Raw genomic sequence first — 144179 nt, 5'->3', positions numbered from 1 at the left:
CCTACTGTATTCAAGGAAAATATAGCTTTTTCTAGATTTTATTAAAAGTCCTTGGGAATCAGCCACCCACCTGGGGTGTAATGAGTGATTAATGCTGCTCATGTGCTATTTGTCCCTTAAAATGTAATCACAAGCTGATTATTTTGTTTAACACATTTTTGGTGATTTGATTAAGAAGCTGTATGGACTTAGATTCAAGGGAAAACATGCATAAAAAGAGTTGAAAGACAAAGGTTGCCGCTAGGTAAGGATGTTCTTGGGACCTTGGTGTAACCAAATATCTCTGATTAAGAGTCAGCTTTTGCAATGCTTTAGGCTTCTCTGTGTTTGCATCTATCTTCAAAGAAGTGGGCTAAGTTGATGAAGGTAGAGGAGTGAATATGGCCTTATTCTGTGGGCCCCCAGTGCAGCTACAAGCAATAACACTGCATTTCAGGTGTCCAGAACAGGTAAGAGAGAGAGGGGGAGAAAAAGTGAAGATCTGATGTGATGTTTAAGTTTTGAAAAACAAAGATGTTCATTCTGAACTGAGCTCCTCTCTTTGGACAAGCACTCTTTGGGAGTGCCTTAAGATACAGGAAACAGGAACCTTTGGATAATAATAATAATAAATTCATAATGCCCTGTGGCTCTATGTGTTAGTATATAATGAAGGGCATTGAAAGACATGTAGGAGTGACTATCCCTGCTACTGAGAAGGGGTAACAACTGCAGCACCACCAAGTCCTGGGATGGGTGTTTTCTAGGCCACTGCTTGTTTCTGATTTCCTAAGATAATCTATGCTGGCCTACAAGAGGTTTGAAGCTATCTGTTTGGTGATAAAAAAAGAAATGTTTTCTTTTTCAACAACTTTCTGTCTTTCTTCTTTCTTGAGTGTGTTTTGCCAGGGTTTTTTTGGTAGGTTTTTCTTTTGAAGGGCTGAGATGTGGCAATGACAGCTGAGATGTCTTCTCCAGGAGGTGTTAGATATTAAAGTCTAGAAAGAGTCTTATGAGAACCAGGAGGTGGTTTTGAATGAGCCACAGAAAAGCCACGAGGTATATGTTTGAAAATCTGCTGGCCTTATGCTGGCAATTGCAGGGAGCAGAAGAGGAGGCCATGGCTGCATATGAATGCAAAACAGTTTATATGAGAATGGAAGCTTATCCTAATCAACTGAGTGAAAGCAAATTCGTCTGGCAACATGTGCATGTTGAAATCAGTTTTCCTAATAATGGTTTGAGTTTAACTCTGTTAAAGGACTGGGATCCAGGACATAATGCCTGGAAGTAGATGGGACACTTCACCAGTGAGTTGTCTGTTCCTGTCTGATGAAAAACTCAGGAAGAAACATAGAATAAAAGATGAGGCAAAGAGTTCTCAACTTTTCTCTGCTGTGTGGCAACTTGTTTTAAAAACAGAAAGACTGACTGTGTCAAGTTTGAAAGATGGTCAATGTTCAGAGGTCCACGGACATTAAATGGTCTTTGGCCCTTTTTGGCACTGTGTGGTCTGAGGTGACATCAAACATGTTGTGTTCAGCCTGCTGGCTGGATGACAGGAAAGAGGATTTGACAGGCCTTGAAACTAGCTGGTGTTTTAGCCTGAGAGCTTAGAAAGAGGTGAATTTATTCACACAAAAATCAAGCTTTTGTTGAATCCTGTCATTCCCAGTCTCTCCAAAAGCTATTTTATTTGGAGGCAGTTATTTTGTTGTTTTCTAAAGTGTTTCTTCTGAAAGTGGTTCCCCTTGGCTTCCTAAGCATTGGCTGAGATTTTCTTTCTGCACAAATGTCTCCATCTGTGCTTTTCATGCTGAATCCCTTCCCCATCACTGCTCCCTGGCCCTCCTACCTTCCACTACTTGTCACCTTTTGGATACTTCTCCTTGCTAAGGCAGACACATGGCATCAGCTAAGGACTACTGCTCTCCAAGTAGCTCTCTTTATGTGTCACATACTCCTTGCCTCCAAGATATTCCCAAAACACCACTCTCCCAGTCTTCTCCTGCCTCACCTCAAGTACTGTGTGCAGTTTTGAGCACCACAATATAAGAAAGATATAAAGTCCTAAAGAAGGGACCTAAAGATATTAGGTCCCTTCCAACTCAGATATTCTATGATTCTGTGATACCTGGCCTTCCCAACAGCGTGCATTTTGTTCTCCATTTTCCATTTTTTTCACTCCAGCCATGCAGAAATTCATCCTCTTCTCATGTTACATCCAATCAGTGACTCCCCTGGATTCTATGGATGGCACAGACATCTAGCTGGACATTTTGTAGGTGCTCCACTCTCAAGCTGCTCCTTGAATAGAATATCTCATGCTGCACTGTTGGCTGAGATGCACAATGCAGGACTTTTGTCTTTGCTCTGTCAGGTCTAAAGCAGCACTGCTTTTCCCACCACTTAAGTCCTCAACACAGGTACCATGTTTGAGTTTGGCCATCCCTCCCCCTCAGATCCTGCCCCTGCCAAATAATCAGCCCCCTACACTGCACTGCCTGCAGTAACAACTTTACTTGACAGGTTTTTTTACTGGCTGAAGCTTTTAAGTAAGAGAGAGTCCAGCTCTTTCAATTTGTGATGGGAAATGCCTAGAAGAGTTTTGGATGTCATTAAAACAGTAGAGGGCTGAGATTATTTCTCCCTGAAGCACAAAGTAAGGGGCATCTTGCAAGAAATATCTACTCTCAGGAGATGGCCAACACAACATCCTGACGAGAAACGAGTTAAAAATCCAAAATCAGAGCTACACTTGTTGTACTGTGGCATTGGTCTGCTTAAGTCAAAGGAAGAGCTCAGATTCAAACCATCTGAGTCTTTGTCTCCCCAGAGACTTCATACAGGCTTTGTATGAGACTGGTTTTGCACTAAAAAAGCCAGATATTTATAGCCAGGGTCTCTTTTTTTTTGTTATTGTTGTTTATGTTGTTTTGTTTTGGGGGGGTTGGAGGTTTTTTTGTTTGTTTATTTTGGAGGTTTGTTTGTTTTGGGGTTTGAGTTTGGTTTTTTTCCCAAAGCGCAGAATCATATGGAAAAAAGGCTGCTAACAGTGCCACAGATAACTCCTATAAGAGGTAAGAAACCCAGCACAGGCTCAGTTACAGCAGGGGTTGGGTTTTTTTAGGTGATTATTGCATCTTGCGTGAGATCAAGAGGCTTCTGGGGCATTGCATGGCCCAGAGTGGGACCTGGGGAAGGTACTTTGGGGAGCAGGATGTGCCAAAGCTGTACTGACTTTAGCTCCGTGAAAACATGACAGAAGCAGGATTTTCAGCTGCTCGTCTCTTTGGGATCACCCTGTGCACAGGCTGCTGCTGAGATGAGCATAAGTTGGCTGCAGTGGGGGATCCAGAAGTGTGCTGAGATCAGTCAAATAAATCCAAAACCATAGCTGAGAACCAGAGAGGGTCTTGCTAGTACCGACTACTAAATAATAAGGCAGGAGGGTGAGAGATAAGAAACCAGAGAGTCTCATTTATTGTTGCTTAAGAGAGAGGAAGGCATGTTCAACACTGACAACTTTGCTTCTTTTTTTTTTTTTCATTATTCTTTTTTTTCTAAAGCTGGAGAAGCTGTTTCAAAACTATTTCCCGCAAAACTGCGAGGTGCTGGAACAGAGGAGACGGCTGTAATTTCCAGCAAACCCAAGTAAAGAATTGTTATCGACAAGGCTTCTGCCAGACCATTAAAAAACCCAGCAGCCATTTTTTCACTCCTGATATTGTGTGAGATAATGGAGTCAGCGGCAGCACAGACAACTCCTGCCTCATTAGTCTGACACCATGCTCAATAGATCCAAAGAAGTAACTGATGGAGATGGGACCAGAGGGCCTACAGGGACTGACTGATGCACTGGGGCCACCCAGGCAAAGCCAGAGGTCTCAGGTTGGAGACTTGTGCTGACAGATCTGTTTGGGCAGCCAGAGACCAAAACCATGGCAGGGATGTGGGGGGGGGGGTGCTGGTATGATTAAGGGGTAAAAATGACCATGGGTTTCTCACTGGTGAGATGACAGAGCTGCTTGTCTCCTCCTTTGAGAAACCAGTTTCTAAACCATGAGTAGTCTTATCCCCTCTAAATGATGGTTTAAACTCTTTGTAGCTCTTCTGGTTACTTTAGTAAACTGATTTCCATGAAATTTCATATGATGGCTTAAATTTTTTTAAAGCACAATTTCTTAGGAAAACTGAGGCCTTTTTTAATTTTCTAGAGGGAAACTCCATTAGGAGACTTTGGTGGAAGAAGTGCCTGTGTAAGGACAAGGTTCCTGAGTGATGATCAGGAGAAGGAAATGCATCACCTGTGATCTGTGACCCCACCCCATCTCTGATTTGATACTGTACCAACTGAAATTGGAAAACTCCCATTGCTTCCAGTCAGGTTAGATTAAATCCCTAAGGAGAATGGTTTGGAGGTAGAAGTGTGGTCCACACAGTCCTTTCTCTTTGATGTCTCATTAGGATTCCTTCGAAAGGAGTTTGACATGGGCATTTCTCTTATAAGCCACGATATTTGAGACAGTTCAGAACAACAGTGACTAGATCAGTTGCCCTCTCCTGTGTGATCAGAGGGATTCAAGACGTGGACAGATAATCTCAGGGCATCTCACTGCTTAGATGTCCACGTCCTCCTGGCCAGAGCCTTTGTTCTAGGCTCAGGGGTGCAATGAAGATGTGGCTGGCCATGCATGCTAAATTATCCTCTCATCCTGTAGGTGATCCAATTAAGCCAAATTTGAAGAGAACCAGAGAAGTTTATGCTCTGCCTTGCTGTGCATGAAGTCAGCAAGTTAATAATGGACATTGATCTCTAGGGCTGCCAGTCTGTCTAGGACTGGGTAGAAGACTTTTCAGATTTTTTTCATCATATCATTAGGTTTCATACTGCAAGCAATAAACTCTGTAGCCTGCAGCTGTGAAAACACTAATTTGAAAGCTATTCTGTTTTATATTTTTGAGAACTCTATGCTCTATTTTTTGTATATATTTCTATTTTTTTCCCAAAAAACTCCACTAGTTCTTTCAGTTTACTTTTCCTTTTTGCTGATTTTCTGAACTTCCATATCAATTAGACTGTCTTCATTCCCTCTTCTCTTTTTTTTTCCCCCTCCCTCCCTTTTGCTGCTAGAGGAACAAAAACCTTCAGGGCAGTGGGGATTTACACAGGGAAGACTGTAAACATACGGTGTTACTAAGTTTTGCCTGTTACTTATGGATACAATATGAACTCTTCTCATGCCTGTTACTTCCATTTTGGATGTGTTAATCTAATATCTTCTTCCCCTTTCTGATTTCCCAGATCTGTTGGCTTCATTCCTACATCTTCAGCCTTGTGAGATCAAAAGAATAGCCCTTGGCTAGGACTGAGTGGCAATATCTAGGAAAAGAACTGTCACCCTTCAGTGGCATGTTCAAGAGTTTCTCTCTCCTCTTTCTTGTGTGTTTCTTCCTTCACCCTGTGTTTACTCTCCAGAGATCTCTCTGCTTTATTGCTCCTTACAACTCCAGAGTCCTGTGGTAATTTGTAAAGCCAATCTTTTCAGGATAGTTCTTCTTGTAACATATCAGAGGGACGTCAGTATGAAAGTTGGCCCTGGGCGTAGATTTTTTGAAGGTAAGAATAATGTTAAGCCTTGAGACAATTTTGTCAGCCTATGTGTTTTGCATTGGTGAAAGAAGATGCAACACCTGCCCTTCTGCTGTTGTGGGGTGGTTATGGTTAAACATTCTGTCAATGTGACAAAAAGCCAAATTTCTGTCTGACTTAAACACAGGCTTGGAAAATAATAACGGGAGTTAAAGTGTGACTAAGCACTTCCAAGGGCTGTCAGGTTTGACACTGAATGCAGCTGGTCATGCCCTTAAAGTCCTTTTTAATACAATTACTGTGTTGCTCATTATTTGGAGCTCTAGAAAAAGCAATAAATTGTTATACTCTCACAAAAGTAACTACCTGCTCAGGTATGTCCTTATTCTTCCTGCACCAGGAACCCTGAAGAGCCCTCTCTGTCATGGCCAGGTTGGGCCCTGATGTTCAATCTGGGATTCCAACTTCCTTCTAAGAGATGCATATTTGGTAATGAGTCTTAGTTCATCAAACCCTCAGGTTTTTGCCTAATTATTTCTGAAATCAGTAGCACATGCTTTATATGTGTGACAAAAGACCCACTGGTGCCACAGGCACTGCAGAGCAGCAACTGCAGAACTTCCAACTCCAATCCCGAGTGGCATCGTGTGGTCACTGCTGTCCCAGCCAAGGCACAGTCAACAGGCAGTGGTGTTTGATCTACCCCTGTTATTAATGAACAAAAAGAAATCACTATCCTATCTGAGTCTGTGCTGGGCTGCAGAATGAGCCATACAGGAAACTTGACTTTAATTTCCTTTTCATTCCCCATGTTCAAATCTCCATGACTGTGATTCATTACCACGAAATGACTCTGTTCTACCTTCGTATGTTGTAACTGGATTAATAAAGCCGTTTCACGTATATTGGTGATGATGGCCAGTGCTTAGCACACCTGGGATTGAATTAAAAGCTGCTAGAACTGAGAGCATGAGTCATGCATACAGGCTGAGCTCAGGAGCCAACTTTTGGAGCTGTGGCTGAGAAACACATCTCCTGTGGATGAAGAAGGTGTGAGGCCTCAGTGCAGAGCCGTATGGTGATGTCAGCTCACCCCATTTATGTCTTAAACAGGGGGAGTTACTGGATGAATACTGGCCCATTCCTGGGACTGAGAGCCCAAGCATGTGGGGATGCTGGGGTTGGAGGTGCTGATTCCTCCCACCCTCCTTCAGGATTTCTGGAAAGGATAAATACATTTGAGATTAGATGCGTGAAAAGGTTTGAAGGTGTATCTTTAGTTAAACATAGTCATTCTCAAGGGTTAGCCTCCACATGAATTACTCTTCCACTGCAAATGCTGTTGCAGGTACCACTGGGAGATGGGGAGAATCAGATCTATGTGAAAATACTGTCCATTGTAGCAGGTCAAAAGAATCATAGAGTCATAGGATATCCTGAGTTGGAAGGGACCCACAAGGATCATCAACTCCATCTCCTGGCCCTGCAGAGGACAAGTACCCCACAATGTGCACAAAACTGAATTTCATTTGGAAGACTAAAGGAGCTGGGAAACACAGCTTGTCTTGAGTGTCTGAGGAATAACTTCAGCAATTAAGAGAGCGTTAGTGCATCTATCCTGGTCAAAGTCACCCAGAAGCACTCTCCTTAACTGGGGCTCATGTGAGTAAAAGTGTTGTTTGTATTCATGTTTTTGTTGTTCTGTGGCACATGTCCAACATTGTTCTCAAACCTCAAGCAGCAGAAGTCACTGGGAATTCTTAAATTAATTATCTTCCCCCTTTTTTTTTTTTTTTTTAATGGATTAGGCTGCTTTTGGATACAATAAATTCAGGTCCATTTTCAGCTTGTAGAACGTGAGCTTCAGCTATCCCTGACTTCTTTGAATCTGCGGAAATAAGAATAAAACCTGACCCTTCATGTCCTCAATGACTCAAACTGAATTGAAGTAGATGATTATTTAAGGTTCAGAGCAGGTTAGCTGTCTCCTGTGTTCTACTGACAAGGCTCTCTCTCTCTCTATCCGTCTCTTCCTTACTTTTCCTTCCTCTGCACTCTGGCCAAGCCTTGAAAAAAGACAGACATGCCAAAAATAAAACCAAGAAGTTGGATTATAGATGTTCTTACCCAAAACAGGGTGGGAGTACTAGAAATCCAGCAAGAAAATATGTTCTCAGAAGCCAAGTGATCTGGATAGTCAATAAAGCTTAGGAATTACTTAGTGACTGTTTGATGTTTACTGTCACTATGGGCTTTGTTTGTTTATTTAAGGCTGAAGTGGTTGAGCCTGGACTGGGCTTATGTTTGTTAATAAGCAGATAAAATTTTCAACAGAGAGACACACTGAAAAAAACCACTGCTGTGCTGTGGCCCTATCCATCTATGATGGATACAACCTACAGATCTGAACCTGTTGTGGAATGTTAGCATTCCAGCACAATTATTACCTTTCTAACCGTTTTTTTACTGTCACTGTGAGCCTCTAGTATTTGGGATCAATCTGTAACAACTTCTAAAATCTGATCTTTGCAAGCCGGATGTTTCTGCTGGCTCTTTCTAATTCCTGTGTGCAGAACTGGTGTTGAAAATACTTTAGTTCAGACTCAGCCATCACAGACCAAGACATAGCCTTTCTTGCAGCAAAAGGCTGGAGCACTTTCTACTGTTGCATTTAACTAGAAGTCACTCTCTCTGTTTTTTTTGTGGCAGAAAATCAATGCCATAATAGCTATTCCTTTTTGGCAAGAGACTGATAGCATTGGCCAGCGCCCAGAATAATGCAAGCTGGAGATATAGAGCTCTACCAATGTACCTTAAATCTCCTGACCTTCAGCATCTCAAGATTTCCAGCCCTGAGAAGAGAGCTTTCAGGAGAAGAGATTGATAATTCTGCCTGGCTGCGAGACGATGTCCAAGACAGAACTCCAGTGGGAAACTGAAAACCTCCTCTGTGTTGCTGCTTCTTTCACAGTAAGGTAAATAATGGCTGATGCCACTGAAGCCAAGGGAACTGATTACTGAAACTAGGGCTAAAGACAGCAAAATCAGTCCTCCCAGGCACGTCCTGACTCTGGGACTGTGCTGCTCTGAGTTTGCTCACAAATGTCTGTTGGATGAAAGTGAGCGTGTGCTTGGGGTGTTTTTTCTGCCCCACAGATCAGCCTGTGTTTGGGAGAGGCACTCCTGGTGGATGCTGATGTGCTGTTCCCTTGTGGGGAACTGTCCCCACTTTGGGACAGGCTGGGTCCCTGACACTCAGAGCCAGCTGGGCTGTCTGACCCTTGGAGATTGTCACAAGACTGCAGTTGCAGTTCAGCATCCCTTGGCTTCTGGGAGTGCACCTTGTGCTGATTTTACCCTGATTAACCTCCTTGCTGCTGATGTGCCAAGGTAAACTCGCCCCGTTCTTGAGACATTAACATTTTACTTCTTGCTGAATGGGAGGGTTTGGTTCACTAGTCAAAGCACGGCTCTGGGAGCCAAAAGCGCTGACATCTCAGTCTGCCTTGAGCAATGACTTACCGCATGACCTTGTCCCAGATGCTCTGCCTTTATTTTTCCTTCTGTAAAAATGGGTTTATGAATTCTCAGGAATCCACCTTTCCAAGACTGTTTACTAATGTGCAGAGCAGTAATTTTTCCTGTTTGCTGCTGACTTGACTTGCTTCATGAACTAGAGTGGGCTGCTGGATGTAATGATGCAAAGGAAACATTGCCCCAATCTGATACCTGTAATATAATTCCTCCATGAAATACTGCTTCTGAAGAGATATCAGAACCAAGGATTCTTATGCATAGCTCTATCTTTTCACTCATTTCAGATTTAAGCTTGCAGTCCTGTTGTCTACAACACGGTTGCTGCTCTAATCCTTCACATTTTACTTAATCTGAGAAAATTCCTTCCAGGGGATATTTTGATGTGCATCTGTTACAATTTTTTTCCTTATAGTGAATAAAACTATCCTGCCCACATACAAACAGGCTGGTGAGGAGTGAAAGAGCACTATTATTTCACAGGTCTTAGATCAAGTGCAGCCATTATAACTGTTGAACTGATCTTCTGCCCAGTCAAACTACTGAATTTTGCCAAGAGATTTTTGCATGCCTGTATATTTTTATATCAATATTTGTTTAACTTCTTTTTCTTTTCTGAAAAAAAAAAAATAAAAGAAGCAGCAACAGACAGCATCTCTTCAGACACAAGTGTTAGGAAAAAAGGAGAAGCAATAGTTAAGCTAAACTGGAAAGTGACAGTGTACCAGATGCATTGACACTAATGTGCCTCTTTAGAGTTCACGCCTAAAGGCTTTGTGTGCAATGATAAATATATTTGTTTTGGTTGCTGGAGGTGCCCTTAAATTATTGAAAGACAAAACAGAAAAAGGACTTTTCATTTTCTAGCCCCATTAACTTGTTTCGCTGGCCATCAGAGACTCTAAAAAGGGTTCAGAATTGAAAAATCAAGGCTCAGACAGCCCAAAATTCAGTTATAATTTTCAGCCTTTTGTTGTATTTCGTGTTCCTATCTGTCTAGGTCCAGTTACCAGTGTTGCTTAATCATAAATCCCACAACCTCTGGCTGCTGCAAAAGTCTTATTATAAAAAGAGGGAAAATAGGACATTTTCAATATTTCTTTCTATTGATTTTGTGCATGAAAGAGAGAGGGGGAGGGAAAGAGAAAATACGCAATTGTGATAATATAATGGTACAGCACCAGTATAATTTTAGCTAAAAGAAAAATCCAGGTTAGTGAGATGGTGAATGGGAGCTAAAATGAAGACACTGAGGTGATGAGATTCATGGTTAATGAAGCTTTGATTCAAAGAGATAGAGGTGACCTCTTCTTTCTTTCTGGCAGGGAGAGTTTGCTGTGGTCCTCACCCACATCTTTAGATACCTTTTCTGTATGTACCCCCCAAGGCCCCCTTACACAAACATCCAAGGCCTAAGTATAAGATTGGTTCTACTGACACCAGTAGATGTGTACATAACATACATAGGCATGTCCTCTGATTAGACTAGGAGCAAGAACTCGTGAAGTCTTGACTGAGAAAAATATCAGGGAGCAATTAAGGCTTGGAGGACATTTAGGCAGGCACTCATAAAGCAAATGCCACAATAGGCAGCAGTGGTCACATGCCTGGGGCTGAAGAACAGCCCCTGCCTATCCATCCTGAAATGAGAAGCTGTTTCAAGGCTAAATAAAACAAAGGACAGAGATTCCCTAGGTGGGTTCAACTGCAAGTAGTGTCCCACAAACTTTCAGGAAGTTGGGTTTTCCGCAGTAAAATCTCTTTATTTATTTTTTAAAACTATACTCTTTTGGGCTAAAAAAGGTCCTTAACTGTGATTACCTATGGTGATCTTTATCTCATTAAATACATAATAAAACAGAACCCTTGTTAGTGGTTTGCTCAGTATTTTTAAATATCAAGTTCCATTCATTTCATAGGCATCTTCACCACAGGTAGTAGAACAACATTTTAAAGGTAACTGTGGAGGAAAACCTGGGCAATCAAATAGAGATACACTTGAATGCAATTATAGCAGCAAATGATTGTGTATCAGTGAATCTTGGTTTAACCTAAGCTGTGCAATCACCCTCTGCACCCTTTCCAGCATCTTATTATTAAACTCTTGTCTATGGAAAAGCCACTCTCAAAATGAAGGAGCAAATGAGAGCAGTTTTAATGTTGGGTTTTGAATCTTAGCTGGGTCTCTTTTCGGGAACAAGCACAGTCAGAGCTGACAGCGCAGCCTATAAGGCTTCCCAACACTGTCCCTTTTACATGATCCCTCTTTTCAAAAGCTTTGCCAGAATTTTGTACAATCATGGAACAAATTTAGCGGCTTTGGCTAAAATACTCTGTCTGCCTATTTATGAGCTTGTTTGTTTGGTTGATTTGGTTTTGGTTTTATTTGGGGGGTTTTCTTTGTTTGTTAGGGGTTTTATTTGTTTGTTGGTTTTGGTTTGGTTGATTGGTTTGAGGGTTTTTTAATATTATTTTTTCCCCAAAAACCTCTGCCTTAATTTCAACAAAAACGATTTGGCTGTAAGTTGTAACAGGAAAATGGAAAAACTGCTTGTTTTGACCAGTTTCATGAGATTTGTTGGGAAGTCAAGCGTCCAGATGTTCCACAGCAGACATGATGTCCCCCTTGTGCCAAGAATGTGCCTTCTGCTACTCCTATTAAAATTCATCCCCATTAATTTTAATTATTAGCTGCAGAAATATCTGTTGGCATGTATTTAGAAGGGGTATATTGGAGTCTGCATGCTAAGATACCACCCACCCTGAGTGGGCTCTACTCCCTCACTGTGCCTCCTGGTTGGCAGAACTGGGTGTACAACTTACCTAAAATACATGTGGCTGAATGTGTTGATCTATGTTTCAGCCACTCCCTCCCCACCTGAGAAAACCACACTGATTACTCCAAAGATAGTGAGTGCAGAGCTGATCCATATGGTCAGTAAAGCTCAGGATGTTAAACACTCTACACGGTGGACAGGAAAAGTTAGTGGAGATGAATTTTGTCTGAAGTAACTGATCAGTCCAGTACTGAAGGGATTCAGCAGTAAAGTGTCCTGGGAATCTGTCATGATGAAATATTTAGAGGGAGAAATTGCTTGTCTGAACATTTGTTTAGCATCTTTTCTGGGTGGAATTTTTGACACTTTCTTCCCAAATTAACTCAAGCTACTAGGGATTTCAGGCCAATTCCAACTTCTCAAATGGAATACGAAAAAGAAGAAAGAAATTACAAACTTATGGAAGTATCAATCTGGCCAGATGCAGTGAGGTGCCAGTGGAAATTTTTATTGTGCAAGGATTAAGAAAAAAGTGTAAAATGCCATATAAACCAGGATTTTTAAACAAAGACTCATATTTCTGTGGTAGGAAAAACACTCACTCAAACAAATTAATGTATTTAAAAAAAACAGGCAAGAGTTTAAATATTTGGAGAATAATTATGGAAATTGGTTCTATGGGGAAATATAGGGCTTGGACTTATATAAACACAAGTGGGATTTCCTACTGTTAAAATATATTTCTAGTGGGTGGTGGAATATGACAACCAAATTCAAATATCAGCTTATATTATGACTGGACTTCCTAGATTCAAATTCTGCTGATGCTCTGAACTAATAGGCTCGTTAAATTAACTTGGCTATGCCTTATTAACAGCAGGACAGCCTGCAGGTAGTCACTCTCTGCATATGCACTGAGCTTCCCTCCCCCATCTGCTTTCATGATGGACATCACCTAGTGTTCAAAAAGCTAAAATGGCACTCCAGAAGAAATTGATAAAGCCCCAATATTGTCTTAAGATTCTACATTCTTCTTTCTCCTAAGCCTGCTAAATTAAATTTTGTTTCTTGCCCAGTTTCTGATCCCTATATGAGTTCCAGAAAGAACCAAGCATGAGGATGATCCTCTCCTCTCCAACAGGCAGGGAAAGCAAGAACTGCAGAGATGCCAGAAGAAATGGCTTTCACTGCAAAATAATCTGGACTGAGAAATGCTTGCAGAGAAATACTTTCCCTTTAGAGTTGGACATACATCTGCCACCTCAAGAAATAGCTGTTCCTGGACATTCCACTCCAAAAGCCAATGAAAGAGCAAAGAACAGTCAATCCACAGAGATCCTTCCTAAAGACCTGCTAAGGACGACAATAAAGGATGGGCAGTTCTGTAATTTTGTGAGATTGACGGTGCAGATACACAACCAGCAGATTCCCTGGTCTCCTGATCCGTGGCTTGTGCTCCCTGATCTCTCAGTTGTCATGTACATTTCGGGGCTGGGGGAGCTGGGCTCTCAGTGAGCGGCACCTGCAGAGTAGTGAGGGCCTGGGAGAAGCGATCCCTGGTGACAGACGGTGGGAAGTCTGACCAAACTGGTAACTTCTGTTGCAGCCTCTGTGAACTGCTCATCCAGAAACTCCTCAGCTGTTTGTTAGCTACTGCACTTGAGAACATGACAATCCCTGGTGTTGCTGAAGGGTCTGTTTACTGCTACAACCCTTAATGGGATGCAGCATGTCTCTGCTGCGTGTTCTACCAGCCTGGGCTGCAAAAGGGAGGAGGGTTGGGAGGGAAACAGTCTTCCGTTGTGAATGAATCTGATATATGCAGATGCTGGGGTTTGCCAGTCCCTTCAATATCTCCACACTTTGCCCTACAAAAGCATGTGGAAAGGCTTGATTTATGATTCAGTAGCACTGGCCAGTTCTAGGCATTTCCAGGAGCCTCAAAAGATTCATCAGTAACTTTGTAATGTTTGTTATTCTAATATTGCTGCTCATAATGATGTAAACAATCAAATGGCTTTGAGAGTTTGTGCAGGGTGTCAAGGAAGGAGAAGAAAATATCTGCTCATGCTTTTTATTTGGAGGTGCCCTTCAGGCATGGCATTGTAAAACTGGAAGCTTGAGGAATAATCAAGACTGCAATGGATTGCTGCAGATGGCAAAAGATCTCACTGGTCACCATGAGTGAAGGATGTGTCTCAAGCTTCTACTCGTCTCTACCGTACTTGTTGTCTGTTCTCAGCCTTCACAGGTAGAGGTGAAGATTACTTATTTGTTATTTGTAAAGCTGCAAAAAATGTGCTGAGGTGTTCCGGGGAAAGAAAATTAATAGTTTTGACATGGTTTCTCCGCTGGAAGACTTTGCAACCTGATTTAAATATGATGTTCTTTGTGAGCAGAGTGAAGAATAGGAGAAGGGTCAAAGTGCTCAGAACTCGTGGTGAGTTAGTCTGGTGTTTGTGTGTGTGTGTCTGTATGTGTCGGTGCTGGTCCTTCTTTTCCATGAAACAAGCATCCTGACTTTTGAAACAGGAAGTCTGTACTGTCCATGGCCAGAACAAGATAGTGCATTTGAAAGTAAAATAACCTTTTCTCATCTGTTCACAAGGAATAGAAATTACCATAAAATGTGTCCACTTCTCTGGCAGCCAAGAGAAGACTTGCTCCCCTACCTGCCACAGGATCTTTCCCATAGTACTTTCTACTGTTTAATGCAGTTTCATGCTCCCTCGTGCATCCAAACTTTTATTCATTACTTCACTGTCCTTCTGATTTCCCTATAACTCCTTTATCCTTTCCCCACCCCACCCCCCACTAGCAACACCCTTCCCTAATTTCTCTCACATGTTTTTCACAAAGTTCACAAGACTACACAGTCCTCACAACACCATGTCCTCGCTAGTCTTTTCTGACAGGGACTTTTTTCATGTCAGTATGAAAACCATCAGGAGGTGGCAACTACCTTATACGTGTAAGCAGGTGTGTTTTCTTGGGAAATGTAATAGGAATTCAGATGTAAGTTGCCAACATAGCAATAAAAAAATAAGAAACCCAACCTGAATATCTGACATCCACACAGTAAAAGTGTGGAGTGTTTTACATCAATGTGTCAGTAGACTGATCTCATAGATTACCATCTGGGGCTCAAGTGCCTGAACTGCATTCTCAGGGAACATCTTTTGGTTCAGCTTAATCCAAAATGAAATATATTTCAGGTGCAATTCCATTTTTGTAGGGAAGTGCAGCAAGTATGACCGAGAAATTCACTTCCAAGGCAAATCCTGATCTACACTATGTCTCTAATGTAGGCAAATCCAGTATGTCCATCTTCAGTAGAAAGTTGATAGTCTTCACTTACCTCTGAGAAATACTAAAAGTTCTACTATAGAAGGTACTGTAAAATATATTATAGGTTAGTTCTAAAGGTTTCAAGGAGCTGTAACTTGCTGGAGTATGTCTTTCGAAACCATAAAACAGCTTCTCTTGGAAAGACATTAGAAAGGTTTCTTTTCTGTTTTCAAAATCAAGTGCCTTGTGGCCTGATGGATTTTATTTTCCATCCAGAAAACATTGTTTCCCTCTTAGTTAAGCTTCTTGTGAATGATCATGTTTTTATGAGACTTAATACCTTCAAGCCAAGGAGAAGCTCCAAACATTTCATGAACTACAACCTGGAGGCAGATAAGCTTCAAGCGATGGGTTGCTCATCCTACTTACTTGCTTTTTAGGGCAGAAGCAGCCAAACAGGTCTGCGAAGGAAATGTGCTGAGCTCTCAACTCCCCTGTAGGTAGATTACCTACCATTGTTCTGGTGGAATAACGTCACCTAATATTCCTCTTCTATCTCTCATCTTGGTGAGCTCTGCCTTGTGAACACCCTAGGGACCAGGATCCAGAAGTGAACTGGGAGCTAACTTATCTTCTGATGTGGTTTTACCAACTGGATCATCTACCCACCAGTAACCCATGTGTGAAAGGGAATTTTTGGAGAAGAAAATTAGGAATGAATATGTTCGAGAATTTTCTGTATTGAATATCTATAGGGCAGGGGAGGAAGAAAAAAATCTTAGAAACCAGGATGCTGTAAAGGCAGATGTTTTGGGTTTTATTTTATTAGATTTCCTAGTGGCTTGTTGCTGTCTGTCCAAAGTTTGTGCTAGTCTGTTTATACTCTTAAAAAGCAGTGCAGTGATTCTGCACTGATCTGATTTTGGTGGGTGAGCTAAATGTAATTCAAATATGTTAGTCCAAATTAGTGGTGTTGATACATTTTTTAAAAACTTCTGAACATTCTGTTCCGGCACTTTGTGCAGTCACAAGCTCTCTCAGAAGTTTTGCAGAAATACTGCCTTGAGAATGAGGAAGAGCTTGACCTGACCAGCACGGCTTTATCCTAGAAGATGCCATACCAGTGACGAGAAGGGGTTCTTTCCAGCTAGGTGGGAAATTGCAGCTCTGAAGAAAGTCACCACAACGCTTCTTTCCCCTGCCATTCGAGTTGGTAGAAAAGATCTGCATAATTACTAAGTCTCACAGTCATCAATGTACTCATAGGGTTATTTTCCAACCTAGGAAGTCCAGTTAGGTGGAAAATATTCCTTTGATTTATGGCCCTGAGATAGTCAGCTTATAAATTAATGTTTCCATTGGCAGCTTCAGTATATGCCTTTTACACCTGAAGGCTGCAGGTAGCAGAGAGTGACAGGAAGGCATCAGACTAAGATGTGTAAAACATACAGAAACTGTGTTTATTTTCCATGTCTCAAGTGAGAAGGCATTTCGCTATGAGTGTTATACCGTGGCTCTTTAAATGCTTTATTATTTGCAGACATGACTTGAAAATTATTGAAAGCAAGATTTCTGGGTGACAGCAATTGGTGAGAAGAGGTAAACAATGAAGAGCAATGCAGTTAAGACACAGAAGGTCTTAGATCATTTTAAATAATTGGGCAAAAAGATGACAAATTCAGTTCGGTGCAGATAAATGTAGAATAATGAGCCTCAGAACAAAGAATATAAAGAAAAAATTGTTAAGCAGGAGAGTGCCACAGCTTACTGACTAGCAAAGAGATCTGGGGAGCTAATGGAGGGAAATCTCCTTAATGATCAGGATATAACTGCTCCTGAATGGGTGGAGTCACAGAGGAATAAGAAAAGAGTCAAGAATTGAATTTTTCATAGACATAAAACTCTCAGGTTATCTTGTCCATCCTCTTGCATCAGCTGAGACAATTCTTTCTGCAAAGAACCCTATTATGTTGAATTATGAGGACTGTCAAGGTGATTTATAAGAGAGATTTAGTTAGAGTGTGAACATTTTTGCTAGCCAACACAAAACCAGGAGTGTTTTGGATGAAATTCTGACCTCACTGACGCAGATGTAAATAAAATCACCTGTGAAATTTCCAGCAGAATCTCTCATGCTGTGTGGAAGTAGATACGTGCTTATTTATTGTTACAACTGGAATTTTATTCCAGGCTTTGCAATACTGGGATTGTAGCTACAGATGCAGCTGAGACAGTGCAGAATTTGGTGCAGATGGGTTTTCTGCCAGGGAAATTCAGAAGCCCAAACTGACTTAAGGCTGTTGACTGGAATCCTACCTCACCTCTTTCATGACTGCTGCATGGTGATTCAGTTCAGATGTTGATCTGGATAAAAGGTTATCTGCTCTCTCAGCAGACCCACTGACTTCAGAAGGTACTATTGGAGAGTTGGAGTTGACTCTTGCAGTAAGAATATAAACATGAAAGGCAAGAATAGAAGACCAAAATTGTTCTCTGCTGCTGGAATCTGCACTGAAGTCCATCTGGGATCCAGATCTGGTTGAGATTTTCCTCCAAGATCTGGTCATGCACTTTGCATTTAACAGGCACAGAAGCAGTCAGAGCAGCCCAGACCTCCCTTTTCCCCATGAAGTCAGAGCAGGCCATAGCCCTCTTGTGCCTTTACCTAATGGAGCAATGAAGGTTGTGCTCCTCTCTTCTTTTGACACAAGTGCTAAAGACCTTTTCTTCTGGAGCTCGGAGTTACAGACATGGGTAAGATACCTCTTGCTTTGAGGAAAGCACTGATCCCAGCACTTCTGTTAAATAACATAGAAATGACAACTATGAGTGCTACAGGATTGCTCTGCAATGGAAAGAAACCCCTGCTCATGTCTTTTGGAGGATGTGGGCCCATGTTGCTTCTTCAGGGAGGATTGGGGGGCTTCAAGACCTTCAGTTCTGAGAAGATAGGGGAATCCTCCCACTACTCTGTACCAGGTAAAGAACTGATGAAACAGCATGCAGAAGAATCCAGTCTCCCTGTGCAGTGCTACAGGGAATCAGCACTGACTGCTGGATCTTGGATCTCAGATGTCTGGGATCCTGCATTCCAGGTGGGTATTATGGTGCCTACATCTTTCTGTCAAAAAAACCCAAGATCCACAAGTGAACTTAGTGCAAAACTAACAGGGCAATCTATTTAGAACGCTGTCATTTTGTTCATTCAGCCTTGGAGAAACTTACCTCTCAGTAGGAAATAGCTGTAATATCCTTTTTTCATGCCAATGAGGTGCATGTTCACCTGCATCCTTAGCCTCTACCACTTCTTATTTCCAAACCTTTCTGGGGAACCAGAAAATGCTTACACTGTTAAACATCGGCAATTTAGGAAGCTAACACTCAACTGGAATTTGAGATGTTAGTTAATAAGTTTGAGTCCCTAATCTCTAGTTCCGTTTTTGTCTTCTGCTTGCATCAGGCTGGGCTGTACTTCTGAGGGGGCAAAGCTGAGGTGCAGGGTGGGATGGGAGCAGGACTGCTGTGCTGATGGCAGCAAGTCATGAACATCACACTGTGGTGGGCCCAGATCAGCTCCCTTTGTATTAACCGGTCCATTTTAACAGGGATTTTGGGAGAGATGGACATGGAAAGTGGAGAGGAGAGGAAAGAGGAAAACCCCTGATCCACCAAAGGTTTTCCACTGCAAAGGTACTTCTGTGTTCATATCACTGTCTGTAAAACATACCCACACACAAACATACAGCATGTGTAAAAAGCCCTTCCCCATTTCCCAGGGGCAGGATACCAATAAATGCATTAAAACTCTCTGATAGATTGGCCCTGGGAGCCTCTAAAATGCTTGGGAGAGATTTTTGAGACTTAACTCCTTTTTTTTAAGTGATGTGGTCTTTCTATAAGGTGTTATTTGGGGGGAGACATTAGACTGAGCTGAAACCCCCTTGCAACTTTGATGTTTTGTGGGAAAATAATGTTCTTTCTGATGAATTCTGACTTTCTGGAGCAGTGCCAACAAAATTCTATTTTATTTATTATTCTTATTTTCTTTCCAAGCTGGGGTTACTGTCAGTGTGTAATAAAGCTGCTAATAAGCCTCTGTGACAATTTTCTTCCTTTTGAGGTCTTGTTCTCAAAAGTATGACATACCATTGGCTTTTCAACATATAAATGAAATGTTTTTGCTGCTCTTTGATCCACTGTAGTTTCCAAATACCTTTACATTTTCATCAAATGGATGCCAGTGTTCAGCTACATGATTATCAGGTATTCATTTAACCTTTTTGACACATGAAAATGTCAAATCCTTCAAGATGCCTTTTTGAATACAAGGCTACAGAACTTCCTCCTAAATTCTGATGTGTCTTAACAACTCTGTGTTTCTGTTGTTTTAAACACTATATATGAGTTTAAAATAAAACCATACCCTGCCTAGTACTGATCATGGCTTGAGTTGAGAGGGACCTTAAAGATCCTTTCCTGCCCTCCCTGCCATGGGCACGGACACCTTCCACTAGACCAAACCACAACCAACCTGGCCATGAACACTCCTAGGGGTGGGGCATCCACAGCTTCTCTGGGCAATACGAGGCCTCACCATCCTCTGGGGAAAGAATTTCTTCCTGATATCTAGTCTAAACCCACTCTCTGTCAGTTTGAAGCCGTTCCCCCTTGTCTTGTCACTACATGCCCTTGTAAAAAGTCTCTCTCCATCTTTGTTGTTGGCTCCCTTCAGATACTGGAAGGCCAAAATTAGGTCACCCCAAAGGTTTTTTTCTTTTCCAGGCTGGACAATCCCAATTCTCTGTTTCCTCATAGGAGAGGTGCTCCATCCATCTAATCACCTTGATAGCCTCCTCTGGACTCACTCCAGCAGCTTCATATCTTTCCTGTGCTGGGGACCCCAGAGCTGGAAGCAGCTCTGTAGATGGGGTCTCACCAGAGCGGAGCAGAGGGGCAGAATAATGAACATCTCCTAAAGCCTCCCAGCTGCGTGGACTAAGATAGAGTTCCCTCCAATGGGAAATCCCTGGCTGTAGCCAACAGCAGAAGGAACAGGATGTTGAAGAAGCTTTCTGGTAGGCAACTAGTATCCCCCAGCTTAAAAATTTATCTTCTTGTGAGGCATAAAGAACAACTCCTGAGATGGGGTATGAACAGACTGTGAACCTTGGGTTTCTGTGGGCAAGGGAAAAACCCTGATCCGATGAACAAAACAGAGCAATAGCTGCATAGTTTGGTGTCTGTCCATCATCTCCATCAATGAACCCTTTCTGCAGTGCTGCAAATGGCATTCCCCTTTTTAGAGAATCCCAACACATACATATTCTCCAATACATAATGATATTCATATATTCACATCAAGACCATGTCCCCCAAGCTCAGACTCTGGATTAATGTCACTTTAGAAATTCTGCATTTGAAATACACAATAAGATTCTTCCTAAAAATAAAAAAAAAGAAAAAAAATATGCCTGATATGTGTCAGTGGGATGATATAGTGCTGCTATATCCCTGCTGAGGGAGCAGGATCAAAAGGGAATTGAACCCACAGGGATGCACAAGATAGCAATTTCTATAGGAGCAATGTGTCGTGACAGATTTTACTGCAAAGAAAAAATATACCTCTATCAAGTAACTAGGACAGTTCTGCAGAGGAAAAATGGTGTTCTTTCACTTTAATTTTTTTCAGTCAAGAGTAGATACCTTTCCAAAAATTATTGCTTATTTAAAAGAAGAAGGAGAAACTCAATGCAGCAGTTCCTGGCTGGAAATCATGGTGGTTGGTTACAGTAGTCCCCTCTCAACTTGAATCTCCTGGGTGAGTTCCTGGTTTCACTAGAACAGAAGGGGATGGGATTGTACAACATCAAGTGATGCCTCATACATACAGAAGATATATACATATATCTGTATTTTATACTAAATCAAAATTTGAAACATAGTTAATTTGTTTTGTATCACTCAGTACAGGAAGAACTCCAGAATCAGCTACAAGAGGCAAGTTCAACTATTATTTTGATGGAAAGTTGTCCAGTAGCATTGCAGATGGATAAAGATAGAAGCTGATGAAATGTTGGAGATGAATCACAAAGGCCAGAGGATACTATCCACAAGCCTTGTTTCTGAACCTTGATAACAGGCTCAGAGCAGGACTCCAAGTAGGGCTGTTAGAGAGGAGGAGCAACGTGGGCTGATTTTTTGAAAAAATGGGCTGAGATTAGCTACACCTCTGCATTTAGTGTCAAAGCAAACCTTCTCAGTCTGGGACTGTAGTAGGACATATTTTCATGCACTGGCATATTTACAGTCATGGAAATTACTGTCTAGGTTTGAAGAAAAGTGTATAAAATGTGTTGCAAATGCAGTCTGTATTTGCGTGTGTGTGTGTGTATATATATGCATATATATACACATAAAATTTGGTTTGCATTGGCTATATGGTGTTTAAAACACCTGAACATGAAAGGCATGTACATGGGGCATTTGGACCACTGGCAGCTGTTTTGTATGAGAGTGCATCCAGTAAAAAGGGAACTACAGAGGAGCTAAATTCAGCAAAGGAGACCTGAATTTTCCTACAAGTTTTGATGAGATAATTTGACCTATCTTGGCCAAAATGAGTGTAAGTCTGTGTGCATCATCTTTACAATCAGTAAAATGGGGATGTAGCAGCATGCTCTGTGAATATAATGAACTCTACAGTGACCAAAACCTTGATATCAGAGTTAGGAGGCTCAGTATGGATTTGTGCTGCATGGTCTTAAGGATGAGTAAAGGACACACTACTGACTCAAAAAGAGGATTAGAACCTTCTCGTGCCTTTCATTGCTCCAGCAGGACATTGCTATTGGTGAAGCCTCTGATTAAGAAGCAGTACTTGAGAGATAACAAATTTTCAGTGATTACCATGGGAACCACAAATGCTTTCATAAGGGTGGAGAAATTATAAAAAGTTCTAATTGAGAGAGATGAGGCTTAAAACAGTTTCTATGGAAACCAGAGGTGGCATCCAAAAAAAGTGTGTGTACTAATCTGATAGCCTGATTGGCAGGTAATTGGTGCAGTGTTGGAATGAGGAAGCCTTGAGATGTGAGATGGTGTCCATCACATAAATAAAAAAACATATAGCCTTCTGAAGAAGAGCTGGAGCTTCAAGCTCTTTCCCTCCCAGTAGAATACACTCATCACTCAATTGGTGATTCATTTTCATTCTTGTCTCTGTACTAAGTGACTTTCTTTTTTTTTTTATTGCAGTGTGATAAACTTCAACAGAGGTGATGGATGGAGCTGCTCCCTCACCTTTTCCAAAGGGTAGAAGTCATGAAAAGGCTTTTATGGACAGCAGACATGAGCTCCAGTGTTTCTTTTCTCAGGCAGAAAAGAGAAATGAACACAGACTTCCAGCCTTCAGTAAGAGCTCTGAACAGTTGGATGAGATACTTGCCTGCGTTTTCCAGGACTTCAGGTTCTTCTGACTGACTGGCCAATATCCAGCTAAGCTCATTTCACAGAGTTCAGAAGTTCTGAAATACTTTTACTGGTCAGATCACAATGGAAATCCCACAAACACAATGTCTGATATGACACGTGAAGTAACCTTCAGGCATACAGTAAACCAGATAACCTGGTGTTTCTATCTACCAGAACTATTTGCTTTTAGGGCAAGAGGAAAACTGTTGTCAAAAGAGTTTCGCGGTAGATATAGGATGAGCAAATCCAATCTTTTCTCTCTTTCATGGGGCTACAGCCCAAGTACATTATGATATCTTTCAGCTTGATGCCTGAAGAAGGAAAATATTACTGCTGTCAATAAATTAGATAAATAGCAGGCCTTTGGCCAGCTGAGTTGCTGAAGTCCTCAGCAAATTCTTTGCCAGCTCAGTGGTTTGGCAGACACGTATTTTCCTCCCGTATTTTCTGAGCTCACCAAATTTATTTCTCTATTCAGCAGATGTAGACAGAAAAGCCCACATTTAGAAACATTTTAGAACTATTTTATGGATCTGAGGTGTTTGGGAAGAAGATAATACTTTCTGTTGAAAGAACTAGAAGGTTCATCTGCAATCTCTGTGATATCGGGGTTCATGGTCCACCAGTGCTATCCACAGGAATGATCTAAAGGAAGCATTGAAAAATATTAGGAGAAAAATCATCCCCTAACCTAGTTTAGATTAATCCAGGGTCAGACATCACTCTGTTTTATATATAGAACTAAGATTAGGTGAGTCTTATACATAACGCACTTCTGCAAAACATTGCAGTGTCTGCCTGGATAGTAAGCTTAAGCTGTAACCTTTGAAAGATTCTGTCTTTATAGTGTGATAAAAGGTTTGTTTTCCACAGACTGAAGGGCTCAGAGAAGCTATGAGGAACGTGGTGACATACATTTAAAGAAGATTCTTAGAATAATGCAAAATTAATAGTTGTCATGCTGCTGAAGGGGCTCTCAGGTGGTCACCCTGCTTCATGGTTCAGTAAATCCGTCACTGCTGATACCACACCTTCTTTTTAACAGTATTTCACAAAAAATGGGGAAGTGAACTAAACGGAGCAGCTGAAGAAAACGACAGATGTAACCCAGTGCAAGAGCACCCAGGGCTCCATCCTGCTCACTCAGCCTAGGTAACTTTATTGTGTTTTTCCTCTCAAAAACTCTGCATTTTTGAATTGTCATGTATGTTTTCATTCCCATTGCTGCCAGTGGGCAAGGAGACAACCAGAGAAACAAACTGGACCCAGCCATGCTTCTGGTTGAGTGCTTGCACATCTGCTGTTTTTCTGATTCAATGATGGGTGGTGTTGGTCTATGCCCTCTCTATTATGTACCATGAAAAATTTTCTGGCAACTGAATCATTAATACATATTTAATTTAATTTTATTTCATTTCAGGTCTTGCAACTGCACTTCTCAGAAAAGCTGTCCATGTGGGGGAAGGTGTGCAATAACCTGATTTATACATGTGTTCAATAGATAGCAATAGTAAGTTTCTGGTTCACCCAGGTGAACATTTCTGTGCAGGTTCTGCAGGTGGTGCTTCATCCTTTCCAGTACAACATTTCAGTAATGTTAAGCCCCTCTGGAGACTCTCACATTTTTTTCTATGCAAAGAAAATGTTCCACTAACTGAAGAAATATCAGAGCTCTGTAGGTGCAAGAAAGACATCAATCCTCTGTCATCAGGGACAGAAGACATAATTTACCATTTTCAGGGGCCTACAGGAAAGCTGGAGAGGCACTTCTGACAAGGTCAGGGAGTGATAGGACAAGGGGAAATGGCTTTAAACTGAAAGAGGGCGGGTTAAGATTGGGAAGAAATTCTTCCCTGTGAGGGTGGTGAAGCACTGGAACAGGTTGCCCAGAGAAGCTGTGGATGCCACATCGCTGGAATTGTTCAAGGCTAGGTTGGATGGGCCTTGGAGCAACCAGGAATAGTGAAACATGTCCCTGCTCATGGCAGGGGGTTGGAACAAGATGATCTTTCAACTTCCTTCTAACCCAAACCATTAAATGATTCTGTGATTATGTGGAATCAACAAACAAGAATAACCACTGGGTCAAGATTAGGCCTAACTAAATGAAGGAAATTTTGCAGGCCCAGACAGAAGATGCTTGGCCTATGAAGATTCAGAAATGTTTGAGCATGTGCAGAGCAGGCTTTTATTTTACTTAGGAGCAATGTTTTGAGAGTGGAATAATACTTTGCTTGAAAACATAACTGTGCTGCTCCGTAGGGGTCAAAAATACAAATCAGATTTTGGAAAAAGGAGTTGACGTCATAAAAGAGAACTTTGTCCTGTCTATGTGACTCCACATTGCTAACATCCTTATGGCTGTATGGAATTGTGTCCTGTCTGTCTCAAAAATGTACAGTAGAACTGAATGCCATGGAAAGGGTGACACAGCAAGGGATAACTGTTTGAGGCATGATTAGAAGACTAAGAGTCTTCTCCCTCAAAAGGGAACAGCAGAGGAGGAATTTTAAAGAAGCCTTTTAAAACCCGAGTGGTATGGAAAAAATGATAGTTTACTTCATGTCCTCTTTCAGTACAAGGGCTAGGGCATAATAATGAAACTATTGGGCTGCAGATTGCAGGTCCAGAGCAAACAAGAGGATGCAGTCCCTTGTGTAATGTATAATTAGGTTTTGAAATTTCTTCCCAGGGGATGCTGTAGATGCTAAAAGTTTACGTGGGTTCAAGAAGCGATTAGGCAGATTCATAGAAGAAAATATATGCTAAGAACTATTAAATGCATGCACACAATGCCTGTCTCAGGAATTCCTAGATGACAATTCACAGAAGCTGGGCAACGTTAGCACATTCTGACTTAATTCTTTCTCTTTCTTAGGAATCCTCTTCTGGCCAATGTCAGGGATGGCATAATGAGCAGAAGGCAATTTGGGACCCACCTGAAAAAGCTGTTGCCTCATGAAAAGAAGTGGACTTGTGAAGTGGTGTAGATGTGAGAAAGATAAGATGAATGTGGACCAGAAGAAGGTGACACAGGACAATGATGATCCACTAATGAGAAATGCAGAAGTACCAGGACAGGTCTCAGAGCACTGCTTACTTCTGCTTGAGTTGGAAATCACAAAAAAATACACTGCAAGCCCTTCAGAATTCTTGGTAGCATTGTGAATACACAGTCTAATAGATTAATGCTTTACTGCAATTTTTGGAACTCAGCTAAAGGCATAATTCAAAGACCCTGATGTTTAGGTGGTAAGTAGTCCCATCCCTGTTCAATAATGTCATGAAGTCCAGGAGTAAACAGGATCCTGTGAGGAAATTCAGTTGAAAAGAGTTCACATCCAGATGTTTGTGGGATCCATATATCCAATGAAGAAGTTTTACTGAGTTTCTTTTTCTGTTGTTCTGTTTTTATCTCTCTTTTAGATCACAGTGCAACCTGTGAGTCCCAGAATACAACTTGATTTTTGGCATCATTAGAATCATAGAATCAAGTGTTGGAGGAGGACAGTGTAAGAGCATTTGTAAGACTTAAAGTCCTCATGTATCCATGGTTTAGATAGAACTAATGCTTTTAAAATACAAAACAAGACTTGTTTATAGTTTTGGTCTGAACTTAGTTGTTATTTAGGCCTTAATGACCTAGTGATGCCATTATAGATATTTCTGAAGATTTAAGTTAAATGCAAAGAATTTAGATTTTATTAAAAAAAAAAAAAGGAAAAGAAAGGGAACGTGTGTCCACCATAAAAGCAATGATAAATCAAACTTTAAATTAAACGGTGCCAGTTCTATTTGCAGACATGCCAACAGTTACATGAGAATTAAGTCAATATGCATGTTCCTGAAGATTGCTTACAGTGATTTGCTTGCAGAGTTTGCAAATATAGTGATTTCCTCATTTGTTGAGTGACAGCTGATACAGTAGCCTGGCTAATATATCAATCTCCCTTCCTCCAAGCTCTGAGGTATGGTACCATTAATGGAGTATATAGAACAGGCAATGCTGGGAGAATAATTTGCCATCAATGATGGCATATCAGCATTCTCTGATAAATGCTACCTTTCTCTTTTTTTTTATTTCTGTTCACAAATTGTCCATGAATAGGCTATGACTGAAATCATGTGCTGAAGCTGAACAATTTCTACCACTGTGTCTCCATCTACCATTAACTGTTTTCTATGAATGTATGATTGACTGAGGTCAAGCAGCTTTGGTTACACATGCTATGTGGATTTTTTCTTTTCCATTGTTGGGAGGCAGGAAATCTAAGAGTAAAGTCTTCTGGAAAAACAGCTGCAAAACCAAATAGTGAATCTGCCTGCTGGTTGATTCAATTATATTTTGCTGTGTAAGCTTTTTGAAGTGCATTACATGTTCCTTTCCAAAAACGTTATTCACAAAGAACCTGGTAGCTCTTCACCTCAAAAGTTGAAGAAACTCATGAGCTCAAGTATCAAAACCTTCAGATCCATCTTCTGTGCTATTTAAAGTGAAAAGAATTGCTCTTGCCTTAGCAGTATGGGCAGTAGCTTTTTTCTTATAAATATATTTTAGAATCAAGGGTTACTATAGGATGGAAAGTACCTCTGAAGGTCTCTAGTTGAACCTCCTGTTCTAAGCAAGACTTATTTCGAAGCTGGGCCCCCTACAACAGAATTTAATATATCTAAGAATGGAGATATCACAGCCTGTCTACCAATCCTCATTGTGAAAAATGCTTTGTTGCAAATAGCAGAAATTTCCCTTTTGGCAACTTGTGTCAGCTGCTTCTTGTCTTTTCACTCCGCACCCATGAAAAGAATCTGTCTCCATCATTTCTATAAGCACACAGCAGGAGTTAATAAAGTTTTTTTCTTTAATAAGGGTAAATATGAAACACTGAAAGCAATAATTGTCTGGGTAAGATTATGTGTGAGGGTGAGGTACTTACAAAATTAATAATTGGGATATTAGCTTCTAATGGCAAAATTCTTCAGCACAGGTGTCATTGTGATAGGACACATGAAAACATAAAAGTAAAGAAAGCAAACAGACATATTTAATGCATAGGTTAATTTCTATGTCTGCAATGTTTCTTGTTACAGTAAGTTCTCCTTCTCTCCTCCAAAGCACCCAGTCCTAACCCCAACTGCCAATTCTGTGCAGGCATGCAGTGCTCACAGAACCTGTCTCAAATATGTGTGACTTTCTGCAATTTACCAACACTTTCATGGTGTTAAAAGATTCCCATATAGGATATCATAGGAATGGAAGGAAAAATACCACCATGGCCCATTGAAACTGCATTTCTTCTGTGAGAAGCAAATCTTTTCCATTGGCCACAGCATAGGTAAAGTAATATCAGGATAAATTCAGAGTGGTTTGCAGTAGTCCCTGAAATACTTGTAATTGCCAAGGAGGATTTTTTCAGATAAGATTAGCATAGACATTGGGGATATAAAGCCACAGTGTTATGGCCTTTAGTGATACTGACTGTTACACTGCCTCCTTGCTGATGCTGCAGCCCTGAGGGACAAGGTTTGCTAATGCTGCTTTAGGGCATGAGGGTGGTGGTTTTCCATCCTCCTGAAGGCAGCATGAACACTAAGTTCAGATGTCCAAGGGGCTTCTCAGCTCTCAGGCCCAGCTCCCCTTTTGCACACTGGGAACAGGAAGACTTCAGTATGGTCATTAATATTCAAATTTTTCTGTGTAAAATTAGTTTTACCCTTTATGGGGCACACTTGGGCAAGGATAACAAATCCCTCAGAAGGCACACAGTTCAATTATTGCAATCAGCACTGAGATCTTAATTTTTGAAAAGGCAAGAATATACCAGTATCAAGTGGTTCATTTCTGCAACAGCAAAGAATAAAGCAACTGTTAAATACCAAAGCCTTTATTCTCCTGTGTGTGCTAACCTAGCCCTTCAAGGAAATTTTCTGCACATGTGTGTCACTAATCAGACCCATTCTCATTACAGTACAGCTGTTTTAGTGCCTTTCCATAACCCTCATGGATCTCTCCCAGGCACTGAGTCAATACAGTGATTTTAAATGAATACAGCTCATGTATTAGGACTCTTGTGGTAGGTCTTGTGGGAGAAAAAGGAGGTCACAGGAAGAGCAGTGCTGCTTGCTGGCTACTCATGGATGGTGGGATCTCTATTAAAGATCTTGAATCTGTTTTAACCAACATCGTGAGCAGACAAAGGGCCACCCATAGGACCAGGAGGGCAGGAAGGTAGGTTAAAGCAGCCCTGGTTCATACCAGACAGTTGTTGTGCTGAATTCAGACATCTGGAACAGGAACTAAGACAAATTGTGTTATCTTGTTGAGTGCAAGCACTGGAATACCTGGCCCCAGATACTTAAATTACAGCAACTGGTGTAAAACATTCTTTGCTGGCTCAATGGTGATAGATGGTTTCAGTTAGGTCCAGAGCTAACTGGTATCTATTCCAGCTGATGCTGGCATATGTTAAGTGCTGGGCACCTTCAGTGCTGATGTTAAATTATACTAAAAGAGGGGTTCTGTTAGCAGTCCGGCCATTGACTTTAATGAAATAGCTAATTTGATCATTTTAATTATGCGTTGAGGCAAAGCAAGAGCATAAATGTTAAAATATCATTTCATGCCAGTAGAGAGAAAAGTTGACATTTACCTAAACCAAGGACTAGATTGCTGAGAATGAAGGAGAGAGATAATGAGCAAATGCAAAGGAAAATAGGAATGAAAAGGTGAGACAATATGAAAGCTGACAAGACACTGGAAGGACACGATCTGGAGCAAGAGAGGGCTGGAGAAACCTTCGGGTGGGAAGAAGAAAAGAAGTTTTGTGAAAAGGTTTCATGTGCTTCTTTAGTTAGGGAGGAAGAATCTCAGTGCTGAAAAATGGAGACTATTTCCTGCAGTTCTGAAACAAAGCATTGGTACCACACAGACAACAATATCTCTGGATTCTCTTCTGAATGGAATTATTTCTGCATTTGTAAAGCTAAATTTGATCAAATTCCCACAGGAAGAGAAGCAGGCACACAGACTGTCTTTTTTAAAATTTATTTTTGTAACAAATAAAGCCATACTTTCATTGTGACAGGCTAACAGTTACAACAGGCTACCAACAATGTTAGCAGAAAACAGGTTTCCAAGAGAGAAAGAAAAACAGGATTGCACAATCCCTTCGATACCAGAAGCAGAGCGGAATTACCAAAGCACTGCAATTGCAAACCCTTCTGGCACCAAAGTATGTCCTCCCCTCAGACTCTTTTGCTTTAGCCCTTCATTAAGTGTGTGGACTTCATGCGAATCACCTAAATTCCCCAAGTGAAATTGTGACATAGAAATTTTAACACTGGTTTTACTGAAGGCCAAAATGTTGGCGTACAGACTTCACAGGGATGTTAATCACTCACCATTTGGTGTCCATTTAGCATGTGGATGGACATGGGGCTATGGGAAGGCTGGATATGTTTGAAGGCTGGTGAACTCTTGCTTTATGTACATTATGGTAGAGCCAGATTTTTCTTTCTTTCTTTCTTTTTTTTTTCCTTTTAAATCATTTTTTATCTTTATTAAGAACTAAACCTATGACTTGTAGTGAGCTCTATCAACACCTTTGCCCAAAAGCTGAGAGGTGCAAATCACTGCAAGAGCTGGAGCCCAGTGCTGTCATTTCCAGACCTTACATGGGTCTGGAAAAGCTGCTGTTGATCCACATCCTCACCAGGAGATGTTGAATGGAATCTGATGGGAATACAGAGCTGGAGGAAAGTTTTTTGTGAGTAATTTCTCATGAGAACATGATTCCTCACAAAGGAAATTCCCTGTTTCTGGTAAATTTAGTAGCAATACTGCAAAAAGAGAACACTTGCCTCATATTAAAAATTTTTGTTCTTCCCAATCCAGTAGAGAGAGAAATTCCCTAAGATCTTACAGTCTAGTAGACTGTTTCGATCTTCTATTAAAAGTATCTAATATCTGATAATTTCAGTGGTTTATTGTCTATGTAATTGGATGCAGTGAATGGATTGGGTCAAATTCTCAACAGGTGTAAACCAACCTTGACAACTGCATTTTCTTCACTTTCTGTCAGCTAAAAATTCTGATATGGCTTTGAGATTATCATGTAGTGGTTTGAAATCTTGTTTGTCTGGGGCTGGCCAAGGGGCAGTTTCAGGGAAATCTGGTCCCCACAGATGTTAGACAGGTACTTGGGGAAGCAGATTTGGCCTCTGTGTCTGCATTGCTTTTGATTGAGGTTTCTGATCTGCACAGGTCTCCTGTGAGCACCCGGTCAATGCTGTAATTTCTCTAAGATGCAGTTTTCTGTCTGTAAGATGCAGGTAGTAATTTAACACTGAATTTCTCCTCACTCAAGTGATGCAAGGAAAAATCCATTAATGCAAGGCATTTAGGTAATCAGGTAATGGTGACTATGAGCATCACAAGTACCTGGATATAGTCCTGCAGAGAGATGCACTCATATTTATATGGAGATAAGAGTTGTGCTTTTCTATCTGCTACAGAACCATTTGACATTCTGTGTTGAAAAAACCCAAGACAGGGAAATAAATATCCTAATTGCAGTTCCAGAGAAGAATTATGTGGAAATAAAGAATGAAAAATTGAAAAGTGCTGTTTTAACTTCTGTTGTCATTTGTTCTGCCAAGCTATGTGAAGGTTTTGAAAAATAAAAGTGCTATTTTGTGGCTCCTGCTCTCCCTCTGTAATCATCCCCTCTCTTTTCTCTAAAGCATCATGACAGCGTGTCAGTTAATAGTGATCTTACATAGAATTAAATTCTCCCTCTCTCCTCAGATCCCTCAGACTGAGCTCCAGGCCTGACCAGGTCAGGCCTGGAGCTCCTGTCCTATTCCTTAACCACACAAGTTGTGCTAGGATGGATTTAATGACATATTCATAATAGATGCTTTGGGCTAAATCCTAAAGGTCTTTTCTTTCATTCTCAGCCTCTGCTCGTGCTCCCAGTGAAACCAGTCATTTCCACCAAACCCAGACTTTAATTTAGTAGACCTCAAGACACATAGAGAATCAATCATATGCCCTGAGTAAGGTTACAAGGTTCTTCTTCCCATATGGGAAGAAACTGAGGCCCAGAGGAGTTCAGAGAGTTTCTCCCTGCTATACCATCACCTCATACAGAGCCAGGAACACAGACCTCTGATGGCATCCCATGAAGGTCATCCAGAGCTTTTGCCTCATGTCATGGGTAAAGTGATTTTTCCTGAGAACTTGCATGAGCTGATGGCATCAGGAGTCAGCAGGCAAACTGAATCCAGGAAAGTGAGAATCATAGAAAGAGGCATGGAGTCAGGAGAGGAAGAGCAAGATAAACAGAGTACGAGGGCCAGAGTAACTGCGAGGTGGGAGTAGAAGTTGAGCGATGGCGGAGGATGTGATAACAGATGAGGCTGCTATAAGAAGCCTCAACTATTAGTAGTGTATCAGTCTTCTGGTTTACTTAGCAGTGTGCTGGAAAGTGTGATGAATTCAATCTTGTGTAGCTTGTGGAGAGGCAGTGCTACGCACATTTTAAATGCAGAAGATGCCGCGATCTGGAGTGTGTCTCAGCCCCTGTTTTATCTTGCACACCTGACATTTACTGCAGCAGGAAGTGCAGTGCAGTTTATTTCACAACGTTTATATGAAAAACATGTGCCCTGCTGTTCATACAGCTACTAAGAGGATGAGATTGATAGTAAGTGGTCTTGTGAAGCTATCAAGCAGCTTCATATTCAGAGCTCAGATTTCTGCCTTTTCAGTCTGCTCAAAAAAGGCCTTTTCAAGACTTTCCAATCTGCCCAGTGGGTCCTTTCAATCTGCCAGAAATTGTTAATCCTTGCCAAGACATCATCAAAAATTCCCAACCCCCTCCTTCCCCAACTCGTTTGTCTGACTCAGCAGGCCAGAAATATCATTTGCCATTTTCTCATCGACTTTTGACCCACAACTCTTGCCTGTTATTAAATGTGACTTTAGAGCAGGTTCAGTGAGGAAGAGCCCAGCAGTGCCCCGAGCACACACACTGTAGAACCAGGGCCAGCACCAGTCACGCTACTTGGCCAACATCAACCACAAGTTTTCGCTGGCCAAGTGACATTGCCCAGGGGTGTGAGGAGGTGTGAACCATGACTGCCTAGCTAAGCTGGCACCAAGTCCTAAAAGCAGTGTGGTTACACAGCAAAAGCTGCGTGCTGCAGTCAGACAGCTTCCTTTGCTGGTGGGGAAAAGCTACTAAGCTTATGCAAAGCTCTGCTTTGCAGGCAGGCGTCTGCAGATACTCTCAAAGACGCTTTTCCACTACAGTTCAGCAGTAGAAAAATGCATCTACTGCAGACATAAAATGAATCTCAGGGGAAGTCTATTTAAACAGCAAGTTTCCCTCCTAAACTGTCTTTTCCAGAGGATGGTGGGACCGGTGGTTTGGGAGGTGTGTTAGGGTTAATGCCCACCTGCTATCAGCACACAGAAGGATTCTCTAGCTGCACTCAGGGAGACTGGGATTCGAAAACTGAGGAGTTGGTGGAGTTCTGGCCCTTTTTTTTCCTCTCACATATGAGCTTGACACGCAAACACAGTCAAAAGTCTCTGCAGTATTATGTCCGTTCAAGAAAAAAACCTTAGCAAGAGATGTGCTCAGAAACCATCAAGGTACACAGTTCAGAAACACAGTTCAGGTCTGAGAGCCCACTTTATTATACCAGTACAGTGATAACTTCACTGGATATAATGTGCCTTTCCCAAGAATCCCCTAGGTTTTGAACATTACATGACAGACTATCTGTCCCCTTGGGGAAACTAAAATGTGGGTGCTATATGTTCCTCCCTCTACTTTGTTGCCTTCAAGAAAAAATGCCAAGAGGATTCATCCAGAGTCTCCAGACAGCTGGAAAAGCTGCAGACACAGCCAAAGTGGACATTGATAAACATTTTCTGCAGTTCTGACTGCAATTTTTTCTGCCCAGTGCCAAATGACTGATTGCATCATCTCCCTCCTAATCCTACATCCTCAGCCTCTAATTTCTCTGTCCACTTCCTTCCTCAGTCTCCTACACCTTCTTTCCAGTCTGCTTTTCCCCCCATCTAAGTTAGATTCCCTGCATGAAGACCTTCACTGTCATACTCTTCACTCTCTTTGTGCATTCTGCTCCTACCACTGATCTTTTCTGTCTTGCATGTGTATATTGTGAGCCGTCGGTGGCAACCATCCCTATTCTTGGTTGGTCCTTCAAGATGGCTTTACTGAGCCTGGTTGGAAGTCGAGCATCTCTAAACCTACTAGTAAGCATACTTCTTCAAATCCTACCTCAGTGACTTAAATATATTACACAGAATCACAGAATGAGCAAGGTTGGAAGGGGCAAGAGTGGGTCACAGGATTGTGTCCAGATGATTCTCAGATATCTCCAGTGAGGGAGACTCCACAACCTCTAGGAAACCTGTTCCAATGCTGGGTCACCCACACAATAAAGAAGTTCTTCCTCATATTCAGGTGGAATGTCCTGTGCATCAGTTTCCACCCACTGCCTCTTGTCCTATTGCTGGGCACCACCAAGAGAAGCCTGGCTCCATCCTCAGACACCTTTCCTTCAGATTCTAATAGCCATTGATAATGGTCCCCTCAGTCATCTCTTCTTGAGGCTGAACAGGCTCAGCTCACTCAGCCTTTCCTCCTAAGAGAGATGCTCCAGTCCCTTAATCATTCTCATAGCCCACGTCTCTCTTGCACTGAGGAGCCCAGAACTGGACACAGCACGCCAGATGTGGCCTCACCAGGGCTGAGTGGAGGAGCAGGATCATCTCCCTTGACCTTCTGGCAATGATCTTCCTAATGCGCCCCAGGATCCCTTTAGCCTTTTTGGCACAAGGGCACACCACTGGTCATGGACAGCTTGTTGTAACCAGGACCTCCAGGTCCTTCTCCACAGAGCTGTTTTCCAGCAGGTCAGCCCCCAGACTGTCCTGGGGCATGGGATTGTTATTCCCCGGGTGCAGGACCCTGCTGAACTTAGAGAGTTCTTCTCTGCCCATCCCTCCCACCTGTCAAGGACTTGGAGGACTGCACAGCCCTCTGGGGCATCAACCACTCCTCCCAGTTTTGTGTCATCAGCAAACTGGCTGATGAGGCATCTACCCCTTCATCCGAGTAGTTTATGAATAAGTTAAACAATACTGGGGTATTGAACCTTGGGGTACTGTAGGTTGTTGAACAAAGCCACAGGTCTCAGAACAATGAGATGTGACACCATGCACATATAAAGGCAGCAGAACCATGACAATGTTAAGTTGTCATTTTTGTGGCCAAGAGAGACAAAACCATAGAAATTCTCTATGTTATGAGTGACCACAAGAAAGAAATACTATCCCAAAGCACTGCTGTATGACGGTCAGGATATAGCAACCTGCATTTGGTTCATGCTCTGCCACTAATTCATTTGCTGGGCTTGTAACCATATAACAATGCTGTGCTTCAGAGCAACCATCTGCAAACTGAGTGCAGTACTTACTGAATCACAGGCATGTTGTGAGCCTTCATCAATCAATTATGGTTTTAAAAGGAATCTCAACTCCTGGTCCAAAAGTGTAAATCATCATAATTTATATCCTTGTTTGAATTTTTTTTTATACAAAACTGTTTTTCTATTCTTTTCTCATAACAAATGTAGACTAGGTCAATTCTCAGTGTGTTACTCCTGATTTAAATGTGTGTGAGAGTTGAGAATCAAATTTCTCATCTTCAGACAGAGGAAGGCTCTTGATACTGTAGCCATTTACTCACCCTTGAAATGGAAGCTGTTTAAGAGCTTTGTTTGACTTCAACAGCAGGAAAATGTGCACCTCACTTTGCTCAGCATCAATCCTTTTTAAAGCATATTGTGTGTTTACAAGCTGTCTTGAGCACTGAAATTGATTTTAGAGCTGGGCAGTTATTAAAGGTTCATTTTCCTTCCCTCCTCCAGTTTCAAACTAAGTAATAATATGAGGTGGTGGGAAATTCTCTCCATGAGCTGCTACTGCCTTTGCCCTGACTCTGAGTTTCTCAAGAAAGGTTTTCACTGCAGTACATATCCTGCCTGATCTCTACAAGTAAAACTATGATCTTCCTTTCCAAGAAACAGTTTAGCTTTGTGTGTGTGTAGAGGTCGGAATTTATTTTGGAAAATATCTGTAAGAGACTCTGGCACAGCTAAATGTAATCGAATTAACAGAGCTTTAGGCTTCTTCTGTGGTCTTACTTCAATTTCAACACAGTTAGATACAGTAATAACAATATCTAGCATCACTTTCTTAATTACCAGTCAGTCCAACCACTGCCTGAATTTGGTGAGATAAAGCTGACACCTCCAGCATGGCTGTGGAGAAGAGGGAAGAAGCTTTTCTTCCACTTGCTCTACAACAGATTGGCTTGCTTGGCCCTAAGGTGTCTTAGAGTTCAAAGTTGCACCCACAATAAGAGTATTCAGGGATTACGTTGGAGTATTCAGGCCATAGAGCACTGAGGCAGGTTTGCAAGAGATGCAAGTAGAGGCAATGGGGACAGCTCACGATTGCCCATCTTTGTTTGTGAAAGATCTAAGCTAATGCTGCAGCTGGATCCCCACCTGCCACAGGCTTTCTCTGCAGCTTTGGTGAATCTCTCTGCTCCCTACATGAAAAATGGCATCTGCAGGAGGAAAATGTTGGTTGGAAGAAGTGTTACCATTACTGAGAGGTGGTCAGGTCAAAAATTACGGGAATAGAGGACAGAAAAAATACGTTAGAAGAAAATTCACTCTGAAAATTACAGAGGTATCTGAAGGGTGACTGTATTCATGTGTCCTCAAACAGGAAAAAAAATACAGGGAGGTGTGAAAGACCCACTCAATCTCTTCCAAATAAAAAGGATGAGTATACATCAAGCATTTATTCAAAAAAGATAAAAGCCTTTGGAGAGAACGTGCTGCTAAAGCAACACAGAGAAGTAAGGAAAAACTATACATTTCATTCACATTTTATTCAGCCTTATTCTAAATATTCTGAAAAAATTTTTTTTCTGGAAAGGACAGGACAATTCCAAGGCAAATATTCATTTTTCCTTTACAGTGGCATTCTATTAGTAACAGTGGTAGCTTATTGCACTAGCCAGGAAGCCCCCCAGCAATTAGTTTCTGTCTTCAGTGGTGATTTTAATGAAATGCACATTTCCGCCAATTCATTCAGAAATTGTTGCATCAAAATACAGTACCCACTGCTGCTGGAAGATGTTTCTCCCAGAGCTCTGCATCTTTGCAGCTTTGGTGATGATGGTGATGGTGGTGAAAGCTGTACTTGTAACAGGGATCTTCCTTTCTGCTTTTCCAGGTTTCTCCTCAAAGACTTATTCAGGGTCAGTGTGCATTAAATATTATATTGAGGCATCAGCTGCAGTAAATGCAAAAGTGACAATCACATTGTGAGCATTTGGTAATCTACAAATAGACCTGGAAGTCACATTGGCTCAGGAAACTTAGATGGAGTCAATTCAGCAAAATATGCATCAATAACCAACACCTTTGCTGTATTAATCCTTCCAAGGCAGCTCGTTCCTCTATAGTGTGCCTACAAGACGTGCATACATTACTGCCAGTGACTGATGCCGTCCCTGTAGCTGCTCATGTTTAATGAAAGCTTTGTGCCTATATATAAATTCTGTGTTTGAGTGAAATATCTTCCAAATCCTTCACAGCAGTTCTGGAAGAGACCTTTGGCTTGTATACCGAGAAGTGAACTCACCCCTTCTACCACGCGCAGGCTCTGCAGAATAAAAATGATACATGAGTATAAAAATAGAACAGAAGAGACTATTTAGGTTGGACCAGATGCTCACAGTCCTGCCACCTAGGTGGATTTAATATTAGTGAATTCCCTGTAAAAAGAAATGAGTGTGGGAAAAATACGAAGCGTAGGTCTGATCCTGTTCTTTTTTCTCCCACGTGTGAAGTTGCTTCACACAAGCACTCTCCCTAAGTCAATGAGACTCTTCGTGCATGTTTTCTGTCACTGCTGATTACTTTCAAGAGGACTGTCATGTTGCAGGCACAGGGGAAATGGAGGCAAGAATTAAAGCACCAGTGCCCTGTTCTACCTGCTTCTGCACAAACACTGCTCAACGAAGGGAACGCTGTTGAATCATTTGAGTCCTGCCTGAGTGTATCCAATAGAGGTTGCACTCCTTTGAACATCAATGGGAAAAAGGTACAAAGAATAAAATGAGAGCTGCACAGGGAAGGTTCCCTCCTCCATCATTTTTCCGAGCTACTGCTCTAAGGACACAGGTTTATTCACCCAGTAACCTGAGCTCGGCTGCCTCTTGCACTCAGTCGAATAAGTCCATGGTCCACAAACACTTCAGTGACTGTCCAAATGCACACAGCTGGCAGAAGGAAAGGACATAAAGAGAGCTTGTGTAGCTAAAAGGGAAGTTTGACTCCTTATAATCCAGTTGCTAGTACTTATCATTTTAATCTTTGCATTCTTGATAATAACCTGATCCAAAGGCCACCAGAGCTGATAGATATGGCTGTGACAGGTTGAGTCAGGCATTGCATTTTTAACTGAGCCACTTCCTAGTTCTTAAAATTACAATGTTTACTTTGCTGCTGCTGCACTGTGAAGGACAGACTTCATTCATGGCCAGATCATTTAATGAATGAATTTTGTAGATTTGCACAGAAGAATTTTTATTCTTCTATTTTTATGGGGGACCTCTGGTGATTCCTAATCACTGAAATTGCAGTGTTTTTCTTACATATTGCCAGTCTCACAGGGCACTGGAATTGCTAGAGATTTGAAGCCCTCCTCTCATGTAAACAGCATGGCAACAACTACTCCTTCCATGAATTATCTTTTAAAAGAACATCCACAGCAAAATTCAACACCCATCAGGTGTTGATATATATCTCCTGTTTCCTAAGGGCACGCAGCCCTGGAGAGCACAATGACTCTTTCATAGTAGCAATTCAAAGAAATACCCCAAAGGGCCAGAGACACTTTATAGGGCAAAGTGAGCCAAGGTTACACCTTTGTCTTGCTCACCTGTGCACATGGAGCCTCTCACTCTTATGTAGTAGAGATGAGGGAGCCATAAGGAGATGTCACATTATGGTCCTGCATGGGGAACAGTAGCTAAAAATGGGGCTACCTTCTTGAACTTTAAAGTCTTTACCAAACCATGATGGCATGGAGTAATTGCACAGAGTGTTCTCTCTTCCAGCACAGGGCCTGGGGACCACTGAAGGAAGCCTGATCTAAACAGAAAAAAGGGAATGCTCTTCCTTCTCTGTGTCCACTGAACCCCTTCTTTGGAGAGGATGAGAATTTTTCATTGAATCATAGAATGGTTTGGGTTGGAAGGGGACCTCAAAGATCATCTTGTTCCAATGCCCCTGGGATAGGCAGGGAAATCTTCAACTAGACCAGGTTACTCACAGCCCCATCCAACCCAGCCTTGGCTTGAATTTTTGCTGAGGATGCAAAAAAATTTAGCTGGGTTCAGGAAGAGAGAGGAAAAGTGCTTGGGAGAAAGATCCATCATGGGTCACCAAAGAAAGCAACTTACTGAGGACTTAGAAAAACATGATTTAAAATAGTTTGAGACTGGAAGAATAGTTAAGGAATGAAAAAGAACCACACATACTTGTTCTGTTTGCATTTCTCCCTTGTGTCTGGTACAGCCTCTGCTGTACCATAAAGGACTTCAGGGGTCAATAAACCTTGTCCTGAAGCAGAACTGCTGTTCTGGTCTTCTTTGTGCCACCATTTCCAGAGAAATAAAATGGTTCATTGATAACCTATGTAGAAGAATAAACAGGTTATCTCTTCTTCTTTCTAGTTTTGATCATATTTTTCAGTTATTTTTCTTGCTTGGTTTTTTTTTCCTTGTTTTTTTTTTCCTTTTCTGGTTTGTTGTGACTCTTGTGGTTCATATGGAAGGTGGCTCATGGATTGGCAGCTCTCAGCCCCTTCTTGCACAGAGAGAGACATTAGATTGCTCAAGGAGAATCACTGACAGGTCCACAGGAGGGACTGCAGAGGTCCACAGAAGCAACTCAGAGTGCAGCTGCCTTGCTCTTAGCTCTTGCCTTCATTGCAGAGTGAACTCAAGGTGAGACAGGAGAGCTGCTGTGACATAACAGCACCCACACAATCTTACCTTGAATGTGGAAGATTTCAAATTCCCACTGTTCTTTTGTGGAGAGAGTAGGTGCAAAACTGGATTAGCACAGCTGTCAGCAGCCAGGGCACCCACTGCACACCTATCTTCCAGCCTGTGCTCTCTCCCTCAAGCCAGACCAAACCTAGAGGAGCTAAGTTATATGTTGGTACTTTGAGTTTACTTTTGTTTAGGTGGCTAACCATGGTTTGTTGGTAGCTTCATCTATAACTGGATAAAAGACTTTTATTTAATCTTATGGAGAAACCTTTTGTCCAGGAATTTTTAGTCACTTCTATGTATATTAAAGAGAGAAAAGCTCTTCACTCACTACTTACACCTTCAATGCTTTCCTGCCAGCTTTACAAAGAGAAATTTTCTAGATTCTTCATCTTTACAGTTTCCTTTTCTTTCAGTCATGCCATACACCCCAGGTCCAAATCCTATACTCAGGCTGAAAATGAACTTTCTGTTCCTGGATGTGTGTGTCTCTGCCTCTCACTCGGGTGATGCCAGCTCAGCCTGGCACTTCAGTAGAGCCTGTGAGCTGAGCCATAGATCATCCTGCCCAACGTCAGTCCTTCTCCCTGGTGTTTGCCTGACATCTCTGTTGTAGATTGAAGGATGGAAGGGCACTTTTCTTTGGAAGTTAGTTGCTCTGTGGTTCAAATATATATTGGCTGGTGAGTCTGGATGAGCAAAGGCTCAGAATCCTCCGAGTAAATCCTCAGAATAGTGGATACTTTCTTGGCAATGGGGTCAGCAAAAAAAGAAGAAAATCCCAGACTCTTATGGATGTAAATAGATGTTTAAAAAAAATAACTGTTACTTTTGTCTAAGCAATGTCAAACCCTTTATGAGTACACAGAATGGCAAATATTTCCTATTCCTCAACCCCAACAAAATGTTAATATTCAGATATTTCTCCAGAAAGCACTACACCAAATAGCAGGTTGTCACTGCCACCTGATCAGAGGAAGGCTGCAAGCTCATGGCTGTGTCTGTACCCCCCCAACTGTCACACTACTCTGTGCCCTATGTCCCATGGAGACTTCATCCCTTCCCAGCTGTGCACAGGCCTCAATTTGACCCCACAGTAACCACCACTTTCCAGCGAAAGGTTAATTACTCCAGGGGACATTTCCATCCAAGCTGTTGCCCGCAGGTTGCAGTCCCTTCCTGAGTGCTATTTTTAGACCATCTCCTTCCTTGCTATTGATCCCATTCACCCTCTGTTAATTAGATACACACAACACACACAGCATTTGCAACTCATTTATCAATTCTGTTCAGCACCTCCCTCCCCTGAGATGTAATTTGGAGCCCTCCTTGAATCATGCTATTGATCTTTCCCAGCAACTTTGCTATAGGATTCTCTGTGTTGCAAACTATTTATAGATTCCTCTTCTCCTGCTCTCCCTTGGGGAATCAGAAATGGGCAATGGTAATCAGACTTCTATTTTTAAGGAGTTGATCGAAACCAGATATTTCCTCTTTTCTCCTCCTTTCCCCTCCCTCCCCCTGTTGCTTCTTTCGGCAGGTGAGACCTTGTTGCTGCATGTGGTGCTGTAACAATTGTAGTAACGCTCAGGTGACGTGATGCAGAATTTGACCTGAGTTAACTTGTTTGCTGAATTGATGAAATGAATTCTTCCTCCTCCCTGCATCAGGAGTTTCAGAAAGGGCTTTATGACCAGTTTTGTCTGCTTATCTTGGCGTGCATCTTTCAAAGGGCTTCATTCTTGGCGACTGACTTCTGATCTGATCCATCTGCCCCCTCATATTTAAGGAGGTGTATCCAAAGGTGCTAGACAAGGTCTAATCCAGAGTGAGACAGAGTTGCTTTTAGGGATGGAAGGTTACAGTAATTAGCCCCAGGGGCCTAGAATTTGATAGAGACCTAAAACAAGGGAATATCATCTGAGGCTCAGAGAAGTCAGGACCAGCTCAGCCCTCACTAAGTAAGGCTGAAAATCCCAGCCCTAACTGAGGAGGACGCCTACAGTTCCCAAGGGTAAGGCAACATCAGGAGGGGCAGCCTTGTCTCAGAGAGGACATGAAAGCAGCCCCAAGCTCCTGTGGTAACACCTGCTGCTGGAAACCTGATGGTGAAGGGAGAGATAGGACGTGGACTAGAGTCCCTGAGGGATTGCATCATCCCAGGGTGGTGGCTCAGGAGCTTTGGGGCTGGGGATGGACTCTGTGAGACTGGGCTGTCTCCTCTGAGCCATTGGGAACATTTTGCTGTGTGTATGTGTGTTGTATGTCATGATCATAGAACCAGATAATGGTTTGGGTTGGAAAGACCCTAAAGATCACCCAGTTCCATCCCTGCGCCATGTGTCTATGCACATCGCTGTTTTTGGGGGACTATACTGAGGCTAGGGAAGCGGCTGTGTGGTGTGAAGGTGGTGCGTGGAGGGCTGTAGTGTGGGCATGTTTTGGTGTGTGGTGCTGTGGTGCATTTGGCTGACGATCTGAGCAAGTTGGGGTGTGTATGGCTGTGGTGTGTGGTTGTGGGGTGTGTGGCTGTGGTGTGTGGAGGTCCGTGTGTGTGTGTGGAGGGGCTGCCTGAGTGGAACTGAGGTGTGTGGAGCTCTGTGTGCGTGCAGTGTCAGGATAAGGTGCGGTGAGTGGCTGCAGTGCGTGTGATTGTGGGGTGTGATGCTCGGGGTGTGTAGGGCTGTGTGTGTGTGTGTGTGTGGTCGGTGACGTGCAGTGCTCAGATGTAGGGCTATACGGGTGTGTGTAGGGCTGTACGAGTGTCTGTAGGGCTGTACAGGCGTGTGCATGGGGGCCACGGTATGTGATGCTCAAGGTGGGTAGAGCTGTTCATATGTGTATGTGGTCGGTGGCGTGCAATGCTGGAGAAGAAGGCAATGGTGTGTGAAGCTCAGGGTGTGAAGCTCTGCGTGTGTGCCTGTCGGTGGTGTGTGGGGCTGTACGTGTCAGTCTGTGGAGGGGCGGTGGTGCGTGGAGCTGCGGTGCGTGAGGCCACGGGGGAGGCGGGCACAAGGCTGCCCCGGTCGCTACCCGCTGCTCGGCTGGGGAGCGGGAAGGGCTCCGGGCTGTCCCTGCGGGAACGGCACGAGCCCGCCCCGCTCCGGGCTGTCCCTGCGGGAACAGGGGCGTGGCCGGGCCCGGGGGAGGCGGGAGGGAGCGAGGGGTGCTCCGCGGCTGCTCCCGACCGGGGCGGCACCGAGGGGGTTAACGCACTCCCCGCCGCGGGCCGGGGCGGGCTCCACATCCCGCATCCCGCCTCTCGCGGCGGAGCGGGCACGGGCACGGGCACACACTCACACACACACACGCACACGCCCGCACACACACACACGCTCTCTCACACACACGCGCGCAGGCGATGGCTGCTGGGCGCGGGCTCGCTTCTCCCCGAGATGATGTCAAGAGCCCGGGAGAAGGAGGAGGAGGAGGACGGTTGCTCTTTTTCTTAACGGCTTTGTTCTAAAAACCATCCTAAATAAAGCAGCCCCCGCCCAGAGCGCCGGGGGAGCAGCCGTGAAAGTACCCTTTTATTTTCCCGTTCCCTTTTTTACCCTCTTTTCCTTTTTCTCCTTTTTTTTTTCCTCTCTTTTTTTTTTTTTTTTTTAATCTTTATTCTCGTCTCCGTCTTTGTGTCCGCCTGGGGCCGAGCTGCCCTCCCGCGCTCCCCGGGGGTAGCCGCCGGCGTTTCTCCGCTCCCTCCCGGCAGCCCTGCGGCCGGAGCCAGCGCCCTCCGCCGCCGTCCCGCCCCGCCGCTGCCCCGGGGCAGGTGCTCGTTTCGCGGCCGCCGCCGGCGCCTCCCCCGCCCTCCCGCCGGCCGGGGCGGCTCCGCGCCGCTCCTCCCGCCCGCGGGGCGCCGGCTCCCGCCGCCAGGGCCACGCCGCCGGCCCGGCGCCCCCGCCTCCCGCCGGAGCGGCGGCGCGGCCCGGCGCGCCCGGGGATGCTGCCCCCGGCCCCGCGCCCGCCGCCTGACACCGCCGCCGCCGCCGCCCTCGCCGCGCCGGACGCCGCTCCGCTGCCCACGCCGCGGCCACCTGCAGCAGCAGCAGCAGCAGAAGCAGCAGCAAAAGCAGCAGCAGCAGCCGCCCGGCTCCCCGCCGCCCGCCGCGCACCGCGGCGGAAAGAATAGAGAGCGCCCAGCCCGTCCCGACCCGCCCGGCCGGCGCTCCCGCAGGCAGCCGGGGGCCGGGTCGGGTCGGGTCCCCGACGGTCGGAGCCCGCCGCCCCTCTCCCCGCTCCTCCTCCGCGGATGGGCGCGCTGCCGCCGCCCGGCCCCCCCCGGCCCCGCCGCTCCGCCTGAAGAAACTTGGGACGGCGGCGACCTCCGCCTCCCCGCCGCGCCCCGCCCGGGCTGCGGGCGACCCTTCCCCGCTCCGCCGCGACAACTCCGCGGGGGGACCCGCCCGCCGCAGGACTCCGTGCCGGGGCCGCCGGCCCCTCGGCGGGGACCCCCTGCCCCTGGCCTCGGTGCTGGGGAGGAGCGGGGGTGCCCTGGATGGCCCTGCGCACTGGGACGGCTTGGTTTGGGCAGGTCCTGCGCAGAGTTTCCCGGCTTCAGGGCACCTGGTCCCGGCGCTCCAGCAGCCTCCTGTGCCTCTCTTCCTCGCAGGAGTCCGAGCAGGCGGGCGGAGAGCGGCCGCCGCCGCAGCACAAGCTGCCCCGGAGCAGCGGCAGCGGCGGCGGCGGCGGGCGCCGCCAGCCCCCCCGGCGGCTGCTCCCCTGCTGTGGCTGCTGCGGCCTGTCGGATCCCCGGGCGGCCAGGGGGGGACATGGTCCCCTCACTCGCCCCTTGCTGGCGGCCATGAAGAGGCAGAACGTGCGGACCCTGTCCCTTATCATCTGCACGTTCACCTACCTGCTGGTCGGGGCTGCCGTCTTTGATGCCCTGGAGTCCGACAACGAGATGCGGGAGGAGGAGAAACTCAAAGCCGAGGAGATCCGGCTCAAAGGAAAGTACAACATCACCAGCGAGGACTACCGGCAGCTGGAGTTGGTGATCATGCAGTCCGAGCCGCACCGAGCCGGAGTCCAGTGGAAATTCGCCGGCTCCTTCTACTTTGCCATCACGGTCATCACGACCATCGGTGAGTGTCTCCACTCGGGGAGGCCCCATGGGGCCACGGCCGGGGCTGGGGTAAATGCTCCCCGGGTTGGGAGAAAGGGAGAGGGGTAAGGAGGCTGTTACGTGCAAAGGTGCCGGTGCTGGATGAATTTCTTGCTTCCCTCCTCTATTATGTAATTCATTGCTCTTCTTGGGCACTTGTTGGACTTGGCAGTGTCCCGCACCTCTTCCCCTGGAGATGGATCCTTCATCTCCTGGGTGGCACTGGGGAGGAGTGGGGCTACTCTGGCAAGGGGAATTGGTAGTGGCCAGGTGGCTACCATGGAGCTCTGGCTTGGGCGGCGAGGAAGAGTGGGGGAAGAGGCAGGGTGACACTCTGCTGGGGTTCCCCTCAGGAAGAAGGCCCTGTTGCCGCACTCCTTCTTGCACCTTTGCTTAAGAGACAGGGGGAAAACTTGGGCAAAAGGCAGCTGGATGAGAATGAAAATGAAGAGGACATGGGAACTAGATCAGCTGGGAGAGACCTTGATGTAGCCAAGCTTAGCCCTACTTGGGCAAACTTTGTTTTGGTGTTGGCAAGGGCTGCGGTGGCAGTTCCCACAGCTGTGGTCCCATTGCTGGGCCTTTCCTGGGCATTCCCAATGTGTTCCTGAAGTTTTTATTGCAGCTGGAGTGTCTAATGTGTCAACAGGTCATAGTCTACATCTACCCTTTGTGGGCACATGGTGTGAAAGGCAAAATGTTGCCTGCTGTCACATCTGTGATGCCCAGGTTCCCAGATGTGCCATTTCCCTGGACAGTCAAGGGGCAGTCAGTGGACACAGCCATGGGCTGTCATTTTGTACTTCCCTGCTTCCTGCAGCTAAAGCTGAGCATTTCACACAAAGTTTGCTTCCCTGCCATGAAAATAAACACCACGAAGACTAGAGGCTGCAGTGTGCACACAGAACTGTGTTACAACTCCAGCTTTGGCTGGATGAGCAGGTTTTCTTCCCTGGTTTTGTATTCTTTAAGGTGGGTTTATTGAGACTGTTTGTAATGTTCTTCTCCCAGAACTTCTAGCCCCCTAACAACTCGGGAGATCTGAAAAGACCCTTCTAGCTCAGTGGCTGTTCAATAGTGCATTTTACAGAGCAGGACAGGAAAGTAGCTCTTATTAGTACAGAACGACTTGGTCTTTTTACTATTTAGGGTTTGTTACAAGAAATTTTTACACTGCCACCTGAAGATACTGAGTTTTCTGCAGAACATGATGTCCACTGCCCTTTGACAAGTACCTACTTACTTTTGTATTTGACTGTATTATACCTGGAGCAGTAAAAAAATTTCCTTTGAAAGATCATCTGACACTATAAAGCCTATTTGCCCTTACAAAGATAAGAATTTTTAAGGAATAATTTCCTCTTCCTTTCTGCTATTAAATATATTAATGTAAAATGCAAATATTAATAGGTTATAGAATATAAAGTAGAATGGAACTTTGGCTGATGATTTGTATTTCCCGCTGTTCATTACAATGTCAGAACTCTCTTTCCTCCTTTGACCGCTGGGTCTCTCATCCTTGACCTGTCTTTTGTCACTTATTTCTGCTAAGTGAATAGTGGACTGTCATACCCCTCTAGATTACAACAAGGCTTCCATGCACACGCCTGTGTATTCATGGTGCCCTGTACTCCTGCCTAAGACTGACTGCAACACTTGGTGCTTTTGTAAGCTCAGTTGGTGACAGGTGGAAAGGGCTGTTTGTACAGTAGTTTGATGTTTTGATCGTGTTTTACCTGGAAACAAGTACAACTTGCTTGGGAAGCTTTCGCATTTTCTCCTGCAAAGAGCTGGGATTTGTTTAGGAAGCTCGGAGCACCTCAGCACGCAGAGAATAGCGTGCATTTCTGTAGGCAGAGGCACTTTGGGATGTCAGAATTGTTTAAATTTAAAAGTGTATATAACAACAGGGAACCACTGGGAGGAAGAGTAACAATAAAGAACAGTGCAGAAAGACAGACATTCTGTAACAATTGTTCATTTGGGAAGCTCTTCTCCTGGAGGATATCTGATCCGTCTTTTAAAAGTTTATTAATAGTTACTATCTACATCTTGCCAAATGCACTGCTATTTTTTGTACCATCTCTTCTGTACTAAAGTGGCTTCCTGATGATATCTGATCTACTGGTAGTCTATAAAAGTGAGCATGGAGAATTTTTCTTTAATTTCTTATTATCCTAAAATAATTTGGCTCACAGAGGGGAAAAAATTACTTTATTTGTTTAAGTTCTCAGGAAAATAAGAGTTCTTATCTGTGTTTCTTGCACTGGGGAGTGATTTTAAATGTCCATATTAATCGCTAGTGAAGATTCTTTTTTTTTAAATCTGTGTGTATACTCTTACATACATGTCCTTCTCTCTCTAAAACCTTCCAGACAGACTTTCAGGAGCGCATGCAGTGGGGTATGCATTGGGGAACATGCTGTAGTCAGTAGGTACTCCAGCAAAAGTGTGTCTAACTAACGGGCTGATTTTTAAAATTGAATGCCTTCCCTAATCTGGATGGGTACCTCTATCTCCACAAAACTTCTCTTCTGAGAAAACAGTGACAGGAATCAGAGGACCACAAAGTCGAGCAGTATGAATGTGGTCGCAGACTAATTTATGTCTAACTTAATTGTACTCCGTGATACTGCCGTGCTAGCAACATGTCTGAAGCAATTACCTCTTTGCTGTGCTGATTTCAACTACTGTAGCTTTAATTTAATCAAAGGCGTTTATGGCTGGCCGTGGCCCATCAGCCCACTGCCCTCGGTAGCCGGGAAGAGGCCGGTGCTCCTCGGCAGCTGCCGGGGCAGCGGCGCTGCGGGGCGGCCGCGGGCGGGGCGGGGCGGGCGCTGCTGCCCGAGGGACGGGTCCGGCAGTGTCCCCGGACCGTGGTGCTGAAGGGAAGGTCCCTCTTCGCCCTCGGGGCGTGAGGAGTGAAGGGACAGCTCTGTCAGTGTCCTCGGGCGCTGGTGCTGAAGGAACAGGTCCAACAGTGTCCCCGGAGGTGGTGCCGAAGGGACAACTCCGGCAGTGTCCCCAGAGCGTGGTGCTAAAGGGAGAGCTCCACCAGTGGCTCCCAGTCCGTGGTACTGAAGGGACAACTTCGGCAATGTCCCCAGTCCGTGGTGCTGAAGGGGTAGATCCTACAGTGTCTTCAAACCGTGGTGCTGAAGGGACAACTCCAGCAATATCCGCAGTCCGTGGTGCTGAAGGGACAACTTCGTCAGCGCCCTGGGACTGTGGTGCTGAAGATTCAGCTCCCGTCCATCTCCGCTGCTCCGGGCTCCCCTCATCGGGCAAACTCTGCAGCTTGTTGCTTCCCGTGAAAACACACCATTAAAGACCTGTTTGGAAGGGAGCATGAGAACCTGAAACCCTCCTGTGTGAGGTGAAGTGCTAAGATTTGGTCAGCTCTCACATTTCATCAAATCTATGGCATTTGGCTTTTATTGGAGGGTGGTGGTGGGTTCTTGCTTGTCAAGCTGAGTACTAAACAAAGAAGCAAGGGCTAATCAAGTAAATGGAAACAATTTGTTTTTCACCTGGGGCACACCATATTTTTCTACTCCGCAGTGCAATGTTCTTTTCTTTTTTCTTTTTTTTCCTTTTTTTTTTTTTTCCTTCAACTGACACAAGAACAAAAAGATTGACAACAGCAGGTGCTACATCATTCAATGAGTCTGCTCTTTAGATCCATTAGGGGACAAAAAAGAATCATCTTTCACAAAGTTTTGGTTATTTTTGAATTCTGTGAAAGTTTTCAGGTGCTCAAAAAGAACTATTAAGCTTTTCTTGGCTCTCACCAGTTGCTGAGTTTATTTCAAGATTGTTCTAGTTTCAGTTAGCTAGTATAATTTCCTATCCATTTTCAGTTACACAGTGAAAATGATGAAAGAGAGTAGTTTAATGAAATTCTCCATCCAGCTACTTGTCTTTTATGAGATACACTGTAGAATATGCCACAGAGTTCTTCAAGAGGCATGAAGGGAAACACCAACTTTTGAAAATAAAAGCTTATTACTAGGATTGCTAATAAGTTTTAGTGCCTTTTTCTACAGGTCTATAAGAGTCAGTAAACTGCTTCTATGTAGGCAGGTGTCAACACTGTCAAAATGTGTTATTGGTATGGATATCGCTCTATCATTTAGGCCTTAAAGGGTGATAGTCATACTTGATTTAACACCACCGAACTCTAGTAAACACTGAATATTTCTGGAGGCTTGTGCAGAATGTAAGAACTGAAAGCTGTTTATGTCACCCTAACATGAACTGAAACAACAAACAGATTGAAGATTGTTATTTAATTATTTTTTTCCTGAGAAGTGACTGTAAGGGGAGCAGAATTAAAATGGTTTGTGCTGTGAATTGCTAGTCTCTTTTTATAACTTTTGGACCTTTGTTTTCAGTTTTGAACCTACTACAAGCACTGAGTGAAATATCCTGGTGAACACAGAAAAAATACTTTTTTAACAACGTGGTGCAATACCTGTAATGGTGAATGGAACAGGCACCTATTGATGGCTGTTTGGCTACTGAGGAACTGTCTGCATCCAGATGAGAACATTGCATTTTTCTGGCAGATGGTGGCCTGACAGGGAGTTTGAACCTGCATTAATGAACTGAGCAAACACATGTTTAAATCCATTTTGAAATAGCAGTTTAGTCTTCATATTCTTTCTCTACATCACTTTACCCTTCCGTAAAATGGGTATAAACCCACCAAATTAATAATACAATGATGTCTCTAATTTGGGTTAGAAGAAGACCAAAGTGTTTTCACATGTGAATTATTTTGTCCGTGGTGCTCCCTCTTTAAGACCAACCTCTGGGTTTTTGAGCCTGGTCTTGGGTTTTGATGTATGGTAATATATAAAGCCAGTCCACTGGAAAGGTTTCAGTACAGAGTTGTGGCAGATGGACAACTTACAATGAAAATAAAGAAAAGAAAGGAAGAAAACAAGACATGGAAAGGGAAAGACTGAGAATAAGGACAAGGTTTTGGGCAATTAACTGCTGCATTCATGACTCTCCAGGACCATGAAGGTCATATCTCATATAAAAAAACCAAACAAGCACAGAGTAGATTAAGCCAGTCAGTTATTAATAAACTCATGTGAAAGCAGAGGGCAAGATTTTCTGGTGAGGTAAATGCTTGTAGATACCATGAAGTAACAAATGTATTAATTCATGACATCTGAAGCTTTAGTGAAGAATACTGGATGATCAGGACTTGAATGTTGGTGGCATCTCCCAGGCAAGAAGGAGGTCAGCTTCAGTGAGCCACATACTCCCCTGCATAATTAAAAAATTCTGCAAGATCATTTCATAGTATTTTCTTTGTCTGTTGGAGATTAAAAAAAAATATATCCAAAATACTGTTCTGCTAACATAGAGGAGTCTTTGAGGCTACTTTGCTCATGTGTTTGTGGAAACAGTTCTTGAGTTCTTGATGACTGGTTTTGCAACGATACCTCACATTCCTGCCAGAGGCACTTGAGCAAAAGCTTTTTAAAAATCACTGATAAGCAAGTAAAAAGTACAGCTCGGAGTGATGCTGACCTGCAACTTCCCACTGTATGGCTCACTGGCAGTGCAAGTGTAACAGCCAGCAAGAGTCAGAAAACAGTTTTAGAGAAACGTCGAGAAACATCTGTCCACTGAACTAGGTGATGGTGTCGGCAGATTTCCTTACTGAGAATTACTGAGAATTAGTGTCTTGTAGTTTTTTAGTATTTGGTGCTCTTTCACTTGCTCCTAACTATTCATAACTTCTTTCTTTAGCTGAAGCAAGTGGGATTTAGATTAAGCATGAAGAAAACTCTTTCCTCCTGTCAGGGTGGTTGTGTGCTAGCAGAGATTGCCTAAGGAGACTGTTTTAAAAAGAGATTAGAAAAAAATCTCTCAGGAATCATTGAGTTATAGCTGCTTTTGCCTTTGGGGAGGAAGATGGACTGGATGACCTCTTGAAGTCTTTATCCTTTTTTCTACATCTTGAGCCCGAATAGTTCTTGGGCTAATTTGTTTTTTCTTGAGAAAGAAAATCAAAGATCTTTGAAGTTCCATTTTCTCCACTTTATGGTCTTTGCTTATTGATTAATTTCTATGCAGTAAACCCATTTATGTACCTTTGCAAGTGTCAGAACAGAAATATCTGTGTTTGCCCACTGTCAAGGTTACAAGCTACAGGTGTTGGTGAGTCTTTTGGGAAAGAAGTTAGCTGAAGAAGAAAATGATCCTGCTGATAAAAGGATGCCAAGCAGAAATTCACAGGGCAAAACTGGGACGGAAATAAGGTGTTTTCAACTGAAAATAAGGGAAGAAATTTAGCTGTTAGCTATGGGCTAATGCCTGCTTCAACTAAAAAGAATAAAAATCTCTGATTTCTCTGGGAACAGCTTCACAGATATAAGGCTTGACTAAAGAAAAACTGGTGAACAGAGAACTTTCCTGTTGGACATCATGAGTTTTGGGACAGACACTGCTGGTCTGGCACAAAGGACAGCCCAGGATGCTGTTGTGTTTCCTTGAATACAATCTGAGCTGAGGCGCTCAATTCCTTCAGTACCAGAGCATATTCCCCCGTAAATGCTGAAAGCCATTCTGATGGCTTTGAGCTGGAGTTGCACAGTACTTTATATTCAGAATTCTGTACTGACATTAGGTGATTCATCTTCACAACACCTCTGTGTAAAAATTATCCTCAGTTTAGAGACAAGAAGAGAAAATGACTTTCTGAAGGCTCAGGTTGGGAACTATTTCTAATTGCCAAACAGCTTACTTCGTTCTCTGTCAGGCAACATGGCATCAGTTCACAGCCAGATTAAACAGTGGAGATGAACCAAAGGCAGAGATCTATAATGAGTTCAGGGTGATACTAGTAAACTCCTGCAGCTTAGGTCTTCTGACATTCAATAATAGCAGAACCTGGAGCTTTATTTCATGAAGGATCATTTACTGTTCTAGCTAATTATCTCTGTTATTACTATGAGTTTTCTGTCAAAGGCCCTTTAGGCTATTAGATGTCCACTTTCTATGGATTTTATTGAAGATCCTTGGCTGGGTATGGATAAAGGCTACATGAAATATCCCCTTCCTCTCTAACAGATGTTAGCAAGGACACTTGCTGGTGATGCAGAACTAATAAGTGAGAGTCCTTGCTGCTTGTAAGTTGAACTAATGAGTTCAACTGTGGACTTGTAACAGATGTTTGCTGTGTGTAGCAGGCTTATTCACCTCTTTTTGGATATTTTTGAGTGAAGCCATGGACTACTTCAGAAATATCACACATGGACATTGCTGTGATGCAAATTAATTTTAATTTGTTACTAGGTCAGGATTATAGTCTGTGGAATCTACTGACTTTGAGTTGAATAGATTACCATGTTACCTGTACCCTCCCAAGTGTCTGTGACTTAATAAGCTACAACTAACACTGATATTTTTGGTGTTGTGGCTATAACACTTCCTTTGATTAAAGTGAGAGGGTCTATGGATAAGGGAATGTTTGGCAAAACCAAAAGAAAAACAAACAAAAACGAAATCCAAAAATAAAGGCCTGATCTAAAGTCTGTCATAAGTAACAGAGAGAATATTTTGAGTCACATTAGTTTTGGATGAGATCATTATTTGTTAACAATTCTACAATTCAAGGAGCTATATTTTATAACAAACCAACTCCTGGAAGTTATCTGTAATAGCAGTTTTCAGATTTATTTGTCCTTAATAATGAAGCAAACAGAGTTTGTGGTGTTAAAGTGTACGTTCACTTAAGCATTTATACTGATTTGTATTTTTTTAATTGAAAGTGAAAGGCTAAACTACATCTCTACTGTGCACCTTAACCTTTGAACAAAGGGAAATCTTGAGGAAGAATGTTGTTTTCATTCCATTTATTTGTTGTGGTGTGTGGTTCTTTTTTTTTTTTTTATGTTTTCCTTTCTTTCATCACTGCCAGACTGTTAACAACCTCTTCTGATCCAGCATCTTCTGATCCCCCGAGATTCTTTTTTCTTTTCTTTTTCCTTTTTTTTTTTTTTTTAAGTGTAATGTGCACTTACTTTTTTTGTTTGTTTGTTTTTTGGGGGGGAAGAACCTCCAAAGTTTTTTGGCGTTTTTTAATTTTCAAGGAGTTAAATGACCTTATATATATGGCCAATTGCCACAAGTGGCTTATGCAGTCATCAGTTGGTTAAAGGGTTCAGTGTCCTTTTTAACTGCTTTCATTACGGAGGTGATTAGCGAATGCCTGTGAAAGGGATCTCTCTATTAAGGACTCATGTATTTGTTACTGATTAGGATGCTTAGAAGGTAATAGGCTGTATTGTCCTTTCAATTCCCTGCACCAGCAGGAAAAAAGAGCTTCAGAGACAAGCGGGCAAGTAGTGGGGTTAAAAGGCATCTGATGAGAAGTTGGTTATCTCCTTGTTCTCCCACCACAGAAGAGGATCGCTCCCTTCCCTGGCTGCGTGAGCCTTCTCAGGCAGGAAAATTTCACAGGGAGCTTTAGGGCACAGATTGATCAATGAAACCTGCTGCAGCTCTCTCTAATTGTGTAATGCAGGAGATTAGCTGTGAGGAAATGCTCGTAGACTCCAAATTTAGGGATATTCTTGACATATTGAAGGGAAGGTAGAAATAAAAGATCTACTTCCAAGGCAATTGGCACTCTCAGCAATTTCCGATGTGTACCACCTCTAACTCTTTACAAAAGTGTTTTGGGTGCAGATGGAACATTTTATTTCTTCCACCCTTTTTTCTTTTGGTGTCTTCTGGAGAGGATGTCCTCTTCTTATGTTTAAACCATCAAAGGCTATGCAAACTGTATAAGAAATTAACTGTTGTAACAAAACTGTAACCACTGGAGTTCTGAGTTGTCACTTTGCTGCATTTCATACCCATATGGAACTTTTCAGGACCAGACACAGTAGGAAAAGGTGTTAAATATTCTTGTTTCAAGGATCTATACCTCCGTTGCTTGAACTACAGAACAGTTGCTATTAGTTGTTTATAATTTGAACTGTTATGGTGAAACAAATCTGACTTCACTCACTGAAAATAGTGTTTATGGCAGTAATAATTTTTAAAAATCTGCAGTTTAGTTCTTAAGTTAACTTTGTTCTGGGTAAATATGAAATATTGTTCTGCAGTAAAATCAACTCAAGCAGCAGGAAGGAGCTCTGTCCATAAGGCTCTGCATGCAGGCTGCGTCGTGTAAGATGCTGCATCAGAAATATTTTAAAACTGTTCATGAAATAAAGATGATTGAACTCTCCATTACAATCTTGCATCAGAAAAACAACTCACACTTGCAGAGGTGACTTGAAGGCTCAGTGCTCACCCACATTTTTCTGGTCTTTGAGAACTTCTTGGGCTTCCAGAGGTAGACCATGAATTTTAGAAGACTTCCTTATAGGATAAAGCATACATTATTTTCTCCTGAGGACTAGAAACAGTAGAAGGATGCCCTTTAAGCATTATTCAGGGTTGTCACATATACTAGGCTGTGAAAAACCTGGATTGCCCCAGACTGCCAAAGAGGAAAAAAACCCTTATTTTGGAATGTGAAAGCGTGGAGCCCAACATTTGAGGAGAGAAAGTCTCTCCCAACATTTGAACTGATTTACCCACCATCCCTTTGCCACATGCTCTATACAAGCCCCTGATCTACAGTTTGTTTGCTTTAGAAATGAGATAAGGCTGGTTCTAGGCAACTGATAGTTAAAGCAGTGACACTGGATTTGTACCAAAGCACCTGGAAATCCCAGTAATTTGACCTGAATTCTTTAGCTGATCTTTCAACTGATATATGAAGAATTCAGTGATCTTCTCAACCTCCCTCCTTTAAAGTTTCTCCCTTCTCTTGCTGTTCCATGTGGGAATGAAGATCCCAAGAAGAGAAAGGAGCTGGTTGCTGTTCAGGCTATGCTATTGCCTTATCAGCTTTTTCATTCTTTTCTGGTATTTTTGTCTGACAGACAAATGATCATCCAGTCTTTTGGCAACAAAGGTTTAAGCCCTTAAAACACATCCTGCCTAGTAGTAAAAGGCCTGTTATTTAAAGGGCACTTTTCAAAACAATTAGTACTTTAGCAGCAATGTGTTTGCCTTAATGAGTGCACTCTGTCAGTCAGAGGAAATAGCACAAGCTGATACCTAGTGACGTAGGCTAACATAGGCAAATTAACGGTGTTGCAAGTCAGTTAATGAATGTACTGCACGTCTAAGAGGTTTATTTTAATGAGTGAAAAGCACTAGGTGTGATTCAGAGTGGCTTAACTTGTGTTTTTTTCCCAAATATTCCCCCCAATGATATTTTCATTCAGAAGCCCTCATACCACTTCTCTGCTTGTGATAGTTTATGCTGTATGGGTTGCATTCAGGTCTGGTTTGACTTGTTGGACTGGCACCAAAGATAATTTTTCAGAAAGTCTTCATTGCTGTTGCTGTATGATGTTTGAAGTCAGTGTCCTTATGATGTAGGTACATTAGCTACTGGCATTTTGGTATGACATAGATTTCTTTTTAAATGTTTCAGGAGGCTTTTGTTTTCTCAAGATGGATCATAGTAAAGGCTGGTGGTATTGAAAAGGTAAAGGCATGGGATGCAAGCTTGGCTCTGAGTATATCCAGCAACAGGTGTCACAATGGAACTTACTGGCTCTTGAGTGTGTGTGGTTTTAATTTGGGTGACTTGCTGGAACCTGACTGCTGGTTGAGTGATAAGAAGTAAAAAAATATGCTCTCTTTGAAGAGAATCCAGTCTGGGGACCCTTTAAAATATGATCAAAACCTGACTGTTCCTGTTCAGATCTGCTCCTGAAGAGCTCGAGTGCGGTACACTGAGTAAGGAAAGGTGTTAAACAACAGCAAGGAAGTGTTAGAGTGGCTACAGAGGAAAAAAAATAAATCTTTCTAACAATGATACTAGGGAAACACTGAAATGCATTGCCTGGGGAGGGCATGGACTCTTCTTTGCCAGGTCTTGCAGAACAGGATGGACAAGCATCTGTCAAGAGTGCCCTATGCATACAGTTCTGCCTTGAGGCAAGGTAAGGACTATCCTCCTCCTCCCTTAGTTTTAATGGTTCCATACACCCAGAGGCTGTTTGAAGTTTGTCTTGGATCTTGCTTGGGATCTATGTAAGTTTATCTTGTCCTTTTTTTTTCTGAAGGTTCCTGCTTCTCTGAGGGATTATTAGTGCATCCTACAGTTTTGTCTCCAGCTGAATATCTGGATAAGAATCAAACCTCTTCTCTAAGCAGCAACTGCTCACTGTTAGCAGTGTCACCAGTTTTTTTATGGCTGCTGTTTGAACAGCTCTACCAGTGGCTGTCCCAGGGAAAAACAAACATGCTGCCTATCTTTAAAAGAGGGACAGGAGAGAACATGGGGAGTTAATGCTCAGTCAGCCTAAATTTGATCTTCAGAAAGATATTTGACCAAGCTGTTAATCAGCATGAAAGTACCTAGGGGATAACGAGGGACAAGCTGGAACAAACCCAAATTTTTCTTGAGTGACTCACGTTGGACATTTCTGAGTTCGTTTTTTTTTTTTTCCCAGTAAACAACTGATACTGGGGGAGCAGTAGGTCATGATGTTTACTGCATGCATGGCATGATAATAGCATTGAGTTCCCATAATTACAGTAAAAAAACCTAGACTGGATTGAATTGCCACAGGTGGGTACAAAGTCTGGATAGACACACACTGTGGACTAGGGGCTGGACTGTGGCTGAACTTATCACATGTGTGAAAAGCACATACACTGTGCAGGTAAATGGGTAAATGGGGCAGAAAATACAAACCCAGCGTCCCCCTGCTAAATCTGCCACCAGATAATTTCACAATAGGATAAAAAAATGCAGAAGTAGCTATCACTAGTTTTCTGTCAGATTGGATGGACATAACATGTACAGTCATACAAGGACCTGTCTTGTGGTTGATATTTTCAGTTTTGCCATTAATGGCTTGTCAGATAGAACAGAGAGTACACATATTAATTATGAGAGGGATGGCTAGCACTTCAAGGGCAGGACCAGAATACAAAACGATTTTGATAAATTGGAGAAATGGTCTGAAATCAATATGACGACATTCAATAAAGTCAAGTGCACAGTTTTACACTGAAAAAGAAAATATCAAACATACATATAGGAAGATGATATGAACTGACTACATGCAAGTACTGCAACACCATGCTGATAAAGTGGGAAGGCTTCATCCTGGAAACTGGATCCAGTTTTGGGCACACAATGTTTTGAGAAAGGATGAGAGAAATCAAAATGTTACTAGAAAACTTGACCAATATTCAGTGTGGACAGGAATTGTTTAGTTTAGAAAAGAAATACATGAAGAGGGGAATAATAACAGCTTCAAACACGTGGAAGGTGGTTGTAAAGAGGAAATTTCTACATAAATATGCAAGATTTACACTTCAGCACCACAGATGTATGTTCATCATCAGCTGTGAAAACAGCTGTAACATGTTCTATAGGGAACCTAAGAAGTGCCAGTAATGGGATATTTGTCTGAACAGATTAGACCATTGTCCAACACACATGGGCCTGGTGTACTTCAGCCTGCCTCAGACCTGAATGGACTGGGTTATCTGCTGAGGTTCCTCCAAGCCATGTGTTCCTAAGAATGAGTGTCTGAGAGATGTGATACAGGAACTGACTGGGGAGTTGAGTAACCCTTGAGGAGCTAAGCATCCTGAAGTAGGTCAAATGGTTTATTGAGGTTTCCTCCCAGCCCTCACCCTCTGGGATTATGTACTCTGTGGATGTTTCTGAGTACTGAACTAAATGTACAGCAGCATTTGCTGTCTGACAATGGACTTTGTTGTGGTCAAGGCTGAACTTACCTTTAAGAGAGTTGTTGTGCTAGACCAGGCATCAATATGCACCTTGGAAATTCTGTCATGCAGAAACAAAGAGGTTTCTCCTCTTTCCCTAAATCCCATGCATACAAACCAGCAATTTCCATAACACAGACAATCATCCAATCTGTTATCTTGGCAGACACCAAAGCCTTTCTACTTCGGAGGAAGGAAATCTATCCCATAATACACCTGTGCAATATATGGCAATGGTGATTTTGTTGCTAACCCCCGCAGCAATCAGTTTATGCCCTCAAGCATGAGATTTGATTATCCTTGTCATTATCTAAGCTACAAATGTTATTAGCAGCCATAAAATTGTCCATTAAAGTGAGAGGAATTACTTGCCTGCACCAGGGGGAGAACAGATAATTTACCACACAGATTTAAGCCCAAATGTGTGTTTTTTTTCCAGAAGAGCCCTCTAAGCCTTTGTACAGCCTCCATGTTGGCATTTCAAGACCTGCTTCCCCCTACATGGCCTTCAAGTCTGGGTCTTTTACAATAACAGTGAGATAGATACATGCTGTTGGAATAACTTAAGGTATCATGAGCATGTATTTCTTCATGTTCCATAGCTTGAATGAATGCTTCCCTAGTTCTGGAAGTGCAAATGCCCAGACTTTGGTTGAGTTCCATGTTTTCTATCCTTCAGTGTTGATCTGAACTTCATTTACACAAAAGCAATTCTGGATGCCTTGGGCTGACTTGGTGCCCGTGGAATGACTGTGTGTCACTGGTTGAGTGTAGGATCAGTCGATTTGCTCCTAGCAGGGCCATTTTTATAGGTTTCCTTGATACTGCAATACTAGGTTTTTATGAGAGGAAAAAGTGATGTATCACAGGGGCCAAAAAAAGATGCTCTGTCTGAGTGGGTGAGATCCAGGGTAGTGTCTGAAAAATTTCTTTGTCTTCCCTGGGACTGGCTGATTCATCCCCTTCCCACCATCCTGTTAATTCCTGTTCATATATCAGTTCACCGTAAAGCTGCTTTTTTATTCCCATGTGTTATTGTGTTCCCATCTCCTTCCAACAACAGGGAGTGGGAGAGAACACCTACAGCTTTCCCAACAGACAAAAATGGTGGATCCTGACAGACTGGAACAGATTCTGATCACAGTTGTTTTCTGTAAATCTTGTGGAACTTGATTGTTTTAGTGTATTTGTTGACTTTAAACTGAGATGAATGTGTGCAGAATCTGGTCTGAAGAGCCCATATTTTGAAGGAAGCATCCCCTCCTACTCACCCAACGAATTTACACACACGCGGTGTAGCATTGATATTAGCTCCTGTAGCAAATGGAAAATGTGTCAGTAGCCTGAAAGGAACAGAAAATGTTCTCAAACAGGGCTTAAAAAAGTAAACAAACATCATATAACGAACAAAATCAATACAGTTCCATATTAGCCATTACGGATATCTCTGTCTTTGTCTGCATCATACTGTGCACATTTCGGTGCTGTGGGAAATGTAGAACCTGGGGATCTAATTTCAGAACCTGGAGATGGTGTATTAAATGCAAGGCCTGGGGTAGAAGGCCTGGCAGAGATTTGTGTAAAATAACAGAAGAGGTCTTCCATTTGAACCCCTCCTCAAGAGCATTACCTGAATGAAAGGAATGTGAATACATGTCCGAAATGGATATATATTCAGAGGTGTTATGACATTATTAGAAACAACTCCTCAAAAGCTCTTTTTTCCTGAGTCATTCCCATTTAACAAATGACTTTGTGAGAACTAGCATTGGGTTCAGGATGTCCAAGAGTGGACAACCTTTCAGCTTTCTGCATTCCAAAATCTTTGTATTCCTTAGCCGCTCTTCTGCTTGGAGGGAATCCGAGACGCAGGAATGTCCTTATGCTTTCCAGCCTTCCTGTCATGGCCTTCCATTACTCTTCATATCTTCCAACACAATCAGTAATATTCAAGCTATTCTTGTGGGCTTCTCTATTGAATTTCTTCAAGCTAAGCTGCTCTTGACTGCTGAAGGAATTCCTTCTTCTCCTGTTCCTTTCAGAACTTGATGTCCCTATTTATCGAGGAAGCAAGAGTCAGGGCTGCAGACTAAGCAGGTGGTTGATGCTCTTCTTAACAAGAAGACCACGTCATCACCTATCTCAGTGGAAGTTGTGTTAGATTTAATAAATGCTCCTGTGATCCAGGGCCATTCTTTGATTGCTTGCCTAGTACACTTAATATTGGGGGAACATTCTGTGTCTTTTGGATGATGACTTTTGCTTCCATTCACAGTGCAGAGCTCTTTGCCAAGGAGAGACTGGCAAGTTTTCCTGCACAGCACATTGGTAGAGACTTGGAAGAAGAGGAAGAAGCTGAAAACACCTGTTAGGACAAAATGGACCATTGCTTGGAATCCTGCATTCAGGTGATTTCCTGAAAGAGAAATGTTTGGTTTTGATGGTCTTTGGTCTTCTAGTGTTTCAGTTCCATATATCAGAAAAGCTGTGCATGCTCACTGAGTCTCCTGGAGAGCCACAGGAGCTGTACCTCTCTGTGTTTGCTTTTCTAATAGAAAGATAGTAGAATGTGTCAGTGAAGTGTAGATTGATTGATAGATAGATAGATGGACAGTTTATTTTCTTTTGTATGTAACCTATTAATGTGATGTGCTCGGACCCTTTTACACGTGTCCCTCTGGGAAGCCCTCAGGGAGGTCCACAGCCTTTCATCCTGAAGGGGAGACAGAAGGCTCTTGTCTCTCCTCTGCCTTTTACTTCACCTCCCAACTGCAGTGCTTGATGTCGATTTTGCTGCTCAGAGTGCCTGCAGCAGGCACGAGACCCAGGGGCCTGGGTTTCTTGTCTCTTTAATGGCATTCTGTGAGCTTGTGCTCAGAGGGAGGCAGAGAGATCAAAGGCTGTGCGAGTACACTGCGCTTGATTTTGCTTACACCAATACAAATCGATTGACTTCACTGAGTTATGAGGGATTTACAGCTAGGGGAGAACAGATTCTGACCTAATGGCTCCAAAAGAGGCTTTTCTTGGATGAGCAATGTAATTAGAGCACTGGAACAGACAGATTTTGTGACTCATCTGTGGGTCTGCAGTCTTTTCTTTGCTTCTAGTAGGGTGTTCACTAATGTAACCACACTTTCATTTCACTTGTGGGCTGATCTAATGCAGGACCAACCTTTGCTAGATCAGAGACCTTTGTTCAGCTGCAAAGCATCCTCCAATATTCATGTCACTGTGAAAACTTCAAGCTCAGGACCAGACACTGGAGAGAGTGGAAAAGTTCCACTCTCTTCCATGTTTTACTAAAGCAGAAGACTAAAATAAGCCAAAGAAATGAGGCAGAGGCTGGGGAGAATGGACTGATGACTGAGTTCACTTACCGATCTCAAATATGTGTTCTAGCAAGGGGAAAAATGATGGAGCACATGTGCCAACATCAACCTGTGCCATATATCCAGCCAGAAAATGGTATAGGTATTTTGAAATCAGTAAAGTTCCTTTTCAGAGCTGGCTGGAGGTCTGGGGGTGAAAAAATTTTTTTAGAAGATACCAGTTCACTGAGACTGTAAGGCATTCATTTGGGAAACTTTGTTGAGAACTTTCCTTAAGTTTGGGGAGGATGAGGTAATAATGGTTGATGTAAGAGGGACTAAGCATGTGTTTGGGAGGACTGGAGGTGAGCACAGTCACAAGGCTTGCGCTTGCATCCTCCAGGTGTCTGGGGGCTACGCTGGACACAGCACTCAGGACATGGAGGTGATGCAGCTTTGGCTGCTGGTTTTCCTTTGGTCCCAGTGCAACATGAACTGGATTCAGGGGCCAGCTGTTGCAGTTTGGTTGGTGGCCATGACAACAACAGTAGCAGGGTTGTGGCAGGGCAGAAGCCCTTATTCTGCTGCACATTTAGTCCCACCTCTTTTTCACCCATCTCTCATTTCAGCTGAGCTTGAGCTGTGAGAATTCTTCAATACCAGGGCTGTGGCAGCGGCAGGCAGCTGTGACCTTCCTTAATCCATCAAAGCAACAAGGAGACAGTGGTTTCAGTGAAAGGTAGGGAGGCAGTGATGGAAGGGACTAGAGTTTAGCACGGGATGAGAGAAGTGAGACAATGACACCATATCAGGCATCACTGATGATATCTTCAAAAAGATTGGGGGCCATTGGTATGAGGAACTCAATGGAGGTGTCTTCCTTATGTGCAATCTTGTCCTTTATGTCTGTGTGCTCTCTTCTGAAGACTTCAAGATGCCGGAATGCATCTGCTCCAAAATCACAAACTACTGCAGCCATACCTCTGCTAGATTTAGCCCTCCTGAGTGGGTTGCTGCTGGTGCGGTGCTCAGAACAGATTGTAAGACCCACCTGGCAAGAAGGTGAACCACTATGTTCTGAATTGTGTGCTTCACCATTTGGCAGTGACAATAGAACAGATATATGTGCAATTGGATTTGAGATTGGTTTTCTTCTGATTTGCCACTCTTTGAAACTTAGAGCCAGTCATGATGATTGGTCCTGTCCTTGGATTCAAGCCCTGGGCTCTGTACCAGCATGAAATTCAGAGTAATTTCAAAAAAGTGTCTAGAAGATCACAGAACTAAAGCTCCATTTCAAAAAGTAGCTTTTGCACTTAGGAGACTGGTTTCCAAACCAAATAAGCTCATACCTGCCAAATGTGGGTTTAGAAAACAGGTTGGTTGGAGTGTGAAGTCATTGAAGAACATGAGAAAAATATGCCTTTCAGGACACTTTATAAAACAGGGTTACAGGTGCCTGGTGACTCCGAATCCTTTGGTAATCTACCTCTTCAGCTATTGGTCACACAAACATCCCTTGGAAGATTTTCCTCTCCTGTTACTCCTGAGGGAGTAAGTCGCCATGTGAAGTATTAATGAAAGCTACAGTCTGCTTGTACATAGACATTAAAACTGCTTTTTCTGACTGCTGACTCATGAGGTACCAACTCATGTTGGTTTTCACAGGAGCTTGATGAATACCTGTAAAACATAGGAGTAAGAAAAATTTCTGTGGCTTTGAAAAAAGAACAAATGAGTGCAACAAGTAGTAGGATGGAAGGAGAGGAAATGAGAATACTAACAGTTGTATTCTGCTGATTGCTCTCAGTTGCCACCATCACTGGTCAGCTGAAGAATTTATCCCAAGAAAGGTACTGTCCTTGTGGGTTAGTTCAGGGAGATATTTTGTATCCAAGGTGCTGTGAGGAACAATGCCCAGAAATATTTTTTGAAGAAGCCAAAAAATGATAGTCACAGCTGGCACAAATGACATTGCAGATGGGGAAGTGGGTGATGAGAAGAGGAATCTGGGAAAGATGGAGCAGGACTGTGTGGTCATGAAAAGCCTGAAGATGTGGGAAAAGTAGAAGTCAATAGTGAGAGAAGGGCGAAGTTCTTGAGGTATGGTACTGCTCAGAATAGAAATGTTGACCTTGGTTACCTTTAAGATTTTTTCCAAGATAGGTTAGGATATCCCACCTGAATGGGGTAACCTGTAAGTATAGACCATCACAGCTTATGCCAGTGCTGTTTAGAACAGTTACAATTTGATTTACCTTTCCTTGGGGTGCTGGTGGTAATTACGCTTGGCTGAGGGCTTTCTTTATGCCTTGTATAATTGTGGGGGTCTGGATGCAGGATGCACTGTCCTTTCTGAAAGAGTCTGAAGCAACATATTTTATTTTTTAAGCCTCCAGAGATAAGCACTACCATATGTCCCCAAGCTATTTGCACTGCACAGCTATCTGTAATATGGTCTAATACAACATAAGAGGTTCACACAGCTCACAAAGCTGCAATACAGTCAGAGTTGAAGCATCTCAGCCCAGTATTGCCCCAATCTGCAGGTTTTGAGTGCTCTCTGCACTGAGTTTATCACCCTAGCATCAGCTTCATTAGTAGCACAGCTCTTTTTAATGGTCATCAACACTTAGCAAACTTTGGGGTTAAGCCTCTGATGAGAGGGGCTTAAAAGTGTTCTGTTCTGACCTGTAGAGGTATTTTTCCGTGGGAACAGTTATACCTCATCAGGGTTAGGCAATGTCCGAGTAGAAATGCTAGACCTGTGTCACTAAAGCCAGGGCATTGATCAATAATCTGCAATCCTAATTTTCCAAGATCAGATATTTCTTAATGACTTCAGCTGGATTTATGGACACCTTCCAGCTTTGTGTCTTGAAACAACCCTCTAAGGAGGGAAGGTACTACTGCAATGTGTGGCAGACACGCTGATGCTTCTGTTTTCAGTCTGGGGCAGGGCCATGGAAACCTTCCTGGAGCTGTTCTCCAGGTTAAACCACGCTCAGGCAGTAAATGTTGTCACTATTTCTTGTGTGAGTGGAGAGAGCTAAATCACCCTGGGGAAAAAGGAACCGGCCAAATCCACTCTCCTGGATGCACCACCCTGGAGAAGAATTTTGATTGTGAGCAGCACAACTCCAAGCTGCCGTGATGTTCAGCTGCTGTCTTCTTTACAATCCTGAGGCAGACGTGCTGATTCCTTTCCAGATTGTGTATTTTGAGCACGTTTCAGTAGTGCTCTGAGTTAAAATTTTTTTCCCTCTTCCTCTACAGTGCCAGTCATTGCCTTTTCTTCATTTTAGTGATTAATTGCTCTAAATACTCCTGCTCCTGGACTGCGGGAGTACAATTTCTGAGCTGTATTTCATCTGAACTTGCTATGCAAGTACAAGCGAACTTGGGGGAGTGCACACACCCACGTATTGCTAGGTAGAGATGGTTGCCAAAAGGGCACCAACTAAAAGAACAGTTAGTTCTTAAACAAGGGTATAATCTAATAAGCCAAAAAAAAAAAAAAAAGAAAGAAAATTACATACTGGAATCTTCAGTGCCTTCCCCCTCCCCCAGTTTCAAAATCTACAGCTGGTACAACCCCTGACTAGAGCAGTTATTTAAATATATATAGGCATCTGTGCTACTAAGAAAAGGAAGTGTGTCTGTTTGGGGAGCTGTGTGGAATGAGTTGGTGGATCTTAGTCCAACTTCTGGCAGACAGGTTTTCATATCACTCAAAGTCACCCCCTCACCCAGCCCCCCTCCGGGTCTCGTGCCAAGCTCTTCATCTCTTCTTCATATGATCCCACCTGCCTTAGCACCTTCTGCAGAGATGGAGTGTTCCTCCTTTTCGATTGTGCCCTGCACGTGGAGGGTAGGGTTGGCTCTGTTCTTGATCTCTGTCCCAACGCGGCTGATCCTTTGCTCCTCACTCTCTGTGATCCCCATGTGTCAGACCCTTTTAGCCATCCACATGACTGGTTTTGACTGGCATGTGGCATCACCTTTTAATCAGACTGAAAAGGGGCCAACTAGAAGGCACAGTGGTGTCTCGTGTTAGGACTGTGGCATGTTCCCTGTCACAGGGTGGACATGCTGATGTGCACCTCTCCTGCATCTGGTCCACCAAATATATCAGGAACACGGAAGTTGTCTGAGATGTTGTAGCACAGAGCTTCTTTGCCTTTTCTATACCTGGCTCTGTTCTGTTACAGGCAAAAAGCTTCAGGGCTTGCAAGAAATTTGGCAGCCCAAAATTAGATGGTTAATTTGTTACAAGACTTTAGAATTTCCTTTTCAACTCCTAGGTGGAAAATCCATGGCTTGCTGCTGGCCTCCTTCACCTGTTCTTAGGGTTTGCATTGCCAGGACCCTCAATCTGGTCTTGTTTATGGCTGACTTCCAAACTTCCCTGTGAAACTTATTTCTTACAAAGCTGTCACTATGTCTGGGTGTATTTAGCTGTTTATCAATCCTCTTGTGCCCCTTGAAAAGCACAACAGCCCTTTTTGATGGAAGCAGCAGTCTTCAGGCTGAGTGCTTTTACCTTGACTCAAAAACTTAAAAGGAAATGTTAATTGCTTTAGTGGTGTTATTGTTGAAAAAGGCACACTGGGCAGATGAGCTCCTAAAGACGAGTCCTGGTGCTGATAAGGGTGAGAACAATCTATTTGCGTCTGTGAAAAGTCTGTAGTGCCCAGGGCAAATTCAAAAGTGGAGTGGAAATATCTCAGTGATTGGCTTCCTTGTTGCTTTTGTCCGGAGATGGCAGAGCCAACTAGCATCTCAGGGCTGTGTTGCCTTCTGCAGTGATTTGTCACAGGCTCTAGGCTGCTTTGGTGTGCTGCTGCCTGAGCCGCTTTTCCCTGTTATGGCAAGTGACCAGCTGCAATGGAAAGGAAAAGGGAAGAGGGAAAAGAAAAAAGGAGTCATGAAGGACATGGGCAAGGTGTGTCCTGGCTCTTTTCCTAGACTTGGAGATGCTGTGGGTGGAACTGCACAATCAAATTCAATATTCAGTCCTGGAGGTTTAACAGGTGGCACAACTCTTCGGGAGCTTGGGTCCAGAATGGGGACGTACAAACCCAGGAACAGGAGGATGTCCCAACAAGTTCCCTTTCCTAGCTCCCATTTGCCATAAAGTCAAATCAACAGGTCCTTTTGTTTGGTAGTGTGAGATGTGGGTGATGTGTCTCCATGTCTCGGGCTCTCTTTGGTGCTCAAACAACCTAACCTGTACTTTTCTGCTGCTTCTGTTTTTGTTTTGTTTTGTTTTGTTTTTCCCTTGAATTTTTGAGCCCTTCCAGTCACAACAGCTGCAGTTTGGCATGTATGCAGAACCACCACTCTTTTATCAACTCAACACCTAACACACATTTAGGCATCCCCAGGATCATAAACAGAGATTACTTGGAGCAAGAGCAGATAGGGAATGAGCATTTTCTACTCATTCTGTTAAAAATTAGGCATTCCATAGAAAAGAATCCAGCAAGAAGACTATGAGGGGGGAGCATGTGATGCTGTACCATGGTGATCAGATGAGGAGGAAGCCTTTTACTCTTGTTTTTTGTTCCCTGAACTGATTCTGAAATTTTTAATTTGAATAAAATACTTTAAAAATCATGACAACCGCATCTCCCAGGCCCCTGAGACAAGGATTTTTATTTTACTATGTGAACTTGATGCATAAAGAATACTCATTGCTATAGCTCTGTTCTGGGTGCCCAAGGACCATACTACTTCTACTCTTAATTTGACTGTGTCTCAGTTTCCTAGAAGTGAAATAGGCAGTGCCTCCCTCTTCCCCTGCACGTGCAGTCTGCCCTGAGAAAATCCTTCCCTTGCCTTTTGCTACATTTGCAGACTACATAATATATAGATGCTTGGCTGGGGATTTAAAAGCCCAACTCAAATCCAGTGAACTAATATGTTTTTCAATTTCTGTATGCACCTGTTATTGTTCTCCAAATTCCTGTGTTTTTTTTTTTTAATTTTACAAATTCATGCTCATTCTCCCCAAAGAGGTTTTAATGGGCAGAGGGAATTAAGGTAGGCAGTCTGTAAAAATCCAGACACTTAAGAAAGAGCAGCAGCCTAAATTATCATCTCAAGTTATTGCTGTCCTGTGTTACTGCTTACACTACAAAGTACTCTGAGCTGTGAGGAAGCAGCTGGTCTGTAATAGTGGAGCTGATTGGTATCAGGTAGAATCAGAAATGCCCCATTACATGCTATGTGGTAATGGTGGTCTTCAGCATGAGAGTATGGTGAAAGCTCTCTTGTATCAGAGAAATCTCTATTGTCTCATGTGGCCACAAACTGGCTGTAAATGGAATTTGTTTAACAGTGTCTCCAACTCATACTACAGAAATCAAAAAGATAACTTACAGTTATTCTTAATGCTGGCTTGTGGGTCAGGGATAAAACAGCATGAAAATCATCCTATGTAACAAGGGGGAAAGGAAAGAATCTCTAGTTTGAAGAGTAGGAAATAGATTGGTCTGAGCCAATCTCAGGAAGAGCCTTATGCTCTTCAGACCTCTAGGCTGCTTTTTCTTGCTATAGCACTCACTGATAGACTCACTCCCTGTACATTACTCCTTTTTTTTTCTCTAATTATATCTCAAGGTAACTGCCCACCCCTTCCTCCCTCCACTTCCCACCACTACCTTTTTAATCCTTAGCTCAAGTTATGTCTAGTTCATGGAATTTCTACCTGGGATATGATGCTGAAGGGTTAAACTGCAGCTAGCTTTTATGTATCAGAACTGTTGCTGGTAGGTGGACAGTGGTGTCTATCAAGAAGTGCCAGTTAATACTTACTTGGACTGTTCAATTGTCTCCAAAACTGGGCACTATTCTGAACTGTTCATAAAATTGCCAGAAAAACCTAGGCTTCAGGTTTCACAGACAACTGAGAGTATTTAATCCTAGCACAGGAGAATAACTTTTATTTCTGAGTAATGAAGACTGTGGCAGTGCAATAATAGTGCAACTATGGCAGAGTTGCTGCTTAGGTTTAGCGTCACAGTTGTGACGGTGTTTGGGTGAGTTTCCCCTGGTTTTCAAAATGGTCTCTTTTTCTGGGATAGTCCTTCTTTGTACTTGTCATTGCTCCAAAGAGAGCAAGACTTCAAGAGGTGGAGTGCATGAACTGATCTGGGAGTAAAGAACTTGGGTGAGATTCATGTTATCATTCTGCTAATGTCTCAGTAAGATGGAAAGAGAAGAATATGTCCAAGGGGTAGAGAAGGAAATAGTATTATGGGAAGCTTGATGGTGGGATGCCATGATTCAAGTCCTTCATGAGTGGAACTGTGTCACTCACTCTAATGACGGTGCTTTTCAGCCCAAAATTTCATCCTGCTCCTAAGAAATGCCCTATGCCAAAAGTGGTGTATTCCTAAGCAGAGGGGCAAGGGCCGAATTGACAGTTTAAATAAAATATACTGTGAAATGACTGTATATTCAGTGTCTGTCCTCGATGCTGGAAGGGAATTCAGCTGGGTGTTTCCCTGGAGAAGCAGCAACTCTCTCCAGCGCTGAAGTCAAGCCCAACTCCAGTGCAGTCAATTCTGTTCCTAAAGTGAGTGAGGGCTCCTTAATATGTCCCAGAAGTCCACCCTGAGTTCTACATTCCTTGGTAAAATCTTAGCAGGCAAAGAGGAAGAGAGAAAGTGAACATCTTGTTCAGCTCAAGTGATGGGAACGGGTCTGTCCTCACAAATTTACGATAGATATATGTGTAGGCAGGAGAGTGACTGCTCCCCATACTCCAGAAGATTTGCCATTTCTGGGCAGCCCTAGAAGGTAATCTAGATATCTGTCACATTAGTACATCTGCTCGAGAAAGTTAGCTTTTATGGCCACTTGTAAACCAAGCAATTCTGAAAGGAGCCTAAGAAATCTGTAACTGTGTTTCAAGAACTGTGGATGCAGTCAGAGGGATCCTGGGCACCGAGGGAGGAACTTGGCAGGTGGGACCTGATGGGCAGATCAGGACTCCCCAGAATATACCCTGGGCTATTGAAGTAGGAACTTCATTACAAAAAACTTCAGGGAGCCAAGCATTGTGTTTCAACCAGTGTAAAGTCGTCTAATACATTTTCCAATATTCTGTGAGCAGGAATAATGTAGCTGTAGTGCTTTTTCTTTTATCCCTGACATTCATCACAAAGACGAAAGCAATGATGTTGTGACTCAGCCAACCTGAATGAGCCTGACAGTTCATCCCTCTGATGGGTTGGGACTGGGTTATGATATGGAGTCATTTACTCTTAGTTGGCTTTCAAGCAGTAAGGACTCCAGAAATGTCCCTGATGAGGTAGGGATGAGGGCACTTAGCAAAAGCTAGTTCTTATCTAACTGACAAAAAAACCTTCATCTGTGAGAAGCTCCTTATTCCTGGTAGAAACATAACATCAACACAAAGAAGATGGAGTGGGAAAAATGCCTCATTCCAAAGTGTGTTTATCCATGGCAAAATGCTTCTATAAAAGGCATCTTGGGACTCCATATTTATTCCCCCTCAATGACTTCTAGACTGAATTTACTTGATTTTCAAGTCAACAGAGGTGATTCCTTTTTTCCTATTGCCAACCTTAGCTGGGTTATGGAAATCAACCAGTGCTTTCTCCCTCATGACTGGTGCCTCCAATAATATCCTACAATCAGTATAGGGGAAACATCTTTACTGGTGATAAATGAGCCAGCTTAGATACTGATTCATTCCCTACCACAGTGACCTTATCGTGCTAAGAATAGTAAAAACCAGTCTCTCTGAACAAAATCAGAAAAACTAATTTGGGGACATGCCACCTTGAGAAAGAAGGGACTGATTTTTACTTCAGCATGGTGGACTGTGGACTTACCTGTTCTTTTCTTGGTTCCCACACTCATATTTAAAGTTCACTGTGGTGGAAAGCTGATGCATCTATGCCTGTTTTGTGATGAAGAAGGAAAGCCCCTGTATGTATGTATTATCCCTCTTTTTGAAGAGTGCTATGGAATTCTGACTTGTACAGTACAGAATCAGTGGGTTAGGATGTGCTGTGCTGCCTGAAGGCAGCAACTCGGAGAGTGATTCTCAAAGGTGAGCATGCAAAGGTGGCATTAGATTTTCATTTGTATTTCTGAGATTTTGGGTGTATGTTTGGGTATTCAACAGTGTCATGGGGAGGGGAAGGAGAAGGATTTCTGTGAGTTGTTTCTGATGCAACTCTAAAATAATTTTTGCTTTTGAGGGCACTTGTGCCTGATTTCACTCCCAATTCTAGTTCGAGCGAGCTTCTTACATAGAACCACAGAATGGCTTAGGATGGAAGGGACCCGCTGTTGGTCATGAATCCAAGCCTCCCCTCAAACCAGATTGAGTCCTGAGTTAGGTCGGAGCCTTGTGCAGTTGTGTTTTGATCATTTCCAAGGCAGATTTTTAACCAGCTGGAGATGGCACATCTTCTCTACCCTTGTCTAGTGTTTGTTCTAAAGATTTTCATCCCAATACTGAACTGGAGTTTTTCTCTCTACAGTTTGTGACCATTACCTCTCATTTGAAGTGCATCTCTGGGTACACAGCTTTCCCTTCTCTTGATCTTACTAATGCAACCCAGTGTGGTTGACCCTTGTTGTTGCAAGGGCACACCACTGGCTCCTCTTCAACTTGTTGTCCACCAGGACCCTAAATCTTTTTCTGCAAAGCTGTTTCCTAACCAACCATGATAATTTTCAGGTCCCTAATGACTGTTGCTATCCCTTTCCCTTCCAGAGGGTCATAGGGGCAAGAGAAAGGGACCGTGAATCCATCTAGATGAATATTAGAAAAAATGAATGACAAACCTTCAGCAAGAGATCTGTCACAGATGTTTCCTTTTCTAGATGGAGTGGTGGTTTTTTCCTCCCTTAATGTAGAGCTGCTAAAAAATTGCACAGTATCAGTTGTAACAGCAGCGTTACAATTTGCAAACAATTTGCTATGTTAAGCAGTTAGTGTGAAGCTGCACACCTGAGCCTGAAGGTTCCTCCAGTGATTCCAGGCGAATCCTCGCAGAAGTCAGACAGTTCTTAGAGACTACGTTTCATCAAATTAAATCTTTGCTTTTTTCAGGAAAGATCACTTTCCTCGACAGACTGTTCCACTGATGCATAGACCCAGCATTGGGAGTGAGCTCTTAATTGCTAGTCAGCCTTTTGTGTTTCAGAAGTTGTGTCAGTTCTTGGTAGTCTTACTGCCTGAGTAGAGTGTTTGCATTCTTCCAGTATTTAGAGGCTGTTATAAAGTCCTCACTATAGGTTATATTTAGTCTGAGTATATGTTTATTTGGCTGATTTAATCTCTCCTTGTTAGTCAGTTCTTTCCAACAGTGAAACAATTTCTCATGCCTTTCTTTTAAGTTCCTTTTCTCACACAATCAGTTATCCTGCCTTTCTGGGCCAGGGAGTTATCTGGAGAAACAATAGCAAGCAAATGTTTTGCCTCTTGTTTTTTCACCAGAACATTCATGTTAGTTATATTTCATCACTGATTTAAGTTTTTAATTTTGCCTTACCTCATGAAAGTGTGAGTGCAAGAGTGGTGCAACTACGTCAGAAAGTACCCCGATGAAGTGGGGACTTCTGGAACCGAAAGCCTCATCTGTTTACTGCGGCTGAAATGGAGGAGCAACATGCTGGCCAACTGCCTCATATTTCCCTCTGCTTTTTTGAAGCATGGCTTTTCCCATACTAAGCTTAACTAACATCAAGGACCATCACAGCTAAAAGCTTGCACTCAGTCTGGCAAGGATGTGGGGTCAGTAGGGTCACAGATTCGCCTCCCCATGCAGTGAGGGAATGCTTAATGCATATTCCCTGGAGGTTTTTCTGAGCAAGAGGTGTTCAAGGAACTTTGTTTCATGGAGGAATATGAACACACTCCTCTAGTCCTCAGTGATAATACTGATGGAGATAGCTGGGGTGGTTGCTGAGTGATGAGGGCAGAAGATTTTGAGACTAATTACTTCAGAGGCCTCAAAATGCTTGAGGCTCTGAGAGATCACACAGGAGCTGGTGGATAACGTGCCACCAACTTTAGCATCACTGCTGGTACTCAGGGTGGTGGTTGGGATGCCTTGGCTGGGGATCCAGCCCTCTCCTGCAGGATCTCAATCACGGATGCAACTGGTAGCACCCCAAAGAGACGCTGTTGTTGAAAGCAATATTGCAGAGGCTGAATACGGTTTGCCCAGCCCTCGTTTTTCTATTTATTTTCAAACTAGCTGGCAAAAGGCTGTGGACTAGACACCTGCATTTCCAAACTGAATTTCCGGGGGAAGAGGATGCTTTTTTATCGAACGAGAGACAAAGGGGAGTGAAGGCTACCTTCCCCTCCTCTCCTAATTTCACGGCAGAGACGGCGAGATGGAGACGGCCCCGTGGGGGGGTTACTGCGGTTCCCGAGCTCCCCCCAGAGGCACGCCGGCATCCCGCTCCCCACCAGTATCGGCAGCCTTTTCAAAGGCTCTTTTTCTTAGTTTTCCATCTTTCCCTTTTATTTATTTCCCCAATAAAGTCGTAGGTAAGTAAAGATTTTCTGATCTTCAGCACAAATGTGCCCCTTCCTCCATTTTCCCTCAAACACAAACCAGGAAAGGAAATAAACCCCTTCAAACCGCGTCTTAAACCATTTTAAATGCTTTATTTTTGGTGTCAGCTCTAGGAGGAGAAACTTCAGCTTAAAAGAGACTTCCTGATGGCTGAAAGTGTACAAACAGTTGTCTGGTTTAGTACAAGCCATTACTGGAGAGAAGGTATAGAAGGCAGAAGGGACATGTGGCAGTTGGGCATCCTCATACTGGATGTTCCTATTAACTGTGGATTCCTGGCCAAACCAAACTCCCACTTTTTGGGAGTTTAGTCTTGTGTCTCTAGGTAACGCTTATTTCTGGCTGAGTTGTCAGAATTTCTGCAGGTTTGAGGGGTATGATTGATGAAGCTTTTGGTTTTGCTGGGGATTTTTGGATCAATTCCTCCTACCATCCCACTCCTCTTCCTTTCCTCCCCAAAAGGGTGGATTACATTGATAAAGAAAAATGAGCTACAGAGAACAGCAACATTAGTTAGACTGCAGTGTGGGTACTGTCTGGTCAACCTTGAGGGTTTTTTGGGCAATCTAGTGGGTGCTGTGGAGAAGAGGTATAACAGGCATCACACTGGAGTTTTGTAGGGGGTCTTCAAATTACATGGGTTCTATTTGAGGGATTGTAGTAGGAGATGTTAATCCTTTGTCTGTACTCATCTCCCAAGCCTGTGTTACCATGTTTGGTTAACATTACAGTGACATTTGGATGGTGTCATTGGCCTCTGTGAGGTGAAGGAGGAGAAGACAGAAATCTTTGTGTTGTCAGCAAGGCCTTGGCCAAGTCCTGGTAAGTCAGTGAATTGAAAGCAGAGTGCAGCCGAGGAGCTGTGGGGGTGCCATTTTAATTGTAGAGGGCTCCCATTTCAGAATTGTGGAGTTTTCCTTTCTCAGCTTCTGTTTGTTTTGCCGTAGACAGTCTTTCCTCCTTTTAAATGTATTATGTATTCAACTGGGGTGTGCACAGACTGATGGATTCTCTATTGGATTTCTTTTTGGCACCTGGGCTAGATTTTTACAATGAACTGTGTACTTACCAAGGTTTGTTTTCTGGTATTTCCTTCTTTAATTTATGCAGTCTGACTGTATCTCTCCTGATTAAGCACATCCTTAAAATCTCTCACCCAATGTGATTCAAGTCACTTAACTGCTAGTAATTGGCAGGGAGTAGCATTCAGGGTAGTTTCTTCTTGTCCAGTGAGGAATTTCTTCTCTTGATAACAAACTTATCTATTGCAGATTTGAGGCAGAGTGGGAGCCAGTGTGAGATCAGTCTGAGCTCAAGCCCTCATGGGTAACCCTGTCAGTGAAAATGTTCTCAGGACACTTGCACGTTGCATATGGCAAGAAGATGTTTTCTGGTGGACACTGCTCTATGTTGTGCATGTCACCCGAAGCAAATCTCTGAGATGCTGACAGGAGGTTCTCCAACAACATGAAAGGAAAGAGTGGGTTCATTTTTAGGCATGATGCTTTTCTAATCAATGGGAGTTATGTAGGAATTTTTTGTCCCTTTATGGCTAAAGGCTGGAGCATTTTCTTCAGAAACTACATTTGATGTCAGTTCAGGTCCCCTGAAGAGCTGTGCCCTGGGGACACTGCAGCTACTGGACAGCAGAATAATACTGGTGGACATCAGAGAGGCTTTGACATCTGCTACAGTAAAACATCTACTGGAGCAGATCTGACCTGAACTTGTCTGGTCTGGTATTTCTTACCAAAAAACCCACCTCATTCTCTGTAGCCAGGAAGCTCAGTGGGGATGGAATTGGAAGGCCTTTCTTTCTCTTCTTTAAATCATATTTTCTAGATTTTTGGCAAATGATAAAAAATTAACAGGCTTTCAGGCACTGATGTATAAACAAGAAATAGACAGGTTGTGGCAAAGACCTCCAAATACCATAACCAGTAATGCTGTGTTAAATTAAAAGGACAATGGTACCATGTAAAACCTTTTCAGTATGTGTGGATCTCGTTCATGGTAATATATTACTTTCAAAGTGTGCCATTTGTTAGCCAGTGTCTAGTTATGTTTGGCCTGTTTAATGACTATGAAACACTTAGAAAATAAAAAACCGTGTACCTCACTGAATATGTTAGTAAGTAAACACAAATCATATCTTGTTCTCGTTATTAGATTTTTAATAAAACAGGATAAGAAAATGCTGCTTTTACACATTTCATTTGGAAGACTATAAAAAAGCATAAAACACTGTGAAAAATGCACATTTTAGGTGGATGTACTAATTCTAATTCAAGGATGTTTTAGTAAAAGAATCATGAGAAAATGTACGTTGAAGTATTTCTTTAAAATATATAGTTAAAAATATGTTCAAGATAACCAAAGAATTCCATAGGAATGATGCAGAATTAGGTCTTTATTGATATTTTGTTAAGGTAATGATTTTTTTTTACTTTACAGACAATAAGGTTTCAATAAAAGAAAGCGAAATTAAAGAACAACAGTGGCATTCACATTCTGATGGAATTGACTTAAATAATCAATTCCCTTGTCTGAATCATTCAACTTTTCATCAACAGATTCATTTCTCTTCTCTGATTTGACTATTCAGAAGTGCCACTACTTTATCATAATCATAAGAGACCATTTTTAGTATCTTCAGCAAAACGATGTTTGGTGGGAAGAGGAAATTAAATAGTGAATCCTTGTGAAGACAAACAAAGAGGATTTTTGGTTTTTTTGGGTTTGTTTGGTTTTTTTCCTAGTAAAAGTGCTATTAAAATGTTAGGTGAAAATTATGAGGTGTTTGAAATTGAAACCAATCTTGCAGTTTAGTCTTTCAGTTAGCAACATCAGTCAGTCATCATCCACTCCAAGCTCAGTATGAACCAGTCACAGACATGGGATCAGTAGTCTTAGAAGTACGTTTGCTGACACAGAATCGTAGAATCGACTCATAGAATATCTCATTGATGAAAGGACTCATAAAGGTCATTGATTCCAGCTCCTCGCTCCTCTCAGGGCTACCTAAATGTAAACCATATGACAAAGATAATTGTCCAGATTGCTCTTGAACTGTGACAGGTTAGTGCCATGACCATTTCCCTGGGAAGCCTGTTCCATGAGTGACCACCCTCCCAGTGAAGAACCTTTTGGCTGCCAGGACATGCTGTTGACTCACAACCCCAACCTCTCGTCCCCCAGTTTGTATGTATATTAATAATTGCTTCCAACATACGTGTGATTAATGCATTGTTACCTTGTCATCTTTATTTATTGACACTACCTGCCCAGCTCAGGAAGCCTCTCAGGCCTTACAAATGGACATAGAGTCCTCTCTTGGGACTGTAGGACTAGCGAAGGAACCTGGGTGCAGCTGTAGCTGCTCTGTGCTCCAGTAAATCTGCCTCTTCCTATAACAAGAGCCTCCTGTACTTGCAGAAAAATTAAACTAGTACTCAAAGGTGGAAGGAGAAGATTTCTCCTGGAAGCCACATGAGAAGTCAGAACTGCCAGAGTAGCCACACTGGTGTTGTCCTGCCTTTATCTTTCTCTCTGGAAACACTTAGAGGGACAGACAAACCTCCTTGAAAGGTCAGCCCCTAACCTGACAATCCAGTTCAGTGGGTAGGTTTGGGATGGAAATCCTCTTAGTTTTGCTCCTTCTCTCCTTTGTTTCCTTGGGTCATTCTAGGCAACTGGCTTAAAATTGCTGCCTCCATTTCCTCCTCTAGCTGTGACAGTACCCACTGCCTGCTTCTCTGAATCCTTGATGAGGGTTGTTAATTGTGGTACAGTTCTGTGAGAGTGGAGAAATACCTCCAAAAGTGCTAACTGTTAACTCAAATGATGAAATACTGTTTTGTAAAATAATGCATTTTTTTTTGCTGGATGAATTGGCCAGTGGCAAATTAGCTGATGTTCAGAACAATTCGGTCCAAGGTCCTACTTAGCTGGGTTTATCAACCATTGAATTATTAGCCCGGCGTATTGTTACGTGTTATACAGTGAAGCCATCAAATATGCATCAGCAAAGCCTCTGTAAGCAGGACAGGATGGGTGTAATGCTGTAAGTTGCAGCCAAGCCCAATTACCACAGGAGAACGCCTCTCCTGTTCCAAGGCTCCCAACCATTTCAGTTGCATATTAACAATGTTTATTCTATTTAAGTGGCTTTGCCATCCTGTCCCTGGCTCCTGTTTCTCTGGCATGATCAGAGGTTGCTTCAGCTTGAAGGTGGGATTAATTGTCCTTTGAAGACAGGGTAGGGGTTTGGGATTTTGGGTTTTAACCATACTCAGGGGTCTGGCCACACTCAGCAGCACCTGTTGCTGCGCCAACCACCTCTGTTATTTGCATGGGGTAGGAGTAGCAAGCTTGTTCTGTAGCCTTCTCCCCCAGAATTTTCCTTCTTATTCCCATCTTCCCCCAGCTTCCAGCATAGTGCTCTCTTGAAGAGCTCCGGCTTGGCTTCTGAGCAGAGAAACCTGCACAGTCAGTCTTGTCTGTACCAGCTTTTCCAAGCCAATGTGAAGTGACCTCTGTGGTGGGGCTTCCTCAGTCTCACCCCTCCAGCTGCTGGTGCAAAAGAGGGGTTAGGCCCACATCTGATGCACTCTGGTAATCTGAGGCCAAACATGGTCTTTTCTTTCAAGAACAAGTTGCTGTAAAGATTTTAAGGATGTTGTCACAGTTACACTTGCGGGCAAATGGAGCATTTCATCTGCTTCAGGCTGTGAAGATTTAATTGAGCTCCAAGGGAAGGCTCGAAGCTGAATTAAATCTTTTGCTGATGGAGAGAAAGGTCTGCCATAAAGAAATTCTTCTGATCCTCGTCTTCCCTAAGTGCTGCAATACTGACCCAGAGCCAGCTCTGATCTAGGCCAGGGCAGAGTTTATGCTGAGAAAAGGGCTGTTTACCCTGATGGAGTTACTTCTCCCAACCAAATAAATTATTTTGTTCTCTGTTCAGCACATATAAAAGACATTCAGAGCAACTGAAGTGCCATTTTTTAATTGCTGTTACTCTGTACCTAGAGATCGTGAGATTTGCAGGCTCTCAGTCAAAATGTCATAACAAGATTGTTCCTTGTAATCATGTAAGAAGAAACAGCATGTGTGGGAGAGACAGACCTGGAGAGAATAGTTTTCTGTTTTCCTTAATAATATAAATATGACACATGTATTAATTTTGGAGCAGGCTGTGGAGATTTGTAATAGGACCCTATGGGTTTTACTCCTGAATTTTACACTTCAATGAATAAATACCCAAACTCTAGCATTCTTTGGGTCTCAGACCATTTTTTCAGCCTCCTTATGACCAAAGATACCTGGTTGGTCCATCCCTGCAAGGATTACATTTGGAAATCCTAAGGGACAAATCTTATGGTGGTTGCTTGGAATTAATTCCCCTGAATTTCTCCACAGTAAACACTTCTTAAAATGACATTCAAAAAATGCCTTCAGCCCTTCGTTGCTGTTGGTAGGTTTGACAAACACATCCTCAGCAGACAGGAGTCCACTGTGGAACATGGGTTTTTGGCATCCTCTGGAGATAGACAAAGACTTTGCTTCTGAGCCTCAGAGACAATGTGACATCTTTAGGGATACCTCAAAAAGTCCTTCCGTGGAAGGGAATCTTTATGCAGAGTGTTGTCAGCTGACTTGGGTTTGCCTGTGCTTTGTGGGCAGGAGAACTTGGCTTGTTTGCTTGTTTTTGTTTAGGATCTGTATTTTTCTTTACATGAGGAAAGAAATACTGCAAATCTCTTAAAAACCCAACTCTTGAGCACTTTGGCAAAACCAGGAGGGTCAGATGTCTCCATAAGGGTATGAACTGCAGGATATTGGTGTGTCTCAAACCTCTGCGAGTATGAAAGGTATCACATTTTATGACTTACTATAAAGAGGTTCTTGCTGAGAAGACAATTACGCAATAACACAATCGTTCCATGGATTTCACAGAAATTTAGAGAGGTCTCCTGGTATCAGATCAGTACATTAACATACCTCCAGACTTCAAGTCTCCTAAAGACTCAATTTTTTTTTTCACGGATCCTCCCTTCTTGCAACGTGCCTGAACACATTTATATTCAGACGTAACTAACCTGGGACCAACACTGAGGTGTCAGAAGTGTTTAAACTAGAAAAGTTATGACAGAATTCAACCTTGAACTGCCTGGGGTTACAGGAAAGCACAGAACTAGTGATGAGTTATGGGGAAATAGAAATGAGATGAGTGAAGTGATAGGTAATATTGTTGGAGGCTTTATGATTCCAGGAAACAGGGAAATGTGAAATGGAAGGTGAGCCTAAATTAGAGACCCTTCAGAGACACTGATAAATCTGATGGGTGTTGATTAGTGCAAGGTTTGCGAGCAGCCTCCCATCTTTAGTGCAATCAAGGGAGAATTCTTTTAGAATCAGTGCAATGTAGCCTGGTTCTCAGCTTGTACCATCATTTTCACAGGCACAAAAAATGATATGAATCATAGAGGTGATTTGTTTTGCTAGTGTTTTGCCAACCTTCTGGACAGAAAAAAGTGAAAGCAACCATCATGGCAACTATACTAGTTTTTGCCCTGTGACTGTGGGCTTTCATTGCATAGTTCTGGATCTTAATTCTTTTGCATTTGTCTGACATGACAAAATGAGAGGAGTCTAAACCAGACATAACTTCATCCATACCAGAACTTGAACCAAATCCAGTGCAAAAATGAACAGACTGGTGTCTGTGACTGAAGCCTGCAGATGTCTCACCTCTTCTTCTGCTGAAATGGCACCTGGAAGGGTTTGCCTCTCCCATAGGATTACTGGTGTCCTGTTGTGCTGTAATTCCTCTGGTGCTTCGGGTATCACATCAGATAACTCTGCCATGTAGCTTACTGCTGGAGCTAAGGCTCTCAGTGACCTTGGTGAGGTTAATCCTCATGTGTGCTAGCGTGAAAACAGAATCCAGCCCATATGTTCAGCCTTGCGTGTGGCTCCAGGAAGTGCCATGGATGGGTTCAGTATTAAAGTCATATTGCTGCCTCCTTGGGTAGATGGAAGCTTGCCAGATCTGGAGGGGAAAATGTTAGCTGATGTTCCTGAAAGCAAGGACAGTCATGATTTTTCCTTCTCCCACTTAGGTTAGGCACTTGGAGAACCTTAGAACTTTTCTTCTCTGTTCATTTTTGTTTAATGAGCAAAGAAAAAGATTGATTTTGATTTAAATGTCAGATGACAGAATTATAGACTTGCCAACGTCTTGGGTGCCCTTTTATTTAAAAGGAGCATCTGCGTGAGAATTGGTACCAACAACAAAGCCAAGGTCTCAGCCAGCAAAATTAAAGTGACTACAAGAAACTGGTAAATGCAAAGCACAAGGATGCCTGAATCTGCCTCAGAAATTTCAGCTTTTCCTGAAGCTGCAGGAGAGGGGCAACAGATTTTCCTATTCCTCTGCCTCACATACCAAAGTGTTCTGCAGAGCCTGTGGTTGTGTCATTGTCTCTAAGAGATGAGGGGATGGGAAGATTCAGGAATAGTTTACAGTGGAAGATGATGGTGGCTTCTTAGGGGTCAGTTGCTCATTTTGCTCTGCTGGGTAATCTAATGGGGCTGATTTGAAGTCCTGGGTAGTCTCAGGGGTTCTATGTCCATTTTTGGTCCTCCCAGTACAAGAGAGACATAGACATACTGGAGAGAGTCCAGAGAAGGACCACAAAGGTGGTTAAGGGACTGTAGCTTCTCTCCTATGAGGAAAGGCTGAGAAAGCTGGGACTGGAGAAGGCTCAGGGAGAATCTCATCAGTGTGTGTAAATACCTGAAGGGAGAGTACAAGGACAACAGAGCCAGGCTCTTTTCAGTGCTGCCCAGTGACATGAACACAGGAGGGTCTATTTGAACATCAGGAAATACTTGTTTTACTGTGACGGTGATTGAGTGCTTGCACAGGTTGCCCAGGGAGGTTGTGGAGTCTTCATCCTTGGAGATGTTCAAAAGCCATCTGGACATGATCCTTGGCCACTGGCTCTGGGTTGTCCTGTGAGGGGGTGAGGGAGAATGACCTCCAGAGGTCCCTTCCAGCCTCAGCCATTTTATGACTCTTTGTAAAACTAAGGGTTCAGTTTATTGAAAGGAGTTACATCTATCTAACCACAGGTGTAAGACCACACCAATATTTTTTTTGTTCAAGAAATCTCTAGTAGAGGATATCTCAGTTTCTAGAACTCCACTTGGAAAGATGAGGTTAGTCCAGATTATAAGACAAGGATGTGCAAGCTGGAGTTGAGCTGCAGACTCTGTGAAGTGACATTTCACCATGCTCCCGTAAATGGGCTTTGACAGAGGGACTTCCCTGTGGTGGAGGAACCCGACAGCACCTCAGGTCTCAGTAATGGCAATGTCCTCATCCGAGGGGTGAAGTTGCAGACTTTCAACCTCCATCCCATGTGAACTTGCTTGGAGCTTTGCAGAGTACCCGAAATAGCAGCACAACACGTCTGACTCACCTCATGCTCCACTGAAACACTGTGCAGTTTTGCAGTTGACCCAGCAGTGGCTAAATGATATCTGCAATCCCACTGATGTCTCCTAGAGAGGTCTGAACTACTGGCATCATGTAATACAGTGGAATAATGGGAAATGAGTTTTGATGGGAGGAAGGTTAACAGTAAAGACAAAAATCCCTTCTAGATCAAGAGGTTAATACAGGCCAACCCAGTGAAGCATTGCTGAGAGAGGTGCTGATGGGTCATGAAAAATTTACAAGCTCACATTCTGAGCCACTGTCAGACTGCAAAACATTGACCTTAATCCTCTGAGCCTGTCATGCCATTGCCAGGCAGCAGAACTGAGCCCCTGCAGAAGAGTGAGATTGGGTGCTGATGGTCACTCAGCTTTCCCTACAGTGTTATTCTGGGATCTGCTGATCTCTGCATCTCACTCGGTGTCATCCTGAATATGACTGGGTGTCTGATGTGTTTGCTCTGGAAATGCAGAGCCGAGGCCTCAGTGGAGGGTTGGCAGAAAGGTGAGGACTGATTGACTGACTCTCTGTGCAGGACTTGCTGAGCCGTGGGCTTCACTGGAAACATGAATAATGCATCTGGTCCTAAAAGGTCCTAAATATCTCCAACTCCACATCAGGCAGGGATCTGTTTGGCATCAATGGATGCCAATGGATGCCAAAAGCATCAATGAGGGGATGTCTTCATTGATGCTTTTCCTTCCTTATAAAATTATTGAGTTTGCTTTGCTTTGTCTGAAGGAAGGGAATACCCGTTAGCTCTTCTTGATTAGGTGAATACTAACCTAAAGTGTTGCAGATTTTATACCTTGTGTCCTCTCTAAGCCCTGGATGATGTGGCCAATGGAAAACTGGGAGTCTCCCAACATCTCAGTCCCAAAGAGGAAAAACTGGTTGTAGGACCAGACTAAAAATTATCTCAGCTGTGTCTTCCTCTCAGTTCTGATCCTGACTTGCCATGACGGTTATACAGGCACCTTCCTCCCCCTTGCTGTCTCACTGGTGTCAGAAGGTCTGTCTGCCTGGTGTTTATAAAAAGTTGGAAGTCCTCCAGCAAAAGGCTGAGTACTATTTCACTCCTTTAACAACCCACCATCTTGTGTGAGCTGTAACCCCAGTGACAACTGTATGTCACTCTTATTTTAAACCTAATCTGATTTAAATTTGCTTATACCGAAGCAGAGAGAGATATGAGGAGAGCTGAAACTATATATACCTACTTAGATTTCCAGTTTAAAGACAGTCTAAATAAAGAGTTGAACCTCAGCAGGGTCTTCAGAGCCTGGCCTCCATGAAGCCCCTTTTTTCCCCCTAGAATGAATGTAGTGGTAAATGGGAGTTCCTTGTCTCTGGGCCTGCCTTTTCACATGCTCTTGGAGACACAGGTTTTTTCCACCTCTCTGAGGTACAGCCCTCGCCACCGTGTGCTGTCTCACATGTGCGCCATCGAGCTGGGACACAAAAAGCCAAATCCAACTGATGCTTTGGGGCCCCATCAGCTGGGAACTTAAACTTGTCAGCACTGAGCATGTAGTGGCCTCAAACAGGTGTGCAAGGTACTGACAGTGGAGATTTTGGCCATGCTGCTTGGCAGAGGGATAAACGGGTTCAAAGGATGCAACCCAAGCCAGGTGGGGTTTTATTAGTGGTCTCTAGCCCTGGCAGTGGTCAGGCAGCTGTTTGTCTTGTGGAGGATGGACTTGCAGGGTGAATCAGACAGCGAATTGTGAGATATCCAGCTGAAAAGTCTCCTAACACATGCTGATTGAGTATTGGCTAATAAAAGCATGGATTGTATGGCTTCCATTGAACTATGTGACCAGAAACCTCAAAGATTTTACTACTGGAAGTCAGGAGAAAGCTTGGGTGCATAAAATGGTAATAAATCAGAGCCTGAAAGATTTTTGGATTTAATGGGGCAGTGAACAGCATGGAAACAAGACCGAGTATTTCCCCTGCTTCCATATTTCTTTCTCTCTCCCTTCAGCTTTTGTGCTATGCCATAAGGGAGTACTGAGGGAGGGTGCACAACATCACTTTTCCTAAGATGAAGTCCCTAACTGTTGTGTTTTCTTCCATTCTGCGGACACAAAATTTACGATAACAATAAATTGAAGGTGGTGAATGTGCTCCCCAATTTATTGGTGAATTCATGTATAAAAATGAGTGTGAAATACAGCATTCCTGCCGCTGACTTGTAGTTTTGTCACAAGGCAGCCATGAACTAGAGATCCCTTTTGCATAGTGGTGGAGACCCCTCCTACTGGCTTCATTCATACCGAGGTGATCAGGCTTCTAATAAAGCTTTATGGGCTTCCAAGTTGTTCATCATTTTCAAATTCATTTCCTGCTTGGGTTAATAAACAGTTGATTCATCTCCTTCTTCCTAGTTACAGGTTGGTTGCAGGGACTCTAAATACTAGGCCGTCAAGGTTAAAGGGAGGCAATCATGGGCAATAAACAGACTGCAGAGGAGTTGAATTAGAATTACTTGTTTGCATCAATCTTCACTCCAAATCTGTGCTCATGTTGGAAAGGGTTTGGGCGACAGGGTGAGAAGAGATGTGTGGGAGGGAATCCCTCTCCTCTTCTGAGTTTTAATTTCTGAATGTCATTGAACTATTCCCACAAGCAAAGCTCTCTGAGCCAGAGTATTTCTGACATAGTGTCTCCCCTGTGACTGCAGCACATCAAAGCAACTAAAAGACTTTCCTGACGTTGGGGCTGTAGGTAATCCAGGATCCCATTTTGGAGAATTTTTCCTTTTTGCTCATGCTTTGCCAATAGGATAATTAAAGGGGGAGGGCAACAGAGAGCCTGAGAGAGGGAGCCAAAATCAACATAACATTGGAACAAATGGGGATTCTAAGGCTGCTGAGCAGTAAGGAGCACGTCATGCACATCTCTCTTGTACTGTGATGAAGCTGGCTGGGTGCAGCTTTTGTTCCTAGGGACCAGGTCCCAGAAGAGAGGTGCAGGTCAGGGGAGTGGGGAAAATCCAGGTGTTTTGAAACAGCTAAGCAATTCAGTATTACATGGGAAATGCATAACCATGCAACAAAACCAGCTGGAGAAACAGAATAATACTACAATTAAAATACTGGGTTTGGGTTTTGGTGACTGAGTTCTTGACTTCACTGTGCTTTGCTTAGTTCACTTCATGCTGTTTGCAAGTACATTGAGAACCCCAAAGGATTTGGGAGAACATCTTCCAGGCTCCAAAGTCCAGTAATGATAAATCAATTTATCTTTGTTCAGTGATTTTCCACTGTAGTTTGTGGCTTCTCTAATGAAGCAGTTACAAAAGATCATGGACATGGGGAACCAACTAGGAAACAGCCATTAAAAGTGAAGAGTCAAAGGAAATTATTTGCAAATATCTTAAGGTCTATTTGCCAAGTGCTTATAAAAAATCAATACATTTAAAGAAAATCAGGATGGTACCCAAACATTCTGCTAACCAAAATGGGGCTTTATTCATAATAAATACTATTTATAATGAATAATTTGACCAGGGAGAACTGGAGAGAGGCCAGTGTATCCATCTATTTAATACAAACTATGGGTGATCCAAAGAATGATGGACTTCTCAGTCCTATTTTGGTTGCTGAAAGAATAACTGAGAAATTAATTAAAGAACAGGCAATAAAACACCAGGGCAAATATAAGTTGAAAGTAGCAAAACTCTACGGATTTTAAGGGCAAAATCATACATGCTTTTGTTCATATTTTCTAGAGTCAAGGTAAGAATTGTTCCTTTCACTGGCATTTCTGTATCTACTAAGATCATGAACAGAGATGTGGACTTTCACTTGGTGTAAGCAGAACTTAGCACGTTGTCACCTAATCTTTGCTGGTGTCTTAGAAGGCTGCAGCCCCTGAATGCAAACAATGTTATGTCTCTGATGTTAATAACCCCTCAATTTCTTTGGGAAGATTAAGAGCAGAGCAGACAATGGATGGCTGGTAAATACAGTTAATTTAGATTTTCAAGATGTTCTTGAAAAAATGCACTACAAGAAGCTACTAATGGGATTTGGTGGGTATAGAGGAAGAAGAAAGGCAGAGGCATAGCTTCAGCAGTAGTGAAGAGGAGGGACAGAAAGATGAGGGCTAAGAGTTCAATTCTCAGCATGGGAAGAGGTTAATAACAAGGTCAACCCAGAGTCAGGTTTGTGAAGGCTTGCAAGGAATAGAATCAACTCCATAGAGGCCTAATAAACCGTAAAAATTGCCAACATGAATTTCAATATAACCAAGCACAAGGCAATGCTGCTCAAAAGGACTGATTTGAAAGCTTCATACATGCTGATGATTTCTGCATTCAATTTAACCCCCTAGACATAGGGACATAATTGCCAGGGACTCAAAGAAGGGATTCAGGCAGGACACAGCAGGGCTTGCAGCAGTGGAAAGCCTGTTCAGCTGAGTTAAGGATGGACAGAGGAAGCTGTGTCCAATAATAATGATGTGCTAATAATAACATGATGAACTAATGCTTCATCTTGTACCACCTGCTGTATTGATTTTGATCACCCTTTTTAGAATCATAGAATCAAGGAATTGATAAGGTTGGAAAAGACCTTTGAGAACATTTAATCCAACTGTTAACCCAGAACTGCCAAGTCCACCATTAAACAATGTCCCTCTGGGCTACATCTACACACCTTTTGAGTATGTCCAAGGTTATTGATTCAATCAGTTCCCTGGACAGTCTGTTCCAATGCCTGACCACCCTTTCAGTGCAGAAATGTTTCCTAATATCCAACCTAAACCTCCCCCAGCATCGCTTGAGGCTGTTTTCTCTGGTCCTGTTACTTGTTGCTTGGGAGAATAGACCCACCCTCACCTGGCTACAACCTCCTTTCAGTTAATTGTAGAGAACAATAAGATCTCCCTGAGCCTCCTTTTCTCCAGGCTAAAAACCTGCCCACAGCTCCCTCAGTCACTCCTCGCAGGACTTGCGCTCCAGCCCCTTCACCAACTCACATGCCCTTCTCTGGATACACCAGCCTCTCAAGGTCTTTCTTGTTGTGAGGGCCCCAAAAGAGGATTTGAGATGTGGCCTCACCTGTGCTGAGTACAGGGGAACAATTACTGCCCTGGTCCTGCTGCCACGCTATTGCTGATACAGCCCAGGTGCCATTGGCCTTCTTGCCCACCTGGGCACACACTGGCTCTGTCCCTTTCTGCCTGGCCGCTGTCCAGTCTCTTTGCTCCCAGCCTGTAGTGCTGTGGGGCGTTGTTGTGACCCAAGTGCAGGACCCAGCACTTTGTCTTGTTGAACCTTGTACTGTTGGCTGTGGCCCATCAATCCAGCTTGTCCAGATCCCTCTGCAGAGCCACCCTGCCCTCCATCAATTGGATGCTCCTGTCCAACTAGTTGTCATCCATGAAGTTATTGAGACTGCCCTTGATCCCCTCGTCTAAATGATCAATAAAGATATTAAACAGGACTGGCCCCAACACTGAGCCCTGGGGACCAGGAGCCACTAATGCCTGGCTGCCAATCAGACATAGCCCAACTCACCACCATTCTCTGGGCATGGCCACCCAGCCAGTTTTTTACCCAGTGAAGAGTATGCCCATCCAAACCCTGGGGAGCCCATTTCTGTAGGAGAATTCTGTGAGAAATGGTGTCAAAGGCTTTACTAAAATCCAGGTAGACAACATCCACAGCCCTTCCCTCATCCACTAAGCGGGTCGCCTGGTCACAGAAGGAGATCATGTTGGGCCTGATCACCTGATTGTCCTGTACATGTCACATGGTGGCACTCCAGATGAACTCCTCCATAATTTTCCCTGGCACTGAGGTCAGGTTGGCAGGCCTGTTATTGCCCGGATCCTGCATCTGCCCATTCTAGTAAATGGGCATCATTTGTTAACCCTCAGTCAACTGGGATCTCTCCAGTTAACCAGGATTGCTGGTAAGTAATTAAAAGTGATTGGTTGTACAAAAATGAAAGAAAAAAAAAAGAGAGTGATCAGCAATATGTGGTTTCTTTGTACACTGAAGAGGGAAGATGTTGCAATTTAATCCATAGGGAAAGAAGATGAGTAAATTAGAACTGACTCATTTTACAGGGTTAATAGTAAAATATTATAGGGAAGGGATTGTCTGCTGCTCTCTGGTTTTGCTTTTTGTCTTTTAATCTTTTTTATGAAGTAATGAGTACAGAGAACTACAAAGAGAGCTAAAGGCAGAGGAAAAGTGTTCAGAGGCTGCATGACAGAGGCTGTATTTTCAGTTTGTTGACCTCAATGGGGGAAGTATTTCTTGGAGAAAGTTTTGTAATGCATGCTTATGTATATGTATATATATATAGTTTTAGTTAAGAATTTAGTACTTTTAGGATCCAGTACTTTAGTACTTGAAAGGAAAGGAAATGTCTTGGGCTGTGAACATTGAAGTTACATACTGATCTCAAATTGGGAATGGAAAGAGATGTCACACTGTGGAAGTACCACCCTGTTCACAAGCACTGTTCCACACAAAATCCCATTACACAGCAGTGAAGGTAACACAGGTTGGCTCCTTCCAAACTGCACAGGGTTCAGATTTGATGGCACTTTGGGGCTCTAGGTCAGGCCATCTTGAAGTTGCCTGTACCCAGTGTGGTGTCCCAGACCAATGTGAAATGCTGGGGCAGTGGCAGGAGGCTTTGCCTGCCTGTGACTGCAGCTGACAGACACCCGGCGGTTTTCATTCAATCTCGAGCACAGTTTTTGAGCTCATTCAAACCCAGGAATGAAACATGGGCAGGTCTGATCTATTTTCTTGAAGAGGTGCAAACTGAAATGCCTCCAATGCTGAAGAGTGGCCACGAGAAATTGCCCATGATCTGATGCTCCTGAGTGTGATGATACAGGCTGGGATGTTGCTGCTGCACACACACGTGCTGGCATGGGAGGGACACCAAGCTCCAGGCAGCTGCAAGATGCTTGCTGATGGGTAGGACTGCTGCTGTGAGTGAGATGTCAGCCCCCCATGCCATCAGTGGGGATTAATTGCTGAAGAACTGAATGTGTGTGTCCATTCTTCTCCTTTTTCCTGAAGTCATTTGATGTGCATGTTAAGATGCGACCACCTGAGGCACCTGATATGTCTGTTTTGCCCATAATGGTGCTTGCTGCCCCAGCCTTGTAGTAATTGTAGTCCTCCAGCTGGTGCTGAGGAGTCATCTGGTGTCCTCTTGCCTCACCTTCTTTCTCCGCAGCACTGTTAATGGCAGAGGTAGCAAACAGGACATTTATGTGGATGCTAAATAAGCACTTAAACACTGATCAAATGTGACACAATCTCCCCTTTGCTTGAGAAGGCAGGGAAGTGCTCCAGTCTTCAATTATCATTGGAGAGCTGAGGCACAGAAAATGTCCTGGCCACATCATGAAGAAATTCAATGGCAGCAACTGACTCTGGCTTTCCTGGACTCCAGCCCTGGTTGGAAAGCAGAAACCTAACCCTTCATCAAGGCTTTCTCCCCTCCTCCTGCCTGTTTGTCATTGTGTCTCATTGCACCATGCATAGTATTAACATTCACATGTGCTGTGGACAGGTCAGGTCTTTCTGGGGTGCTCTGTGGGGAATAAGCCTTGCTTCAGGGTTGTTATGCAAATTCATATCAGCAATGATCCAGAAATAGCAATCCTTAATCACGGGTAATTTCTAAAATGAATCAAACACATTCTTTCTTTTCCAATGAATAATTCGCTCGGTGCTGAGTATTAGTAATGATAAGGACTTTCTAATGTCCCTACAGTATGTTTTTAAAAGGCATCAGTCTCTCCTCTTGATAAACCCCCTTTGGAAATATTGTGTTTAATTTGAAAACCTTAGGGAAAAAGGAGGGCCTGGTCAGAAGCAGTCACTGCTGTTCAGCCTTTATCACATCAAGATGGTTTTTGTCTGCAGATTTAACACATGTGTGTGGCTCAAACCTTTCCTTAGGCATGCACTGACCTGATAAGCTGTAATGACCATGTCAGTGATCCATGAAGGATGGGTCACTGGGAGGTGGGGCATTTTGAAACTGTGCCTCTCAATCCACTCTGCTGCACCTTTGGGACGTTTCTGAGGCAGCCACAGGAGCCAGCCAAGAAGAACTGACTTTGTGCCCATCATAGAGCATCCCAGAAACACCTTGGGCAGTGATGGTCAGCATACCCCTGGCCTTTGAATAACTCTGAAAGAGAACTCTAAACTGCAGGAATTTGAGCAAAATCAAAAAGCCAGAGGAGGTAGTGTTGAACCACATTGCCTTGAGGTGGTATTTCTTTGCTAACTGGGGATAAAGCTGCCGTGGGCCTACTGAATGAGCTTAGAAGTAAATGCAAGAGTATAACCATCCTGTGGAGTCAGTGGAGGGATTCCAGGAGACGTCTGGCTGGTGATGTCTGCCTTGAAGTGTTTGGACTCTAAGAGAGGACATAACTGAGCCAGACTGGACAGACAGTGGCAGTAAGACATGCAACATGTACTGCATGTGCCCTCACTGTCAGGAATGTAACACTTTCAACTAATATTGATCTTGCCTTACTAATCCCCTATTCTTTTGTTCTGCCAATCTAGATGAAAAAATGCATGGATTGTTTCCTTAGAGCTGTGACAAGGGAAGACCAAGGGAGGAAAGTTTAATAGAAACCTTTAGGTCTGGAGATGCAGAAGGGCCATGGAGAAAAACACAGATGCCTGTGGTTCTATAGGTGATCTGGTAACTCTGTGTTCCAAATTCCTCCATGTACCGATGTGCTGGCTGCCCCATAGCATGGGGAGGCACGATTTCATGTGGTTCCCCCCAGATGTACCCACAGGACAGGTTTGTGAGCACTGAGGCTGTGAACACTCAGTCATATCTTCAGGGAGACACAGTTACACTCAGGACTTCCTCGCACTTATGTTCGTACTTCTCCCATAGCATCCTCTGACCACCTGGTAAGTCAGAAGTAAGGAGGTGTGGAATTAACAACAGAAAACCTTTATTCTTTTCAGGAATGTGTTTCACCAGGGATTTAGGGCTTGTCCCAGTGTGCAGTGCCTGAGTCCCAGGGCCAAGGATGCAAAACTTCCTGCTCCTGCAGCGTGGTTGCACTAAGTATCCAGCATTAGCAGCTGATTTTGGCTTCTCTTTCAAATTTCAAGGTTGTCTCATGGACAGAAGCAATATCCCCACATGGGAATGCAGCATTAGGTTTGAACTCTTGCTCTATAATAATATGCAGTTCTCTCTTGCATTGTGAGTATGTTGATAGGGGGGATATGGCCTCGTGTTACAGAAATGTGAGTTGAGACCTTCCCTTTATGCCCCTACTGAAGGTCAAACAAGTTTTGTGGTGATATGAAGAAAATACCTCTTGTCTGAGGAGCTGATGATCCAGATAGCATTCAAAAGCAAAGGGGAATGAAGCAAGTGAATATCCAAACCACGAGGTGAATAGGGAAATTTACTGCTGCCCTACCTGTTCACTGTTGGTTGAATGTGATCTCAGTGCTTGAATCACTGGAACTGATAGCTTTTGATAAATAAGCTATAGAAAAATGGTAGCTAGCTAAAAAAAACCCTTATGCCTGTGTTTAAAGGTGAGGAAAAGGTAAGTAGGTTATGGTGAAGTCTCGTGGTGTGATTGACTTGTTTTTTTAAACATATTTGTTTACTTACCCTTCTGAAAGCGTGGGTGCTAGAACAGAGGAACTCTGGTGTATCTTGTAGCGGGAAAAGGGATGGATGAAAGCAGGCAGGCAGGAGTGCGTGTGGGGGGAGATATGGGAAACTTTTAAACTGAATTTGTCTCTGGTCATGTAACAAAAAACTACTCCCTTTAACATCGGTGTACCAGAGTGGTCAACCCTAACCCTTCGGACAACCCAGCTGATTTTGCAGTGATTTGCTGCAGCTGAACAGCAGCTGCTCCTTGGCTTTCCATATGCTGCACAGAGTGTGTAGATCATGCGACAGGCTATTCCTGGGCAGTTCTTCTCTCAGTCCTCCTGCAGCTCTGTTCCCCTTGCCTGGGATTGCAGCCCCTGGTGTTCATGTGGATTCCCTGACTGGGTCTGCTCTCTACCTGTTCTGTCCCTGCATTTGATGAGAACCTTTAACTATGTAGAGTTAGTGAGGTAATTTGACTGGAAATTATCCTTTGCCTGATTTTGATGTAGTGCAAGATCCAAAGTAGCCCTACGGAATGCAAGAGATTGTTGCACTATTTGTGGGAGTTGTGGGTTAAGTATTGCATGGGGCTTAGAGTTGCAGAAAACAAATGTCTACTGACAAATTCTTCCTATGCCATTGTCTAAATTTTATTCTGTGTGTGCTCTCTTACAGAGAAACTGTTCTGCAAACATTATAGAGAGCTGTAAGTTATTTAAAATTAGGTTTAGATTAGTATCCTCCCACCTGGAAATCCAGGTGCTTTACTTATCATGACTTGAGCTCTCCAGAGCTTGGAGACAGCCATAAAGCTTCTGTGAACATCCTTAAATAGATGTTCTGCATGTACAAATGCTGCTCCTAATTTCCAGAGCAAGTGATATGTATTGCTGTGCATAGCCATCTCTTTCCCTGGGTATTAATTACCCTATTCTTCTGCTGAAGAACATGGACCAGGGCCCAGAGTGGCAGTTTTTGCATTAAATACTTCTGTCTGGTCAAATTTTCCTTCTCCATTTAGTAGAAGGTGCAAATAAGCAAGAGAGAAGAAATGCTGTGCAGGAGAGAAAAAAAAAAAAGAAGGAAACAGTGCGTGGAAGATTTAAAAATAACAATCAGTTGTATTCGTTGAAGGTGTCCAGATAAAGTCGTGAATAAATAACATCATTAGGAAGAATTTCTTTATGGAAATTTCTTCATGGAAAGGGCTGTTAAGCATTAGAATGGGCTGCCCAGGGTGATGGTGGAGTCATGATCCTTGGAAGTGTTCGAGAAAACAACTGGATGTGGCACTTAGTGCCATGGTCTACTTGAAAAGGTGGTGATTGGTCTAAAATTGGACTTTAGGATCTTCGGGGTCTTTTCCAACCTAAATGGTTGTCTGATTGAGTGATCACAATGTATCTGTGTTCTTGTAATCATCAGTGTTATCCTAATGAGTCTCCAGCTTGTCATATGGGAATCATTTCCCCTGGTGTGGAGTACAGCAATTATTTTTAAGGGCACCCTGAAATCTAAGGTTTTTCTTCAGCTGGTGTGGGGTGGTGTAGCTACCTGACCTCAGCAGAGCTCAGAGGATTTATTGCAGCTGAAGTCCTGGTTTCTTGCCCGATTGTCACAGAACACACAGTTTTAGGTTGGTTCTAGGTGGCCAATACTGAGCACTTATCCAAGGGACATTTTAAGGGAAAAAGAAATAACATGAAACTCTCTTTCCACAGCTGGCATCTCATCAGGACACTGGGATTAAGCCAGCAGAGACTTATAAACAGTGTGGTTGGCCCTGATTGTAGCTTTTCCCTTAATCCACACAGCGCATTTCCTCCCGAGCAGCCTCCCGAGCCACGGGGTCAGTGCCACTTCTGAGGAAGAAAAGTTGCCAGCGAAGGGGCTGGTTGTCTGGTGTCACTTTCTGGCTTATCTGTTGGGAGGCTAATTGCAAAGTTCTCATCTTGGGGGAAAACAAATGTGGAAAAGACAAAGGGGGAAAAGCTGATGGGATTTTGCTGTCAGCCTGAGGAAGTTCATGGTTTGAGTGTGGAGTTTATTGTGAAATGGAGGACTAACCCAATGACCTTGGAAATCAATAGAAAGCCTCCAACTGGCTTCAGTGTCTCTTTGTTCAAGGGGAATGGAAGATTGTGGAAATAGGAAAGCAAAATGGTAACAAACCTGCAGTATGCAGCTTATCCTGGGCTCTGTGGAGATGCAATTACCTCTCTAGGCCTGTGGAGAGACAAAACAGTGATGTTTGTCTTAAAGGAAATGACTTAAGCAGACAAACAAACAAACAAACCCAAATAATGCATTTAGGGGAATTGGATGAAGGTGCCTGCAAAGGATAAGGATTAAAGGCTTGTCTCTGCCTGTCGCAGTCCTGCCCAAACTTAAGTTTAGAAGCAGTGTAAAATAGTACAAGAAGCAGAGGAGGCAGTCCAAGTTCTACAGGGAGATGGTGGGTATCATTAGCCAAAAGATAAAGCAGAATAAATAAAGAAAAACCAAAAATCTCCTAATGTAGAGTCAAAGAACTGAGATCAATTAGAAGTATGCAGGAGGGAGCAAACTCAAGTTCACAATAAATTGAGGACAAACAGGTTACTTTGAGAGTCTTCAATCTGTCTAGTTCAGCCATCTTATACATGGTGCATTCTAGAACTACAGTAGAAAATCTGAACAGTCCATGACATACAGGGAGGGTGTTGCTTTGCATATGTATTCCTGAACAATGCCTGGTTACTATGGCAATAGGCAGTATAGAAAGTGTTCATATGGATTCCTTGACAATTTTTAATCCAGTGTGGACAGTGGTGGTCTGAGAGGGCATCTCTTCCAGATGGATAACCTCCGGAGAACACCCCTACAGGGACTAATGGGTCTTTGCTGGAAACCTTTGACTCACATGTTGAATTAATATATTTTAAGAGCAATAAAATGAGCTCTGAACACCCAGTCCCTGCAGTTTCGATGGCTAGTCATTGACTCAGGATTTTACATTTAGTGAGGTTCATCAGGTACTTAAACTGTTATCTGCTTTTAAGCAGCTAAATCCATATGTAGGTGATATTAATAACTTTGAACAGTCAGTGAGCTGGGGTGAGACTCATGAAGTCAGTCATGGAGGTTTGAGAGGACCTCTGGAGATCACCTCGTCTCCAGGGTCAGCTAGAGAAGGGTTGCTGAGAGCAACGTCCAGATGAAGATTGAATATCTCCAAGGAAGGAGACTTAACAACCTCTCTGAGCAACCTGTTCCAGTGGTGACCAATGCCACAGTAACTAAGTTCTTTATGCTTAAATGATATTTCCTGTTAACCACTTTGTGCCCATTGTCCTCTGAGTGGGCACCACTGAGAAGAGTCTGTCTCCATCTTCTTTACATTTTTCTGTCAAATATTTATGCACATGGATAAAATCCCTGAGCCTTCTCTTCTTGAGAGCTGAACAGTCCCAGCTCTCCCAGCCTCTTTTTCTGTGACAGATACTGCCATCCTTTAATCTCTTTCATGGCCCTTTGCTGGACTCACTCCAGTATGTCCATGTCTCTCTTGTATTGTGGAGCCCAACACTGGATACCTTGGCTACAAGCATTGTCCTTTGGACACCATCCACACTGTCCATCAGAGAATGATCAAAGGAGGCAGGATCTAGACCCATGTGTTCCAGCTACCTGCTCTGACAGCAAGACTATGCCTTCTAGCCAGGCTCAGATATGGTTCTCTTCTCTGCATTCTCTTCCTTGCTGCAGTGAAAACCTAGTTGGAATGATTATCAGAAGTGGAGAAGTTGATGAGTCACTGTCTTGTAGAGCAGTGCAATTTTGTGTGGAGCTCTGTGCTGATCTGCCTACCCATCTTGGGTGAAGATTTATTTATGGTGCTCTCCAAAGTGATACTGTAATATCCTTTCCTAGCTCACATTCCTGCTGATGCCTGCTCATTATGTGATTTCTTCCCCTTCCAGTGTTTTAAATAAGATTATGGTGTATTGAGGTTGAAGGGAGCAGGATATTGTTAGGATTTTTATCATCAAATTACTACTTTAAGCAAACTGGAAGTCTCTGATCAGTCATGTAGAGTACAGTGTACTGGTCCTGGCCTTGACATCCTCTCTCAGCACCATGGCAAGATTCAGTGATTATCCAGAGGTTACCCAGGGTGAAGGTAGAAAACATACTGCTATGAACAGCTGCTCATGATGCTGGCTCCTTCACTCTCAGGGAAGGTTCAGAGACATTACATTTGTCTCAGTAAAACATTTCTCTTGCTTGGCAAGTTGTGCTTCACTAATGTACTCATCTACCAGGAGGCTATTTTCAGTTTATGCCCATTCCAAAAACAAGAGCACATCTGCCCCCTCCTCCTCAGCCTCCCTGCTCTGCCCTGAGAGGGCTCGAGAGGCTGGTGGAGGCATCTGATACCTGCAGGGAAATGTGATTGCTTTGCCTTTGATGCAGTGTGAGATAAGTGATCTGCTGAAGGGGTCTATGGGAGGTAGAGCTGCCTGGTCCCTACTTTCTCCTCATCTGTTGCAGGCATGAAAGTGGTGAAGTCATATTTAATTTTTATATAAAAGTTAGATTCTGTTTTAAGGCAAATTCAGTGTGTTGCCTGGCAGGGGACCTGGATTATCCTCAGCACTGCTAAGTTTAGATTGCTAAGTGCAAGTGATAAAGTGGTACCTTCCCTGCTTCGGAAGAAGTCAAACACCTTTATTTCTGATCATTTAGCAATTTAATTGTATACTTCTATTATAGTAAGATCATTATATTTGATAAAATCAAATGTGATAGAAATGCAACAATGTTTTCGATTCCCAAATGCTGATATGCTTGTGGCCTGAAAGTTGCTCCTAAGTGAAAAAAAAGGCTGTTTCTTTTCCCTGGTAAAAATGAATCACAGTTCTCCTTGTGTGCTGCCCAGTGCAGCACAAAGAGCAACTGCTTCTGGTTTTCACTTTGGTGACATTTCTGGAAGTGTTCAAGGCCAGGTTGGATGGGGCTCTGAACAACCTGATTTAGTGGAAGGTGTCCCTTGCCCTCGGCAGGGATGATGGAACTAAATGATCTTTAAGGACCCTTTCAACCTCAAACCATTCTATGGTTCTACAGTGGGCTGGTGAATGCATGGTGGTGCTCCTTTCACCTACTGAAATACTAAATTTTGACTTTTTATTTTGGCTTAGGCCACCCTTCAAACAGTATAGAGAGGCTGTTCAGTCTAACACCAAAAAAATTAACTTAGAGCGGCAGCAGTGAAATGGTTGCAAGAGGGGAAGGGGAGCGCAGTGATCGAGATAAAAGGGAGACGAGATAGGATTATCCAGAACAAGTCTGGGTTTGCTGCAGGGGGATGAGTCACTGGTGGCAGTGGCTAATGTAGATATTGAGATGTGAGGGTTTTTTTCTGAGTGAGATTTTCAATGGAAAATATGGTTTAAATGTGGATGAATGTGAAACGATGCAACAGGGACAGTAAAGTGCATATGTTAAACTGAACAGCTCTGCAGTGGCCACCCGGTGAAAGGATTGATGGGTTATTTATTGCAGATTATATGACAGGGGAAGAAATCTGGCTCATCGGGGGTCAGGGAATTTAAATGTTGTCCTCTTGTCATGGTAGGTGCTGAAATCAATCTGTTACCTCTTGTTAGTTCTTTTGATGAGTATGCAGAACAACTGGTTCTCTGGTGGATGAGGTCAGTTTTTAGAGTTGTAGCTGACTAATTTTGAGGCCAGCAAGAACATTTCTGGTTATGAATTTATCATAGAATCATAGAATGGTTTTGGTTGGAAAGTATCTTAAAGATTATCTAGTTCCAACCCCTGCTGTGGACAGGGACACTTTCCACTAGACCAACTTGCTCAAGGTCCCATCCAACCTGGCACTGAACACATCAAGGCATGGGCAGCCAAATGACTAATAGTGATAGCATACATTCCATGACTCTCTGTGACTGCTAACACCAACATTTGGCAGATTTTGGCAAGAGAGCTGAGATTGAGTGTTGCCTTACAGCCACCCTTGGTGTGATAAGTGGCACAGATAGTGCTAACAAGAACCTAAGCAGGTAGAGCTGGAGAGAGGTAACTACTGTTTTTCCAGTGGAGAGACAGACTAGAAATCTGAGTCTGCCTTATGGTAACATACAGCTAAGTTTTTGGGGGAGAATTTATGTGCAAACTGATTGCTTTTCACTAGAGAGATGTTTCTTCTGTTATAATGAACCTGGTGGCTGGTACCTGATAATGGGGCTCATTGCATCTGGCTTATAAAAATATTGTTTCCATATCAGCAAAGACTGAGGACCTGAATCTGTTCCTACCAAGATGGCTGTGAGGTTACCAAGCAAAGAGCACTCAGCATCACAAAGAGATTGGGTATACCTGAATGACATCAGCAGTCATTGAGAGGAACCTAAAGAACACCACAGATGAGGCTAGCTGAGTGCGAGCTGAATGGAAGCAGTTGCTTTATGTAAGAGACAGTCATCTGGAGTCAGGACATGGGCAAAAAGCAAGGCTAACCAGCTTAGTAGACAATTAGGCTGTGGCTGGGAGGAAGGAGACGGTTGTGTGGTTTAAATCCTGGCAGAGTTGCTGGATTGGGGTTCTGCTACTAATTTTGCCACAGGCTCCCAGGCTCCTTCATTCGCTATTAATGCTCCACCCTGCACAGCCTTGTTCCTCCTTCAGAGCTGCTGAGGTACAGGGGTGTCCATATGGCCGGCAAAATGTTTTACTGAAGACTTTGAGCTCATTGCAAAACCAATCAGGTCTTTGTTGAAAGAGGGATGCTAGTGACAAGGCTTGTGCCTACAGTATCTATAGCTGTTTATGCATATATATGTGTATTTATGTAGCTATGTATGTATGTGTAGCTGTAAGGTTGTCATTCTTGCCTCTGCTTGTCACTGACTTGGAAGTGCTTTTTCGAGGGGGTAGAAGAGGTAGGAACAGGAATGTAGCTGCAGCCCCACCTTCTGCACCCTGAACTCTTCAGATGTCTGGCTGGGCATGGAGAGAGGATGAGGAGACCTGCATCAGGGTCTCAGCACGCTAAAGCAACAGCTAACACTATCTGCTTTACAGAAAAAAAAATAAAACAGAGAGTTGGTGATCACTTGGGTAGAAGAATCAGCTCATTGTGATCATCTAGCAGAATGGTGATCCTTTTGAAATTCCCCTGGGATGTGGCAGATCTGTATTGGGAAAAGAGATCAATCACCTGCTTGAAAGGCAGCATTTGTCAGTAGGTTTGGTGCCAAAGTGTCTAAGTCAGTGTTCTGCACTGTGGAGAGATTCAGGGCTTCCCAATGCAATCCCAGTGGCCAGTAAAGCTCAGCGGCACAGGAGTTGGCACTGGTCTTTGGAAGTGACCAGTCTTCCTGTCACAGCTCACCAGCACCATGGAGGGGCTGAAACCTTTTGGACAACGACCTCAGAAAGCTCAAAGTCACTTGTGCTTGTCTTGTGACAGGGAAAGCTCTCTAGGAGCACAGAGCTTGCTGTGAAAAGGAGAAGGGAAAGGGGGGGACAGATGGGAAAGAAAGAGTCAGGCAGGAGAAAATAAATAGGGCAAATGCAGGCCAGACTTGGAATCAGTGGTGGCCAAACCTGCTAGCCAGCACATGCCAGGAGGAAGCAGAGATCATGAATAGCCATCAAAACCTCCTTGGTATCCCTTGCCAGACATTTCTGGAAAGACAAAGACAATAGGAAGCTAACTGATTTAATGTCATTCCAGGAGCCTTCAGCACAGCATCATCAGCCGTGGCATGCCATAGGCTGACCTTCTCTACTCTGAGTCACACTTTGTCCTCTCTTGGTTTGGAGCCCCTCTCTCGTATGGGCCAGAGAAGATCAGACTGCCAGGAGCCAGAGTGTGAAGGGCTTGACAGGCTGTGACGGCCGTGTCCTGCATGGCCAGGAGCAACAACAAATGTGACACAGCTCTCCAACCAAAACACAAAGCAATGTGAGGAGCACTGTCCCTAATTTGTCAGTTAGGAAGAGCTCTGGTGACGTGAGCAATGGGAGGTGACACCCTGTGGCACAACCACTGTTAGGGGCTCAACCCTGGTCTGCATCAGCAGAGTGGTTGTTTCCTACTGTACCCCTTGCCACAGATGTACCTGAAAAGATCTGCTAAATATGCTGAATTACCTGTTTGCCTATAAAAGCCAGTGAAATAGTAATTTTGGCAAAGAACAAGTCTTCAGGAAATCAATTACCTAAAATTCAACCTCCAGCTGAGTAAAGTCCTGCAGATTCCAGTGAAGCGTTTGTGTCGCCTGGTGCATTTCTTGTGTTGGGGATTTCTCTCTCCTCACTTTAATTAAGGCCACTTTCAACAAATGCAGCAAGGAACACCCTTTAAAACCCAGTCAGGCAACTCTTCCCCATGCACCTTTCGAATACGGGCAATGAGGCCATTGATCTCTCCACCTTGTTACATCCAGAGATCATAAAATGAGACTTGTGCTTAAATGGATTATGTAGTTTTGCTCAGTGGTTTCATGTGGAGAGCAGAGACTGTGAGCCAAGATTTCTGGTTCCCTGCCTTGCCTGTTGGCAATGGTTGGGCTCTTCCACAGCCTGTGATGAGGCCACCTGTTTCATTATTTGGTATAAAACTGGGGCTTCCTTTGAATGCACCTTCCTAGGGGACTGTCCTGGATCCCTCCCACAGAGCTGTATTATTCCCTGTTTATTCCTTTCACGTTTTCTTTATATAGTTCAGTCTTTAACTCTGCAGAATGCAACTGGAACGCTGATACACAGATGAACTTAGAGATTCCAGCTCATGTATGAATCCCCGTGGACTCTTGGCATGACCTCCAAGAGGTCATGCTGTACGTGCTGGAAAAGGAGTAGATGGCTTCATGGCACGATATAAAATGTGCAGCATTTCCTACAAGCACATACTGGGGAGAAGAAGTCACTAGTACAGGCATTGGGAAGAAAAAGTATGAGACTGAAGATGCTGTTGGGAGTTCCTAGCTCACAGCTCCAGTAAGGACAGATATTCGGACCTGCCTTCGTTGTTATCATAAAAAACATGGATTACTAGGAAATGCGCACAAAAAACAGTGGGAAGTCATTGCAAAATGCTAGTGGATGGTTAAATCTGGAGAGCTTGTCCAAGGAATGAGTAAAAGGGCTTGTGCTACAAAGCTGCAAAAAGTTAATGGGTGTAAAAATCGAAGAAAGAGTGGAATGATTTGGTTTAGCCAAAGGGCAAAGCACTTAGCAGTAATGAGGGGCGAATTACAGAAGGTTAAAACCCAGGTTGGATACAGTACAAATTTGCAGTCAGCTGTGTTAGTTCGGAGCATATCCTCCCATGGAGATATGTGGCAGTTGATTGGCATTTTGTAACTAGGTAAGTGCACAGAAAGGATAAGGGCAAATGGGCATCTGGAGAAAGAAATCTGCATGTGAGCAAGTCTGTTGAGATATGAATGCATGTGAACCTGTGATGTGAGGACCCCTGGGTATTTTGTCCATAAATAATATGAACAGAAAAGCTGGGAGGATCCATTGGGATGGCTTTCCAAGCAGCTATCGCAAGGGAGACTCTTATGGGAAAAATCACGAATCAGCAGGGTTTATCTGAATATTTTTGTATCCAATGCTTGCTTTCCAGAGATCCCACAACTATTTTCACTTATTGATGGACAGACACCAGTCTTAATTTATGGAGACAATAAAGAGCAGACTTGGAAGGCCAAGACTCTCTGTAATCACTCAGTTGGTTAAGAGCTGACCTAAAATAAATTATAATTCCTTATCATTTAGGCTTTTCTCTGAAGTGTACCATCTCTGAAGCTCATATATTCTTTTTTTTTTTTAATCCTTTTCCAATCAGTACTGGAATCTAAATCACTACTGGAACACAAAATGTTGCTGGGAAGCTGTCTTGTGGTTGAGGGGTAATCTCCATTCGAATCACAAGAGAAATTGTACTGTCAAATTTACATCACAACTTTGGAGATTTTTTAAATGCTTTTTAAAAACTATTTGAGGATATAATGGTTCTCCAGACCCAAAAGGAGAAATGTCTGAGATCTCTTCATCAATCTTGTTGGCAACTTCAACCCAACAGCAGCTTTCTTGGCTTCTTATGGTACCTGTTGTTATACTCAGTATGAAGGAGCTCATATATTCTGAATTTACAGGAAGCCACAAGTTCATGTGTTCGTTCATTTATTTTTCATTCATGCACTGAGCAGGAGTCAGACAACAGCTGTTGCACCAGGATTCAGGGAACAAGAAGAACGACAGCAAATCAGGGATTACAAATAAGTCCCTTGGGACCAAGAGGCAGAATTTCCAGGTGAACAAGTCAGAGGCAGAGACATCTGTAATTGTTAAGGAAACAGTCTCTAACTAAGAAGTTGGTCTAAGTCAGTCTGGAACTCCAGAAAAATGTCCAGAAAAACACAACCATTTAAAATCTGCAAATCTAGGAGTAGCTGTGAATTTGTTCCGAGATGGATAAGTCCAGTGGTGACAAGAGACATTACATTTTCTTTTCTTTCCTTACTCATTTGATGTGCCTGTTTATTCTTAGCCACAGTCATTTTCCCAATCTTTTTAAAGCCCCAGGATCCACTTCTGCTCATTCTTCATTCTGTATTTATTTAATATGTGCAAGAAGAAGTTGGTTGATGAAATATACTACTGAACTGAATGAGGCCATCACAGGAGAAAATGGGTTTATTTTTCTTCTTAATGACAATTCAGATAAGTAGGCAATGACTCTTGGAGGATTTTGCATTGAGATCATGGAGTTACAGGCAGTTCTCCTTCCACAGTTCCCCTCAAAGCCTCAGCCTTGCTCCTAAACACAGAATTGCAGAATGGTTAAGGTTAGAAGGGACAGCCAGTAGTATCATCTGGTCCAACCTCCATGCTCAAATGGGGTCTTCCTAGACCACATTGCACAGGATTATGTCCAGATTGTTCTTGAATATCTCCAGTGAGGGAGACTCCTGCGTAATGTTCTCATGCTGTTTCCTCTTGGTACTGATCATGTTGTGCAGTGAGATGCATTTGGAACTTGGAACAAAGCAGGCAGCATGGACCTGATGTTCAGAGATCCCATGTTGATTACAGACCCACAAATGTTAGCAAAGAAGTACTACCCAAGCACCACACCTAAACCTGAACAAAACCATTGATCCATGCTCTTCCCCTCAGCCTGTGTGTAGCTGATTGATGACATCAAAGGAGGTCTTATCTCTCTTACCTGAGGCCCATTATTTGAGCACATTGGTCTCCAAATTAGCACCTGGAGAGATAGTGCCTCCAAGTCCATGAGGATAGAGAGGTGCTGGTGTGGTGTTGATGTGAAGACAGGTTTTGACATACATACAGTTGGTAGTGCAGACACCTGATGCAGTGGTGTTGTGTCATGTCTAACAGACCAGGGCTTTAACCGACTGCACAAAGGAAGGTTAAAGAAAAGTTACGTAGTGTTAAATCTGACCATTAAGGAGGATCTATAGCAGACAGTGGTACGTCCCCAGATCTGTATATGGCTATATCTGACATCCTTTACTGCTTAACTCAACTTACAGACTGCAGGAGCAAATATCCTAGGCAGGAAAGCAGCAAGATCTCCTTCCTCTCTGAGATGGGATTTTTTTTCTAAATTGGTTAATGCCAATTGCCCGTGCTTCCTGATAAGCTAAATAACGGCAGTTGGGATCATCTTCATGGAAATTTCCATATGCCCCTTGCAGAGAAGCCAATAACCAGCTGTCAAGCAATGAACCTCATCCCAAACACCCGACCAGGACGGCTGCTAAATGGGTATGTAGGGAATGATGACTCCACATCCACATCCGACTCTGCGTGACGACAGGGTTGCAGGGGTGCATGGCTGCTTGCACAGTGGGCTCAGGCTGATGCAGAGTGGCTGTCCCAGCTATGCAAGAGCCTTCCAGGTGGAGACATGGGAACTGCTACTGTTGGACTGACCATAAATTCAATCCAGTTAGGGATGGAGAGGATGTCTGCTTCCTTTGGTTCCCATCCCTTTTCAGTGCAGAGGTGGAGTGAAATGGTGTAATCAGTTTTGGGATATTGTAACTCTTTTTCTTTTCGTGGCCAGCAGTCTCTAAACATGGCCTTGCCTCCTCCAGCCCCTACAGAGTTTCCACGAATGACAGCAGGGTGAGCTTTCCTTTTGTCAATTATCAGCTCCTCAGCAATACAATGGTTTTTTACTGCTTTGTTCTTTCATGCCTTGAAACATGGACTGATGTCTCTTTATTTCCTTTATGCTACTCAAGAAGTAGTAGAGGTGGTGTGTTTGTAGTATTTAGTGTAGAAGTTTACTGTTATATAATCTGAAGCTTGAGAGAAGTAATATATGTCTTTCAGGAGTACAGAAAGTTGTTTTGTTATTATTTTATTAAAAGTGCATTTTTTGGTAAGGGGGATCCTTAGCCAATAATCAAATAAGGAGCTGCACATCATTAAGAAAACAATAAAGGATCAGACTAATGACTCTTAGGGCCTCATTTGCTCTCCAGTTAATTAAACAGACAACACAGATGCTGCTGCTGTTAATAATATCATTCAATTACTGTGCTCCTAAGTATTATGGTCCCCAGGAAACCATTACCCAGTGCTGATTGAGAAGGGGAACTGTGAAGGGCTACTTAGGGGACAATAAACCATGTCTCTGTTGAAAAGGGGGCTGAAAGCAGTGTTTAGTGGAGACACTGGGTGCTCGAGTACGAGGAGGTGCAAGGTTGTTCGAGGTGATGGAGGAGCTGAAGGTTATTCTGAAAAGATACATTCTTACCCCACGTTTGCTAATGAAGCTCAGGGCAGCCAGTTTGGGGTCAATGGGAGACACAAGGCACTGGGGAGGAAGGCTTTTTGCTTGCAGAAAGCAGAGAGTGTGTGCTTACAGCAACCAGGAGATGGATGGGGAATAAAAGAGAATTGGAAATGGAAATGAATGTATCTCAACACTCTAGAGTGTACTAAGCATCTCTTCAAGGGGAAAAGGGAATATCATAAAAGCCTCATTGAGCAGTGCAGGTAATAGATTCACTGATATTTCCACTCTCCTAGTTTGAGGGTGAGTGTAAAATCCAAGGCTGGCAGTAGAAGACCTCATCTCGGCCCTTGGGACTTTATCAAACCCAGCTTTCTCAGTGACTATTGAGCTGAAGGAACACAGCCCAGTGTTGTCCTGGGTGGCTCCTGCTCATGGCACAAACCTGCTTCCCTCAGCATCCCAGGAGGGGGATGCACAAGGGTGTGAGAGGGCAGAGGACAGGTACTGAAAAAGTCCCTGGGCCTTCCTCAGAGTCCTGCACCCTTTTTTCTATCCCAATCCATCGGGTATCCCTCATTTTCCCCACGAGGGCTCACTTTTCTTTTTTTCTTCTTTTTTTTCCCTCTTTTTTTTTTTTTTTTTTTTTTTTTTACTCTTCTGTGTTTGTTCATGCAAAAAGAGCTTTTGTAGTGTTTATATATACTGTGGTAGCAGCTGGAGACCCTGAGCAGGGATGTAGGGGGTCTTGTATGCTGTGATGCTCAAACTGACCATTATCAGTCTGGGATTAATGATGTGTGTGCTTGGTACTCTCAGCTGTTCTCTGATCCCTGGGAAAGGCTTTCATGGCCATAATAGCTTAAGTAATATGAAGATATGTGTTGGAAAATGCTTGACAGTAGCTCTGTGTAAGAAAACCTCTCCTGCATGTCTGCACTGATATTTTGAGCCCAATGCCAAGGAGTTTATATCTGTGTGAGGCTACTTTGTGTGCTCTCAGGGTAAGAGAGCAAATATGGGTGTTTGGGGTGCTAATATTCCGTCTGTAAGGAGTTGTCACAGTGCTGGGGGCTGCACTGCCATGTGGTGACACTAAGCTGCATTCTTTGTAATTGGGTTTGCTGGTTGCTGAGGGATCCTTTACCGAGCTCTCCTGGAGCGCTGTGCCAAGATAGGAGTTTCAGTTTGCATATTAAATGCTAAAAAAATGCGTATTTGTGTGTGGATTTCCCCATGATACAAAATGATTCAACCTCAAACCAGTAGGAAGGGAATTATACTCGGTTCAGAAAGATGCTTTGAGGAAAGTTGTTCATTTTCTTTAAAGCTCAATTAAAGGAAAAAAACCCCACAACTATATACATTTTTTTAACCAAACTTGCATTTATTCATTCAGGTTCTCCTTTATCACTGCATTAATAGAATCATAGAATCACTTGAGTTGGAAAAGACCTCTATGATCATCAAGTCCAACCATTAACCTAACACTAAACCATGTCCCTCAGTATCTGCACGTGTTTTAAATACCTCCAGGGATGGTGACTCAAACACTTCCCTGGGCAGCCTCTTCCAATGCCTGACCACCCTTTCAGTGAAGAATATCCAAACTAAGCCTCTCCTGATGCAACTTGAGGCCATTTCCTCTTAATCTGTCACTTGACATTTGGGAAAAGAGACTGACCCACGCCTGGCTACACCATCCTTTCAGGTAGTTGTAGAAAGTGATGAGGTCTCCCCAGAGCCTCCTTTTCTCCAGGCTAAACATCCCCAGCTCCCTTAGCTGCTCCTGATAGGACTTGTGCTCCAGATCCCTCCCCAGCTTTGTTGCCTTTCTCTGGACATGCTCCAGCACCTCAATGTTTTTCTCGTTGTGAGGGGCCCAAAACTGGACAGAGGATTCGAGGTGTGTCGAGTACAGGGGGACTGCCCTGGTCCTGCTGCTACACTATTGCTGATACAGTCCAGGATGCCCTTGGCCTTCTTTCCCACCTGGGCACACACTGGCTCATGTTCAGCTGCTGCCAACTAGCACCCTTAGGTCTTTTTCCACAGGGCAGTTTTCCATTCACTCTGCCCCCTGTAGTGCTGCAGGGGGTTGTTGTGACCCAAAGGCAGGACCTTACACATGGCCTTGTTGAGAATCTGTCATGGTTTAACCCAATTTGGCAACTAAGTACCATGCAGCTTCTCAGTACCCCCTGCTCCTGCCACCCCAGTGGGGAGGGAAATTAAGGAAAAAAGCCAAACCTCATGAGTTAAGAACACTTTAATAATTGAAACAAAATGAAATATAATAACTACACCAATCATAATAACAGCTACAATAATAATAAAAATTGTAATGAAGTTACAATTATTACAATTGTAATTGTAATGAAATGGAGAGGAGAAGAGAAATAGCACTCAATATAAGCAAGGGATACACAACACCATTGCTCACCACCCACTGACTGATGCTCAGCCGGTCTCTGACCAGTGCCAACAATTTATATACTGGGCAGGATGTTCTGTGGTATGGAATATCCCTTTGGCCAGTTTGAGTCACCTGTCCTGGTCATGCTTCCTCCCAGCTTCTTGTGCACCTGCACACTGGAAGAGCATGAAGACACTGAAAGGTCCTTGACTTAGGGTAAGCGCTATTTAACAACAATTAAACATCAGCATGTTATCAACATTATTCTCATACTAAATCTAAAACACGGCACTGTACCAGCTACTAGGAAGAAAATTAACTCTATCCCAGGTGAAACAAGGACAGAACTTCCTACTCTTGGCCTTGGCCCACCTATCCAGATCCTCTGCAGATCCCTCTGCAGAGCCTTCCTGCCCTCCAGCAGATCAACATTCCCACCCAGCTGGGTTTCGTCTGCAAACTTACTGATGGTACACTCAGTCAGATTGTCCAGATCATTGACAGAGATATTAAACAGGACTGGCACCAATACTGAGCCTTGGGGAACCCCACAAGTGACCAGTTGACAACTAGAGGTGGCTCCATTCAGTGCCACTCTCTGGGCCCAGCCAACCAGCCAGTTTTGCACCCAGCAAAGAGCACACCTGTCCAAGTCTATAGACTGTGCCCAAATATGTATGATATACTATCTACTATAAATAATTTATGTGGTATGCTATATATTATATGTATAATATATATCTATTAGAATATAGTATACCCAAATAATTTCAAATGGCTTTAGTCCCACAGATGCCTGTGCTCCCACCTCAAATTCAGAACCAGAGACTGTTCTGCTCCCAGGCAGTTTTAGCATGACTAGGCAATTAGCATCTCTGCTCTTCTGCCAGAAGCAAGGTATGAACTTAGGAACACACCAGGATCTGTGACCTGGACATGTACCTGCCCTTGGGGTGGAAGGGTGCCTGAAAAGACTGAGGCTAACCCAGATCTGGTGGTGTTGCCAGGGGGTGGACCTGCTACTTTATCCTCAGAATGGGACCATCGAGATATTTTCAGCAGCTCCATCTCACCAGTACTGCATAGCACCTCTTTCTGGAGAGTAGGAAGGTGTCTTGGTGGCCAGCTCTGCACATTCCTTGGCCCAAGGCAGTGGCCAAAGTCAGTGCAGTATAAAACTGAATCTCTCAGGATGTGTCCTAGCACCATGGCAAACTCAGGCAGAGACAAGTTTAAGCAGGAGGATACAGTGGAGCAGTTTCAAAGGAAATTTGGATTCAGTTCTGTGCTTAAAATGTGGTAAATTGGGACTAATGACAATCAGGGGAATTAAATGCAAGAACAGCCCAGGCCCTTGTGATCGCCACTGCTGAGAATTGTGAATGAAATCACTCTGGTATGCTTCAGTGTAAGAGAAGCATTTCCTTGTTTCCATACTATTTGTATCTGCTGGCACTGGCCTGTTGGAATGCAGCTCTGGATCTGCTTTGTGTCAGTAGGATGGGGCCCCTTGAAAGGGGCTGGCAGCCTTCCAAAGACACCTTCTATACAGTTGGAGGTGTTTGGTGACCAGGCAAATTTTCCCAGTGCTCCAACTTTTCTTTTTGGTGGTATCAGTCACAGACCCCTCCTTTACTGTGGATATGTTCATAACTTGCTGTTTGGCTTATCTCATTCCTGGCATCCTGCTTCTGTTCCAATAATGGAAAGATTAATTAAACTCAGCCCTACTGTGGGGAGCTCCACATGTGCTTGCAGGAATGGGACGTCTCTCCTGCAAGGCTTTGGCACCTCTGCCAGTTGCCCAATCACTGTCTTTTGTCTGCAGCCTACTGAGATCTGAGATTCCTCATTTTCATGAGGGATTCCCTGTGGAGCACGTTAATTAATCTCACTGAAGTGTAACAATAAACACACCTGCAATTTATTTATTTCTGATATAGGGATATTAAGTTTCTACATTTGAGGATGTGAGGAGTTGTCCAGAACTTGTTACCAGCTCTCTATCCCAGTAACTGGTTCTATCTGGACTCTGCCTGAGCATTAATTTAATTCCTTTCTGCTGAAAACAAATGCAACATATTATTCTAATGTATAGCTCATCCTCATCTTCCCCTTGTTACCCAGCTGCTTTCTTTCCTTACACATCTAAAGAACTATCTTCTATTTAGATTTCCACCCTTGTGCTTCAGAAATTAAGGGCTTTGATACCTGCTTTTGCTTATCCTTCTTTTAATTTCAACAATAGTAGGGAACATTTGATCAAACACTTTTCCGTAGTATCCTCACTGTTGATCTAAACCAAATCTAAAATAGAATTACTTTTTGCTGGTTTTGATGCCATTTCAGGGGGAAAAAAATCAATTGCCTATTACATCCAGGAAGGGCTGATCTCAAATATCACTCATAACAATAATTCTCCACCTGCCATCTAGAAAATTGCAAAATGATTTGCTTCCCAGTAGTTATCTTTCTAATAATTTCCAAGAGATCTCATGCCATCTCTGGATCCAGTGGCAGAGATCTGTAACAGTATCCCAGAAAATGAATTATATTCAGATTGATCCTGTTATGAGCATGGTCTCGTTATTTAAACCCATGCAAGCCACCATGTTATGCACCTGCACTGAAGTTTTGCCATTACTGCTTTTATTTCTCTCTCAGATCATAACCCCCAGTCCTGTGTACTGATCGTATCATGTCCCTGTTATCACAGAAAGACTCTGTTTTGCATCTGGTACCAGGAGTTCTTGTTCTTCCAAACATCCACATTACGTATCTGCCATTTTCAGAGGGCAAGTTTTCCTCATCTTTTTATTTCTTTCTCACTTTCCCCTTTTTTTCTCTCTTTCTTCATATCCTCCTTTCACTTTTTCACCTCTTTGTTCTGCTCATTTAACCTCTTTTTCATACCCTTTCCCATCTCATGTTATTTTGCTCTCCCCTCCTTTTTCTTTCATGTGTCACTGTGATATAACATCCATGTCCTTATGAATCCATTTGTTCTTCTCTCCCTCCTAGTCAAAACCCTGCACACAATGACACTTGCAATCTCTGCTGGCCATTTAACTGTTTTGCCGGTATTCCCAAATCCTGATGATTTTCACAGTGAACTTCCTACTCCAGGCTACAAAAAGCGGAGGAGGAAGATGATGAGTACAGCCTGGGAAATGGAGGACAGCATGTAAGAGCTGAGAGATGATGAGGAGAGGGGCATGAGAAGAGGCTGGAAGGTATTGAGGGGAAGAGGAGTAGGGAAAAGAGAAATTAAGAAAGTTTGGGAGGAACCATGATGGTTGGGATTGGCTAACAAGAGCCATTCAGGCATCCAAATCATGCTGGGGATGGTACCATGGCCAAGACAAGCTCCAGCTCTGTGCTGTATTGCATTTCAGGTGGGGGGCTCTTCTCCCAGGCAACTACCAATAGGACAAGGGGAAACTGCCTCAAGTTGCTCCAGGGAAGGTTCAGGTTGGATATTAGGAAAAGTTTCTTCACTGAAAGAGTGGTTAAACACTTGAACAGGCTCCCCTGGGGAGTGATGGAGTCATCATCTGTGGAAATGTTCAGAAAATGAGTAGACATGGCACTTTGTGATATGGTTTACTGGACATGGTCAGAGGTTGGACTTGATGACCTCAGAGGTCTTTTCCAACCTTAATGATTCTTTGGCTGTGGGTGGATGAGGAAAAAGATCTGTGCTGAACAAGATTCACATGTAAACCTTGTGTTAGTTGTCAAGAGTTGAATCCAGTTCCCAGGGGACGTTTTATCACTGTGTAATGATTTGCATGCCTAGGACACATGGCCTTGACAGACTCCAGAGGACTACAGATCTTACCCTAAAGCTAGTGCCTCATGACTATGATTCTGCCTGCAACGAAAGGGAAAGAAAGTAGGTAAAAACCAAAGAGGAGCCAGTGATGAAAAGAAAGGAATGGTAGAGGACTGAGAGTTATAAAATGTGCAAAATGGGCATGGGGTGAAAGATGGGCCCTTCTGGTTCCCCTGAATGTCTCTCTCACAGTGGGAAGCCATTGTTCTCCCCTCCAGGTTCCACCTGGTCTCTGGGGATGCTGGCACCATGCTGACATTCCCTTGACTGCTGCACCCTTACAGACTCTGCCCAGCTGAGGCTTCAGCACTCGTTCCCTCAGTCAGCATCGGCAGCACTGGCAACAGTAGCAAAGTACCAGGGTCAGCTGCTGGCAAACTGCTATAGTTAAATAACAAAACAACAACAAAAAGAATTTATATACATAAGAAAAGGAAAATGAAGCAATGATGGGTTGGGCAATTAAACTAAAAGCATTTGAGAGTGTAATCCAGCTCTCTCTATCAATAATTCAGGAGTCCAAGATCAGTCTAATTGATTGAACACCTTCCATAGTAGTCAGCCACTAATAAGACAAATGAAATGTCTTTTTTATTGTCAAATCTCCATCTCACATTTGCTCAGGCAAAATCCTGCAGGGCTTTTCATTTCGGGAGCTTGGGTATTTTTTTCTCTTGATGGAGATAAATTGAAGGCCAGCGTCTGTTTTTAAGCAGCAGTAAATTAAGCCTGTCTGCTCCTTTGGCTGTGGGTGGGTGGAGAAACAAGAGCTGTGCTGAACAGGATTCACATGTAAACCTTGTGTGGGTTGTCAAAAGTTGAACCCAGTTCCCAGAGGATGTGTTATCACTGTGTAATGATTTGAGTGCCTAGGATACTTGGCCTTGACAGACTCCAGAGGACTACAGATCTTACCCTAAAGCTGATGTCTCTTACCCCCATTCCTCTAAAGAAGAACCACATTAGGATCCTTGGTTTTCTCATGGTGATATTGATACTTACCTTTTGACATGGCATAGGTGTTTAAAAGGGGCTGAGCAATTATTTAACCTTTCCAATATACGTGAGCAAACCACATTGCAGGTTGTGGGGGGTGGAAAATGTGTGGGTTGAAACTGGTTTATGTTTTATAACTTTCTTCCAAATCATGCCAGTGATTTGGGTGACTTCTGTGGCGACAAACTAGGGCATGCCTAGCAAATTTCCTTGATTTTATTTCCTCTGGACTGTATCCCTGAGGCAGGAGGTGGTGAGGGGGTGATTGCCCCAACTAGATGGATCTTGTGGACACCAGCTTCAGAGCACTGCCTAACCTTAATCAAAAGCTGATTTGAAGAAGAGGTAAAGCTTTAGCTGCCACTGATATACACACAAATCCCTATCTGCATGGTGTAAATCTGTGTGTGAGCAAGGCTTCGTTAAGCTCAGATACTCACCAGTTATGGCAACATATCCTCTTGTATGCACAGAGGCTCTGGGGCTGGCTGGAATTTTAGCCAATATAAATCAAAATAGCTCCTCAGGGAATTCTGCTGACTGATATGAGCCAAAGATCCAACCCTGGGGTGAGGAAAGACCTCTGATTCCAATGTGTGTGTGTGTGTGTGTGTGTGTATGTGTGTGTATTTAATTAGGAAAGACCACAAGCTGTGTATGTGCTCTGGAGTCCTCACTGAGTTAACGTGATGTGGCACAAGTAACCTCCTGAGCAAACCCAAAATCTGGAGATCTGGTAGTGACTTTCTTAATTTGCTATTATTACATGTCCTTCCCCACAGCTTGGATGGGGAGGGAGAGAAGGAGGCAAAGTGCCTGAGAGGTTTAGTTTTGCCTGTATTACCTCTGAAACATTATATAATGTATTTGAATGCTTGATCTAGCCAATAACTTCCTGATATCTGTCTCCTCTTAGCTTTGCTGTAGCCTGACTGCACAAATACCATTTAATTGTGTCCTTGTGGAAAATAAAGGCCAGTAGCTTTGCCAAGAAGGGCTAATTTTATAATGCCCCGTGCCAGAATTATTCTTGATGGCAAAGATAAGGCTGATGGTTCATAGTTGGCAATTATCATAGGAGACCTGTTGCACAGGGTGGTTACAGGCAACAAAATTCTCTTAAATATTGGGCATTGCCTGTGGAGGCAGGTGTTTGCCATAGTTAAGATAGAAGAGAATGAAGAAGACAGCAGATGGGAATGAAAGAAAGTGGGCGAGGTAGAGGAGGAAAATAGAATCAAAAAAAGGGCAATAACAGCAAATGAAAACAACTAGGGTGAAGACACGAGAACGACATGGGTGTGATGTATAGATGGAGTAGGCAAAGAAGAGGAATGGATATGGCCAACAAAAGGAAGAGGGTGTGGAAATGAAATTGAAAGGAACTGATGAGAGAATTAGGCCTGTGAGTACAGAAGTCTATCTGAGGTTCCGTGTAGTCAAAATATTTTTTTGGTTTTTTGAAGGACATTTTCAGCCTCTGTCTTTAGGCCATGTGCCACCTATCTGCCTGGTAAGAAAAGCAACTTGGTTGCACAGTAGATGAGCTGGTGTTTACTGGAGTCTTCTTCCTGGGACAGGTTCTTTGAAGCTGAGATCCAGTCCTCTGCAGAGATAAGTGAAACATTGCCAGGTTTATAATGCTGCTGTTGCTACACAGCCAGGAAGTCAGAAGTCTTCAGGACTCAGGAACAGCTTCAGCCTTAGTGTGAGCACTTGAAGCTGCTGACAACAGCTCTATCAAACTGCTTATGGTTTTGAAAGGCAAATAAGATCCATCAGCAAATTAAGGAGCAGGTCTGGAAGTGAAGTTGTTACTTCTAAGACCTATAAGCGACCAAACAAGCAAATATAAAATAGTTATTGATCTATATTTGGTTTATGTAGCAAGGTTTTGCTAGCCACGGGCTGCAGGGGTGGCTTCTGTGAGAAAACACTGGAAACTACCCCCAGGTTGGACAGAGTCAGCTCCAGCCAGTTCCAAGAAGGACCCACCATGGCCAAAGCTGAGCCCATCAGCAGTGCTGGTGACACACCTTTGATATATTCAGGAAAAGATAAAAATATTTAATAAAGGGTAAGAAAGGGTAAAACAAACTCCTCTGTGAAAAAGGAGTGAGAATATGTGAGAGGAACAGCTCTGCAGGCACTCAGGTCAATGGAGAAGGAGGAGGAGGAGATGCTCCAGGCATCAGAGCCGAGACTCCCCTGCAGCCCATGGTGCAGTCCATGGTGAGGCAGCTCTGCCCCTGCAGCCCATCGAGGTCTGTGGTGGAGCAGAGATCCACCTGCAGCCCGTGGAGGACCAGGCCAGAGCAGATAATCCACCCTGAAGACTTTGGAGAACCTCATGCTGGAACAGAAGGATTTGCCCTGAAGGAAGCTGCAGCCCTTGGCAAACACACACAGGAGCAGACTCCTGACAGGAATGGAAGCTCATGGAGAGGAGCCCATGCTGGAGCAGGTTTGCTGGCAGGACCTGTGGCCCATGGGGGACCCACATTGGAGAAGTCTGTTCCTGAAGGACTGCACCCCATGTGAAGGATCCACACTGTAGCAGTTCTTGAAGAACTGCAGCCTGTGGGAAGGACCCATGTTGGAGCAGTTTGGTAAGGACTATGTCCTGCAGGAGGGGCCCCATGCTGGGTCAGGGGAGTGTAAGGAAGAAGGAGTGGCAGAGATGAAGTGTTATGGACTGACCACAACCCCCATTCCACCCCCTGTGCCAAATGGGGAGGGGAGGAGGAAAGAGAAAGTTGACAATGAAGGACTGAAGTTGAGAATGGGAAGAAGGAAGAAGTAGAGAGAGGGGTTTTTAGTTTTGTCTTTTTTTTCTCACTGTCCCATCTGATAGTAATTGGCAATAAATTAAATTAGTCTTTGCCAAGTTGAGTGTGTTTTTGATGGTAACTGTCGAGCAATCAAATTGTCCTCATCTCAAGCCACAGATTTTTCAGTCCTACTTTTTCCCCCTGTCCTGTTGATGGAGGGGAAATGAGGGACCAACTTTGTGGCCAGCCAAGGTCAACACACCACATGATTATATATTCTGATTCCCAGAAATGTGTGGTTCAGGAAACTTAACTTCCACAAAACTGAGTTAGTACCCTTACTGAGAGTCCAAAACTGAGTGTGTGTTTGCAACTCTGATCTCAGACTGAGGAGTGTGAGATGATAAATAAGTCCCACTGTAATTACAGGACATACATGGGAGAAATACTGCAGTGGAGGGTCCTTATGTTTTATAGGTAGGAACTCCAGTGGACCCTCAGCTGTGTTGCTCCTTATTTATATAAGCTTCTAAACTTGCAAGTGAAGCTGAAACAGAAACTTAAATCATGACAGGAATAGTTCTGGAGGATGTTAGCCAGGGTTTTGTTCAAAGAAGTTTCAAATAGGACAGGGAGGAAGGGCTTTAAACTGAAAGAGGGTAGACTTAAACTAGGTATTAGGAAGACATTTTCCACTGTGAGGGTGGGAAGGCACTGGAACAGGTTACCCAGAGAAGTTATGGTTACCCCATCCCTGGAAGAGTTGAAGGCCAGGTTCGACATGGCCCTAAGCAACCTGTTCCACCAGGGTGTTCCACCAGGGTGTTCCACCTGGTCTGGTGGAATATCCCCTGCCCATGGCAGGAGTTTGGAACTGGGTGATTTTTACAGTCCCTTCTAACCCAAACCATTCTGTGATTTTATGAAATAACCCTCCTAATGGGTTTTCTCTGTTGTTGAATAGACTAATAACTTCTCTCACTACAAGGCCCTTTTAGGAGGGGGGATATCAGTCTTAGTCTTAGTCTGATCTGTATTCTTCATGACTAGGCCCTCTCTCACTCTGGTATCCATGTTTAGAAAGTGCAGATGATAATTCCCTGTGTCAGACCAGAATTATGAATAGTCAGGGACCATCTCATGTGTCATTTATATGGCCCCTGCCACTGCAGGGTCTTGGATGACAATAGAGGTTTACAGGTATATAAACTGTGCAAATGATGGTTATGACTGCTCAGAAATGTCACATGAAGTATTTTGTCAGTCTAATTTGTTGAGCTACCTTGTATGGAGGAGTTCAGTGATGAAATAGAATGAAAAACAGCAGTTATGATAATAAAATAATATAGTAGATCACTGTTTTCCACTCAGCAAAAATAAATGGTGAGGAGTTAGAAGAAGTTTTGCTAAGTGACTTCCATTACTTCCAACTCAGTTTGACTATTCCTGTTGGCTGAGAATAGAAAACTGAAGTGATGGATGGCTCTGATTATGCCCAGTCAGATGCATTAAATGGTGCCTCACTCTACTGCCTCCTGTAATCTTGACTGTTGGTGTGCTTATCGGGGCTGATGGGGAAAAGGTAGATGACTGTAAACAGTAAAGGAATAAAAGGGGAGGTGAAAGATCTCAAATTCATCTCAGCAAAAGGATTTATTGGGCACTAGAAATGTGTTGAGGAGATTAAACTGATCTGCTTTTAGAATAACTAACTGGAATGTGTCTGTCAGCTTCAAGACTCAGTAGTGCACATGAACCCCATCCTGCTTTTCATGGGTCACTTGGTGGAGAGATGCTTGCAGTATATGGAAAGCTTCTTTTTAGCATCCATCTGTTTAATGCTAACATGGAGCTTAGCTCAACTGCTTGTCTCTGGTTAAATCATGAGCTCATGTGTACTTGAGTTACAGTGCTGTGAGTCCATAGAAACCAAGAAAAATTACTCTATTTTCATCAGTGGGAGACAAAATAAGATCCCATGGATTTTTAGCTACGTACCAAGGACAGGTAGGTTTGAGATGCAGTACTTCATTTCAGGTTTTGTGTCAGTGCTTTATACAACATCTGTCTAAAATTGCATGAAATACTATTCAAAGTCTGTGTAAATGCAGCATTGAATTTCTGTGGTTCTATATCTAAATTTGGGTTGTTGATGTAATAAGAAAATTGAATTCAAACTGGAAGGGTGCAAAATGCTATGAAAGTGACACTGTCTAATGCAACAGACTACAGAGGCTGGTTTATTCCTCCTAGGGGAAAAAAAAAAACCAAAGCAAGTTGGTAAGATAAGGCTGATCTTTATTAGTCTATGGGAGTAGGAAAAACAAACTGGGAGGATTGCTGTTTGAGCTAAGGCCTTTTATGGAAAGAATCAGACCATGAACAGGTTTGGATTGAAAATAGGAAGACTTCTATCAGTAAGAGCAGGAAGTTTAGGGACAACCTTACAGTTTGATGAGAGGAGATGGAAGCCCTAACCGGGTTGTATCTCCATCTTTTTAGGACAGAGATTTTCAATGCACATTAACTCAAGTTCTGAGTTTAATATCTCTTAGGCTCAAATTCCTAAAACACCTGTCTTTCCTTGAACAGTTTCTGATGGCTGGAACAACATCCCATGAGAAATGCCTCTGCTTTTGTTGTGTTGGGGAAAGGTACCAAGGTCTCATGCTCCTGGTGTGTTCTTCTGTGAGATCAAAACTGGTATCAGAAGAAAGAATGAGGTGGCTTCATTTGAAAGTTCCATCCCAGTGAGTTAGGCTGGTCTGGCTCCAGAGGTGTAATTACCCTGATACTGCAATTCCAGCAAAACTCCCCCTAGACAACCCTGAACAATGTTGCAAAACTTTGACCTTCATGTTTTAGCTCAGCTCTTCTTCTTTCAGAGTGCAAGGACAAGTGTGCCTCAAAGTTAGTGCTGGCTCAATGGAAAACTAAACAGGACAGCACTGTTGGGCAATATATTTCCATTAATTTTTTGGTTTCAACTTCAAAAAATGCTTTCTCAATCATAATTGAACTTCTTCCTTCACAGAAGTTTTGATAGAATGATTTCCGTTTTTCAAAGACAGTTGACAGAACACACTTAAAATTTGTAAAGGAAAATTGAGAAATCTCTTTTAGCTTGAATTTTCAAGCATAAGGAATTTTTGGAGGTATAAAACCAAGAGAAATAGACTCAACCCAAATCATTTGAGCATTTTTTAAATTTATTTTTAATGTAGTACATGTACCTGATTTGATGAAATCTATCTATAAATCCAGTTGAATCACTGCTCATCCTATATGTGATGTAATGGGGGAAATTATGACAGACTCCACTTGCTTTGGCTTGTGGATCACTGGATCACTGAAGCCAGGTTTCAATTAATGAAGCTGCTGAAAAATTGGAGTGTCTGCAGGGAAAATAGCCTTGGCCAAAACTGCATCCAGCCAGATTCAGAAGACATTTGTGGAGATGTTTTCTTCAGAGCAGGGTACAATAAATGCTGTAAAGAAGTCTATGATTGCAAAGATCTAGAAGCACGGAAATTTGTGTCCATCTGCTAATTCCTTACTGCGGTCTTTAAGGGTTAGAGAATGACAAGCAAAGGAGAAGGAAGAAGAATTCTTAGTTCTTCCACACTTGACTGTTGACCTGCCAAGACAGAGACTACCCTGGGAGAAGTAGTTTTATATCTGTGTAACTTTGTCTAGATCACAGCTTTATCTGCTTTAGTAAAGTCGAGTCCCATAACTGATTTGCTGGCAAGTTTTTCTAGCAGGCACAGTGGGAATAAACAACTCTTCCTTTAGCTGCCCTTTTGGATAAGGAAAGTCCTGGTTTCTCAATAGCAGAAAGGAGAATCTGCTGAAAATACCATGAACCTGTTAGTATTTTCTAAAAGTTTGAAAAATATCCTTGGTTTTTAGTTCTGCATGGGAAAAATCTGCAGTAGATACAGCACAAAATTGAAACAGATATGTGAGCAAGCTCATGGCAAGGTGTCTGTGCTCTTCTGTGTCTCTTAGTTGTGTAGAGGGGAGAGTTGTAGAAGGCAAAACGCAATTGCTTCAGTGAAAACACATCTGAATCACTTCTCTAAGTGTCACCTTGTGTCTCTTGCTGGGTGTGCTGTGTTTTACCAGACCAGCTCTGACAGCATTTGATGTTACGCAGATTTATGACCATTTCTCTGTGAACTGCACTGGATGGTGACATCACAGGTTCAGAGGACATTGTTACTACGTCATTAGTGATTTCAGTCACTCTGCTCTGTGCTGGCCTTTGGTAACATTTGTTTAACAGGGTTTTTGTTGAGATCCAACTTCTCAAGCCCTGGCAGTGTCAGACTGAGAGCTGAGAGCAGAATCCTCTTAACCTTGCGAAGACTCAGACCTGATAGTTGGAAAAGAACTAGCCTTTTGAACAAAGCAAAATCACAAATTTCTCTTGCCCCTTTTCTGTCATCACAGCATAGAAGAAACCCATTATTTTTCAGCCTTTTGTTAAGGTGTGAGCCCTTGCACTTCTTCCTGATGTATTTTCCCCTGATCCCTCAGAGGGCTGTTTGGATCATCCTGACAACTCTGCAGGTGGTGAGTCCTTCATCTTCCCCCCTTATGTAGAGGTCTCAGATCATTGCCAATAGACTGTGAGCAACAAAAATCAGTTACAGAAAACTACTAAAACTACCTGAGAAGGCCATTTATAGAGGGGATTAAGGAAAAACCATGCTTAATGCAATTATGTCCATGGAGTAGAAAGAGCCTTTGTGATGTAAAGAAATGGCAACATCAGGAAAGGTTTGCCGTACAGTGAGGACATAATGTTAGAGTGATAACTGGTCACACCTACAAATGCAAAAAGGATAATATTTTGCAGTCCAGGGAATTGATAACCCTGCTACCATAGTCAAGGATAGACAAGGATAAGGTCTAGCAAATATCCTGAAAGTTTCTGAGGAGCAGGAGTGATCTCAGACAAGCGCAATAAAAGTGATCACATAAGGAGCTGTTTCTGCAGAGACAAAATCTGAATCTAGGTATATGTTGTAAAACAACTATTGTTACTTCCTGGCTGCAGGACTCTGCCCCAAAAAGTTCTGTTTATAGCTAATGTTGACTAAGGGATGAAGATGTGACTACCTCCAAGAAGTGTAAAGGAGTGAGTAATGATGGAGGAAAATGGGGTGTGTTGTATTGAGGGCTATAAAAGAACACTGTGATAAAAAGGCAACACAGAAAAATACAGGCTGTGTATCAAAAAAGAACTTCCTAATAGCTGGATCTGCTAGACAGGGGAATAATTTCCTAAGGGAGAGAGCAAAAACCCTGTTATTTCAATCATTTAAACAAAACTGGACAAAGCCCTGGAGAATATATAGTAAGGAACAATCATATGCCATCCCCTGGGAATGCATAACATGACCTAATAAAGTCTTTTCCTAGTGGTTGTTACAATTCTCCTCAGATTGAGAACTTGTTCTGGGCATGATTTGTTTTGGGACTAGATGTGATGTGAGCCTCAGGTCAGTCCTCTGATTGACTCAGAGAACCAAGCAGAGAGGAGGAAAGGGAGGGAAGGAGCGTAGGGCCAGTCAAAAATAGAGCACATGGGAAAATATTGACTCAGAAGTCAACTGTCAATGGCTCCTCAACTGGAAATCCAGCACAGAGATGCTGTTAGTTTTGGGAGGAATCAGGAAATGGTACACTAGAAACACATCCCAAATCATTGCTGTTTTCAGTGCTTGTCTCCTTATAGAACTGGAGAGGAACTTCTTCTCTCTTTCCAGCCTCTTTTCTGAAACAGAAGAAGTCACAGGGATGATCGGAGTTAACATTATATCTGGACAAAATGAACTGGCAAGTTTTGGCATCCTGGATTTCCTGGGAGGTGGTACACCAGGTGGAAATTACCTCACATGCTCTGTCATCTTATTCAAAAGAGTTACCAGTGATTGCAAACATCTCCTATCTAAGCAGTCAAAGTAGAGGCTAAGTTCAACAAGAGGAGGTTTGAGACAATCAGGTCTTCTGTGTCATATAGATGAGCAGAAAGATTGTGATTTCATGTGACCATTTGAAGATTTCCACTTTCCCCTCATTTACCTTTTTGGTAAAACTCTTTATAGTGTAAATTTTACACAGGAAAAAAAAGGCGGGAATGTTCACATGCAAAAGAAAGAAGATAACAAACACAGGCAAACACAGAAGTCTCCAATTTTTATTTTTTTTTTAAGCAAGGATTTTCAAATTCTGTCTTTTGCTAGAAACACGTCATTCCTTGAGCAACAGCAATAGTCAGGCCTGGTTTCCTGTGAACTCCAAGCCATCCTGCAGTTCTATTTACCCTGATTTTCATCTTCATCCTTGCAGGCAGATAGGTATTCCAGCACATGCTGTTTTACAAGGAGATGGAGACGTCTCATCCCTGAAGTTCTCTCCCATACCTCCACATCCCACCCCACCTTGCAGGACTTCCAGCCCCTGTTTCTTTCCTATAACTGTCCAGAGAAAGAGCTGATCATATTGCAGCTGAGTCTGCACTATATGTGTGTAGATTTTTAGGCCATTTTATGTGTATTCAAGACTGGCCAGATGGCAGGCCCAGCAGAACAGATCACTATCAAGTTCACATTACAGCTTCTTCTAAGTGGTGGAAATTGGTGAGCAGCTTCACAGCTATTGTGGAGGAAAGACAGATGGACAGAGATATAAACATAGATGGCTTATCCTTATTGAGAAATGAGAAAACCCCCAGAACTAATTAAAAAAATAAAAGTTTTTTATGTCTTCGTTTAAACTTGTAAACTTATTCCTTAATGCCATAACCCAATGGGTATCTGAAAGGGCCAAATGTTGTGACCAAATCTATGTTTTTGCATTAGGCAGAAGCAATAGGTCTCAAAATGGGGGAGCTGTGTCCTGTTGAGGTCTAAGTTCAGGAGGACTACAAGATATTTTCCAGGGGAAGCAAGGAAGACCCCAGGTTTCTTCACCTGGGAGAGTGTGGAACTGCCTGGGCACAAGCCTCTGACAGCTGTGTGACTGAATAAGCAGCACTTCCAACTACTCTGCCTCAATGAACTGATTAGATTTCTGTCCTCAACTCCCCATGTAGGCATCCAAGAGGGAAGAGGAGAGGCCATCCCCTGTACATATTAGCAGTGAAGTCCAGGCAGGGAAAGAGGAGGAAAGTTCAGTCTAAGCAGCCTGAGAATTTCTGAAACACAGTTCTACAACTTGTCCCATGAATGTGACCTTGCTGAGAGCCTCACTGGGCCTGGGACACATTATTTGCCTGTGAGAATCCAAAGGAAATCTCCTCAAGGAGGTCAACTCCTTGCAGGGAATGCCTGACTGTATTGTATGTGATCCCCAGCTGAAACCAGCCAAACCTGAAGTCCCAACTTATACCCTGAATCAGAAGTGAACATGGCCATGTTTCGCTAAATTGCTGCCTTTGGATCCCTATAATTCAGATGTGTGGTAAACATATTGTCTTCCCAAGCTACACCCCCAAGATGACTGCACAAATAGCTGACACACCAGGCAGCCTCAGTTCTTTCTCCAACAAGGCTGTAAGAATTCAGGACTGTGTTCTTAAGCAGTTGTCCAAGCACTCCTGGTACTTTTCTTGCAGTCGAATCTTTCAGTGGAACATGGTTTTGCCACATCTGATAATGGTCAGGGGTGGGAATTTATGCCAACAGGCAGTTTGGGTGATGCACAGCATTCATCATGTTGGTGTTTACTGCAAGTTGGTGTGTCTGGAAGAGAAGCTATGGGAAAAAAATTGCCATGAGTAATGCTCCAGAAAGGGAGGTTCAGGTTCCATAACAAAGGAGATAATGCGTGGTGGCTGCAGATGAAGCAGGATGAGAGGCTGTGCTGATCTTGTTGAGGGATTTAGGATTTGAGGTTGCACCTGGGGCACATCATTTTTCCTCTCCCATGTTGTCCCTGTCTCCACAACAAGGGATGATATTATCCTCTAGTGCTGTGTGTTCCTGTAGGGAACATGCTTTTTCCTGACATTAGAGACTGTCTATTGAGCATGGAAGGGGAAGATGTTTTTGAGGATGGAAGGGGATGTGCAAAACTCAGAGAGATGGTTCAGCTGATGTGCTGCAGTGAAATCAACTGACAAGGGAATGAAAGAAAAAGGAGGTCCTGGAGATGTTTGAAGAAAAAGGCAGCAGGATCTGAGGAGAGACCAGACATATGGGAGGGAGAAGAGGGAGCCGTCAGCAGTGCTCACGTGCCAGGAGACTGGTGTAGTTACACAGCAGCTTTCGCCCAGGTAACAGCAGCATCCATGATGCACTCTTGATTTCCTTACAGGAGAAAGCTGTTGTCCTGGTAAATGAGTTACTACCAGTTAGTTAGATGAAGTATTTCCCTCATCCCTACTGAAACCTCTTTCATCTGCACCACAAAGGCCATGTTGTTTCTTCTCCCTGAAAGCACAAGAAGCAAATCCAGCAGAGAGACAGCTCTGATCTTTGTGGCGGTTTCTCTGACGTAGATGAACCTCTGAAGTGAAGTGTGTGACATCAGGAAGATGTTTTAATCTGAATTATGCTTGCCCATCTAAATAACAGGTGCCATTATCCTCTCTTCATTATCTCCCAGCCAGGGCTGCTGCCAGCATGAGTAAGAAGGGTTTGAGTCACAGGGATCGAGAAGTTAATTTATTTCCGGAGACTGTTGTCAGGCCTAGATGTCCATCACGGGGATGAATGATGCGTAGATAAATGAGGGAAGAAACCTCCTCCTAAGAGAAATAAAGCATCCCTCATGAATAACACAGAGCATTGCTCTGAGATTCAAGATATCTAAGACCTGTTGTACATTGAATGAGAATGTGAATGAGGCTTGGCTGCTCTGCAGCTACACACTGGCCTGAATGTGACCTATAACTAACTTACCATTGCCACTTTTAATTTTTATTTTTTAACACTGACTATGTATTTGGTCTGGTACCAATGCACATTTAGAAACAAACCTCTCTCAATCCCTGACAGAGCTCAATGTAGATAAACACTCAGAAAACCCACTCAGGCTCCATCTATGCTGCTAAGCAGAGCGGGACCTGTGTTTTGTAAGACACAGAGGCCAAGAGAGATGTCATGGAGAAGGCCAGTAACAGCTAAATGCATGTACTTTTCCAGCGTGGTGCTTAGTTGCAGTTGTCCCTGGCCAATGTCAACCTCCATGGGTAGATCAGGCATGGACTTTGTCTGGGACAGTGCTGGTTATTCCAGGGTGAAGCCATAATGGGAACTGTGCTGATGATTTAAGAGTGAGGCATCGTGGGTTGGTAGTGGAATTCATCCTCAGAATCATAGAATTGTTAAGGTTGGAAAAGACTTTTAAGATCATGAAGTCCAACTGTCAACCCAGCACCACTTGAAGACATTAAACCATGTCCTCAAGTGCCACATCCACATTTTTTTTGATATTCCACCACTTCCCTGGGCAATGTGTTCCAATGCTATACGTTCCTTTCCATGAAGTAGTTTTCTCTAGTATCTAACCTAAGCCTCCCCTTGCAGGACTTCAGGCAAGTTTGGTTTTCTGGAGTATATACTGCCTTGCAGTGCTGGAGATGGTTACTGTGTAGATGCAACACACTGAAAGTATTCCAAATTTTTTCCCATTATATTTTATTTTTGTTATGGATTGACTTATTCTGGGCAGTCTACATCATTACAGTAGCATGAAATTGTTTATCAAGACCCTTTTTACCCCGGAAGCAGAGTGTTATTCCAGAGAATCTATGTTGGAGGACAAGGCAGATGTTGCGGACCTGTCTGTACCCTGCTGCTGAGTGTGGTGCAAAGATCACTGATGTAGATCTAAGCAAGCTGGTCTGTCCACATGAGGCTACAGAGTGCCAGGGATACTTGCTTAGGGCCTGAATACAACACAGCATATTTGTTGATAAAATGTCTATAAAATCATGAATGGCACAAAGAAGGGGAATAGAGAATGACTATTCCTGGTCTCTTCCATAGAGGAGGAGATAACATTGCCATCAGTTGATAGTAATGAAAGAGAAGTAAAGAAGCAATGGCAGGTGTTTCAAAGAACACATGGTTGATCTATGAACCTTCTTGCTGCAGGATGTTGCAGGTGCAGGAGGTTCATACACGTTGAAGGGCCAATGCCCAAACTCATGGAAGAGAAATCCATCGTGTGTTACTAAAATCAGCCAAACCTTGTCTGACTTAGGAAATCCCTGAGCACCAAATAATGAAGCTGGATATATGAATTCATGGGGAAAAAGTCATGTGTATATATACTATTCTTATACTCTTCCTCAGCCATCTGCTTGTGGTCACTGTTGGATTCAGGATACCTGTGCGCTGTGTTCCTCTGCACATCTGTATCAGTGGGCTGGTACACCAGCACAATGTCTCTTTACAAGAAAGAGAAAGCTGTTGGGGTTGTCCCTCCAAATGGACCTCACGGAGATTGTAATGAGGAGTTTCACTCTGTGTCTTGTCTAAAAGGCACCATGGAAAAATAAGCTTTGAAGAAGGTTGAGTGGGTCAGAATCTTTAAGAGTTTTCCATCAGAGAATGGACAAGGCCTGGAAAAATCAAAGGCAGGGAAGACCTCAACAGAGTACCCGTTTGGTGTCAGCCCTTACAGTCTGATTCTTTTTCTCCCTTGCCTATACCTTCCTGCAGTTCTGCTTGATTTCTGTATCCCAGCCATTCCATGGCTTGGGAGAGATGGCTTTTGTGGTGTATTGGTGCTCCACAGTCCAGAACTGGAGCAACACTCTGAGACATGACATTTCTTCTTGCCAAGCTGTTCTTCTTGATGCCAACCCAGATAAGCTCTGTCATGAAGGCCTAAGGAGCTGGGAGGCGTTATAAAAGACAGAGAGAGAACTAATGACATTGCCTCCAATCCAGGTGATAGTAATTTAGTCTGTCCTTGATCATTCAAATTACATCTAATTAAATATCAGACAAGCCTGCCGGCTGTGGTCACACTGCTGTACTGTGGGAACCTTGGCAAACTCTTACTAGAGTAGTACAGACAGTATTTACCTAGGTGTGGTCCAATGAAAAACTCTATCTATACCTTTCTCATTATCTCAGCTTGTCAGGGGATGCATTTCCTTTACTCAATTCTAAGGCCTTCTATTCAATCTTCTTCACCACAGAAGAGAAAGAAAACCTGATGTCACACTTAACCTTTCCATTTCTCTTTAAACCTTGTGTTTCTTATGGATGACACAGAGTCATCTCTTTATACTCTGCTAAAGGGCAGGGGCATTCATGCAGAGGAAATTAGGATGAACTCAGGTAGCTGGAATCTGCTTCCAAAGCAGTTGCTTCTGCCTTTACTTGACGCAAGTAAAACCGAGCTACTTGGAGACTGACCCCATGAACTGTGTCCTTTCCTAGTGTTAATGATCCCTTGTGCCCCTCTTCCTCTGGCGGTTACCAGCCTTCCCATTTTTTCCAGAGGCAGTTTCTGATGTTAAGAAAACAGTGATTCGTTCCAGATTTGAAATTTACTGAATTTCAGAGAGCATTCACTGCTGCAGTTTGCTTTCCATGAGTTACTCTGTATATTGTTGGATAGATTCTGTAATGCTTAAGTAACGGAGAGTTGAGTCTTTCTTTGATGTATTTTCTCTTGTATTCCCTTATTTCAGAGAGCTGAATGAGATGAGTAAGGTGCCTATTCCTTAAAACTGTGTTGTATAGGAGAAAGATGTGACTCTGATCCTCTTACATGAATCTATTTGTAAAGTCTTATTCCAGCTTCATGAATAAAGTCCTTTCTTCACCCCAGATTCATGGTGAGAAAACAGTAAAAAAGACATTCATCTGATATTAGGGAAAGTGAGAATGACTTGGGGCAGAATAGAAATCAAAATTTCTGGATATTCTGTCTACCTATGTGAATTGGAGGGAAATTAAAGCCTGCTGGTGTCTGTGCTTCCCCATCTGTAACACAGGGATATGGATATATTCCTGTCTTATCGGATATATAATTACGAAGTCTGTGACAAATCTTAGAAATTCAACTGTGAGATAGTGTATAAGCATATAATATTAATGTTTTATAATCTCCCTAAAGTGTCTCTGGGGATATCTTTAATGAGAAGGATATAGTGATATCAAAAGAAATCTTTTTTCACTCCAATAATTTTTTTAGAACCCAAAGTGAAACTTGTTTCCACCAACTGCTATCTCTGCAACCATCTGGAAAATCACATTTTCTGAAGCTTTCCTTCTCTTTATCATCTGTAACTAAAGCTATAAAATGGGAAGATGTTCCTGGTTTAATTAACACCCCTGTAGTTCAAAAGCTGGTCTTAGTAATGAGAGGCAATTATAGGCTTTATTGAGGGACAGTCAGGTAGAACTAACCCATCATCAATCTATTGAAGACACTTCCCTTTCCAGGTAATTTGGAAACTGCTTTTCATGATGAACAGGCTACCTGGCTCAATACAACAGGTGAATCTCTTTCTTTTGTAACCTGAAAAAAGAACCTCCTATTTTGAGTTCTGTGCTTCTTTTATAAATTCATTTTTACATCCCAGCCTTCTGTCAACAACTAGCAACTGAGCTACGGAAATACCTGTTGCTTTTTGGAGGGAATTCTTGTCTGGCTTTCTTGTTTTATTTTCCTTGTCCCCTGTTGCTTTACATTTTGAAGGTTAAATCCTTGTGTTCATGTTTTAGTTCTAGTTAAAACTGCAGACTCTGTGGTGCATCCACATCATAAGGGGTATGCAGGGTTCTGGTTCCTGAACTCAAAAATGATGTGGTAGAGCTACAGAAGATCCAGACAAGGACATTGAAATGTTCCAGGGAATGTGACTTCTGCTATATGAGTTGAAATGGCTGTAGTAGATAAGGTAGATGTAGGACTTCAGTATTGGAACTAAGGGGAATTAGCTGAAACAAGGAGATCTGCTTGAAATTATAAAATACCTTTTTTACATTACATATAGTGAACTTCTGGAATTTGTTGCCACAGGAGATTGAGGAAGTATGCAGTGTCAACTGTTTCAAAAAAGGATTAGACAAATTCAGAGCAGCAAATATATTATATTAGATATATTAATCTTGAATTGAGTTCTGTCCCACGATTTCTATTACTATGATTGTAGAGAAATAGTTGTCTATGGAGAATAACTTATTGACTGTTTTAGACACTTCTGTGTACACAAGAGGAGCTGCCTTTTTGAAGTACATTATTTCTACTCACAGACTTTAGAGGGACTCTAGATAGTGGTACACATATGGTCAACACATACCATGACCAGGTGGGTCCCAGCTATCCCATTTTGGAGACTTTGGTACCATACCTCAGAACCTCAGCTATAAGGAATGTAGATTTTTAAAGCAGTGTGATATGAAAAAGTGAAATTATGATTTCAAAACAGACCCCCATTTATGGTTTGTTTTAGAATAAAGACTTAACTATGATTTTGTCATCAGTAAACTATGCTGTAAAATGTGGTACATCCTCTTTCCTGGATTAGTTTAACATCCTGGTGAAATTGCCTTTGCAATTCTGTCAAAGCTGCAAAACTATGGAAAAAGCTGATAAGTTGTTTATTCTTCAGTAATGAAAGACAGAAAAAACATTAAATCCCTAAACTCCTATGGTGTTCCAGCAATGACTTTCATAAGATGTCAAGGAGAAAGGCTTATTCAGTATGGAAGAGTTTGAAAAGGAATTTATTTGGTTCGTGCATCTGTGGATGTTGTAATTCCACACTATCAGCAGACACAGAACTTGAATGCCATGAGTGTACTCTGATTTTGGGACAGGGCAACTACTCTCAAAAACACAATGGGAAAGTCCATCTCTTTCCAAAGTTTCCACTATTGCATGTGATACAGGACGGACATGAAAATTCTTCAGTGAATTAATGTGATATAATCTTGTTTAGGAGATTGAACATTGTTTGAGGTAGGAGGGATTGCCCATTCTTTCCTCTTTCCCATTTCTGTGTGAACAACTTTGTTGTCTTGTGTCTTATTTACTTCAGACACAGGATGTGGGGGAGGAGGTATCAGAAGATCTTGTGACTGCAGTGTTCCTGTAGCTTTGGATCTGGCTGTGGCATCAGAGCCTCTGTGATTCACGTGGCTTGTGTGAAGGGGGAACTGTAGTCATCACCTGCCTTGCTGACTGTGCTGTGTTTTCATCCCCCCTCCCAGGTTACGGACATGCTGCCCCAGGGACGGATGCGGGGAAGGCCTTTTGCATGTTCTACGCGGTCCTGGGGATCCCACTGACACTCGTCATGTTCCAGAGCCTGGGCGAGCGCATGAACACCTTTGTCAAGTACCTCTTGAAACGCATCAAAAAGTGCTGTGGGATGAGGAGCACCGAGGTCTCCATGGAAAACATGGTCACTGTGGGTTTCTTCTCCTGCATGGGGACACTCTGCATTGGAGCAGCAGCCTTTTCCCAGTATGAGGAATGGAGCTTTTTCCATGCTTACTATTACTGCTTTATAACATTGACTACGATAGGGTTTGGAGACTATGTGGCCCTGCAGACCAAAGGGGCCCTTCAAAAGAAGCCTCTCTACGTGGCTTTTAGCTTTATGTACATTCTAGTGGGGTTGACAGTCATTGGGGCATTTCTAAATCTGGTTGTTCTCAGGTTCTTGACCATGAACAGTGAGGATGAGAGGCGGGATGCTGAGGAACGGGCGTCCCTGGCAGGGAACCGCAACAGCATGATTATCCACATCCAAGAGGACTCCCAGCATGGTCGGCCACGGTACAAGGCCGAAGTAACAGACCTTCAGTCAGTTTGTTCCTGCATGTGTTACAGGTCCCACGAGTACACCAGCCGGATGGTGTCCCACCAAAATTCTTTCAGCTCAAAGCTGAACCCCCAGTACTTTCACTCCATCTCTTACAAGATAGAGGAGATCTCGCCAAGCACATTAAAAAACAGCCTTTTCCCATCTCCTGTCAGCTCCATCTCACCCGGGTTGCACAGTTTTACAGATAACCACAGGCTGATGAAACGGCGAAAGTCCATTTAAAGGGATTTGTCTTTTGCTTTCCTTGTTTTCCCCAGTTCTTCTCTGTTGTTTTGGGTTTTTTTGTTCCTTGAGTGAGACAGAGTGAGGCCAAAGGGAGCAGAGCAAGCCAATCCTCCTCTGAGACTCAGCTCTTGAGCATGAAGCATGGATTATTACTGTTCCAGCAAAGTATGCCTTACATTACCCCCTCGGTGGATGTCAGAGGATTCAAGGTGACGTGAAGTGGGTACCAAATCCAAAGTTGCACACACAGCTGGGAGCCTTCATGTGCCACTGGCACTCCTGACCTAACAAACTTTTTTTCCTCACGAGCAGGTTGCAGCGTGGGTGTGTGCTTTGCGTGTGTGTCAGGTGTGTGTGTGTGTGTGTGTGCAATTCCACAACTAGTGCCATGTGACAAAAATTAAAGCATCAGGTATTATTTTTTTTTTTTTTTGCCCTTGAAGCAATTGTGTTCCAGCCTGCTTTTTAGATTGCTTCCAAAAAGGAACAGGGAGGGTGGGAGGGGAGCCAATTTGTTTTGGGTTTTTTTTGCCAAGACGAGCATGCGCCATAAGCAGTCAATATACCAGATGTATCATGAAAAATTTTTTAATGCTAGATTTTAGATTGTATTAACATTTAAAAAAGGCAGGAAAAGATGGATCATTTTAGCTTGCCAGTTCAAAATTAAAAAAAAAAAAATAAAGCATGCACTTTGTAAAACTGGTATGCATAATAAAACACAAGAAAAACTAGCAATGGAATTAATAATCAAAAGCAAATAATCCTATTGATTTAACTATATTTAATTTTAAAATTTTCAACTGTTCCAACAATTTGAAAGTGGAATTTTTAAGATAAATTGGAAGAATTGTTGGAACAAAAGAGTGTATTTTGTTATTTTAATTTTATTTATAAATTATTATTATTATTATTATTATTATTATTATTATTATTATTATTATTATTATTATTATTATTATTATTATTTTGTGCAGCAATTACCTGCATGAATAGGAATTATATTTTTTGGAATGCTTGGTTAAGATGGGTATAAATAGGAGGATGTATATTTTTTCTTATATAATAGTGACAGGGCATTCCTTGTTTTAAATAAAAACTGAAGATGATTGTCTCTAAATGCTTTTGATTTGTAAATAATGGAAAGCCTTTGTTGGTCTCAGGAAGAATTCAAGGGACAGTATCTTGTGTTTGGCTCACTGGGAACTTGTGAGATTAGATGTGACATTGCTTTTTTTGCTAGGCAAAGGCAAAATGCATTTAGCAGTAATGGGCAAAAATAGCTTTACTCTAGTGTTTGGAGGGTAACAGTGGGAGTGGTTGCCTTGGCAAGTTGTGGTGGAGGATGTTGAGACCATGTTTGTAGAGCTGTTCCTTGGACATCATCCATCTCTCGGTTGTTCATCTGGACCAAACAGACTTTATAGAACTGAATTAGAGGCCTAATCCAGCTCCCCTTTAAGACAATAGGAATTTGCAATGATTACATGGGATTTAGTGCTTTTGGAGATTTATCTTTGATTTTACAAGGGTAGGACTGGGAGTTTTATAAACCTGCACCTTTGTCTCTGATTTAATTCTATCTTTTGAATTGCTTTCTGTGTTAATTTGCCATACAAACCCCATCTCTTTTTGGCACTAATCACTTCCTGCCGATTCTACCATTTCGTGCTCTCAGTGTAAAAGCAATAATCCTTTTTTTTACCCTTAAAACTAGATGGTGTGTGCACAGCTCTGAGCTCTGTGTGCTGATGGATGTTGATATCCTTTCAAAGAGGAACCTATAAGGAGCATTAATAGGGAGAAATAAGGATTGTCATTCCTCCTCTATTCTCTTCTACTTGGCTTTAAATTATTAACTATCAAATACGTTCATGTTCTTCATGTCTGCCTTTCAACAAGTAAATGAAAAGCAAGTTATCCATGACTTTGACTCCTCTATGCAGCTTCCTTTGGGCTTAGAAATTGCTGTGGAATGAAATCCTCCATTAAGGTTAGTGAAGAAACATCTTAGGATTCTTAATGAGGATCGATGAGGATGGACTTTTTCAGAGTAATGTGTGGGGCATGCTGGGGGCATTAATGCTGCGCTGCCAGTACCGTGTCCCGAGGCAAATGCTCATGGCAAAAGGATTGAAGCAAACATACCTAAAAAAGCAGTTTCAGGATGTGTTAAACCCCCTCTAGTGTTTGCTACCTAGAAGCTGGTTCCTGTGAGAGTAGCCCACGGGGTTCACAGTGCTCTCCAAATTCACTTGCTTCATCTTTGCCTGTGTCATCCCTGAAGTGCAAATAAATGCAGATCTTTTTTGCTGCTATGGAGATAAGAAAACAAATGCCTGGAATTTAGACGTCTATATCATGTGTCAGGTGGAATTCTGTCTGCCTGGCAAAGGAGAATTTTTGTAACAGGACTTTTAGTGAAACCTTTAAACAGAAAAAAAGCAGTTTCATTTTATAAAACATTGGTTAACCTTTTTTCTCTTTTCCTTTAAGAAGAAATCGCTATTTCTGCCGCATGTAAAAATAGTCTTTAAATGTCCTGTAAATCATGTTCAAAACTTCACATACATTATTTGATTTGTTACTAAATCTTCCCTCTGGAACCACATATGAAGAGTAAATTTTAATACATGGGGTATTTAACCAGGGGAGAAACTTACCTCAGCATGTCGTGGGTTATCTGCCACTTAGACTCTTTACATTAAAACTCAGTGACTTTATAATAGCTCTGCTTTAGCTTAGTTGAAGTTTATAGAAGTAGTTGAAGAAATCTGTGTATGTTGATATGAACGAGCCAGAGTAGATGTCCATAGCCATACTTTTAAGTCTAAAAGCTGTAATGAGTGTGTATGTGGGAAAGTGTTTTGCTTGAATGTATCTGCATTCCTTGTATAAAGTTCTGGGATTTTCAAATATGTTTTTTTATTTTTATTTTCTGACTGAAGAGCCCACAGTTCTGTCCAGTCTGTTCTTTTGTTACACATAGGATTTTGAAGTGGCATGGAAACTCTTTCCTTTACAAGGAGACTCCTGCAGGACTTTGCTTTGTGAGCAGCCAGAGGCACAAGAACTCAGTAGACATCACACTGTAAACATCAGTACACCAGGCAAAATATGTCTCTCTCTTTAGTCATTTTCGTGGCTCTTGACTGATGTGTGAATACTGACTTGGTCTGTCTGGAACTGGAACAGACATCATCATAAAAGGGAAGCTTTCATCCCAGGTTAATCCCAACTTTTCAGTTAGACATGAAAAATCAGTCAGTGAAAGGTGAGTTGACTTTTGTCGATTCCATCTGTGACTCCTTATTGCCCTGTATGAATAACAGTTTTCTTCCCACAACACTGCTTTTCACAGAATATTTTCTCTAGTATCTGATTTGTTTTATTCCATTTAAGACACTATTTCTTTCAGAACAACTTCTCTTGCTCGCTACTCACTCCTTTGAAACTCAGCTAGAAGCAGGTAGTAGTGGTGCTGCTTATGACTAGACATCCTAATGTCTGCTATCACTTTGTGATGCACTCTCATTCCCCAGAGTCTCATTTCCCCTACCCTTCTCTATTATTAAGCATTAGAAATAATAATAATAAATCAGATTAGTCTATTTATGTCACACTAACGTGCTCTTCATCAAAACAACACAAATTTAGCTCCCTGCTGTTGACTTTGATTATATAACAACGCTATTATCCTATCATATTTCATATTATCATCAAAGGGAAAAATCAGTTTGATCAGTGAAGCACCAAAATAGCTTTGACTGAGCATGCTGTGATATGAGAAGGAAAGAGGAAACTTAACAGAACAATGCAGGCACGAGTCTCCACTTGGTCTTCATTACTGTGTAAGGGAGATCCTGACTGATCTAAGTGGCACTGCTTTGCCAGAACTTTATACATGTATCTACTTTACAGGGATGACTGTAATGGGACAACTTAGAAAGTGTGTGTGGATGCTACTTCAAGAGTCCAAAATAGCTTCTAGGTAATGAATGGAGAAACGTACAGTGACCTTCAGCAATCGCCTTCTGTTTGAACTCCTCTGTAACAGCTCATTAGGACAAAATAGACATCACAAAAAAAAGAAAAAAGAAAAGAAAAAGAAAAGAGGGAAGTAACCAAATTAATCTACTGTATTGTACATTTTCTTATTACTTTCCTAGTGGTTTAATCAATGAAATGCCAGGGCAGTAATCAAGATTATTGTGAATCAGACCTAAGCAAAGTAATTCCTTGTTTCCTCTGACAGATTTGAAAGTTTTTATTACAGAAAAAAAAGCTTGATTTGTTGCTGAAAGCTTAAAAAAAAAAAAAAAAGGCAGTCAGTGCAACCAAGGTGGAGAACAAAAATGTTCCAGAGCTATTTGGTGTGTACAGACCAGAGGGCAGGGGATTGGGTGGAAGTGGCTTTTAGCTGAAGTTTATGTCCTCATTTAACTTTATGTAATATTCCTGTTCATATTAGGATCTAATTAAGACAGTCATTGAAAATCTTTATGAGGAAGCGGGATGAGAGAGATGTGTTGGAGTGTGTCCATTACACTAATGTTATGGACTTTTTCATGCATATTTCAGCAAGACACTATTACTGACTGGAGTATTGCACAAATTACAATGAGAATCACACCACTGCTACTTCCATCAGCCAAAGATATGTAACACTTGGAGAACTGAAAAAGGAAATATTGCCTTTCTGGCCAGTCTGCCTGTCATCTAACTCTGATATAAAACTTTATTTTGGGTACTTCAGCAAGATAAAGCATTTGAAAAGGAATAGCCATCATAACGATTCACCAAAATTGAAACAAATGGAATAATGACATTGGACACAGAGAAATTGATTACAGATGGCAGGTGCCCTGGGACTCCTATGCTAGTTAATCTGAGCTCAGAAGCTGAATTAAACCCAAGAAAAACTGATGGGACTCTTTGCTAAAATGCAGTTTTCAGTTATTTAAGGTGCATATAATGAATATGGTAAAGGAATATTCACCCAAAAAAGTAGTAGGAAGGCAAAAAAAAAATTGGGAAAAAAGAAATTGTTCTCAACAGCAGAACTAGTTTTGTTATTTCCAGTTGAAACTGCTGTGAGATGATGCTGAAGAACTGTTAGCGCTTTCATCTGTGTAGAATCAGTCTGGGAGATTGACTGTCCTCTTCTCAGTCCAGGCCAACACCAGTGTTCCACTGACTGCTGCTGCTAAGGAGATTCGTGGAGTTCCTGATTCTCCAATCAGGTTTTTGCTGCCACCTCCATTGAAACCAAGATTTTATTCAGCCAGTCCCTCCTGAGCAGTGCTGATCTCTGGGATGTGTTATGTTAATGATGCTATTTCCTATTCCTGGTGCTCCCAAGTGCAAGAGCTCAGTAGGACATAAGCAAACTCATTCCTTATCTAAAACCTGCTGTGGCAGGGCCTTCCTCTGAAGCCAATTGATTTGGTGCAATGCAATGAATCCTGATTTGTGTCCTTTTACTGAAACTGAAAAATGTTCTATTTACTATTAGATACGGTGTCAGTGTCTCCAACTGCTGCTCACCATGTTTCCTAAACCTAAGGGAGAGTAATAAGACCTAAAAACAACAGTCAACCTGTATAATTTATGCCGCTGTATTTTGTGTTATGGATTCCCGTCATTCAAAGCTGCCTGCTAATTTTAGGCTGGAAATTGTATCCCTGGAGCCTTCAGCCTTCATTTGTCTCTCCTTCTGCGAATACTGTAATTACTAAATATCCCAAAGCCCTCCTTCACCTTGCTTTCTGCGAGTGTAAGGAGTGCTGCCATGCATTAACACCCACAACAGCCTGGGAAAAAAAAGGAGGTGGCGGGGGAAAGATTAATGCTTCAATTTTATTGGTAATTAATATTCACAGTTCCAAGATGAGTTGTCTTTTAGTTCACTTTGAGAAATGTAGAGCAAACAACAGGATGATAACATTTATCATAGCTGGTGAATTCACAAGTGGAGCTGGCAAATACAATAATTGAAACTATGCTCTATAATGCATCTTCCTCATGCATGAGTTCTGATACCACTAGCCTGGCTTTGATTCATTGTTTATCTGGTCTGTGGAACAGCTTGCAGTAATTGCTGTATCCAGAGCATTATACTTGAGGCTAGAAGAGAGATCCATTTCACAGACAGCCACCCTCTGGCTTTCTCCATATTCCCTCCCCGCTTTCTACCCAGACATTAACTCATTAGCTTGCCATTTCATGGACGTATGTTCAGACCCCAGATCACCGCATTCTGTATCTCCCCCCTCCTCTATTAGGGAAAAGCATTATGCTACAGAACTACACCCTGGAGAAGGAAATGTTCCACTCTAATTACTGCTGACAAAAGAAATCTACAGATTGATGAAAAACAATATGTGAGGAGTTAAATAGGAAATGTGATGTGCATAAACCTGCACGGGTGAGATCCACTTCTACCGTGGCTGGAATGCAACGCATTAGGCTGTGAGGAGAACTTTGGAGTGTGGTTTTTTTTGGAGCAGGCCATTGGGAGAATGGCCAGGAAGAGTCAGAGTGGTTTGGCTTATAGCCTGTAAATCATTGTAGGTCTGTGGTGTGGTTTCAAATTAAGGAAGAACCATGGCCTTCTGGGCTTAGTCTATTTTCGAGTCATCTGTCAGCATTCTCACAAGCAGAAGTGGTAGGATGTCTGGGAAGGATGGACCAGGGCTGATTCATGGTGGAGTGGATTGTCTTTGGTGAGATTACCTTATCTGTGTTGGTGTCAAAGAGGAAGTAGGGGAAATTGTGTCTTCCAGAGCATCTTCCCTCTCATATTCCATGGAAAAGATCAGTTGCATCAACCCTCCTATTGCCTGCAGCAAACCTGAAAGACCTGAATTGTGGTATCCTTACCCACCTTCAGTAGTACCTCCCCAAAATGTGTGGGAAATACTAAGCCATAGGAATGTGTGGGAAATGCCAAGCTTCTCCAGCTGGGTTCAGGAGGTCACCATATAGCAAAGAAACCTCTTTGTATTGACTGTGTTTGGACAGTTTCTACATGTCAAAATATCATCAAAACTGACCTTTAGAGAAATAACATTGATTCATTATTGCTAGCTCTCTCTACAGAGTGGGTATGTAGCCTCTTAATCATAATTATTGTTCAGAGGATAATTCATCTGATAACAGTATTTAATTAGATTATCTGAAGTAGACTGTGTAAGTGATTTTGGCCTCCCAGAGCTTGAAATTGCAACTCTACAAAATGATTTCCAAAAGGCCTATTTGGTAATAGCACTGCTGACACAAAGGTCATGCCTCAGCTGTCCTACTGACAAGCATCATCTTGGCATGTTAACTGGAGATGGTGTTGGGAGTATCTGGGAAAGGGATTTTAGCTCAGATCCAGTATATGCAGTGAGGCTCTTAATTCCTCTTGAGCTAAATAGGTGCTTAAATGGCTTTGTGGAGTTTTGATATGATTTTGTCTTACCTGTAGAATAAAAAAGCGGTGTTGTGTCTTAGATAAACTGATGCAGATGGATGTGGAAAGGGCAGTATTTCAGGATGGAGCATGGTTCTAGTATCCATTTGGTGCAATAGTTGAAGTGTCTCAGCTGTGCTGTCTGGAACAGATTATGATTCTAGGAGGAAAGTTGCTGAATACATGTTCAAATATGTCTACACCACGTGGGGAATGGGCAAGATACAGCCAAGTTTCTATGTCACAAGCCAGATTGATGAGGACATTGATGCTATGGCATATCCTTCTCTCAAATCCTTTCTGAGCAAGGTTAAAAGAAGCAGAGCAAAAGATTGGATTTCTTCCTGGCCTGGAGTTGATGGTGATGGAGGGCAGGGTTGATATCTAACTTGCATACTGGGCAAGAGCTCAGGGCAGCATTCTCCTTAGGAAGCAAGACATGAAACTTAAGTGGCAGCACCTTCAGATTGATCTGTAGCTGTATCTTCTATTGTTTCATTTGAGGTATCTACCACATTTATCTCACCTCTCTGATTTGAAGCTCTTCTCAGAACCCCTTCTGAATGGTGATGTGGTGATTTGAAGTTTCTTGTTCAGCATGCAACAGTGGGCACATCTCATTGTCTTCATTATGCAGGTCATCCAAATGGACGTGGAGGACAGCTCACAGCTCTTTATGATTGAGGCTACCAAAACCTTGCCAAATTCTTCTGATTGCTCTAACTGTTGTTTCTACAAAAAACATATATGAGATCCTTCTAGCAATGCAGTCAGTTGGGTTTTTTATCTTCACTGTACATTCCTTTAAAATTCCTCAGCATTTAAGCTCCTGTTGCTCTGTAGTGACTTATATTTCATGTGACTTCTCTTTGAAAAATTCATTACTGTCACATATGTTTTCCAGGAAAGATGGGTGTCATAGTGCTCCTTTTTAGCAAAGCTTCTCAATTCCCAACATGGAGAGACACTGCAGTCAGAAGCAGCAGTAGGAAATTCCTCTTTATCAGTTGATACAGCGCCCTTTTTATTCCCTTGGGAAGATTAGTAGAGCAGAGTCTGTTATGGTCATCATTGACCAACACAACAGATATGCTCAACACAACTTAATGATCTTCTCATGGCAATTTACCTCCTTTTCAACTGTTCAGCTGCATTCACATTGTGGCACCTACTTTCTGTATAAATTCTTAGGGCAGGAATATTATTCAGATGTTGGAGGAGATGAGTAATACCCACATAACAAAAGAGAGATCCCAGTGTCCAGGTTACAAGGGGTTTAAGATTCTGTTAATCTAAGAGTTGGCTTTATTAATTTCCTGGGTACCACTTGGAGCACTGTTGTTTTGGACTTCAACAAATTTGGTTAATCCACACAGTTAGTTTGGGTATAAGTACTGTTGGGTTGATTTTGCCTGAAAAAAGGCAGAAGAGTCCTGTCTAATACTAACATTTTGACAACTAAGAAATAAGCAGAAATTACGAGGCAATGGATCATTCCTCAGAATGCAAACCTAATCTGTCTTTTTTTTACAAAATGTCAATTTCCTAAAATATGCCATACAACCAATAATCCATCTGTTTCTTTTATTTGCAAGGTCAGGAGTGAACTGTGGAAGAAAAAAAATGTTTTATTTTTCCTCTTCCCTTGACTTGTTAAGATTTGTGTGGCTGTTTGTTGCCATTGAGGAGTATGGACTAAAACTTTTGATCCTGGTGATATGAAGGCAAAGGAGATGATTTGGAGCTGGATAGGTCAATGGAGAATGGGAGGGGGGCTTAAGAGTTGTTTCCAGTAGGCCAAAAGAATGTGGATACTGTCTCTTCAAGGTGCAATTACTTACTTCAACAAACTGTTCATCTATGAGAAACAGGGATAAAAGTGTTCAATTTGGGACCTAAGGAGTTTATATGGAAATTCTTGGATTTCTTCCAAACACACATACATGTTGAAATTAAATTGTGAATCCTACTTTGGAGACTGAGCCTTCCTGCTCAGACAGAAGTGTGCGTGTATGTGTGTGTTTGTGAGTGTGTGTTGATGCTATGTCTCTTTTGGATCTCTTGACACTTTTTGGTGCATTTTTGTACTTCTTTGAATGTGCATATGCGGACTTACCGACGGTGTATTGACGGCATTCTAAAGGCCCTCAACAGCCTGAGATAGAGCAAAACTCTCTAAATTTCTACCCTGGTTGATATATTTTCTGTGCAGCACACAGAGCCTTAGGAGCATGGTCATCTAGAAAGAGAAGCTGCTTGGCTGTGGAGACTGCACTGGGAATTTACCTCCTGGAAACTGTTTCCTCTGCTCATTTCAGACCTCTAACTTCAACATAGTTGTTGAGCTGGTCCTAGCAAAGGAGAAAGAGCAGGTCATAAGTATCAAGATGTGATTTATTAAACCAGTGATAACTTGATTACAATGAACCAAATTAAAGACTCTTGTGTTTTCGTTTCTTTTTCTGGCCTTCTCCGGTATGGGAGAGGATGCCTTCACATATGGCCTTAGAATGCCGTACTGGAGTCAGAATGCAACAACAGTCAAATGAAAATAAGATGTATTGCAGCTTACTTAAAGAATGAAAACTGTATCACACAAATGTTTACAAGTCCAAGTAGACAGCGAACCCCTGTACAATATGTAATTTATGCAAGGGATTGCATCTTTCTTTTGTAATGAATGCACTACGCAACCCTGTATATATTTTACAATGTCTTTACAGAGAAAAAAAAAAGAATCATTTACTGTAGTGTTGTAAAATAATGCACTTTTCTAATTTTTTCATTAAAAATCCTATGGCACGTTTTCAAATGTATATTGTTTCTTTTATATTGAATGTGGAAATGTTAACTTCCTGTAAAATTGCACTACAGAAGTAAAATCCACTGATGGAACTTATTTTGTTAAAGAAAAGTCCCTTGACAACCAAGAGATGTTTATGATTATACCATATGTATGTGTGTGCATATATGTGTATATAGTGTATATGTAATGTATATATATATGTATATGCACATACACACATATATCTAGTGATACGTGTGTATATAAAATGATATAGGTCCAGATTTATATATGATTGTATTAATATAATATCTATAGATTGATAGATATATATATAGATATGTATATATATTCATTCATACACACAAGAATCACAATGTACAAACCCAGAAAGGATTACTCATTAAATTTAAGGGGGTTGGGGGGGAGAAAGATGTCATATACAGAAGATATTTTGCATTGCAATAAAAGCTTTTTTGACAAAAGTACTTGCAGAGTGAAGTATGAACCTTCATCAAACACCCAACCCTGCTGTTCCCAGGTGACTACAGGACAGAATAAGTAAAAAGAAGCTGCTTAGAGGAGGAATAAGAGCAGAATCAATGCATGGTGGGCTGGAGTTTGCTGCTGAGACTCTCCCCGCCTTAACTTTGTGGAACTTAAGGGCAAGATCTTAGGATACTAGACTGAACAGCGTGACTTGTCCAGACTTGAGGAGATCAGAGTTTCACTCACAAAATTATTAATATAGTGCTTCCTAATAAAAGAGAGGAAGTTGATCTCAAGGCAGATACTGCCTTGAGGCACAAGCATGATTCCCCTTTTGGGACGGAGCATTGGGCAACTTGTGAAGTTGTTGCCATCCAGGTAAGTCTCAAGTGAAGGCAGGTACAGGACCTCACTTTGTCCTTATAATGAGGTTTCTACACACTGCTACTCGTGGAAGGATTCCAAAAGTTTCCGGAGTTAATATTTCACATTTGAGAAACATCTTACCAATGGGAAGAATCTCCTCTTTTTCCCTTCTTTTTCTTGCTGACACTGTGGCCAGAAGCTGATCCTGCACAGAGACAGAGAGTGAGAGGTTTTGTATTTCCTTCCAGTAGCCTTGATGAAAAAAAATATCTACATGAACAGTGAGAATAGTTAACCATTAGAAAAAAAAACTGGTTGCAGCAAATTTTCCATGACATGCAGTGATACAACACAGACCAATTACCTTGTGTGCTCCTATAGGAAGAAACCATTGTCTTAATGCAGAAAGTATATAGTAGAAGTCACTGTTCTGTATTATCATATAATCATGGAATGGCTTGTGTTGGAAGGGACCTTAAAGATTATCTACTTTCAAACCCCTGCCATGGGCAGGGGTGCCACCCACTAACCAGGTTCCTCAGGGCCCCATCCAGCCTGGCCTTGAACAATTCCAGGGATGGGGCATCCACAACCTCTCTGGGCAACCTGTGCCAGTGCCTCACCATCAATTATGAAGAGACCTGTTACAGCAACAGTGAGACAAGCTTGTCCTTATAGCCTTCGTCTGCTCTTCTGTATGAGCCTCACTTACAAATGAGTGAAGAGCCAAGATGTCCTTTGTATTGGGACACAGTCAGTGTCCTACACACCTTTATTTAGTACCCGGCCTACATTAAAACAACAACAAAGAATACATGTGAAATCTTCATTTTTTGATGGTGAAGACAGGAATACTTATGGCACATAAAGGAGAAAACCAGCTTTAACAACAGAGAGAAAGATACCCAAGTACTCTCATGTGTTTTCTGTGCTGCAGCAGATAACATCTCTGTTAGCAGTTAAGATCAACTATTTTTTTCTTTTGGGAGTGGTATTTGACAGCATATTTTATCATTTCAAGTTATCCAGAAAAGCCAAAGTGTTGTTGAACCCCATTTACCGCTTTTACAAGCAAAAAAACCTTTTAGAGTAATTAATTAAGCAACCAATAACATAGGCTAGAAGATGATATTTTAAAGGGCTCCAGGTAGTATACAAGAATTTGAATAAGACCTTGTATGCTGAACTTTTCTTAACAACCACAGAAATGTCAGACTTCAGGGGATAAGAGGAAAAAAGTGCAGGAAAAACCCTTCAATCTTTCATCTATGGGTCTATAAATATCTTTATAAATCTGAATCAAAGTCACAGATGCCTGATTGTTTGGGATTTGGCTGCTACCATGTGCCTGGGTCCTGTCTCGTAGGAGGAAAGAAATTAAGCATCCTGCAGCAAAATGCAAGAGCCTGCTCAGTACACATCAATTGCTTGGTTGACAGCAAACCAAATATTTCAGTCACTGAAAACAGGTTTTTGTCTCTAATCATGCTGTGACCAAATCACTGCATCTTTCTCACCTAAGGCAATGTCTTCAGTTAAGCTTGTCTGTTGTAAAAACTGTGGCTTTTGAGAGGGGACAAATGAGGGAATTGCAGTGGAAGTGTACGAAATAATGAGAAGTACAGAAAAAGTAAATGAGCTGTCTCACTCTCCCAGGACAAAGCAATACCCAATTAAACAGAAACCAAAACATTTAGAAGTGAGAGAAGAAAATATTTTTATTTCTGCTATTAAAAAAATAAATTTAGGGATAAAAGAAATACATATTTCTAGTATCTTCAGAGACAGGAAAAGACCTGTTATTTGATTAAAAGACAGAAAACAAAAGTTCTGGAAGACCTGCAATCAGGATATCTATCCAAATTCAGCCACTGAAGGAGATATAAAAGACTAGTTGCTGCTGGAAGGTGATTCTGCCTCTATACTCTGATCTTGTGAACTCCACCTGGAGCACTGCATCCAGCTCTGGAGCCCCCAACATAAGAAGGACACGGACCTGTTGAAGTGAGTCCAGAGGGGGCCACAAAGGTGATCAGAGGGCTGGAGCTCCTCTGCTCTGAAGACAGGCTGGGAGAGCTGGGGATGTTCAGCCTGGAGAAGAGAAGGGTCCAGGGAGACCTTAGAGCCCCTTCCAGTGCCTAAAGGGACTCCAAGAGGGCTGGACAGGGACTTTTGACAAGGGCGTGGACTGACAGCACAAGAGGGAGTGGCTTTATACTGAAAGAGATTTAAATTAGATATTAGGAAGAAACTCTTTACTGTGACAATGGTTGAGGCCCTGGCACAGGTTGCCCAGAGAAGCTGTGGATACCCCATCCCTGGAAGTGTTCAAGGCCAGGTCGGATGGAGCTCTGAGCAGCCTGGTTGGGTGGAAGGTGTCTCTGTCTGTGGCAGAGGGACTGGAATTAGATGATCTTTAATGTCCCTTCAAATCCAACCATTTTATGAGTCTGTGATTATATTTAGACTATCCTTGGCTCCAGCATTTTACTGCTGGGAAATGCTGACTGTTGAAGGAAAGGAAGAAAATGTCCCTATAGGTGAAGCCAATGCACTGTACCACTTACATAGTGGCTGTTGATTGAAAAATCTTGGCTTTAACACATGATATGTATTCAGATGACCTGTCCTGACGTAGCTCTATGGTTGTTTCTTCCAAGTCTGACTGAGATGGGAGTCACTTGGTTTCTAAGAGGGTGGAAATGCTAGAGATAGATCCTACTGATCTACCACCTCAGTTTATATGGACTCTACCTGGAGGTTAATCTTTCCCTTCTACGTTCTAGTCAAGGTTGAGAGGAAGGAAAAAAACCTGCCACTTTGATATCCACATTGCTCCTACACACCTCATACACTAATGGTCTTGTGTCATAATAGACTGCAATTCCACACTAAGTTCATATGAACAAACTTAGTATTTCCAAAGGCACCAAGACTCAGCTCTGCCATCAGACTTCATCATGGCTGGGCTTCACGAACGAAGATTTGAGAAGGGCTCTACCCACGTTTGTTGCAAGCCCGTTGGTGGCTGAAAAGGCCAATATGAGACAGGCGTGTCTGGTTGCAGAAGACACAGCAGAAAGACTCCTTAGATGGTATATTCTGCAAGGTACGATTCTTTCTGTGTTGCCTTTTCTCCTCAAGGGTGATTCTGCGTGCTTTCTCAAAAGCATCAGCAGCATTATAGATGGTGTGTCTCCAGACCTCCTGATTGGAGACCAGAGTAGACCAGTTATGTTGATCAATATGGCCAGGGCTGAGATGTTGTTTCAGGGAATCCTTGTATCTCCTCTTCGGGGCTCCTCTCTTGTGGCAGCCGGTGGCAAGTTCACCGTAAAGCAAGATCTTAGGGAGGCAGTGGCCCTTCATCCTGGAGACGTGCCCTGCCCAACACAGCTGTGTTCTCAGTAACATGGCCTCAATGCTTGTGACTGCTGCTTGTTCAAGAACAAATGTACTGGTCACATAATCTGACCAGTGGATGTTTAGGATTGAATGGAGGCAGCATTGATGGAAGCGTCCTAGGAGACGCAGGTGGTGGCGGTAGATGACCCATGATTCGGAACCATATAAGAGAGTAGACAGCACAATGGCTTTGTAAACACTGATCTTTGTACTTTTCTTCAGGTGTTTATTTTGCCAAACTCTTTTATGAAGCTTTCCGAAAGCACTATATGCCTTTGCTAACCTGTTGTCTATCTCTCCGTCAATCTTACCATCCAAGGAGATGAGGCTGCCTAGGTAATTAAACTGCTGGACTGATTTGAGTTCTGATTGGCCAATGGTGACGTGAGGATGATGGGGGACTTCCTGAGGTGCAGGTTGATGGAGAACTTCTGTCTTCTTTAGACTGACTTCCAGCCCAAAGAGCTCAGCAGCGTCTGCAAAGCAGGATGTTAAATGCTGCAGAGCTGCTTCTGTGTGGGCAACAAGGGCGGCGTCATCAGCATAAAGCAGCTCCTGGACAAGATGGTTTAAGGTCTTGGTGTGGGCCTTCAGTCGCCTTAGGTTGAATAGGCTTCCCTCAGTACGATATCGAATGTAGATACCATCCTGATCCTCGAAGTCTGCCATGGCCCTTTGGAGCATCATGCTGAAAAAGACTGCGAATAGGGTAGGAGTGAGAACGCAGCCTTGTTTCACGCCATTCTTTATTAGAAAGGGCTCAGAAAGTGTGTTGCCATATCTGACTTGCCATCAGACTTAGGTTTGAATAAAAGGAGAACATACTGCATGTCTTGATTCTTCCCTACGCAGATGCCAGCAACTGACTTTTCCAGCAAGGAAGAAGAGCTTACACCATGCTCTAGTGTTCTGTGCTGCACAGTTGATCAAGAGCAACAGCTTTTATCTCGTATTTCACTGGTGCAGTGTCTCATGAGTGTTACATTTTGCATAGTAGGATGCAGAGGCAAACTGCAAGA

General features: G+C 42.8%; 1 protein-coding gene across 1 annotated transcript; it reads left to right on the top strand.

Moving 5' to 3' along the window:
* Nucleotides 1–44313: 44313 nt before the first annotated feature.
* KCNK9 (potassium two pore domain channel subfamily K member 9) lies at nucleotides 44314–129136 on the top strand. Its single transcript, XM_051802074.1, has 2 exons — nucleotides 44314–44902; nucleotides 127815–129136. Exons 1-2 carry the CDS (start codon nucleotides 44314–44316, stop codon nucleotides 128654–128656), a joined length of 1431 nt encoding a protein of 476 aa, XP_051658034.1. The 3' UTR covers nucleotides 128657–129136.
* The last annotated feature ends 15043 nt before the right edge of the window (nucleotides 129137–144179 follow it).

Source organism: Manacus candei, unplaced genomic scaffold (genome assembly GCF_025592945.1).
Source record: "Manacus candei isolate 608988 ecotype Guabito, Panama unplaced genomic scaffold, ASM2559294v1 h1tg000054l, whole genome shotgun sequence".
Taxonomy (NCBI): domain Eukaryota; kingdom Metazoa; phylum Chordata; class Aves; order Passeriformes; family Pipridae; genus Manacus; species Manacus candei.
The sequence above is the reverse complement of the archived record's forward strand: the minus strand, read 5'-3'. Positions and strand labels throughout refer to the sequence as shown.

Excerpts from the sequence above, each read along its gene's own strand:
- KCNK9 (XM_051802074.1), top strand. The coding sequence starts at position 44,314 with ATGGCCCTGCGCACTGGGACGGCTTGGTTTGGGCAGGTCCTGCGCAGA. Across the intron at positions 44,903-127,814 it reads CACGGTCATCACGACCATCG|GTTACGGACATGCTGCCCCA; the intron begins GTGAGTGTCTCC and ends CCCCCCTCCCAG.